Below are 121896 nucleotides of genomic sequence, written 5' to 3'. Positions count from 1 at the left end.
GGGTCAAGTGAGGCAGGTGACAGGAGGGGATGGGGGAGGGACAGGGAGAAAGGGATGTGCCAGAGCCTGAGCCCCTGTGCAGGACTGGGGAGCAGCCCTTTACCTCATCCTGACACAAGGCATGTGAGTACCCGACAGGGGTCAGGGTGTGTCCTGCTGGCTCTCCGGGCCCCACCCCTGGCCTGGCCTGGACCCAAGCCCTGCTCCTCACCTCCTCTTTCCCTGTCTGGCCCTCGTTTAGACCTAGCATCTCCCTGAAGCCACCACCACCATCAGCTACACGCATGTTCTCAGCTCCCCCACCCCTCCCTCAAGTGCGCTCTTTGAAACTCACTCCCCCTCCTCCAAGCCAGCGGTTCCCCCAGTTGTATCCCAAGCTCTAAAACCACCTCCCCAGCTCTCTCCTTCCCCCTGGAACTGCAAATGCCTTCTACCACTGACCCCCAGTGGCAACTGAGAAAGAGGACGCCCACTTCTGGGCTGAGCTCAGGCACTGGGCCCAGGACGGTCACTGTTCTGATGGTTGATGAGAATGGTGACCAGGTCAGTGATCATTCATTCATTCCACAAATATTCCCTGAGCACCTGCTATATGCCAGGCACCATTGCAGATGCTGGTGATGCATCAAAACCAAATCACAACAGAGTCCTTGCTGATCTGGAGCTTACAAGCCTGTGTGTGTGTGTGTGTATTACAGACAAACAATAAACACAATGAATAAGTAAATTATACTGTATGTCTGAAGATGATAAGAGCAGGATGTGGGGTTGGAGGAGCTGTGGGGGGGGCTGCAGTTGCAAGCGGGGTGGTCACGGTGGGCTCACTCAGGAGACGCTGGAGGGAAGACTCGCAAGAGGATGGGGAGTGCTTCTGGACTTGTGATGGTTGGTCACTGCCAGGCGTTGCCCCTGGGCAGTGGACCCATGAGGAAGGGGTGGTGTTTGCCCATTCGTCCCCAGGTTCTTGGCGTCAAGCACAGGGCCGGGCACACAGTAGGAGTACAATCAATCCCTGCTGACTGCAGAGGTGCATGGATGGTCAGAGGGACCAGTGGGGGAATATACACATGGCGAGCCCATTCATCATCCCCTCCCTAGGGACGGGTGAAAGGTGTCCATGGGCGGGAGAGAAACGATTCAGCATTCAGAAAGGCATTTGGTTTAATTTTATGATTGTTTAGGTCTTTTTTCTTCCTTGACAACTATGGATTGGGAGATAATCTGAAAATCAATCTTTCTCTCTCCCACCAAGTTCACCCAGGCCCCCTGCTTGGCTCCACTGACAGTACCCATGGACCATTCATACTGTCCTGTTGGTCGTGACGGATGTTTTTCAGGAGAGTGGAGTAGGGGTCCTTTTCCCCAACTGGCCTGGAGCCCCTGGTGGGAGCTCAGGGAAGTCCTAGGCATCACGTGGGTGGAGCAGCTGAGCCTGGAGAAGCCCCAGGTGTGAGGATGTGGGAGGGGATGAACCTGTCATCATGGTCACATTGATGCTGCCCCAGGATACTGGGGGGTCCTCCAGGCTCTCTGCCCCTTTCAGACCATTCTCTCTCTTCCAGTGCTCTGGGGGCCTCCACGCCACCTGTGGATAGATACGTGGGTTGGTGAAGGCACCCCAGATGCAGACGGGCAGTTTCACACACACAGACTGAGGGCAGAATCCAGCTTGGAACTCACATCGAGAGTTCTCTGACCCATATCTGAGTCCTGCCCTTTTTCAGCCTAAATCTTTCTCGCACTGGGTTGGGAAGTGGCCCTGGGAGTTCAGGGCTCACAAGCTCTAGTGGCCTGGGGCAGGCGGGCAGGTCACATACATGAGTGAGAGGGTGAAGGCAGTAGAGATAAAAGGCAGAGGAAGGAACTGTGGGCACCAGGAGAGGGCAGGTCCCATCACAGGAGAACCAGAGTGAGCACGATAGTCTGGCCTGTGAGCCCACCTGGGTTTACATGCGTTAAACTCATTTATTGCTCAGGACAACCCTTTAGGTAGACATCAGTGATATACCCATCATATAGATGATGTCATTGGGGCCCAAGGGATATGTCACTTGCCCAAGGTAACCTAGTCATCTGGCTCTAAAGCCTGTGATGCTCTTGAAGATAGCTTGACTCTTCATAATTGTTGCCATGTAGGACTGTTGGAATACAGTGTCTCAATTCCCTGCTTTTTCAAGAGAAATCAGAGATCTTGTGTCTTTCTATGAAATTTTCAGATTTTTATTATACTGTGGGTGTCAAACAAATTCCATCTGGGAGCAGGATTCTGCCTGAGGCCGTCGATTTGCAATATCTGGGCAAGTGGAAAGAGCCTGGGATTTCTATTCAAAGAGCCAAGACTTGGAGGCAAACACTCAAGCTCAAATTTTGTACATGGACTTCCCCTCTCTGAGCCTCAGTTTCCCCACATGTGACAACTGAGGAGGAAAAAATATTCCTCTACCCTTCTAGGTTCTTCTGGCTGGCCTAGTCATCAAGTTGACATGAGGACTTCTCTGGTGGCTCAGTGGTTAAGAATTCGCCTGCCAATGCAGGGGACACGGGTTCAAGCCCTGGTCTGGGAAGATCCCACATGCTGTGGAGCAGCTAAGCCGGTGCACCACAACTACTGAGCCTGTGCTCTAGAGCCCGTGTGCCACAACTACTGAAGCCTGCGCACCTAGAGCCCATGCTCGGCAACAAGAGAAGCCACCTCAATAAGAAGCCCGCCCACCACAATGAAGAGTAGCCCCCGTTTGCCACAACTAGAGAAAGCCCGTGCGCAGCAACAAAGACCCAACGCAGCCAAAAATAAAAATAAATAAATAAAATTTAAAAAGTTGACATGAGACAGATTCACAGGAGAAAATCAAATTTTAATTTTGTACCTACGGGAGTTTAGAGAAATATAAGACTCAAAGAAATGACCAAGGCAGGCAGCCTTTATATCTTTTAAACAAAGAAACAATAAATTTGTGACAAAGACAAAGAAACCTGGGCTTGGGTACTAATTAGTGAATTACCTAAGCAGAGTTTGTTTACACAGCCTTCTTGGCCCCAAATTCCCGATCTCTGGCAATAGGATGCCTCTCTACCTCCTGGTACAGGGAGGGCACCTTTCAACAGGAGATTCATTTTCTGCAGTCAGGGGACAAAGAGGAGGGTCAGAGCGTTCTTCTTGCAGTGGTTGTTCCTCAGGGAGCTTTAATTCAAACTAATGAATATGACACTTTGTGGTGGTCTGCCTCAACAGTTGTCTCCTCTGAAACTTCCCTGGAAGTTTTTCATGTTAATAGCTGAGCCGGTGGCTGTGGAGAGAATTAGGTTAGTAGCTGAGTGGCAGTTTATTCCATATCTCACTGAACCAGTTTCCTAGGCCTGAGGATAGGTCAGTTTAGTTAAACTCATTTCAAGAGGTGATGAGGCAGGTGGGCTCCCAAAGTTAGGCCGATGCTATATTGCACAAGCAATAAGGTATTTAATACCTCTATGGAGGTATTCTAATTCTTCTAATTCTATGGAAACAGAAGAATAACAATGGTTAATTATTGGAACAAATTATAAACCAGTTTTTGAATTCAGAAGGTAGCCTGTCAAGAAGATTTCTAGATGTTAGACTTGAAGCATCTTTAGATGGAGTGAGGGCAGGCAGTGGCAATCTGATAGATTCTCCTGGTTCATAGTTTGAACATCTCCAGTGATTTTTCTGTGTGGCCAAACAGCAACAGGCGTGAAGTTTATCCATACATGAGCTGTTGTGGTGATTTCTCTGAAGTTTACATTAAGTTGTCCAACTTTAGTTTACATGCCCTTTAGAAAAAGGGCAGTTTTAGTTCTCAGTGGCTTTGAATCAGAAGTGTGGGAGAAAAATTGGACTTTTTAGTTTAGAGAGTTGTTGCCAGACGATTGGAGGAAAATAGAAGAATTCATTTTCAGTCCAGTTTACGAGTAGATAACAAACCTCAGAGATAATTAACAGAACCAGAATCTGATATCCACTATGATATATTACTGAAATATAATATATTATATTATATATAATTATTATAATATATAATATAATATTTTCCTCTCTAAAATTATCCCCATTTTTACCAAAGATAGCCATATTAAGACTAATTTGTTTGCAAAATAAGTCTAGTTTTAATAAGCTTGGCTTGATTATTTACATAAGTACAGCATATAGGCTCTTTTAAATCTGCTTTGCTGGAACTTTTGATAAGGAGGAGTCTCCCGCTGAACCTTTAAATGCCTCTTGAGGCCAGGAAGCCAAGCCAAGAACTTGCCATCAGACTCGTCAGCAATACCTATAGATTTGGGTGAATTTCTCTCTCCTTGAGGTTCCCCAAATATCCTGGGGTTCTTGTATCTGCCAAGAAGTGATCTTCCTTACTCACCTGGCTGCTGGAAACCCTGTAAGCAAGGTATCAGTCTGTTTTTCCAAGGAGATTTATTGGCTCCATAAAGTCAGTCTTAGTTCCTTAAAGCTATCTGGTCATATCTGAGTCTATGCATCTTTCTCTCAATATGACATTCTAGTCAAAGCCTTGATAATATTACCAATATTTCCAATTGTGTCCTTTTAGAAGGAGAAGATTCTTATTGACCTTATGCAAATAACTATATTGTGGAAAAAAAAAAGAATACTCACTGAGAATTTCTGAATTCTGGAGGGATCAGGTAGGGAGAAAAAGATAAATGTTTCAATTCTGCTTACAAAAGTATAATTTACCAAATTGTTCTAAGTCATAGTTAGCTTAAGAGGAAAGGTTTCCCTATATCTGGAAAACAAAAGATTAAAGAATGAGTAATATTTTAAATAAAGTCATAAAAACTATGATCATCCTATCAGTTTATTCAGTCCCATGTAATTAATTATTGTTCTGCTTAATATTTTATTAGAAATTTTATGAAACCATCTGTTTCTCCATTAGGGTTCTGTAAATTCTTACCCAGTTCAGCAGCATGATTTGAAAATTATTGGAAACTTGTATTTTAGATTACTTGTTAGATTCCTTTCCATGAATTTTTCCAAAGATGAAACACATTTGTTGGAAGCATTTGTAGAAGCATCTGAGTAAAACAATAACTATCTTTAAATGATAAAAGACTTTAAAGTGCACATTATTAAAGATCTGATGAGAGTTCATTATAATAGAATTGACAAGGAAATTTGGTTATTTCTGTAACAAAAAACATTTTAAGATAAATAAAATTATAGCTGATAACATTATACTAGGACATAGAATTTTAGAAATTTTATATAATATTTATAACATAATATACATCAATATATACACAACATAAAGAGGGCTTTGTATTACTTCTTATTTGACAATGTTTTCCATGTAATTTAACATATCAAATAAACCTTATTAGCTTAATATCTCCCTTTTTATAAGGAGAGAGAACAAATCTTTTGAAATGTTCAAGGGATCTTCTGGAAAGTTTCAAAGTTAGTTTGAGGTAAAAAAAGACCACATTTAGAATTTGATTTGGGGAAGTTTGTAAAAAGATATCAAAAGGTTTAGACTTTTGACTAAATAGGATTATAAATCATTATGAAATAACACTCAATTATGTATCTGACTGAAGTGACAATAAAAGACAAATACAAAAGTTTACACAGTTGTGTACACAACTTAGCTCTTTTAATATTAAGAAGACTCAGTTTTCCTAGGTAATTAAAGACCTGATAAAAACAAACACAAAATTGTTTTGACAAAACACAAAATCTTTGTTTTCTAGGGATATTACTTAAAAGGTAAAGAAGCTTTCACAATCTGTTACCAAAAGTAGATCAAAAGTCCAATAAAAATTTATTCTTTTAACAGAGAGAAAAACAAATTCTAATTTTGTACCAGCTTACTTTTGATATTAAAACTCATTCATTCCAATCTTAGCTAGTCCTGTCCATGTATAAAAGTTCCTTTTCCACAAACCTTCTATAACTTTCTATGTTGATTTAGGTTTTGTCTTACCTTTTTCTTTTTTTTCTGTTCTGGAACAACAATTTTACTTTAGGACAAAATTACATTCATTTTCCTCAGTAAAAACGTATTTCCTTTCTGCATACCTTCTTTTACTGAAAATATACATCCTACTTTTCATATACAGTCATTTCCTTTTATCCTTATTACTTTAGTAGCTTTAGTTACATATATTAACTAGAATTCCTAACCCTTAGAGATTTTAGTTTCTATTGAAGACTAAGAAGTAATCAATTGTGAACTGTTACATCAGCATTTTTTAGATTGGCAAATTCATGAATTCATTTAATAATTTCTAGAAAGATATATTTCCTCATAGCACATTTTTTCAGTGTGGCACAAAACATGTTTATTAATGTTTATTAATAGACCCAAACGTCTATAGTCTCTGTAATAAGGTGTCAAAAGTAAGTAAACTTAGACTTGTTTAGCAATTAATGTTTCAGTATTTTAACTTATTTGGAAATGATCTAGACACTCAGTGAAATCCTGTCATTTAATTTAGCAAAGCTTTAAAGTTTTAAGCTACCAAAAAGATTTTGGAAGATATATACATACCATAACACATAATTACCATTAAAAAGTTCAACTATAAACTCTTATCCCATCTACATTATATATATGTATATAATTATATATATCATTCTATATATTATTTGCTCCTAGAATTTACGTTTAGACTACTCATGAAAACTTCATGAGACTTTAGACAAAGTCAACCATCATTCCGAACTATTTTTCCTGATGACAAATTTTGCAACAGATAACGTAAGCTTATTTGACTTTTAGTAAATCTAGGTAGAATAAGAGTATTTAATGTTGATAACTCTAAAAACATGTCTGTATTAATTAAACCAACACATTTAAACAAGTTTTTATTTACCAAAGATTTTTCTCAGATCACGTGAACTTGAAAGCATGTGGGTTAGTTTCTATATTTCTGACAGTTTACAAATACTGAATTTATATGAGTGCTTATTTTTAAGTCAGTTAAGTGGAGCTCTTTTACAAATTAATGTTGGCAATTCCATCTAAAGGTAGAAAAATACCATATTTATGATGTACATATATACATACATACAGAGATCTTATAGCTTCTGTTCTAAAACAATATAAAACTCACTAGTTTATAAATAAGTTTGTGAACTAAAAATGCCACCTGCCATATTAGTAAACAAAGGAGTTGCAGGCATCAAGCCATCACATTACGGCTGCCCAATGCTGAGTCCTGAAGGATCTCAGGGTGGAGGCAGGATTTGCCCCCCATCTAGCAGTCAGCCACTGCAGCCACCCCCAGTGGTGCACTCTGAGGGGACTCAGGATGGGAAAGTACCGGATACCAGCCCCAGACAGCTGAGGTGCAGATCAAAGGAATGATTTCAATGAGCCCAGACTTTGCATCTTCCCATACATAGAAAAATGCTAAATTCCTTAACTTGAGACATCTGGTTTTCTTGAATTAACTGTAATCTTTTGATGTTCCCACTACCTGGTCTTTGTTGCAAAAACTCCTATATATCCTGGCTCTCCCCACGTGCCTCTTCAGAGCAGCCTCTCAGAGTTATCTGAGATGTTGTGTCCTGGGCTTAAGTCCTCAGTTTTGTCTGCCGAATAAAACGTAACTCTCAGTTTTTAGGTTGCGCATTTTTTTTCAGTCAACAAGTTGGAATAAATAAAGTTTACTTGCTCAGATGGCTAAAGGCTTTTACTATTTGTGGAGAAGAATTTTAAGAATTGTATTTGTCTCTGGAAGTAATCTTAAGGAGGCTGTGGTCTAGAGTTTGGCAAGAGAGCTTTTTTGCAGTTTGTATTTTAAAAAGGTTTCTTTCTCTTTTATTTTTCTTCCCTTTAGTCTCAGGCAATTGTGGGCTGTGTTCACATTTCAAAGACAGGATAAGATGTATAACTTCAAGGGACAGAGAAAGAATGCAAGTTTTTTTCCCTAGGAGTTTTGGAGTATACTTGCCTATTATTATTAGCCTAAGGTAATTGTTATTAAAAATTTCCTTTTTTTTTTTTTTTCTTAGGTGCAGGACAATTGTACTTTCAATGTCTTGATTTTCACAATATCTGCAAATGTCTGAAGGCAAACAGGAAAAGGTCTGAGTGGATTTTGAGTTGTTTTCAGAGTTATACTTTTGTTTTTCTAGGGTCAAGTTGTAAATTAAGAATTGTTGATTTTAACTCTTTTTTTTCATTTGCATTCATTCAAGTTATCTTCAAAGAATTGGGTAGCCATTTCCATTATAATGCTTAGAAGTTGGTTTGCCCATTCCACCACACTATTTGAATTTTCCTTTTTATATCAGGGAGAAAATTTCCAACTAAGATGGGAATAAAAGGATTTCTAAATTCTGTGGCCCAGGGGACATGAATTTTTTGGGTGGGGTTCTAGGATTATACCTGCAAAGAACATTGCATAGGAAGGTCTGAAGCTGGCAAAGCCTGATTATAGAGCCCAGCAAAACAAACATTTTTGTCTGTTCTGGATGCTTCTGTTAAATTTTTTTCTTGGATTTTAGCATTTACATGGGTAACCTGTATACTCTAGGCCTAGAGAGTAGGCTGGAGTGCTCTTTGTAAATCTTGTAGGGAAAGGGAAGTTAAAACAAACAGCTGGGTGTTTAAGGGATTTTCTGGGGAAGGTGGAGTTTGGGGAGTTAAATGCTAAGGAGTTGGGGCTGGAGTTTGAGAAGGGGAATTTATGTTGGATGTGGACTTTAATTTTGTTCTAAATTTAATTCCTCTTCTTTCATCTTGTTAGGGAGTCCTTAAGGCTAGCCACTATATATATATTTTGGTCATTATACTTTTTAATTTGGTCTTTCCATAGGTACAGATAAGACAATTGTCTAAATTTTCTTTTTTTTCAATTTAAATTTTCAATTTAAAGGATCCATTGTCTGGCCACTGACAAATAGAATCTTATTAGCAACTCAAACCAACAAGCCTTTTTAGGTTAAGGAAGGATGCAAAGGGTGTCCCATAAGAGAGTGCAGCCCTCAAAAGATCCAGAAAGTTCACTCTCAAAGATAGTCTAAGAAAGCAAAGGTCCTCATTGCACAGGTGTGAGGATGGTGTAGTGAAAATGGTGTCTCCTGTCTCTCATGGGAACATGAGACACCTCCAGTTACAAACTTGCTAATCTGTGACACCAGGCAAGTGCTACTGGAATGTGATTTTTCCAGCACTAACAAAGCAATGAAAATTGAGATGACAAAGGCTCCTGGGGGGACTGGGACCCCTCATGATAACCCCCCCGGCCAGCTGGAACAGCTGGACAAATGGAGTGCTGCTTGTGACTTCCTGTCTTGAAATCTCAGTCTATTCGGATGGCAGAGACCAGAGAAAATATTCTCATTGGCCACAGAGCAAGTTCTCAGGAAATGAAACAAGAAGAAAGGAAAAACCTCATCCAGTTTTTACATAGGGGATGTTTTAGAAAAACAGAAAAGTTTGTCTAAACAAACTCTGGTCTGATGAGAACTGGGAGCTTACCAGTCTGTGAGTAGCTTGTAGGGTCTGTGCCTGTGTTCTGCCCTGTGGTTTTTCCTCCTGATGACAAATGACACAACAAAGACAAAGAAAAACAGTAACCATCTCTGGGAAGAAAAGGATCAATAAAAATCAAGAGTCCTTGTTACCAAGTCGCTATGTCACAAGGAACGAGTTCCACAAATATTTTCTCCTGATAATCAAAATTTAGAAAAAGAAAAGGACTCTCTCCACTCGTGCTTGCAACAGAGCCTGTAGGCAGAGATCCAGGAAGCTGACATGGTAAGGGTGCTAACCTTCTGCCCGTACTTGTCAGAGGCCCCAGGATCTCTCAGCATCTAGCCAGGAAAATTTATCCTGCTGACTACACCAAATGTTGGGGAGGAAAAAAATTTTCCTCTACCCTTCTAGGTTCTTCTGGCTGGTCTAATCGTTAGATTGACATGAGACAGATTCACAGGAGAAAATCAAATTTTAATTTTGTGCGTACGGGAGTTTATAGAAATGTGAGACTCATAGCAATGACCAAAGCAGGCAGCTTTATACCTTTTAGACATAAAAACAATATATTTGTGGAGAACTGACAAGACAAAGAAACTTGGGCTTGGGTACTAATTAGTGAATTATCTAAGCACAGTTTGTTTACACAGCCTTCTTGGCCCCAAATTCCCGATCTCTGGCGATAAGGATGCCTCTCTACCTCCTGGTACAGGGAGGGCACCCTTCACACGGGAGATTTATTTTCTGCCTTCAGGAGACAAAGAGGAGGGTCAGAGTGCTCTTCTTGCACTGCCTGTTCCTCAAGGAGCTATAATTCACACTAATGAATATGCCACTTTGGCATATTTTGGGGTGGCCTGCCCTGAGCCCCGACGTGACACTTGCCTCATGCGGCTGCTCTGAGCAGTGGAGATCGTGGTTTGCATGTGACAAGCCCTGGACCCACATCAGGTCACACTGGCATCTTCATCTGTTCCCTGGATGTGTCCCCTCCCACCCCTTCCAAGCTCAAAGCCGGGCTTTCCCTGCCTGCTAGGCTCCTCTGCCCTCGGCACTGAGACTTCATTCCCTACCCAATGTGCTCCCTGCCTGGCTCAGGTGCAGTCTCCTTAAAACCCGCCCGGACCCCAACCAGACAAAGCCTGGTCTGGCTCTGAAGCGCTGTCCAGACCCTCCCTCAGCCTGAATCTGCCTGTAGGAGTGACCGTGATGACAACTGTCAAAATCATAAGGAAAATAACAGGTGACCTGTGCAGAGCGGTCACTCTGCCGGGCCCTCGTCAGCGCCCCTTGTCTCATGTCACTTGGTACACAGCCATCACTGTCCCTGTTTCAGAGCTGAGGAGACCCAGGCTCAGAGAGGCTGTCACTGCCCAAGGTCACACAGCTGCGAGCTGCCTGAGCAGGACCTGGGGAGGTGGCCTACTCCCCTCCCTCCCACCCCTGACCTGTGACCTCCTGGAGGACAGAGCCCATAACCTCCCACCTCCGGTCAGCACCAGCATCAGTGAGGCCACCAGGGACCACTGCAGGGGCTGGGGCACGCGGGAGGGCGGCCCCCATACTCTGGACTCCACGGAGTGGGCTTGAGGAGACCCGATTCTGGCCCGGATTCAGCTCCCACTTCTCTGGGTGATTTTGTGCAGGTCGCCTTCCCTCGCTGGGCCTCAATTTCCTCATCTTTAAAATGGAGACATCAGTGTCCAGGACAGTTCATTAGTTTTCCAGGTTGAAGTCCCTGGTTTCTGGCCCTGGTGCTGGCAGATGACACCGAGACACTCCCCCTTCCTCCTTAGCCTAATTCACCTGAGCCTCTAATAGCAGGTCAATCAGGCTCACCCCCCACCCCTGGCACATTCTCCCCCATCCCCAGAGACAGCTGGGTGTGTACTTCTGGAATTCTCAACCCAGGGCAGGCTCAGCCCTGGGGATCTGCTGCATGACAGAGGGACATTAATAAAGAGATAAAACACTATACTACCCTCCAGGGCAAACATGAAACACTTTTTATTAAAACCAAGATAGATACATCTATCTGGAGTCACATGAATTTTACAGATAAACATGAGTTCAAAGGACTTTCCACTCACCCCTGACTCATTCGCCTCTGACCCCCTAACCCCCAACCTCACCCCCTGAACCTTCTACATGGAAAAGATCTTTGGAAGCACAGGGCTATGGGCTCATCCCCATCGTTACCCCTTAGCAGCTGTGCAAACTTGGGCAACTTGTGTTGCCTCCCTGGGCCTCAGTTTCTTCATCTGTTAAATGGGCAGAGGTGTTTTGGATGAATCGGAACTGGTGCCCATGTTCTCCTGGCAGGTAGACTTAGGCATCATCCCTTCCATAAATATCTTTTCTTCATTATTCAAATACATTAGATTAAAGGAGAAGAGAAGAATTTATTTCTGGAGGCAGGTGCCTGTGGGTAAAGAGGGAAGCGATGGTTGTGGGGGGGGGAGGGGAGGAGCAGCTGCCTGCATCGTGCTCTTTCTCTTTCTGGCCACAGGGACAGTTCTCCGATTCCATGGGGAGACGGGTTAAGGCCAGAGCATGGCTGTATTCATGAGACGCTGTGTGAGCCTCAGCTTCTGAGCAGTGCGGCTCAGGGACCAGGTAACATCCAGAGACAAGAGATGGGGCATTCTCCCCAGAGCAGGCCACCCGCCCAGCACCTCCTGGGCCTTCTGGGGTCACTGCTTGTTGGAGCAGGGAGAGACCTCAGCCCTCAGCAGAGGCGCAGGCTCCCAGAGACACCAGCACTGGAGGCAGAGGTGGGAGGTCCCGCTGACGGCTTGCAGGGGTCAGCAGTCCAGGAGGAGGGCAGAGTGGATGCTGAGGGTGGTCGGAGCCCTAAGCATGTGTCCCCGCCCACCGTGGATGCTCAGAGCTAACAGGGGAGATCCAAGAGGGAAGTGAGGTTCTATGGTCCTCGGGTAGGTGCAGGGCGGTTGTCTGATGTTAATGTGGCCCCTTTATTTCTTGCTCTGAGACATTCTGATTATAAGAATAGTCTACCCTTCCCAGAGCAGCAGGTTCTGAGGGACACGGAGTGCTGAGAGATGCCAGCAGGTGTTTTCTATGATCAGATCAGTTTGTATAACTGTATTAGTCAGTTTTTTGCTATGTAATTAGTCATCTGGAACTCTCAATGGGTTACAATAGCAAACGTATTTTCTTGCTCACGGCAGGTGAGAGGGCTCTTCTTCAGGGTGTAAGTGGGCTCCGGTCTGTCCTCAGGTCCTTCATGAGCCAGCAGCTCCCCTGGGCAGGCTTTTCTGTGACGAATGAAGAGAGCAAAGGAGGGGTGAGCAGGAACATTCGACTCTTTTTCAAATATTTTGTCTTAAACATTTAAAAAAATTTACAAACAGTAAAATCCACCCTTTGGTGGTGTACAGGTCTCTGAGTTTTAACACATGCGTGGATTCGTGCCACAACCACCACTATCAGGACACAGAACAGTCCATCACCTCCAAACCCCTTGTGTGCCCCTGTGTGGTCACACTATTTCCCCACCTCTAAGCCTGGTAACCCCTGGTCTGTTCCTCATGCCTATAGTTTTGCCTTTTCCAGAATGTCATACAAATGGAAACACACAGCACGTAGCCTTCTGAGTCTGGCTTCTTCCACTCGGCATAATTATTTTGACATCTATCCATGTTGTGTGTGTCAGTAGTTTGGTCCTCTTTACTGCTGAGTAGTGTTCCACTGAATGGATGTAAAGGCTTCCCTTGGTATCTGAGGAGGATTGGTCCAGGATCCCTGTGGATACCAAAATCTGAGGATGCTCAAGTCCCTTACATAAAATGGTGTAGTATTTTCCTAGAACCTATGTACATCCTCCCATATACTTTTTCATCTCTAGATTACTTATAATACCTAATACAGTGTAAATGCTATGTAAAAACTTGCTGGTGGGCAGCAAATTCAAGTTTTGCTTATTGGAACGTTCTAGAAAAAATTTTTTCCTAATTTTTTTTTTTTTTTTAAATTTATTTTATTTATTTGTTTATTTTTGGCTGCGTTGGGTCTTCGCTGCTGTGCGCGGTCTTTCTCTAGTTGCGGTGAGCAGGGGCTTGTCTTTGTTGGGGTGCGCGGGCTTCTCATTTTGGTGGCTTCTCTTGTTGCAGAGCCTGGGCTCTGGGTGCACGGGCTCAGTAGTTGTAGCACACGGGCTCTAGAGCGCAGGCTCAGTAGTTGTGGCGCACGGGCTTAGTTGCTCCGCGGCATGTGGGATCCTCCCAGACCAGGGCTCGAACCCGTGTCCCCTGCATTGGCAGGCGGATTCTTAACCACTGCGCCACCGGGGAAGCCCCTCCTAATATTTTTGATCTGAGTTGACTCCATGGATGCAGAGCCCGGGAATCTGGAGGGCTAACTCTACCGGGGTTTTTATTCATTCACCTGTTGAAGAACATTTGGGTTGTTCTCAATTTGGGGCAATGGTAAATAACGCTGCTCTAAACATTCATCTACAGGCTTTTGTGTGAAGGGAAGTTTTTATTTCTCTAGTGCAGATACATAGTAACAGTATGGCTGGGTCATGTGGTAAGTGCATGCTCAACACCATAAGAAACCGCAAAACTGTTTCCCAAAAGGACTGTACCATTTTGCATGCTGACCAGCACTGCATTGAGAAGTGCTGACATCCTTGTCAATTAAAATAAATTAATAGCCATTCTAGTAGATGTGTGGTGGTATCTTATTATGGTTTTATTTCATGTTTCCCTAATAGCTAGTGATGTTGAACGTCTTTTCATGTGCTTATTTTCCATTCATATGCCTTCTTTGGTGAAAAGTCTTTTGTCTTCAAATCTCTTGTCTATTTTTTCAATGGGTTGTTCATTTTTATATTGTGTTTTGAGAGTTCTTTATAGATTCTGAACACACGTTCTTTGCTGGATATGTGATTTGTAATATTTTCCTCTAATCTGTCCCTTGTTTTTTCTTTCTATTACCAGTGTCTTTCACAGAGTACGTTTTTAATTTTGATGAAGTCCAATTTATCCATTTTTTCTTTGATGGATCATATTTTTGATGTCACATCGAAGAGCTCTGCCTAACTCAAGTTCACAAGGATTTTCTCCTATGTTTTCTTCTAAAGTTTATAGGTTTACATTTTATATTTAAGTCTATGATCCATTTTGAATTAATTTTTGTGTAAAGTGTGAGGTATGTTTCGAGGTTCAGTTTTTTGCACACAGATTCCACCATCACTTGTTAAAAAGATGATCCCTTATCTATTGAATTGCCTCTGCCCCTTTGTCAAACATCAACTGACCATATTCTTGTGGGTCATTTTTGGGGTCTCTGTTCCATTCCGCTCATCTATATGTTTATCCTCTCACTAATATCACAATGTCTTAATTACTATAACTTTATAGTAAGTCTTAAAGTTGGGACAGTTGAGTCTTAAGAATTTTGTTCTTATTTTACAAAATTGTTTTGACTCAGTTCCTTTGTCTTTTCATATAAATTTTGGAATTAGCTTGTCTATATCTGACAAAATATTTTGTTAAACTTCTGATTGTGGTCATGTTAAATCTATAGAATAATTTGGGGAGAATTGACATATTAACAGTAGTGAGTCTCCCAGTCCAAGAATGTGATATGTCTCTCCATTTATTTAGGTCTTTGGTTTCTTTCATCAGTTTTTTTTTTTTTTTGTAGTTTTCAGCATATAGATCCTGTACATATTTTGTTACATTTATACCTAAGTATTTCTAATTTTTTGGAGCTATTGTAAATGGTATTGTTTTTTTAAAAATTTTATTTATTTATTTATTTTTGGCTGCGTTGGGTCCTCGCCTCTGTGCGAGGCCCCCCCCCCCAATTGCGGCAAGCAGGGGCCACTCTTCATCACGGCGCGCGGGCCCCTCACTGCCACGGCCTCCCTTGTTGCGGAGCACAGGCTCCAGATGCGCAGGCTCAGTAGTTGTGGCTCACGGGCCCAGTCGCTCCGCGGCATGTGGGATCCTCCCAGACCAGGGCTCGAACTCGTGTCCCCTGCATTGGCAGGCAGACTCTCAACCACTGCGCCACCAGGGAAGCCCCTGTGGTATTGTTTTAAAATTTTTGATTTCTAGCTGTTCATTGTAGTACAAAGAGATTTTCATATGTTAACTTTGTATACTATGGCCTCGCTAGAACTTCTTAGTTCTAGGAAGTTTTTTAAAATAGATTCATTGGGATTTTCTACATGGACAGTCATGTCACCTGTGAATAGGGACAGTTTTACTTATTTTTTTCAGCTTTATTGAGGTATAACTGACAAAATGTGTGTATTTTAAAGTGTGCTACTTGAAGTTTTGATATATGTATACATATATTGTGAAATCATTCAATCTGCATGTCTTTTTCCCCTTAATAGACTGTCTAAGACTTTTAGTACAAAGATGAATAAGAATAGTGAGAGCTGACATTCTTGTCTGGTTCCCTATCTTAGCAGAAATGCCTTCCATGTTTCACTATCAAGTATGATGTTAGCTGCCCTACCTTGCCATTATAGTGAGAAAGCCGACGTGGACAATACATAAATGAATGGGCATAGCTGGGTTCCAATAAAACTTTATTTACTGACACTGAAATTTGAATTTCATATAATTTTATATATTATGAAATATTATTCTTCTTTTGATTTACCCTTACTATTTAAAAATATAAAAACCATTCACAGCTTGTGGCTCATATAAAAACACATGGCAGGCCAGATTTAGCCTTCAGGACATCCTTTGCCAGCCATTGCTCTAGTCTATTCTTCCATGATTTCCCCCTAAATGTAAATACATATTTACATTTCCCCCCAAATGTAAATAGAGATGCATTAATTTTTTTCCAGTTTTCTTACTTTAATAATTTTAATGACATCAAAACATTTAACCCACAGATATAGAAAACAAACTTCTGGTTACCAAAGGGGAAAGGAGGGGGCAGGGATAAATTAGGAGGTTGGGATTAACATGTACATATTACTATATATAAAATAGATAACCAACAAGGACCTATTGTACAGCACAGGGAACTATATGCAATATTTTGTAATAACGTATAAGGGAAAAGAATCTGAAAAAGAAGATATATATCTATATATCTATATATCTATATATATCTATATCGGAATCACTGTGCTGTACACCTGAAACTAACACGACATTGTAAATCAACTGTACCTCAATTAAAAAAAAAAAAAAAGTATGATGTTAGATGTAAATTTTCTGTAGATGCCCTTTACCAGGTTAGGGAAATTCATTTTTATTCCTTGTTTGTTGAGAGATTTTTAAAAAATCATGAGCATATATTGAATTTTTTCAAATGTCAAAATGTCTTCTGCGTCTGTTAATATGATCATATATATATGTATATGTATATATATATGTATGTGTATGTATATTTTTTTCTTCTTTAGTCTGTTGATATGGTGGATAACATGGATCGATTCTTAAATTTCAATCATCTTCATTCCTGGAATAAATAAAATTGGCCATGGTGTATTATTCTTATTATATATTCTTGGATTCGACATGCTAATATTTTATCGAGGATTTTTGCATCTATATTCACAAAGGAATATTAATCTTTAGTTTTCTTTTCCTGTATGGTCTTTGTCTGGTTTTGTTATCATGGTAATGCTGACCTCATAAAGTGTGTTGGGAAGTGTTCCCTCCTTTTCTACATTCTGGAAGAGATTGTGTAGAGTTGGTATTATTATGTCCCTTAGATGTTGATAGAATTTGACAATGAGACCATCTGTGCTTCGAATTTTCTTTTTTGGAAGGTTTTCTAACTATAAATTTAATTTCTTAATAGACAGAGGGCTACTCAGATCATCAGATTCTTCTTGAGTGAGCTTTGGTAGTTTTTATCTTTCAAGGAATTGGTCCATTTCATCTAAATTGTCAAATTTATAGGTGTAGAGTTGGTCAAAGTATTTGCTTATTCTCATATTAATGTCTGTGAGGCCAGTAGTGAAGCCCCTGCTTTCATTTATGGTATTGGTAATTTGTGTCTTCTCCCTTTTTTTCTTGATCAGTCTGAACAAGGTTTATCAATTTTATTGATTTTTAAAAATTAACCAAATTTTGATTTTGTCTTTCTCTACTATTTTTGTTTTTAATTTCATTGGTTTCTGCTTCTGTCTTTATAACTTCCTTCCTTCTGGTTGCATTTTTATTTTGCTCTTCTTTTTCTACTTTCTTAACATGGAAGCTTAGATTATTGGCCTTGAGATATTTCTTTTTCCCCTTAATATAAGCATTTAACATAAAATTTCCTACCAACACAGCTTTAGCTACATCCCACAAATTTTCATTAAGCTCAAAATATTTTTTGATTTACCTTTAGACTTTTTTTGACCTATAGATTATCCATAAGTGTGCTGCTAAACTTCCAAGTGTTTGGGAATCTCCAGATATCTTTCTGTTATTGATTTATAGTTTATTCCCATTTTGGCCAGAGAACATACTTTATAGGATTTCAATTCTTTTAAATTTGTTACTTTGTTTTATGACCCAAGGTATGGTCTATCTTCGTGAATATTCCATGTGCACTTAAAAAGAATGTTTTCTGCTGTAGTTGGGTGTGGTATTTTTTAAATGACAATTAGGCTAAGTTGGTCATATTGTTGAGGTCTACTTTTACTGATTTTCTGTATACTTTTTCTATCAATTTCAGAGAGGAATGTTGAAGTCTCCAAATATAACTGTGGACTTGTCAGTTTCTCCTGACGCTATATTTTGAAGCTCTTTTGTTAGCTCCATATATATTTAGGATTGCTATGTCTTCATGGTAAATTGACTCTTTTGTCATTATGTAATATCTTGCTTTATCTCTGATAACTCTCCTGTTTCTGAAATCTATATTTTTCTGATATTAATAGCCATGCCAAGTTTCTTTTGATTAATGTTTGCATAGTACATTTTTTTTACCAGCTTTTTACTTTTAACCTATCTGTATCTTTACATAAAAAGTGGTTTTCTTGTAGACAACATGTAGTTGGGCCTTTAAAAGAAATCCAATCTAGCAATCTCTGTCTTTTAATTGAGGTGTTTAGACGATTTGCATTTAATGTAATTATTGATATGTTTGGATTTAAGACTGAGATTTTATTTGTTCCTTGTACTTTTTCCCTTGATTCCCCCTTTCCTGACTTCTTTTGGGTTATTTGAATATTTTTATTGTTCTGTTTAAATTTATATCTTGGTCTTTTTATTACATCTCTTTGTAGAGATTTTTTTGGTGGTTCTCTAGGGATAACAATATACACACTTAACATACAATATACATACTGAGCAGTCTACTTAAAATTAATATTTTACCACTTCAAGTGAGATTTAGAAATGTTACAATCCATTATTTCTTTTACTCTCCAACCTTTGTATTACAGTTGTCATAAGTTTTACATGTATATACTACCAGCTAATGTTATAATTTTTGTTTTCAACTATCATACATATTTTAAAGTACTAAAGGGAGAAAAATAGTCTATTATTGTTACCCAGGTGTTTACCAATTCTGTTACTCTAGCTTCATTTCTGAAGTTCCGAGTTTTTCACTGGTACCATTTCCTTTCTATCTGAACTCCCTTTAGCATTTATTTCAGAGAAGGTCTGCTGGTGACAAATTCTCTTAATTTTCTTTCATCTGAGAATGTCCTTATTTTGCCTTCATTCCTGAAGGATATTTTTTAGTAGCTATAGAATACTGGGTTGACAGTAGTTTTCTTTTAATACTTTAAGAATGTTCTAAATATGTATAAAATGGATAACTAATAAGAACCTGCTGTATAAAAAAATAAATTAAATTAAATTAAAAAAAAAAAAAAGAATGTTCCACTGTCTTCTGGCTCTATGAATTCTAGTTAGAAACCCATGGTCATTTGTATGTATTTTTCTCCTATATGTAAAATGTTGTTTTTCTATGGTTGCTTTCAAGATTTTTTGCTTTGTCTTTGGTCTTCAGTAACTTGATTATGATATAACAAGCCATGATTTTCTTTGAGTATATCCATTTTGGGTTTGCTGAACTTCTTGAATTCATAAAATAATGTCTTTCTACAAATTTGAGAAGTTTATATCCATTATTTCTTCAAATACTTTTTCTGCACTGATCTCTTTCTTCTCTCCTTCTGGAAAGACTTCACAGACACAAATGTTAGATCTTTTGATATTGCCTCACAGTTTCCTGAGGCTCTGTTCATTATTTTCTCATTCTTCTATCCCCTCATCTGTTGTTTATATTGGATAACTTTTATTGATCTGTCCTCAGGCTAACTGACTCATTCCTCTGTTATATCCATTGCTTTATGGAGCCCATCCAATGAAATTTTAAATTTCAGTTATTGCTTTTTTCAGATCTAAAATTCCATTTGGTTATTTTTTTTTCCATTTTTAAAATTGTGGTAAAGTACACGTGACATAAAATGTACCACCTTAAACCATTTTAAAGTGTATAGTTCAGTGGTATTAAATACATTCATAATATTGTGCAACCATCACTACCATCCACCTTCATAACTCTTTTCATCTTGTAAAACTCTATACTCATTACATAGAAACTCCTCATTCTGACCCCAAGGCCCGGCAACCACCATTCTACTTTCTGTCTCTATGCTAGCGACTATGCCAAGCACCTTGTGTAAGTGGAATCATCCAGAATTTGTCTTTTGTGGCTGGTTTATTTCACTTAGCATAATGTCCTCAAGGTTTCTCTGCATTGTAGTATATGTCAGAATTTTCTTCTCTTCTTAAGGCTGAATAATATCATTTGGTTCTTTTTTAAGCTTCTATTTCTTTGCTGAGAATTTCTATCTTTCCATTTGTTTTAGGAGTATTTTCCCTGATTTCATGGAACATTGTTATCATAGCTGCTGTAAAAATCTTTGTCTGTTAATTTCAACATGACTATCATTTCAGAATGGGCTCCTATTGATAGTCTTTTCCCCTACAAGTTGTTGAGATTTTCTGATTCTTTGTATATTGAGTAATTTTGGAGTGTATCCTGGACATTTTGAAACTTTGGGGTTCTTTTAAAATTTTGTGGAGAACTCTGATTTTTCTTTAAAAGAAGGCAGTTAGATTAGGAGGGTGCAGGCCACAAATCCTCACCCATTTTCTTTGGCCGGCAGTTTCAATTTCAGTTAAGTTTTCAAAGACTGCAATACTATCTGATTATTCCCCAAGTGTGTGCCTCCCCTCCCCCAAGGGCACACTACATTGTAATTCAGTTCTTCAAGTCTTTAGTATATTGTTTTGGGCCAGTTACATACATGCCCAGCTTGTGTCCAGGACTTCATACACAGCATTATTGGATGGCTTTCTCAAGCTCCCCACTTCCCTGTGCTTTTCTCCCACACTCTCTGACTCCCAAGAGCCCCCTTACTTTGTAAGGCCTCAGTTTGGAAATGCCATGGTCACTTGCACCCACATTCCATTGACCAAAGCAAGTCATACGGCCAAGCCAAGATCGTGAGCTTGCCTGTTCTAGGGCTCTACAAATCCACATGGCAGAGGCAGGGAGTAAAAGATGGGAAATAAAAGTCCAACCTACCACTGTAACACTGAGACTCAGAATCACAGAACACCCTGGCCTCAGATGGCTCAGCTGGGTTGCCCACAGTCCTCCAGATTACTGGTGCCACCTTTCCTTTAATGTCTTGTAAACTGGCTTGAACCACAGCTCAGGCTCTTTGCAAAGTCCAGGGCATTCCCAAAGAGGTCTACAGATTCCCCCGGGCTTAGGGTCTCCTGATCACTGCTTCTCCTGGTTTCCTTTCCCTTCTCAGTTTTATCCATGTCCCTCCCATGCCTGTTCTCCTTTTTCCACCTCCACCTGCACCCCAGCTTAGGGCTCAAGTTTGCATAATCAAAAACCCTTGCTTTGCTTGACAGAGCAAAAAGCCATTTATTCTGAGCTTCTCTTTAGCCCCATAAAATGCCTGTGCATTTTTTTCCCCTTCCTGTTAACTCAATAACATTCTGAGGCACAGCAAACCGGCTGTCTGGGTGAAGACATAAACTAAAGGGGACTAGCATAAAGATTTGTCCCACACCAACTGCTTTCTGGAGTTGTGGTGTTGGAGGAGTGTCTTTTCTTTCTTCCTGATGCTTGTATTAGCATAGGAGGGGCGCTGAGAAACACTACGGTGAGAAAGTCAGTTTACGGTTGTTTAGTTCAGCCTTTCCAAAACTTACTTGGCCATGGAACACCTCTGTCATGGAGCATCTATGAACACTTGAAAGCTCAAGGTGTGGGAAAGCCATGGAGAATGGGGGGTGGTTGTGAGGATTAAAAGAAGGAAGCTGAGCCTCAGGTAGTTTTTGGTGATGCTGGTTCCCTTCCCTCTCTCGAGACCCCACCCTGTCAGTGACCCTGAAAAATTATCCAAATGAGGAAACTATTGAGAGCGAGAGATGAAGCACTATTATTACGCCAGGGCAGTAGGCATATACTGGGCTGTCCAGGGCCAAGCGGGGCATAAGGTCCCCTACCCATTTGTGTTATAGCTGGTGGTAGCTGCAAATGAGCTGTGAGTTCTCTGTAGGTCTCAGTTTCCCCACCTGTGGAATGAGGGCCTCTTAGTTCATTTATTTTTCCATTTATTCAATCAGTCAACAAATACGTAACAAAGCTTTCCTAGGAGCTAGCACTGTGCTGGGCCTTCAGGAGCCAACAGTGGGATGAGAGCCTCCCCACCTTCAAGGGGGTCACCATATAGAAGGAGAGACAGATGTGGGACTGTTCGGGGATCGTGGTCTCGGCTTCACCTTGACTTTAACCCTGAATCCCCAAACAGAGACCAGTCTAGAAGGGCCTTTTGGTGGTACATCCTGGGCTGTCACAGGAAGATGATCCCATAGCATCTGGAGCCTCCCCTCACCTGCACTGGTTCCAGCAACTTCCAGGCTGGAGTCCTAGGGAACTGGCGGAGGCACGGCCACCTCTCTCTCTCCCTGGGAGCGCTAATCACAACTCACCTGCTGCTCTGGGGAATGATTACCTGTCAAGGTTCATTTGAGCGCGTGGCTTCCTGGAGACTCTCCCCACCCCCTGCATCAGGCCGTCCTGATGGCAGCAGGGAAGCTGCTCCCCAGGAAGTGAGAGAGAGGAAAATTACCTTCCACTGTACCTCACCACCTATTTGGGCTGGCAGCCACAGCAATAGCTTGTGTCCTGCCAAGCCTGATAACAGAACTGTCATGGTCCGTGGACAGTCTGGCCCTGGGAGGTGAGTGGTGAGGATTCCAGGAAATTGTGGAGATTGCCGGCAAAATAGGCCTCCTCAAATCAGATTGCCTTGCTGAGTGATTTCAGACTCGGCAAATTGCATCTTGAGCAGGGCCTGTTACTTTGCTTCCCTCAGCCCAACTATTAAAGCTTTCTTCAAAGACCATCACCACTAGAGACAGCTGGCTTTGGATTTGAATCTCTGTATGTGACCAGGTGCATGAGTGTAGATAAGTTACTTCCCAGGGACAATAGTTCATGGGGATAATAACTGCATCAGTCAGGACCCTTTTGATTACAAGGGAAAGAAAAGCAGAAGAGGAACTATAAGCTTATTAAATGAAACGTCCAGGGGAATTTCAGGTATGGCTGGATCCAGGTGATCAGATGAGGTCTTCAGGAATCCATCTCTCCCTGTAAGTTGACTCTTATTTTTCTCCTTTTTCGCTTCCCTACCACACAGTCCCTCTCTTCCTGGAGGCCCCCAGAGGTTCCAGCAGAAGGGAGAGCTTCACTAGCTCAGTAGTTCCAAAAAAGTCTCAGGATAGAATTTCATTGGTCAGTCCTGAGGTATATGCCCATCCCTAAGCTAATTGCTATGGCCAGAGGTTATGTGCAGTATTTCTAATTACTAATTGGCTAGGCTGACATTATGTGCTCATCTCCTGGAACCCAAACCACCAAGGACCTAGGAAGTGGTGGCAGTGGGTCCCCAAAGAAAAATGGAGGAGGCGGTACTCTAGAGAAAGAGGGAGTAGGTTTCAAGCCGGCAAAAATAGTCCCTTGATCGGGGAGAGACTGAAAATACTTACCAACCACTAGACCCAAGGCACTGACCAATAAGGTTGGAGGCTGCCAGAGCTGGGCAGGGCCCCAGAGGCCCCCTGCTGGGCTACATGGTAACTATTTAGTTACTGGAGGGTGAGGAGGTGTGAGGGTACCTGGAGAGGGGCTGGGGCACACGGGGCTCAGGATGGCAACTGATACCAGCCAATAAAGGCACATTTCTGCATCTTTACCAACTGCTCTGGCTGCTCCAGTGCCTCTTGGTGAACATTCCCTGCTGACCGCAGCTCTGCCCAGACCACCCACCTTATTCTCTCAGGTCAACATCTGCTCGCGGCTTTAGCAGCACCCTCAGGCTTATCTGTGCACACTTCCTCCGTAGATCTTTATTAGCACGCGTGGGCCACTGTTCAGAACAGCCTGCCCCACAGGCCGCCAGCCTTGTAGGTGGACCTCGCCGCGGTGCCAGTGGCAGTGAGCGGTGGGCCCAGCATCTCCACGTTCTCCCAAGCAGGGTCTGTGCTGTTGTGTATTCAGTAACCTTAGACCTCAGGCCGCCTTGTCTGCGTCAGCCTCAAAATAGCTGATGTTTGCGCAGCACCTATTGGTGCCGTCTAAGCACCTTCCCTGTGTTAACTCATTGAATCCTCACAGCAACCTCATGAGGGAGGAACCATGATTACCCCCATTTTACAGATGAGAAACCGAAGCACACGGAGGTTCAACAACTTGCTCAGGTCACGCAGCTAGTTAGCGGCAGGGCTGAGACTTGAACCTAGGAGGTCTGGCTCCTCATGAGGATTAAACGGGACGATGGAGGCAGGAAGTGCAAAAGCCTGGCACGGGGGCAGCACCCAGCGAAGTCACCTCTACTCTGATTAGCTCTTGGCTCAATAAACTGGCACTGAGCACCTGCTATATGTATGGACTGCGCCGGGGCCTGGGGTTTGGGGGTTTGAATCAGGAATCAGGATTCGCAACCCCCTGGGAAGAGACCGTCCAGCGGGCATGACGCGCTACATGGACAAACATCACTGTTGAACAGGAGGTTCACAGGGACGTTCAAGGTGTTGGGCTCAGAGGTGGCAGGAATGCCCACCATGGGGAAGGTCAGGCTGGGCTCCACGGAGGGGACTGCAGATGAACGGGGCCTTGAAAGAAGGGTGTGCAGTCACAGGCAATGAAGTTCTCTCGGTGGCAGGAATCAGAAACTCACTCAAGCTAACTTACACCCAGAGGGGGATCCAGGACCTGGGGTGGCCCCCCAGATCCAAGGTCAGGAGTGTGGTCAGACCCCAGAAAGGAGAGCGGGGAGTGGGCAGAGCTGGGGGTCTCCCTCACGGTCCTGGGTTTCTGCTCCTCTTACACGTCGTGGTCCCCCCTTCCCCCCCCACCAGCATCCTCCTTGACCAGGCCCATGACAGAACCCCGCCACAGACCCCTTGAGTTTATGCAGTTTACAGTTTACACGTTATAGGTGTGGCCAAGGAAAGAATAACTCATGGGTCTAATACCATTACTCCTGCCAGGCCCAGCTCTGGTCAAGGGAGCTGTGCTGGGAGCAGGGTGATGCACAAAAAGGCTGTGGGTCCCACTGCTTGCGGGGGAGGGGGGAGTGGAGAGGGGGAGGCTAACTGGAAAGGCTGCCCAGGAGCCTTTCAGGGGGAGAATGTCGCCCAACGGTGACAAGGCCAGGTGGGCATTCTGGAGGCGGAAAGGGGGAGAAATATTGTCAGGAACAGTTAAGATGACACAATGGAGTCACGAGAGGCAGCCGCAGCAGCTGGCCCTGTGCAGAGTCATTTATATGCTCTTCCCCAATTAGACGTCACCTGAAGTAGATGTGGTGGCATCCCGGAGCATGAGGAACCTGAGACATATTTGCTCAAGTTCACCCAGCTGGGGAGTGGCAGAGCCAGGATTCAGAGGCAGAATTTCCTGGTGCCACAATTACGCTGCCCACGTGCCCACACATATGGATCACCTCCAGGTCAGCCCACACGCAGGACGAAGTCCAAGGCCTCCGAGGCCTTGGCCTGATCTGGTCCCCATCCTCTGTGACCTCCTCTCCCTCCATTTCTTCCTCACTCTGCTCCAGCCCCACTGGTCTCCTGGCCATCCCATGACCACACCCAGTACAGTCCCACACCAGGGTCTTGGCATGTGCCCTTCCCTCTGCCCCAGATGCTTACCCACCTGGATGCACATGACCCACCTGACTCAGGTCTCTGCGCAGATGTCCCCCCACCACCCCCAGATGGGCCTTCTCTGAACACCCCGTCACCGCAGCCTCTCCGTGGCTCCCTCCGCCCCTCTGCTTTATTCTTCTCTATCACGTGTCCCTCTCCGACATCATGGGATCATATGCATATGTGTTTTTCTGGTCATTGTGCATGTTCTACAGTAAAATGCAAGCTCAAAGATCAGGCTGGTTTTGTTCACTGCTATTTCCTGCTGTCTAGAGCATAGCTTGGCACACAAAAGACACTCAATAACTATTTGTGTGCAAATCAACCTATTAAAGGGCGTGTCAACACCTCCGCTATACATGTGTCATGATGATTACATTACATCGTGTATATATAGAACGCATCATTGGCCTGACTCGGGGCAATTTCTCAATGAAAGTCATTATCATGATCTTTCCCTCAGTTGTGCTCCTGCCCCAGGGTCCTGTGACTTTGCTAAAAGGCAGCAGCAGCCACCCAGTCACCCTTGCTGAAAAGCTGGGTGTGGGGGTCACCAGCACCTCTTGCCCAGTATTCCTGCTCTCCACAAGGAAAGGTTGACTTCCCGGCCCCCTGTGGTTGTGGGGGGAGTAGTTGAGCAACTCATTCTGGCCAATTGTGAGCAAAAGTGCTTGCTATGGACTGAATTGTGTCCCCCCCCCAGAATTCATATACTGAGGTCTGAACCCTCAATATGATGGTGTTTGGAGATGGGGCACTTGGGAGGTGATTAGGTTTAGATGAAGTCCTGAGGGTGGGGCCCCTGTGATGGGATTAGTGTCCTTATAAGAAGAGATACCAGAGCTTGCTTCCTCTCCCTCTCTCCATACTCATGCATGGAGCAAAGGTCATGTGAGGACACAGCAAGAAGGTGGCCGTCTGCAACAGAGAGAGAGCCCTCACCAGACGCCAACCCTGCCAGCACCTTGAACGTGGACTTCTAGTCTCCAGAACTGTGAGAAATAAATTCCTGTTGTTTAAGCCACTCAATACTATTCTAGTATTTTGTTATGGCAGCTTGAGCCGACTGAGACAGTGGTGTGTGTCAACTCTGAGCTGGAGCATTTGACATTGATGGGAGACCCTCCAGAGTTCTCTGTTGATTTGCTACAGTGAATGGCAATGTAGCAAATGGTGGCCACTCTGTTGGCCTAAGTCCCTGAGTGAAGACCATGAGGGGCAGAGCCTCAGCTGGGCCTCAAAGGACACAAAGCCTGAGTGATAGATTTTTGATCTTTGTTGATTTGGGGGCTATTTATTACCGCAGCAGAGCCTTCCTTGTCCTGAATGATAAAGTTACAGGGGCTGGGAAGGTTATCCCTCAATCACACATCAGAACAATATCTCTTTAGGATAAAGGAGGGCTTGCTGTTGCTGGATGAATTCAGGCCTCGTCACTTCTCTGGTTCCTAGAGAGGAATAGCAGCGTGGAAGACAGCAGAGCCCTGGTTTCCACACCCAACTCCTCCACACACAAGCTGTGTGACCTTAGACAAGGCACTACCCTCTCTGTGGCTCAATTTTCTCTTCTGACATGTGGGGATAACAAGAACTTCCTCCTCCCACCCTCCAACGCACACACAGGTTCTTGAGGTAATGAATGTGAGAGCATAGCACAATTGTGGACCATTGATAAGATGAGGAGCCTGGACTGGCGACTGTTCTGGGGTCCCTGCTGGGCCCATGACTCTGTGCCCTTTGATTTCCTGGTTCCTGCAGCCTCCTGAGAAGGGGGCCCTGGTCACTCAGAAATGTTAGCACCGCTCAGGTGAAGAGATGCGATGAACTGGCCGTGTCTCCTGATTCTCCTGCTGTCACATTTAATGCAGGCTCCAAGCCTGGCCACTCAGTCACTGTCATGGAACATTCCAGAGCTAGCACCTGGGTCCTTCCCAGTAATGAGGCTCTTCTCGGAGACTCAGTCCTCACCCCAATCTTGTTTCTCTTTGCGTTTCCTGTCACATCCAGGAGAAAAGTTGTGTTCAAGTTGTCTGTCAGCCAGAGGAAAAGGGAAGCCTTGCTGAGGTGACTTTCTCTAGGGGCTGTCTTTCTGGTGTGGCCCTTTCTGGGCTCCAGAACTCAACTGTGGTCCTGTGGTACTGATTCCTCCATTGACCCACAGGAGCTCCCAGACTTAAGAGCTTTAGGACATTGATTGAATGATTCCTTGAGAAAGACAGGTCAGCCTCTAAGAAGAGGACTGTTGACAATTCACCGTATGTGTACCGTAAAACTAAATGCAACTTTGAATGATGGAGCCTGTGGCCAAGACATTGTCAAGTTGTGGATGTTACCAATATCGTTTGGCCAGAATGGCGAAACGCTGGCGACATTCCAGAGGTTGTGCGGGGTCTTGCTCATGGTGGATAGGGTCCCAGGATGTGAATCCTGATCTTCACTGTCGGATGGCCCTTTTCCAGTACCTAGCAATGCTTCTGATTACGACAATGTCTTTCTAGCTCTGAATCTGCTGATATGCAGGTGCTGCCCGCATTTCCCAGCCTCCCTTGCAGCTTAGTCCTCCCCACGTGACTCGTCTGACCAATGGGCCATGAGCAGAAGTAACATGTCACTTCCAGACTGAGATGGCAAACAGCTAATGTGACTCCTCCATCCCTCTCTTCCCATTCAGAGTGACCTAGGGGCCACCTGTTTCAGACAGCAAAGCTATAAGAGCCAACAGACCCACATCAGACTGATGTGAATGAGAAAGACCTTTTTATTAAACCATTGAGATTTGGGGGTGTGTCTATGGTGTTGACCAGCATTCAGTATCCCAACCGATGGGGGCCCTGGAGAATACAAACTCCATGTGGGCAGGGCCTGGTCTGTCTCGTCCACCCCTGTGGTGGACACCAGTACATAACAAGCATGTAGAAGCTGCTAAATAAGTCTCCAAGAATGAATGACTGAATGAAATCTCTTTTTGAGTTTCCAATGTCTTTTTACTAGGCAACTAGTGAAAACCCTTTATCCAGGTGTGGCTCCAACAGAGGTCTCTGTTCCTCCCTTCCTTCTTGCCTGGCTTGGGTCCTGTGGGTCCTCATGTCTGAGAATCCAGGCTGCTCCTGCTCATATGCTCTGTCTCCGGGTGTCGCTTCCCTATGACGCAGGCCCTTCTAGCTCTTGCTCTAAATCTAAGTCTTTGTCAACAGCAGTCTGGAGGAGTGCAATTGCCCCCTGTGACATATCTGACACTGTCTTGGGGGCTTCCCATGCCGGTTTCCCCAATAGTCTGGTCTAAGGCCAACATGGGAATTTGACACATTGATGTTTGGGTCCATGCAAACGCTCCACAGCTGGCCCCCATCCAGTAGATGTGACCAGTGCCACTGTCCACTGGACAGTGGTCATGTGCTTCTAAACCTATCACCAGGCTCAAGTTTTGTGTCCCTGAATCGACCACCTAGACTGGCCGCTGGAGGACTGCTCCTAAAGTCAAAACTGACCCACCCCTCTGTTGCTGAAGAACAGTGTAGTGGCTGAGAACATGGGTTCTAGAACCTGAGTGCCCTGGTTCAAATCCCTCTCCCTCCACTTAATGGTTGTGTGACCTTTGGTAATTTACCGTAACTCTCTCTGCCTCAGTCTCCACACTGTTAATGGGGAAACTTGAGGGGAGAGGAAGCCTCCCCCCAACTCTAAATGATGAAATAATAGTGTGACCACTCACTGGGCATAGCTCTGTACTAAGCAGGGAGGCCACCCTCTTATGAAAACAGGCTTAGGAAAGTTGACTCACTCTTCCAAACTCCTGAGAAGTGCAAGTTGGGAAATGGACCCAGGAATGGCCCTCAGCCCTTGCTCTTCGCCGCCCCCCACAGTGACCACACTGGGCTCTGGACCCTGCTGGCCTTGCCCCTGGCCTCCTGGGACAGCTCACTCAGTACCAATTGGCTCTGATTATCAGAAAGTGCTTCTTCCTTTGAATTCTTACCTGCCTCCTGGAAGATTCTGCCAACCGGTCCTCGTTTTGCTCTCTGGAGCCACACAGTGAGTTTAATCTCCTCAGTACCTGCGAAATAAATTTAATAAACCCCATAAAGTGTGTAATCTCATAGACAGGGTGCAGAATTTCTGTGCTTCCGACTTTTTTCCCCCATAATTACTAGCACCATGGAAATTGCAGGGATTACAGACTCCACTGGAGACAGAGATGAGTTGTGTCACCAAGAAAGTACAAATGAACTAAAACTCCCGCACAGTAAGGTGGGCTGAGATTTGCATTAAATTAGGAGGCAGGTTCATGCCCATTACCTCCATGGGGACCAACCGTGACCTTCAAGGGTTTGTTTAGGAAATGGGGAAGCAGGGTGGGGAACGCAGTTGGGGTTGGGGTGGAGTGCGGTGATTTGATGGCAGGCTCTCTTTAATAGACTGACTCATTACGCATCTCAGAGCTCATCTGGGCTCACCCCATTTTCCCTGTCAGACAACATTCCTCCTCCATCCCTTTCCAACCAACCTCCATCCCCAGGAAGGAAAAGACTCATACCGACATTACACAGCTGGTCCATGGGAATTGGGACCAGAACACAGGCTTTCTGATGCTACACCAGTGACCTTCCCATTGCACCCATTAATCCTGGTCCCTATCAGCTTTGGGCTAACACACTATCAGCAGGTTAGCAAAAAATGCCACGTTGTCATAAGAAGACTCTTCTTTTCATGCACCTGTGATCTACGTGGGGAGGGCATAATGAAGCGGGACCTGTCTCCTTTGAGCTCTAGTCTCACTGCCCAGCACACGGTGGCACACTTACCACCAACTCCCATCACATACTGATGGCAGACAGTGTTGATGGATTTCAGCACTGTTCCCACTAAGCGTGGATCGCACAATCTTATCCAATACGGGAGTTAACTCGTGAGGTAAAAGCTACTCCCCATATCCAGTCTTTATGAGCTCCATCAACCAAGAGAAAAAGTAGGCAATTTGTGAGTTTTAATTTTTTTTCTCTCAAACCCACTATTGAGCTTCAACTGTGGCTGTTAGTGAGCGAAGGGCTATGCTCGACTCGCTGCAAGAATGGCCACAATTCTCCACCCGTCCCTGTAATCAAGCCCTTTGCGATATGACTTTGCAGCTCCTTTCATCAAGTGGGGGAGTTTATTTCTCCCCACCTTGTACTTGGACCGGCTTGTGACTTCCTTCACCCAATAGAATGGGATGGAAATGACAGTGTGACAGTTCAGAGCCTCACCCCAAGAGACGCGGTGTTCTTCTACCCAATCTCTTGGAATCCTACTGCTGCCATGGGACAAGCCTGGGCTAGCCTACTAGAAGATGAGAGAACCCCTGGGCCTAATCACCCCCATTACCCCAGATGACAGCCAGATAACTGTCATTCATTCGAGTAATGCCACCTAAGACTAGCCAGCCCCAGCTGACCTGCCAGCTGACCACAGACAGATGTGTAAGTCCAGGTGAGATCAGCCAAGTTTATCCAGACCGAAAGAATTCTCCAGCTATGTTGCAGACTCATGAAATAAATAAGTGCTTACTGTTTTAAGATACGTTTTAGAGTTATTTTATAATGCAACTATGACTAACGTGCACTATCTAATGTGGTTCCCTCATAATTTTTGTAATAACAATGATCCCCATTTTACAGATGGGAAAGTTGAGGTTCAGAGAAGTAAAGCCTTGTTTGAAGTCATTCTGCTAGTAATCCCAGAGCTACAATTCAACCCAGGTTTTTCTGACTCCTCTGTCATTTTTTTAAAAAAATTTATTTTATTTATTTATTTATTTTAAACAACAGCTCCTGTTCATTTTTTTTTTTAATTTTTATTTATTTATTTAATTTATGGCTGTGTTGGGTCTTCGTTTCTGTGCGAGGGCTTTCTCTAGTTGCGGCAAGCGGGGGCCACTCTTCATAGTGGTGCGCGGGCCTCTCATTATCGCGGCCTCTCTTGTTGCAGAGCACAGGCTCCAGACGCGCAGGCTCAGTAGTTGTGGCTCACGGGCCTAGTTGCTCCGCGGCATGTGGGATCTTCCCAGACCAGGGCTCGAACCCGTGTCCCCTGCATTGGCAGGCAGATTCTCAACCACTGCGCCACCAGGGAAGCCCTCCTCTGTCATTTTTTGATGCAGCTGAAGAATCTAATACTGGGGTGGCAAATAGGCTTCATTTCACTTGCCCATGTTAGTTAGTTGGTAATGTCTGCCTATAATGTAGCGTTGAAAAGATGGAGGGGGAAAAAAGATTACTGTGGTTGATTAGTGATGTCTGCCATGGATGGTGAACACAGAAGCAGCAGTGTGAGTGCTATGCATTAGCCATTAAGTCTTGTGTATACCCAAACCCAAAGTATGAGAGAATTTTGGCTGACATATCAGGACTTGTCCCTGAGGCAGAGCAGGGAGCTCTTACCTAAGATGAGCATGCACCCTTATGTTATGCTCAGGCCCTGTGTCTTCTAGTTGTTAGCCCTGTTGCCACCACTACCCAGCCTAGGGTGATATAGCGTAGTTCACCTCTTAAGGTTGGTGTTAGAATTAAAAGAGATAATGGATGAAAAACCATTTAATTTCCAGGTAAAAATGATGGCTAAAGGACACTTGAATCACCTTCCTCTCTCAAAATCAGCTACAGACGCAACAACCAAAACTGGAATATAGGGGAATTTTTTCCCCTGAATTTTTATTGAAATCAGAAATTGCCACAGCCCCAAACCACAAACGCTGAAGTCTTTTTGCCCAAATACTGTGAAATCTAGACCATTGCCCAGAGGAAAGAGAGAATCTATGTAAACATCCCTAGTATGTTTTGTGGATAGGAAAGTTGAGGCTTTGCAGGATACATCCCAAACCTGAAAACTTTATCCAAAAATCTTTGGCTTAGAGCCCTGGGACCCAGTCACAGCCTCCCTCGAGGCTTTGCAGGGGCCACACTGACCGCTGGGGGTCAAACACTGAGCTGTGTTTCCACAGCAAAGGAAAAAACTGATGTGGTAAAATAGTTTAAGACGACAAACCCAAATGGAAGCTGTGGTCTCCCCGAGGTCGTCTCTCCCACCCTTTCCCACACTACCCTCCCACAAAGAGCTGGCCCCATTCAAAACTGAGTTAAGAAGAAACCAGCACAGGAACTGTGCAGAGGTGCTGCGAAAGGGGAGAAAAGGAACATAAACGAAAGCAGATGAGGAAAATACTCTGCAAGAAGAATTGCCCAAAGAAGCAGGGAAAAACAATTGTTCTTTACAGTCTTCATCATTTTCAAATGACACAATGTCTCCATAAAAGACTCAAATAAGAAATATACGAATGGAAAGAAGTGATTATAAAATAGTGAAAATCAAGCTGGCTGTTCTTAGGAATGAAATAGAAAAAAAGAACAAAAGAGATTAAGCCACATTAGAAACACCAGCAAATAAAATGAATATGACTAAACTACAGTAAGAAATATTGTGGTTAAGCTATGGAAAGTCATGCAACATTAAACAGAAAAGAATAACTTTTTTGGGGGGGGTCAAAGATTAGAGTGATGACATGCTGTGGAGTAACTAAGCCCGTGTGCCACAACTACTGAACCCGCATGCTACAACTACTGATGCCCATGTGTCCTAGAGCCCGTGCAACGCAACTACTGAGCCCATGGGCCGCAACTACTGAAACCTGCACACTCTAGGGCCCGTGTGCTGCAACTATTGAAGCCCGTGAACCTAGAGCCAATGCTCCACAATAAGAGAAGCCACCACAATGAGAAGCCTGCACACCGCAACGAAGAGTAGCCCCACTCACCGCAACTAGAGAAAGCCCACGCTCAGCAATGAAGACCCAATGCAGCCAAAAAAATAAAATTAATAAGATTAAGAAAAAAAAGATTAGAGTGATGAGAGGCATAAAAGACAGAAAAAGGTTAGCCAACGGATAAACCTTGTATGGGACAATGGTATAAAGATATTCAAAGTTATACTAAAATAAAAGTCTGAAAATAAAGTCATGAATCTTCAGGTCCAAAGTACACACAATCTTCCAGGAATAATTGCTGAAGAAATATCAGCTCTAAGACAAATCTGAATGAAATAACTGAGCTTCAGAAATAAAAGATTCATCTGTTCATCTAGGTAGAAAAATCAAATCACAATGTAGGCAGAAATCAGATTGGCACAAAGGTCTCCACAGTAATGCTAGAAGACATTGGAACAATGTCTACAAAATCTGAGGGAAAGAAAATACAACTCCCGAATATTATACCCAGCCAAGTTGTCTTTCAAGTAAAAAGGTGACAGGGACATTTTCAACTGTCTGGAGCTCAGGAAACAACATTCATGAGTCGTTCTGGAAAAAAATATTTTATTAACAAAAATTGAAAGTAAAAAAGATAAAAGGCAAAGATATAGTCAAAAGTTAAAATAAGAAAGAAGGAAGGAAGGAAGAAAGGAAGGATTGGGGCTGAGAAGTGATTCTATTTAAATGCAAAGCTCACTCTAAATTGCCATGAGAATTGTGCTTCCATAACAGCACGAAATGTTGTAAACCCTGACAAGATAATAATAACGTTTTAAGGGACAGTATAAATGCACTAATTTCCTAACTTTTATTACTAGGGAGTCAGTAGATTCAGTCTAAAATAAAAACATAAAGCTTTTTTTTTTTTTTTTAAAGCATGACCACAACATCTTAATTTTGTTTTTTCAAGCTTTCTTCTTAACTGTAAAAATATTTTTAGGAGAAGGCTATCTCTTGTGAGGCAACATTTATCTGAAGTTAACACTTATTTCAGTTTAACCTCGATTTTAAATTCTTCTGTTAAATTTAAGTAAAATTATATTTAACACCCTTTTATTAAAAATAGTGTATAATTTCATTTTTCCTCATCTATCTTTCCTTCTATGCTACATATGTGCACAGAGAGGTGCCTAGAATGAGATCCACCAAATATTGAATTTATTTTTTGTAATCGTCAGTGTTGCTTAAATGTTTTACACTATACATTTGCCATTTTTACAAAATCAAAATTCATTATTTTAAAATTATTTTGGTGGCATCAGTCAGATCTCAGATTGTGTCTTGCTCAATGAAATCAAAACTGGTGTTTTGACAAAAGTGGGGTGTTAGGGGATATCTTTGCCAAAACTATAGGAGGATATCAGAGGGCCGCAGGGAGGAAGAGCTGAGAGGGGGCCTCCTGGGTGAATAGCAGATGGTCAGTGTTGAGGGGACATTGGGGACGGCGGGCACGGTGCTGCCTGAACACCATGACTAAGGTGGCGTCCACCTCCGTATCTGCCATCCAAGTGTGGGACAAGGGATGGGACCCACAGACTCCAGCTTAGCTGACATTTACTACAAGCCCACTCTGTAGGAGCCCGTTTGGGTCTGGAGTATAATTACAGATGACAACTCTTCACACCCAAACTGGCTCCTTCCAACCCATTTCTTTGCAAACCCAGTTGTATCACCCAGTCCCCACCTGCTGAAACCCTTCCCTGGGTTCCTCTTGTGCTCAGCCCAACAGAGAGGTTGGGTCACTTGCCCAAGGTCACACAGTTAGTCACTGGAAGATGAGGGATTTGAACCTGGTCAGTCTGGCTCCAGAGTCTGTGGGCTTAGTAGCAAAGGCCAAGGTCCTGAGCAGGTCATGTCTCCCACCCCATCTATTCAACAGCTCCCAACTCTTCTCTCACACTGGAGAAGCCTGGATTGAGGGGCCTTCATTTAGGAAGAGAAATGGATTTGGCATCTGTCCTTTGGCCCCTTCTCTCCTCTTTTCCCCACTCCCAACTTTCATAGTGAAGTTAAGATTGGTTGTTAGTAAGAGCCTGGCCTGGTGGTGATGAGTTAAGGATTTGAGTCTTGTGACCTCCAGTAAGTCAAACAGATTTGCTCTAGTGCCTTAATTAGCTGATCCATTCTTTCAAACACCCACTAGGCCCTGTGCCGGCTGGGTGCCGGCCAGCCAGGGAGGCAGATCATAGGGGCATGGGTGGAGAATAAGTGGGTGGCACAGGTGGGGCTGACTCCGTTTCAGCTGAGACTTCAAAGATGAGGGAAGCCTGTGGGATGGAGAGCTGGGGCAGAGCATTCCAGGCTGTGGACAGACAGGAAGCCATGGAGGCCATGGTGAGAAGGCTGGATTTTATTCCAAGTTCAGTGGGAGGCCACTGGAGGGTTTTAAGCCGTGAGGCATGTGATTGGATTTACTTTCTAGAATGTTACCCAGGCTGCATGGAGGAGGCTGGAGGCAGGAAGTGGGAGAGGAACCAGGCGGGATGAGGTGCCACAGTCGTGCAGTTTCTAACTCGCCATCCTGCCTTCCGCTCTGCTCCCTGGCTGGCCCAGGGCAGGCAGCCCCGGGTCCTGGTCCTTCCTCCACCCCAGGCTTTAGAAGTTGGAAATCAGAGCTGCTGTGCAGTGAGGCAGAGATGGGGAACCCTAGAGAAACACAAGCCTAATTCCCACCCAGCCCTCACGACCCCCAGGATCACCTCCTCAACAGCCACGTGATGTTTGCATAGACACAGAGGTGCAAGATGGCTAGTTTGATGACAATCTTTGGCATTTGTACAACCCTTGACCTCGGCATGGCCTTCCCTGCCCTAGAGGGAGACAGGAATGGAATGTGGGCTGAATGTGCCAGAAAGCTGCCTTCCCAGGCTCCCCATTTCCTTTTCCACATTCCAATGCCTTGTCCTGGCATCTCAGAGTGGTTCCTACCCAACCACACATTCATTTGTTCACCCCAACCCTGTGAGGTTTGTCAGGCAGGGATGGTCATGCCCACTTGTCAGATGTAGAAACTGAGGCCTGGGGAGGGGAAGCCACTTGTCTGGAGCCACTACTCGGTTGGTGGAGGCTTAGTCCTGTAATGACTGTGTGACCTCGGGCAAACCACTTAATCTTTCTAGGCTGCCCTTTCCTCCTGGACTCTGCTTCTTGCATAGTGCAATGGGGAGGTTCAAGCGGATTAGGATACATTTTACACACCTGAGAGGTGAGAGGGATTATTGTGAGCCTGGGTGTCATTGTCACCACTGAGCATCCCAGGGCTCAGCAAGAAGCTCTTCTTCCCTTCACTGGCTCTGTTTTTCCAAACCAAATCCCCCAGCAGGCCAGCAAGTGAAAGCCATGATTGACTTGTCCTTATCAATATTCCTCCCACAGCTTGCCATCCTCCCTGTGGCCTGAGCAAGGAAAACCCATCCTTGCCTCTGGTAGCTCCAAGCCTTGTCAGGTCCTCAGGTTCTTTAGAATCCCAGCAATTCAGGGCTGGACTCTGAGATTCCATCAGACTCAACCCTTTCACTGTGCGGATGGTGAAACTGAGGCCTGAGGGTAAATAATAATAGTAATAACAAAAAATATCTGGGTCATTGCTTTCAGTTACAGATGATGAGAAGAAAATTCATTTCAAACTGGCTTCAGCACAAAGGGGAAGTATTGGCATAGGTAACTGAAAAGTCAAAGAGAAGGGTTTCAGGAATGGCTTGCTCAAGAGCTCAAACAAGGTCTGAGTCTCTTTCTCTCTCCCTGCTCTGGTTCTGCCCCACTGGCTCCATCCTCAGACCCTGTGTTGGCAAGATGCTGCAGCAGCCTTTCTGTCCCCTCAGGTTCAATTTCAGAGGCAAAGAGCAAGTGCTGCAGTCCCAGCATTCCCAGCCAGCATTTCATTGCACCTTGTTGGCTCTTATCAGGCCTTGTGACCATCCTTGAGCCAATAACTGTGGTCAAGTTAATGTAAATCCCTGACTAGCTGGAGCCACCCAGAACCACAGACTGAGAGTAGAAGGAGGGGGGTACCTTTGATCCCTCCCCAGATAAGGACTGTTGTTGGAATAAGAGGAGGTGAGTACTGGGGCAGCAAAGAACTGATGCCCGTTGGAGTACACATCAACGGCAGTGAAGCACCTACTGCCACGGATGCTGGTCTAAGCACTTGGCATCCAGGACCACAAACCTCCCTAGCAAGCTGCCAGGTGGGCATCCTCACAGAGGAGGAAACTGAAGTCAGAACGGGAGGTGACCTACCTAAGGCACAGGCAGGAAGGGTTCAAAGTCAGCAGCCCAAGCGCATTTCAGAACAGTTACCACTGGGGGTAACTGGGGCTCGGTCCCAGTGAAGAATGCTAGGAGACATTCTAGAACATGCCTGCCAGCTATCCCACATGGGTCCTCCAGGTTCTCACCCATTGCTGGTGGAGGCTGGCTGTCTGGCATGCAGGCCGAGAGGAATGGAGACTTACAGGTGCCTGATGGAACATTCTAGTGGTAGGGTCTGGGATGGGGATTGTCGAGGGGATGTGCCTGGGACCTGGGCAGCATCTGAGGAGGGTATGAGTGACAGAGGGGGAGGGAGTCTTCTCCCTCCTTTCCAGTCTCGCCCACCTCTGCCTTCCTGACCCCCCCACCCCTGCAGAGGAGGAGGAGTTGATTCATCAGAGCCACAGTTACTGGGGGACAGGGTTACTGTGCTACAAGGCTGGAGCCCATATAGCCTTTCTCTTCCACTTTCTGCCACTGCCATGTGGTGGGCAGATGTAGGCAGGACTCACCTCACCTTTCCCACTTTGTCCAAAAAACTACTGAGTAAGTTAGGTCAGAGACTGCAAGCTTGGCCCTATGCCCCCCTCCCCTTCTTGAACGTCCTTCCCTCTTGTGGTCAGACAAATGTAAACCAATCTCAACTCACGTAGGAGCAAGGTAGGAGGACCCATCTAAGCTTTGAGCCTAAGCTAGAAATATCTAGAAGACGCATAGTCAGGGTGTGGGAGAGCACAGCCTGCACAGAAAGACCCAGAGCAGGGGGCGAGAGAAACTTGTGGACATGGCAAAACGTGGCCTTGTCATCATGGCTGGATTGTTGGGACACCTTTAAGTGGGCTGCCCTGAATTCCAGGGCGCTACGAACCCCAAATATTGAGAACCATCCTGGCCTTGGCAGGTGGGCAGCCGCCCCTTCACTGCGGAGCTCCTGGCTGCACGGCCGCCCCGGCTGGAGGTCCTGGGGGTCCTCAGGGCGAGGTGACCCTGCGCGTGCCCCTCCCCACGCTGGGCGCCCCCCAACACCACCCCCTCGTTTCCTCTCCACCGGCAGGTCAGGTCGGGGCTCTGGGCCCGCGGACGTCAGCGCAAACCTGGAGGAGCCGCGGGGAGGGAACTGCGGCCGCGCCCTTCTTCCTCTTCCTTCTGCCGCCTCAGCCACCTTGTCCCCGGCCACACATCAGGCCAGCGCTCCGGGCTCATACTTTCAAAGGCCTTTTACCTTTTCTAGGTCAGGATTTTCTTGCTTTTGGCCAAAGGCCACTGCAGAATTTACAGAACGAGGCGCAGGCGCAACACGGTCTTCGGAGGACGGAGCTCGCGGGGCTGACGGGCGGCTCCCCCGCCCCGGTCTCTGCCCGCTCCTCCCGCAGCCGCGACCCCGGCGGCGGACACAGCCGCATCGGGCCGGCTGTGATTCCTCTCTCCCGGGCGGGCTGAGCCCGGGGCACCGTCACCGCCCAGGGGCCGCTGGAGGCCGCGGGCGGAGCCGGAGGTGCTGGATGGAGGGCGGCGCCGCGGGCGGGGGCTCGGGGTCCACCGCCTGCCCTGTCCCCTGAGTGGCCGCGTGCCTTGTGGCCGGGAGGCACAGCCCTCCGGGCCTCACGTCCCCCGCCAGGACAGGGGGGAGAAACACACCCCGTGCGGCTGTGGCCAGGGTTCAGTGAGGCGATGCAGGTGGGGTCCGTGTGCCTGGCTTCCAGAACTTTCCATGAGACCCCAATCGCCTGGGGACGGAACGTTAGGGAGCCGGTATCGGAGTAATTTTGTCTCTCTCTCACTGAACCGCGAACCTGGACCCTGAGGTGAGGTCCGGGAACTGTACCGGGAGAAAGTAGAGCCGCGGCTCCGGCCCTGACTGACCGGGGCTCCCGCGGGTCAGCGGGGACGCGGGTCCCATGGCCGGATCGAGGCCCGGCCTGGCCAGCGGGGGCTGCGGCCGCGGCGGTGGAGCCCTGCTGGGTCGGCTGAGTCACAAACGCCCGAGCGCTTCCCGATTTCTTCCTGGGGCCGCAGGGCTCTGAAGCTGAGGCCGGGGCCCCTCAGTCCCTCCTGGGGGGCCGGTGTGAGCGAGTCAGCAGGGCCCTCCCCACCCAGGAAGCTGCCCCCATCAGGGTCCTCGGCCCAGGGATGGGGTCCAGGGGGAGGAGCGGGCCGGGGGTGGAGCCGAGGGCAGAGACTGGACACGTCATTCCCCCCCTGAGCCTCGCCTGACACCCCGGAGAAGGGCGGTGGTGGTTCGGGCCGCAGGGCTGCTGGGGGGACGGCCCGGGGCACGTGGGCAGAGGTCAGCCGGGGCTGGCACCACCGGGAGGGCCTGGGGGTGGTGGGAAAGGGGTGCGCTAACTGGGACAGCCGCTCCCAGAGGTGGGAGCGCGCAGACTCACCCCGGGAGGTGGTTAAATACAGACTCCCTGACCCCACCCCATCCCAGAGGTCCTGGTGCCTGGGTCTGCGGAGGGTCCGGGGAATCTGCATGTTCACAAGCCCCTCCTCCATTCGGGAGGCTGCCGACCACACTTTGGGGACCCTGAGGTATCTTCTCGGGGCTTGGGCTGGAATTGGAGGACGCTGAGTGGGCCAGGCGTCCGGCAGGTGACGGGGGATGGTGCGGAGGGGGCGCAGAGCTCATGCAGTGGGACAAGAGGCTTTATTGGAAAGGCAGGTGGGATAGGATAGGTGTTCAAGACTGGGAGCAGGTGGGGCCTGCCTCTGGGTGATGTTTGTCACACACAACTCACAGACCAGCTATGGTTCTGTGTGATTTGTCCCCTTCAATCTGGACGGGGGTGGTCTTTGGTTGCTTTGACCGATAGGATATGGCAGAAGTGATGCTGGGCTGGTTTCTGGGCCCAGGCAGCTCCCCCTGCCTCTCTGGGGGAGGCCAATGTTAGGGCTGTGAGGAAGCCCAAGAAACCAGGGGAGGGATGGCTTGGGGAGAGTGATGCCTGCTGACCCCAGCTGTGGCAGCTGAGCCCATCCCAGGTGACATACATGTGAGGGAAGAAGGCATCTGGGCCATCACAGCCCCAGCAGGCGTGTCAGGGGAAGAACTGAAGCTGCTGACAACCAGAACCGAGGCCCAGATACATGGCCCCATCGAGCCCAGCAGCCATCGACAGCCCTGCTGACTACTCGGCTGTGGCCTGTCACTGCAGCCACACAAGCTGTCCTCCATGTGCCAAATTCCTGGCCCTGAAAATTGTGAGCAAAATTTTAAGCCACTGGGTTTACAGCGGTCTGTTTCACAGCGACAGAGAACCAGAACACCTGGGGGAGCCTGGGATTCCATCTGTAAAATGGGGAAACAACACAGCACAGGGTCAGAGTCAGCCTCCAGAGGACACTCCAGGTTCAGCTCTGCCGCTCGGCAGCCAAGCAGCCTCGGTCAAGGGACGTAAGTCACCTGGAAGTGAAAGTTAATAATAGTGCAAGTCTCCTGGGGCTTTGTGGGGATTAAGGGTTAATCCATTTGAAGTGCTTAAAACTGTGCTGGCCCGTAGCTCTGACTAATAGACGCCAGCCATGATTGTCACCTATTCTCACACATAGGCCTGTGGTGGGCATTAAATGAGAGCTTGTGGGGGCCGGGCACCCAGAAGCACTCAGTGTATGTGTCCTGCTGTCATTAAAAATGTACTCTAGAGAGGACCTTCAAGGTGGCGGAGGAGTGAGACGTGGAGATCACCTTCCTCCCCACAAATACATCAAAAATACATCCACATGTGGAACAACTCCTACAGAACACCTACTGAACGCTGGCAGAAGACCTCAGACTTCCCAAAAGGCAAGAAACTCCCCACGTACCTGGGTAGGGCAAAAGAAAAAAGGAAAAACAGAGACAAAAGAATAGGGATGGGACCTGCACCTCTGGGAGGGAGCTGTGAAGGAGGAAAAGTTTCCACACACTAGGAAGCCCCTTTGCGCAGGCAGAGACCGGGGGTGGGTGGGGGGGGGAAGCTTCGGAGCCATCGAGGAGAGCGCAGCAACAGGGATGCGGAGGGCAAAGCGGAGAGATTCCTGCACAGATGAGTGGTGCCGACCAGATATATAGATTGCCAATGAACATATGAAAGGATGCTCAACATCACTAATCATTAGAGAAATGCAAATCAAAACTACAATGAGGTGTCACCTCACACAGGTCAGAATGGCCATCAACAAACAATAAATGCTGGAGAGGGTGTGGAGAAAAGGAACCCTCTTGCACTGTTGGTGGGAATGTAAATTGATACAGCCACTATGGAGAACAGTATGGAGCTTCCTTAAAAAACTAAAAATAGAACTATCATATGACCCAGCAATCCCACTACTGGGCATATACCCTGAGAAAACCATAATTCAAAAAGAGTCATGTACCACAATGTTCATTGCAGCTCTATTTACAATAGCCAGGACATGGAAGCAACCTAAGTGTCCATCGACAGATGAATGGATAAAGGAGATGTGGCACATATATACAATGGAATATTACTCAGCCATAAAAAGAAACGAAATTGAGTTATTTGTAGCAAGGTGGATGGACCTAGAGTCTGTCATACAGAGTGAAGTAAGTCAGAAAGAGAAAAACAAATACCGTATGCTAACACATATATATGGAATCTAAAAAAAAAAAAGAAAAAAAAAGGTTCTGAGGAACCTAGGGGCAGGACAGGAATAAAGATGCAGATGTAGCGAATGGACTTGAGGACATGGGAAGGGGGAAGGGTAAGCTGGGATGAAGTGAGAGAGTGGCATTGACATATATACACTACCAAATGTAAAATAGATAGCTAGTGGGAAGCAGCCGCATAGCTAGGGAGATCAGCTCTGTGCTTTGTGACCACCTAGAGGGGTGGGATAGGGAGGGTGGGAGGGAGATGAAAGAGGGAGGGGATATGGGGATATATGTATATGTATAGCTGATTCACTTTGTTATACAGCAGAAACTAACACAGTCTTGTAAAGCAATTATACTCCAATAAAGATGTTAAAAAAAAAGAAGATGCACTCTATATCAGGACAAAACTCTAATTCAAAAAAGATACATGCATCCCAATGTTCATGGCAGCACTATTCACAATAGCCAAGACATGGAAACCACCTAAATGTTGGTAGGCAGATGAATGGATAAAGAAGATGTGGATACAATGGAATACTACTCAGCCATAACAAAGAATGAAATAATGCTGTTTACAGCAACATGGATGGACCTAGAGATTATCATATTAAGCAAAGTAAGGCAGAAAGAGAAAGACAAATACCATATGATATCACTTACGTGTGGAATCTAAAGTATGACGCAAATGAACCTATTTACAAAACAGAAACAGACTCACAGATGTAGAGAACAGACTTTTGGTTGCCAAAGGGGATGGAGGGGGAGGGAGGGATGGATTGGGAGTTGGGGATTAGCAGATGCAAATTAGTGTATATAGAATGGATAAACAACAAGGTTCTACTGTATAGCACAGGGAACTATATTCAATATCCTGTGACAAGCCATAATGGAAAAGAATATAAAAAAGAATATGTATATATATGTATAACTGAATCACTTTGCTGTACATCAGAAATTAACACAACATTGTAAATCAACTATACTTCAATAACAAAGGGATGCATTCATTGATTGAGTACCTACTATGTGCCAGACACTGTCCAGGAGCTTGGGGTCACATCAGGAACAAACAGACCAAGATCTGTGAGTGATGGGGGAGAGGAAAAGAAGGTGGGGGGATGGTGATGTGCCCCCACCCCACAGTTATGTGACTATGCAGACCCTGAGAAAAGCAAGGCAGAGGTGAGATAGTTATTGAGCCCAACTGTCGTGAGGCCCACGGAGAATGTGGCTCTCCCACTGGACATGCCCTGTACCCTGAGCAAGACAGATCTGCTGCCCAGCCTTGTCTGCCCTGGCACCCTCTGTGACCCTCCAGCAGGGGGAGCAAAAGCTCAGCCAGCCCTTCCTGGGCGGTGTCCTTGAAAATAAACCCATTTCCTGGTGACTCAAATGAAAAACATATTGCTTGGAAAGTGCTTTTCAAACAGAATCACCCGAACCTTTTATCATCAGAGCTGGCATCTCACGGTGGACATCTGGCGAAGGTGTCAGTTGTCATAATTAATTAGACCTTCCCCAGATTCCTGGCACCACAGTCTGTCAGCAGGAGCCACCTGCCTTGTCTGCAAGGATGGGGGATGGGAAGGATTGACCCCGTGCCTGGGTGCATCCCCTACCCATGGGTGCTCAGGGTGCTCTGTGGCTCCCGGCGGCCCCTGGGGGGGCAGCTTCATCCAGGGGAAGCAGTGTTCACCCCACACCCCTCGTTGGTGGCTTCTGAGACCTCAGAACAGGCGGTGTCTTCAAACAATAATAACCAAAGTGTAACAGTAACAGTGATACAGCTCTTGTGTCCTGAGAGCCTACTATGTTGCCCATCTCTTCTGTCCACTGCTTCACCCCAGTGTCTAGAGCAGTGCCTGGCCCATAGTAGCTGCTCATCGAATGATGGGTGGATGGGAGGCTGGGTGGATGGGTGGGTGATTGAATGAATTAAGGAAAACAGAGGAACTGGGATATGAGTTCATGTTTCCTCTCTGTGGGCTTGGTCAGGGCAACAGCTCTTCTGGGGGAATCTTGTATGTTCTCAGTCACTTCGCAGGCCTGGGGGAGGGAGGGCAGTTCCTGGGGACAAGCTGCTCCGTCTAAGAAGCAGACTGGTGGCAGGCAGAACACCCTGCAGGGTGGCCGGAGGACAGGGAAGCTCTCAGGGACTTTGAAAGCCAGAGCCTGGTATTCAACCACCCACAGAGCCTGGGAGGAGGAGGAAGGATGCTGGTGAATCAGAGGAGGGGCCGTTGGCCCCAGGTCCACCACCAATAGCTGTGTGACCCTGGGCCTGTCACCTCCCAACAGGGCCTCTTTTTCAGGAGTAAACAGCAGCGCGCTCCAGCTCCAGGGCTGCTTTGAAGATGAAGGGAGGAGGGGGGAGGGATGTGGGGCTGCTTTGAACCAGTGCTCAGGGCTTCAGGAGGGGAAGGGACTGACTTTGACTCTCCCCAGGGTGCACGGCCACGCCTCCGTCAGCAGCCCGCTCTCCCCCGTGCGGGGCTTAATCATGGGGCTCAGCCAACCAGGCGGGCCCGGGAATCCCACCCCGAGACTCGGGCTGTTAACTCCTTCTGAGTCAGCCTGTCTCGGCAGCGCTAGGCGTGGGTACATGGGGCGTGGCAGGCGGTGCCAACAGGAGCCAGGAGTCGGGGTCTGCCCGCTGCTGGGGGTCAGGGTGGGGGCACAATTCCTCTGGGAAACTTGGTTTTCCTAGGTTCTCACTTTACCGCCCTGTCACACATCTCTGTTGAGCCCTCTTACATGATGGGCACCTGCTGGGGTATAGTGGGGAGTGAAACAGACACGGACGGCCCTGGACGTCCTGGAGGTCAGAGATGAGCAGGGAGGGCAGACGTGGATAAATAACCACTCACAGCATAGAAAACCCGCTGGGGACCGTGCAGGGGTGGTGAGAGGGGCAGCAATGGGAGTGAAACCTCAGTTTCCTTGTCTGTAAAATGGGGCCAGCCATGCATCCACCCCAAGGGGAGGGTGTGAGGGTGAAATGCAGTCTCACCTGTAAAGCGCTCAGCACTGTTTATTATTATGGTTGTTATTGTATTTTAAGTTTCTTCATCAGAAGCACACACATCGGTGGGAACTAATCATCACTAATTTGCTGTGTGACCTGGGAAAGCTGCTTTCTTCTCTGTCCTTGGTTTTCCCATCTGAGCACAGAGGGATATGGGAGCTCCCTGCTCAGACATGCGGTCAGGCTCCAAGTCCATGGCAGGGCCCAGAGCTCCTTCCCAGCCCAGGGCTCCCAGAGGAGGATGAGGTCACAGCAGCCACTGACCAGAGGTCACTGGGCTGAGCAGGAGGGGTAGGGTGGGGAGCATGTCTGGTCTTTTCTGGAAACTCTCATTGTCTTAGGGGTGAAACGGGCTCAGGAGCCATGTCCCCCCTCCTTGTCCCTCTGGCCGCTTTGCAGTCTGCAGCCTCTTCTCAACCCTCTGCCCAGGCTCTGGCTCTGCCAGCTGCACCCTCAGCCTGGCCTCAGGGAGTAATTCTAGATGAAAGGCTCGGGGCTGGCTGGAGAGGCCCTTGGACCATCCAGGTGATGCCCCATTTCACAGAGGAGGAAACTGAGGGCCCGGTTCTGGCTCTGCTCACCATGGTGTCCTAGCCCCTTGCATGAAGCATGGCACACAGCAGATGCTTAATAAGTTACTTTCAAATGGTTGGTGAATTAGTAACAGGGAGGACTAATCCAGCTGTCCAGCAGCCTAAAGAGATGAGAACAAGGTCTCCCAGCCCCAATCCTGCCTCCTCACCAACCATAACCCTGATGTGGGCACAGCAGCAATGTGATTAATATTAATGTTATGTTAATATGTCTATTGTGTCATTTCTGACACCCCATGTTTTTCAAACTTCAGAACAAGCATCACTGAGCCATTTTACAGATGAAGAAAGAGAGGCTTAGGGGAAGGGACTGACCCACCTGGCACAGCTGGGGCCGAGGTGGGCTGGGAAGGTGCCTCTGAGAAGCTCTTCGAGGTTTAAGAGTAGTGAGACCAAGGCCTCAAGAAAGACAGCCACCTGCCTGGGGTGACACGGTGTATTGAGGTCCAGCTGCCTGCCCTGTCCTACGTCAGGGTGGGAAGGTGGTTGGAGCCCCGGGCTTCCTGCAGACGCCCCTTCTGCTTTCCAGGCCACCGAATGGGAACTCACATCCTGCAGGAGGGCCACTGCTAACTTTCCTCCTCCCTGCCCACACCCGGCTGCCCTGGCTTAATAGTGGGGTGCAGTGGGGGGCCCTCCCCTCAGGGCAGAGGGAGACTGTGGTACAGAAATGGGGCAGGGGGCCGGTGAGGGACAGAAAAAGAGGGTCGGAAGGGCGAGAAGCCTCCTTTGAGAAGCCTCCTGACCTTGCCCCAGGAGCTCCTACTCTGTCCCTCCCTTAGGGCACTTCTTTGCCTGATGTTTCCCCATTTGTGCCTGGGTGTGTCCCCCAACCAGGGGAGGTGCTCAGAGACAGGGGTATCATCTGTCATCGTGGGCTAAACGTCTGCACTGAGAACCTGCTGTATTCCAGGGCCGCTTCCAGGGGCTTCCGCTGAGGCACTGAGTAAGACAAAAATCCCTTCACTGAAGTTCTATGAAACAAATAAGCCCACAAATAAATACAAGATTATCATTCGTGTTATGTGCTCTGAAGGAAAAGAAATAGAATCGTAGGGGGTAAAAACTCATTTAGATGGAGGATGGTGGTCAGAGAAGGTTCTCCAAGGAGGTGACATCTAATTTGATGTTAAGAAGGGAGAGGGCCCTCCAGGTGGAGGAACGATTTGATGGGGAAAGAGCTGGTTCCCTCAGTCCTCGTGGCCGTGAAGGGCAGGGACCTGATCTGAGGGCAGAGGGAAGCACTGACGCCAGGAAATGATGGGGCAGTATTTTGAGCCCATGACTCTGCAGATGGATGGGGAATGGATGGAGGCAGGCATGGAAGTGGGGAGACCAGGGGGGAGGCCGGGGGGGTGGGTCACACAGGCCGGAGGTCTGGGCTGAAGTTGGGGGCAGGAGACACGTCAAATGCAGCTGTTGGTTGGATTGATATGAGAGGCCACGGCGGGCGCGGGGGCGATGGCGTTGGTTGTGCGTGAGGGGACTGCAAGTCGTGCGCACTCCCATCCCTCCAGGACTCCTGTCGCCCCAGGTTCTGGGATCACAGGGAGCCCCCATCCTCATGCCTGCAGGATCCCTGGCCCCTTAAGTGACTTGAAAAATGGCAAACCCCGGTACTCCCCACATCTCATCCTCTCTCAGCCATGAAGCACCCCTTCCCCAACTGGGTCCCCCTGCGGGACTGGAGCCAGCTCAGGAAGGAGCCAGGCGGGGGGATGAGGGGCTGGTGGCCCTGACTCTGCCCTGATGGGGAAGGTGAACTTGGGCAAGACGACCTTGGGCAAGACTTTCCTCCCAGACCCCCGACAGGAGAATGGCTGCAAGAGGGCAAAGGGGTCTGGGTCATGTGACCCCAGTGAGGCCCCCCCCCCCCCAGGAGACCCTGCCCTCCCAGTAGGGCCTCAGTTGGGCGGAAGGGTTAATGCGTGAGATGCTCTGACGGTGCTGCTGGGGCCTGTCTGCCCCTCCTCTCCTGAGATTAATTCAGTTTGGTAAAGTGGTATTTACGTAGGAAATTTAATCATCATTTCTGATGGTAAAGGAATTGAAAAATAAATTGAAAGTGTCAGACGATGCATTAGGGTGGGTGATGGAGTGAAGCAGGGGCCGCCCACTTGGCCTCCCCATTGGGTGATTTACGGGCCCAAGAAATTAGCCAAGTTTCTCTTTCCATAATTGCAGGATCAAGAACCAGGGGTGATGGGGGGAGAGGGTTGGGGGCAAGAGGATGGGGAGGCGAGAGAGGGGAGAGTCCAGCCTGGAGGCGGATGCAGTATTAGTGTCACCCGGCCCGGCCCAGAGAGGGGCAGGGGCACATCCGCGATGATGCAGGCTGCTGGGGGCACAGTGAGGCTGGGGTCCAGGCTCCCTCCTCCCACCGCCAGACCAGGGGAGGATACCGATGGGGTCTGGCCTCCCAGGAGAGGGATGCCCTTGGCAGCTCTGACCCAGGGTCCACTCATCTGGGGAGGCTAGCCTCCACCTCCCCTCAGCTGCCCCTCTGCCTCAGGGAGGGGGGAACCCGCCTATGAGAGGGACCACCTCACCAATGGTCTCTGTTGGGACAGTGTGAGCTCATGTCTCCGTGAATTTGCAGGGACCAGGTGTCCTCAGCAGTTCCTGGTTTCTCCCAGAGGGCTCCTGACCAGGGAGGATAGGCTCCCCCAGCTGCCGGCGGGCTTCTAAAGGCAGAGCTATCTCCTCCAGCAAACTAGCGTCTCCTTAGAACAAGCCCTGACGCCTCCACAAGACTGGGGACTCCTTGGGAGAGAAGAAGATGGGACTCAGACACATTGTGGAGGTCAAATCAACAGAATTGGGTGATGAATTTGATGTGGGTGGTGGGAAGGTTCTCAGATTGATGAACTGGTGGATGGAGGCGCTGTCTGCCGGCACGGGGAAGGCTTGGTGTAGGTAAGTTTGAGGAAGAGGAAGTTCTCTTTTGGATATGCTGGGCTCCAGCTGCCCCCTGGATGCACAAATGGGGAAATCAAACACACCGTGGGCACTTGTTCTGTGCACCAGATTTTCCTGTTCTCCTCCCAGACATGTGGGATTGCACTCTGCTGCCCACGTGAACTTGGATGAGGCCATTGACTTGCTTTCCTCAATGGAATGTGAGTGAAAGTAACATGTGCAGGTGGGAGTTTAAGAATGTGTGCACAATTCCCCTTGCTCCTTTTTCTCTCTGCTGGAATGACCAGAAGAGCTCCATTCAGGCCCATTAGTCTGGGTCTTAGAGAGAGGATAACATGGATTAGAAGGCCCAGCCAACCAAGAAGGACAGGTGGCATGAGTGAGGAAGAAGTCCTTTTAGTTTTAAGCCACTGAGATTTGGGGCATGTTTGTTACCACAGCATAGCCTAGCATAAACTGACTGATACAAAGCTCAGAGTCTGGAACTTAGAGACGTGCTCCTGTAATTTTGGGAGTCATTAGGGATTGATTTAAAACCTTTTTTTTTTCATATTACAAGGTACCGGGAATGAGAGTAGGGAGATAAATGCCCCTTACCTTCCCTGCCTCTTATTACACATCTGCCCAATGGGTTATCTCCCCTGCCTAACCCAGGCTCCATCCCAACATGCCCTCAGAAGCTTAAACTCCCAGGTTGATTCTCCAAGTCTCATCCAACTCTGCCACCTCCCTCCCCTGTCAGTTTGTCCTCTCAGATCAGATCTCTGTGGCAGTGTCCCTCCTCCCCACCGTTACTGCTGCAGTCCCAGACATGTCAGCCCTGTGTGGAGCAGGCAGTGCTGGGTTCAAGCCTAGGGTCTGCCACTTAATTCATGTGTGACTCTCAGGGAGTAACTTAACCTCTCCGAGCCTCAGTGTCCTGAAAAATGGGACTATTAATGGGATAGTTTTGAAGATTGAATAAAATGAAGCACGTGAAGTTCCTGGAATCCATAAGTAGTCAAAATATGGTCACTAGTGTTACATCACTATTTTACGGTCAATCCTCATCACTAGCCTCCTGGGTCACCATTCTAGTCTCTTCACCAGTCTCCCTGCCTCCAGACTCATCATCTCCAATCATGCCTCCATGTTGCTTCCATAGACAGCTCCCTAGAGCCAGCTTTGACCATGTCACTATCCTGCTCAAGAACCATCCCTGGCTCCCAATTGCCTACATAACAAAGTCCAACCTCCTCACCCTGGCATTAGGGGCCTCCCTTTCTAGTCCTCTCACACACAGCAGCAGATGGATCCATTTGTTCTCCCGTAAACGTCTTTTAATCCCCCAGTCAGAGTGGTCTGAAGAGCCCTGGCTTGAGAGGTGACCTGAGTTCTAATCCCTGCTTTTAACTGACATATAGTGTTACCTTGGGGAAGTTTTTTGATCTCTCTAGGTCTCAGTTTCCCCATCTGAAAAGTAGAGGGGAGGGCAGGGGCAGAATTCCATCATCTAAATGCTTCATTCTAAAACAAACATTCTGGGAATTCCCTGGCGGTCCAGTGGTTAGGGCTCCGTGCTTCAACTGCAGAGGGCATAGGTTCGATCCCTGGTCAGGGAACTAAGATCCCGCATGCTGCGTGGCGTGGCCAAAAGAAAAAAAAAAAAAGTCATTTGTAAAACAAACAAACAAACATTCTGCCTTTTGGAACCAAGCTGCTACCCCATTCCCACTTGGAGTGCCTGCCCCACTCCACCTCCTACCCACTCTCCCTCTCCTGCAGCGGGAGAGAATTCAGGCCAGGTGAAGAAGCACAGCCTTGCAGCTGCTGGGCCGCTGGGCTCAGAGATGGTGCAGACAGAGGCTGCTGGGACCCTGCAGGTCTGGGTAATTAAACCTCAGGGAGGTAGGCTCTGATTAGCAGTAGGGCTGGATCGACGATTAGACGGAAACTGCTGTTTCCATGATTCGGAGTGCGGGTCCTGGGAGGAGGTGGGCAGAGCTCTGAGCGCTGGGGGTGTGGGTGGGGCCTGTGAAAGGAGGTTGGTGGGTGGGTTGCATTAAGACCCAGGGAGAGGTCGGCATAGGGTGGGCAGGGAGAAATGGGGACAGTGACATTCACTGAGTTTGTCTTGAATAAAATGTTCACCAACATCATATCCTTTTTTCAAATTGCTATATGTGTCAGCTATTACTATTATGCTTAATCTTCATAACTACCCATCATCACATTAAACCACACTCCCATTTATTGAGCATTTACCTTGCACCAGGCCCTGCTGTAACTTCTGCAAGGCTCCTGACTTCCCTAATCTTCATGACACCTCTACAAGGCACCTATTATTTAATTACGGTCCTCCCCCTTTATGGATAAGAAAATTGTGCTGTTAAGCAATTTACTTCAGATCACGCAGCTCATAGGTGCTGAGGACGGGATCTGAACCCAGGCTGTCGGGCTCAGCACTCTGTGTGTAATCACTGTGCTGCACCATCTTCATGTGGACCCCACTGTCCCCCAGGGTGGTGGTCCTTGTCCTTGTTTGACAGGTGAGGAGACCGAGGCTAAGAGAAGGGGAGGGACCCCTCCAAGGCCACCCTGGAAAGTCCTGCGGTAGAATCTGCACCCTGATGGGGAGGGGTGCCTGCCCTCCTCGTGTTCTGTCCACCCCCCTGACATTTAGAGGGAAGGGGGCTCACGGGCTCACCCCAGGACCCCCCGAGTGAGTGGTCAGTGGAGGGACCGTGGGAGAGAAGTGGGCCCTGTTCCCTGACAGACCCAGGTTCATGCCACTCGGGCTAGTGGCCCTGGGCTAGTCACTCAACTGCAGCGGCAGCTTGTTGGGAGGCTGGGAGCCGAGGCCGGCACGGGTGCTTAGCGCATAGTGGGTGCTTAGCGCATAGTAGGTGCTCAGGAATGGCTGTGCCTTCTCATCCCCCTTGGGACTGGGACTCCTGCAGGCTGGGCTCTAGCACTGGGGCCTGATGGTCCCCTCTGTGGGGTCCTAAGCTCCCACTGGGGGGCGCTGGGGGCGGGAGAAGAGGCTGGCTTAGCCACAGCTCCCAAACTACCTCTTGGGAGGATGGACAGGTCTCTCTAGGGAGGGCCTCTGCACCCCCAGCCAAGGCAAGCCTAAAGCCTGGGCCCTGCTGCCTGGACCCTCAGACCTGACTCCTCATCACCCACAGTCATGCCCTGTCACCTGTTATCACCCTGTCCCTCCACCCTGCCCCCAATACTAATAACTAACCCTCCCTGAGCGCTCCCATGAGTCACAGCCCATCTCACTTAATTCTCACGACTAACGGTCCTATGGAGGAGGAACAGTCACTGTGCTCAGTTGGAGATGAGGAAAAAGAGGCTTGAAGAGGGGAAATAAACAACCAGGACGCGGGCACAGGGGCTCACCTGCCTCCAGGGCCCCGGCTGTTAGCCCTAGGGACAGACTTGTACCTGCGCCCCATCACTCACCCCCAGGTACCTTCACCTGACTCCCTGCCATGCCCTGCCCCTGACAAGGTGCTGCCTGCCCCCTGCCCACCCCCATCATTGCACATGTACACAAGCACATGCCCGCACACTCACACACACACTTGTGCACACTCAGGCATGCACAAGGGGCCCTCACCCCCCAGATGTGTCTCCACATCCACGTTCACACTCACGACTATAAACTCCTTCCTGCATGACGTCCCCTCAGGGGCTTCCTCTTGCCCACTCTTGTTTCTGGGCATGTCACAAAACTTGTCATCAGATTTAAAGCCGAAGGGAGAGATAGGTAAAGAGGAGCCAGATCTCATTTTATTTATCAGTGGCTGTAAAGCAATATTTCAAGTGATAACTATAATAATTAAAAATTCTGTTATCGTCTGTGGGGAGGAAAGTGCTGCCTGCACAGCCGGCTGGGGGTTGATGAGGGAAGCAGATGTTCTGGTAACAAGATTCCAGCTCTAAACCTCCAATCCCAAGGTAAGTGTGCTGGGCATTCTGGAGCTAATGGACTGGGTGACAGAGTTCAGGAAGGGGAAACGGAGAGCTACTCTTGTGTGACCAGGTGACCCTCACCTGTACGGCCTGTGAGACCTTGGGTGGGCTCGAGGAGACAAGGGGACCCAGGAGGTCTCAGCCTCCCCCACGAGCTGAGGCTTGCCCTGGGACCTGACGTCCTTGCACTAGGGGGTAACTTCACATGTGGGTCTGGAAATCCACGTGGTGGGTCCCCTCACAGGGATGTGTCATGTGCCTGCTCTGCGACCAGCCTGGCCTGGGCTCTGCTGATGACCCACCCGTGACTTTGGGTATGTCACCCACGCACTCTTCATTGCCTTGGCTCTCGGCCACTTGCAAACACCTTCCCCGCCAGCTCCTTGCTGCAGCCACCCAGCAACCCACCACGATGGAAGCACCGAGAGAGCAGAGGCCTGGTCTCCACTGTCCATCTCCGTGTCCTCAGTGTCCAGACCAGGGTCTGGCACACAGGAAGCTCCCAAGAAATGTTTGTCCAAGGACTATGAGAGTGTGTAAATAATCAGGACACATCCATGAGGTAGGCATTCTCATCCCCATTTAATAGGGGAGGAGCCTGAGGCTCAGAGAGGTGAAGTGCTCGCCCAAAATCACACAGCAGGGGGAGGGGGCAGGGATTAGGAAGGGGAGGGTCAGTGGTAGGGCTGGGAGAGCAGCATGGATCTTGGGGAGAGACGGCCAGAGCGGTCCTGCATTTAGACAGTAAATCGCATGTTTTACAAGGCTCCAGCCATTCCTGGGGAAACTCAAGCCAGCATGTGTGAGGCCCCAGTGATGGTGGCCTTGAGGGAGAAGGTGGAGGAGGGAGGAAGGGAGGGAGTGAGGGAGCAGCCTTATTTGCCTAAAAGCCCCACCTCGTCCAATCAGCTGGGATCTCAGGGGCGGGGACACCAGGACCTGGCCAATCACCAGGAGGCTGGGAGCAGAGGCAGGTGGAGCAGAGCCAGGCCCCACCCAGGTCAGTGGCCAGGCCCCACACCCTGTGTTCAGGATGGACCCTCCCGACTGGTTTTTTGCTCCTTGACCTCCTTGAGGTCTCCCAACAGCCCAGCATCCAGGGCAGGAACAATCACCTTCATTTTGCACATGAGGCATCTGAGGCCCAGAGAGGTCAAGAGACTTGCCCAAGGTCACACAGCCAGTCAGCAGCACCAGAACTGACCCAGGCCTTGACTCCCAGCCCAGGGTGCTGAGTCCTGCACCTCTGGGCTCCTTCCAGCTGCTGTGGCCCAGGGCCCTGCTGGCCACCCTCACCCTGGGCCTGTCCTCTGTGACCATCAGAGCCCTCTTCCCACCAAATACCCCCACCAAGAGCTCAGCTCAGAGCTGCTGCCCACCCCCAGCCTTCCTCTCCAGCCTCCATCCCTGAGCCCCAGACCCTTTGCTCCAGCTGCCCCCAGACACCCAGACACCAGATCAGGTACCCACAGAATGTCAGGGCTGGCAGGGGCCCCAGGAGCATCTGGACTGGGGCATCCCCCTGGGGGCTCAGGTGGGAGCAGTGGTCCCTCAGCACCACGCTGTGCCCCTCCCCTCCATGAAGCCCCCCAGAGCCTGACTTGGGGCGCTGTTCTTCTCCCAGCATCCCTCCCCCTGCTTCCTGCCTCACTTACCTCTGAGGAGATTCTCAAATCCAGGTCGAAGGTTTGATTTACAGACTTCCTGGGGAAGGAGAGTGGTGTCTGCACCTGCAGTGACTAAGAGGCCTGGTGATTTACTCTGCTGGGAAATGCTTGTTCCTGCAGAGGGATCGTCTTGGCCCCTCCTGGTTGAAGGCTAGGATTTATTGAGACTTCCTGCCTGGTGGCTTTGGGGTGGGGGTGGGGCAACAGAGGTGTAGGAGCTATGGGGACCCCCATGAAGTGAAGAGCAAACCTAGACAGTGTGGTTGAAAAAAGATGGATTTAGGGGTCACCAGTGTCCTGGGTTTGAATCCCTGCCCCACCATGACCAAGCTATGTGAACTTAGCAGGGTCACTTAATCTCTTGGGGCCTCGATTTCCTCATCTTCAAAATGGGTATAATCACACAGTGGGGTTGGTGACAACATCTGCCCTCCAAGATGATGAGGCTTAGATGAGGGGTTGTGTATAAATGCCTGGCACATAGGTGCTCAGGAAAGTTGAATTCTCCCCTCTAGCCCATCTGAGGTCTCCCTTTCCCTGCCAGATCACCTCCTCCAGGTCTCCCCCTTAGCTTTCTTCTAAGTGCCCTCCTGCACCCGTCTCTGTCCTCGGGGAGAGCAGACCCTGTCAGTCTCTCAGGTTCCAGGTCCCTGTGGCTCAGGAAAGAGAAGGACGAGGTCCCACTGGCAGGGCAGGCCCAGCTGTGTGCCAGGACGCCGGGCACAGATGGTTCACACGCCCAGGGATTGTTAGCAGTGCAGCTGCTTCCCTGCTGATGAGTTAACACATCTTGCCTATAACCAGCCCTTGGCAGAGTAAGGGGCCTCTGGGGCCCAAAGGTGTGCTGTGATCCAAGGGGTCAGCAGAACTCTTTAACCTGTCTGGGTTCTAATAAGGAAGAAGAGAGTGGTGGGCACTGGCTTCATCAGGCAGATGACCCAGGGTCTGACTGGGCTGGGGTCAGACCCCTGGAGGGAGTGGGTGGGAGGCAGCTCCACTCCCTCTGAAGGAATCTCTTGGCCCCTCAGTGTGGGACCCCAGAACAACCCCTTCCATTCTCAAAGTTGCTACTGCAGCCAGCAGGGTACAGTGTTGGAAGGAGAGGGGCCCTGGAGTCAGACCAGCCAGAAACCAGCAGGGCCACCAGGGACCAGGGGCTCTTAGCAGGGGCTCCCCTCCGTCTCCTGAGCCTCAGTTTTCTCACCTAGGAGTAGAATGGCTGGATCATATGTTTAACATTTTAAGACACTGCCAAACATTTTCCAAGTGCTTAAACAATTTCACACTTGCATCAGTGGTGTATGAGAGCTCTAGTTTCTCCACACTCTTGTCAACACTTGTTACTGTCAGTTTTGTTTTGTTTTGTTTTAGGCATTCTAATAGGTATGCAGTGATATATCATTGTGGTGTGATTTGCATTTCCCATTTACCTAAAGACTAATGGTGTTGAGCATCTTTTCATGTATTTACTGGCCATTTGTATATCATTGGAGAAATATCTATTCATATATTTTGCCCATTTGTAAATTGGGTTATTTGTATTTTTATTATTGAGTTGTAAGAGTTCTTTATATACTCTGGTTACAAGTCCTTTATTCAGATATGATTCACAAATATTTACTCCCAGCTGTGGCTTTTTTATTCTCTTACTAGTGTCTGTTGAAGAGCAGAAGTTTTTTTTTTTAGCTTTTTATTTTTATTGAAGTATAGTTAATTTACAATATTGTGTTAGTTTCAGGTATACAGCAAAGTAATTCAGAGAGATATATATATAAATATATATATTCAGATTATTTTCCATTATAGGTTATTATAAGATATTGAATATAGTTCCCCGTGTTACACAGTGAATCCTGTTACTTATCTATTTTATGTATAGTAGTTTGTGTCTTTTAATCCCGTACCCCTAATTTATCTCCCCCCACCCTCACCTTTGGTAATCATGAGTTTGTTTTCTATGTTGAAGAGCAGAAATTTTAAATTTTGATGAAGTTCAATTTAATCAATTAGTTCTTTCATAAATCCTGCTTTTGATGTTACATGTGAGAAATATTTGCCTAACCCCAGATCACAAAAGTGTTCTCCTATGTTTTCTCATGGAGGTTTTATAGTTTTAGGTTTTATATTTAGGTCTATGATACATTGAAAGTTAATTTTTATATACGGATTGATGTTCTTTTTATTTTTTTTTTGTATGTGGATATTGAGTTGTTCCAGCACCATATTGATGAAAAGACTATCCATTCTCCACTGAACTGGCGTTGCACCTTTGTCAAAAATCAATTGTCTTTATATGTTTGTGGGTCTATTTCTGGACTTTATTCTGTTCCACTGATTGATTTATTTCTCTTTATGCCGACACCATGCTGTTTTTTTTACTTTATTTTATTTTATTTCTTTATTTTCTTTATTTTTATTGGCTGTGTTGGGTCTTAGTTGTGGCACGTGAGCTCTTTATTGTGGCGCACAGGCTTCTCTCTAGTTGTGGCACGTGTGCTCTGTAGTTGTGGTGCTCGGGGTCCAGAGTGCTTGGGCTCTGTAGTTGGCAACACAAGGGCTCTCTTGTTGAGGTGTGCGAACCCAGTAGTTGTGGTGCGTGGGCTTAGGGGCCCCACTGCATGTGGGATCTTAGTTCCCCAACCAGGGATCAAACCCACGTCCCCTGCATTGGAAGGTGGTTCTTACCACTGGACCACCAGGGAAGTCCCACCATGCTGTTTTAATTACTGTAGTTTTATAATAAGTCTTGAAATCACGAAATGTTAGTCCTCTAACTTTGTTCTTCTTTTTCAAGGTTGTTTGGCTATTGTAGAACCTTTGTGTTTCCTTATGAATTTTAGAATCAACTTATCAATTTCTATGAAAAAGCCTATCGTTTTTTCATAATTCTTTTCCTTAAGTTTTTTGCATCTTTTTGATCTGTAGGATTACAGTTTTTATTAAATTTGGTGAATTTTTTGCTAGTATTATTTCAAGTATTTTGCCCCTCCCTCCTTTGAGGACTCTAATTACACATGTACACCAGAGGGCTTGGATTTGTCCCACAACTCACTACTGCTCTGTTCATTTAAAAAAAAATTATTTTTTCTCTCTCTGTTTTAGTTTGAATAGTTTCTGTCACTATGGTATCAAGTTTATTGAGCTTTTCTTCTGCAATTTCTAATCTGCTGTCAATTCCATCCAGTGTATATTTCATCTCATGCATTGTAGTTTTCACCTCTCATTGTTCCATTTGATCTTTTTAATATCTTCCATGTCTCTACTTCACTTTGTGAACATAAGGAACACAGTTATAATAACCATTAAAGTCCTGTCTGTGAATTCTATCATCTGTGTCAATTCTGAGTTCGTTTTGATTGTTTAATGTTCTCATTACGGCTTGCATTTTCCTGCTTCTTTGAATGCCTGTTAATTTTTATTTGAATCCTAGGCATCATGAATTCTACATTGTTGGATGCTGGATACTTTTGTATTCCTATAAAATTTCTTAAGCTATATTCAGGGGTGTAGTTAAGTTACTTGTTAATAGTTTGATCCTTTCAGGTCTTGCTTTTAAGAATGGTTAGAGGAACTGAAGTAGTGCTTAACCTAGGCTGATTTACTTCCCACTATCGAGACAAGACCCTTCTGTGTACTTTACTCAATTCCCTGTGAACCACGAGGTTTTCCAGTCTGCCTAGTGGGAAAAGACACTATTCCCAGCCCTGTGTGAGTGCTGGCACTGTTAATCTCACCCTTTTGGGTGCTTCTGTCCACAGTTTCAAGTTTCCTCCAATGGGGGCACTCATCACACTCAGCTGAATGCCTGGGAAGGACACTCTGCAGTTTTCTCTTCCTCTCTGCTCTAGGTACTCGGTCCTATGGACTCTGTCTCATTCTTCCTGGTTTCTCAGCTCCATCCTTTTAACTCAGCTCCAGCTGACTCCTCCTCCCAGCATCTTGGCCTGGGAATTCTCTCAAGACAGGAAGCTGGGGAATCACTGGTCTCACCTTTCTGTCTCCCTCTGAGGGATCACTGACCTCCACTGTCTATTGTTCAGTGTCTTGGTCTTGGCCCTTTAGTCCTGAGCCTCAGTATCCTTAGCCACAAAAGACGAACAATAACAATAACTACTCTCCCACCACCCCGAGTTGTTGTCTACTAAGTCACTAAGTGCTCACTAGATGGTGGCTGCTATCATTATATCACGATGACAACCGCTACTATTCAACACCAATGACTGAGAAAATACAGTAAGTCCCCTACATACAAACGAGTTCTGTTCGGAGAGCACATTTGTAAGTCCAATTTGTTTGTAAGTCCAACAAAGTTAGCCTAGGTACCCAACTAACACAATCGGCTATGTAGTACTGTACTGTATAGGTTTATAATACTTTTTACACAAATAATACATTAAAAAAAACCCCCAAAATAAACATTTTAAATCTTATAGTACAGTAAAGAATAGTTACTGACTGGAGGAGGGAAAGGAGGTGGGAGATGGTAGAGCTGAAGGGTCGTCAGCAATAGGAGATGGAGGGAAAGCTGCAATTTCAATCACTCCTGACATTGATGCAATGCACGTTCACATCTTTGAAAGTTTGCAACCTGAAGGTTCATATGTAGGGGACTTACTGTACATAATGGGCAAAAGCTACTAGGAATTCAGAAATGCTTTCAATGAATTTCTCTGTCATTATAATTGCTATAGCACACACATATAATAAAATAGTGGCCTCTTGTGCGCTAAGCCAATAATTCCATGTACACAAAGTGCTTGGTGCTATTAGGTGCTGGGTGTACAAGAGATGGATTTAAGGACTCCTTGCAATAATCACCTCCAGGAGTTTAATAACCACGCTGACTCTGACCTTGTTCTAGTCAAAGCCAAGAGGGATTTCTGACAGCATAGTGATGACAGCATTGCAGTAAGGAGTCCAGGAGTTACGTTTTCCTCCCCTGCTCCCTGCTTCAAGCAGAGTACTTAGCAGCCCAAGCCCTTCCTGGATTCCGAGCCGAGCCCTCTTCCCCTCACCCACCCCCAAGTCTCAAGCACTGGTGGCTAAGGCTTGTGGTTCTTTTTTTCCCCCAATGAATACATAATTGTCTCATAGGATGAGCCAAGATTGTAATAAAACCTGTTCATTACATCTTTCTACACAGAGCACTTTAATGAACAGAGGGCTGCTGACCCTCTTTAGCCCCTGAGCCAAATGCAAACTAAATGCATCCCACAGTGCCATTTAATTATCAGGGGTGGGGTGGGGAGAGGGAGGAGATAGTCTGGGACTGAGACAGAGAAAGGGGAGAGCAGGAGGGTGAGGGAGAGAGGGGTTCCTAGAGGGGCAGAGAGGATGAGGAAGGGTGGGAAGGAGGAAAGAGGGTGAAGGAAGGAAAGGGGTGAGCCAGGAGGGAAAGCGGTGAGATAGGACTCAGATTTGGATTTGACTCTCTAAATGCCCCTTGCAATGCTGGGTCGACTCGTTATTTCCATCGGAAAAGGAAGGACATCAAGTCCTACGTGCTACACACTGTTGGGTGCTGGATGAGACAGACTGGATCCAACAAGGGACACAACAGATAAGATCTCTGCCTGCCTGGGTTTCAGAGTCTGGTGGAGAAGACAGGCATTTTGTAAATAATCACATCAAGAATACACATAAGTAAAGGTAAGTTTGTGATTATTTGCATGATTATGTTTAGGAGAGGAGTAGAGTGGTTAAGAGAGTGGGCTCTGAAGAATGACTGCCTGGATTTGAATTCCAGCCCTGCTACATTTTGAATGTGGCAACTTGAGCAAGTTACTTAACCTCTCTGGGCTGCAGTTTCCTCATTTCTAAAGTGAAGATAAAAGTACCTATCTCATAGGGAACTTGAGAGGATTAAACTAAATATGTGTAAATCACTTAGAATAGTGTTTGGTGCCTAGTAAGTAATGACACAGACTCTCCTTGACTGAATTTTAGGCAAGTTCCTCTAAGTCCCTCTTCTTGACTAGACCTTGACTTTGGGCTAGCATATCTGTCCTTGCTAAGTCCAGTTTTAGCAAGAATCCTGCTAAGTCTGCTTAGAGAAAATCTCTCCCTCTTGATATCTGATCACCCTGACCTGCCTTCAGTAAGAATCCTGCTAGGTCAATTTAGCAAGAATCCATTACTGGTGGTGTCTCCACCAACCCCCTCACTCTGCTCCTTGGCTATAAGTACTCACTTGTCCTTGTTTTATTTGGAATTGTGCTCAATTTTTTAATAATGAAGTCTTTTTTTCCCTATTGCAATAGTTTCTGGATAAAATTTGCCTTTACTGTTTAACTAGTGTCTGGTTCTTTTTGACAGTACTTAATAAACTCTAAATTTGAATATAAAAGAGCTAAAAAGTTGGACTTCCCTGGTGGTCCAGTGGTTAAGACTCCACACTCCCAATGCAGGGGGCCCGGGTTTGATCCCTGGTCGGGGAACTAAGATCCCACATGCTGCAGGGCACAGCCACAAAAAAAAAAAAAAAAAAAAAAAAACCAGAGTGCCATGGTTTAAGCTCAGGAGTGAGGACAGTCTTTTCTGAAGAGGTGCGTCTCAAGCTGAGATCTGAAAGATGATCCACATGTCAAGAAGAGGGGAGACAAAGTACATAGTGGTATATGAAGGGAGGGTGGTGAGGGTCTGGATATCATGGCTCAGGGTGCCAAAATACCTGAGTATACATTGGGAAAAGTGGAGAGGAACAATATAGAGGCTAAAAGCATTGATAAGAACTTCTAATTCTTTTTTTTTTTTAAATTTTTGGCTGCATACGGTATTTGTTTTTCTCTTTTTGACTGCGTTTGGTCTTCGTTGCCGCGCTCGGGCTTTCTTTAGTTGCAGCGAGCGGAGGCTACTCTTTGTTGCGGTGCATGGGCTTCTCATTGCGGTGGCTGCTCTTGTTGCGGAGCACGGGCTCTAGGCATGCAGGCTCAGTAGTTGTAGCACGCGGGCTCTAGAGCGCAGGCTCAGTAGTTGTGGTGCACAGGCTTCGTTGCTCTCGGCATGTGGGATCTTCCCAGACCAGGGCTCGAACCCCTGTCTCCTGCATTGGCAGGTGGATTCTTAACCACTGAGCCACCAGGGAAGCCCTTTCTAATTCTTTATAATTGGTGTACCCCATGATCTGTTCCAAAGGCTTCATTTTTCATTATGCCTCATGCTCAACTCTTTTTCCACTCATGAGAAGTCCTGAATCAAAGACTTTGGGACAGTTATGGCTGAAGAGTTATGGAACATAAATACTTCTTAGTCCAATATCCTTATTTTGTTTTAGTTAAATAATTGACCAAACAATGTGAAAATACATTGTCATGGTAAAAAACAGTCTAATAATATGGATGAAAAAAATGGCCTCATTTTAAAGACTAGGAGTTGGGTTCAAGAATCCCCATCTTGCATAGAAAGATCTTGAGATAACAATATCAACAACCATAACAGCGCACATATTCTTTTTCTTTTCTTAGTGAAGTACAGTTGATTTACAATATTTATGTTTGTTTCAGGTGTATCACGTATTCTTTTAGCACCACCTATGTGCCAGTCACTATCTCTTTTCTTGCATTATTTTTACTTATTCTTCACCACAACCCTATGAGGTAGGTTGCCATTATTATTCTTATTTGACAGACAAGGCAGCCATGGTACAGATAGGTTAAGAAACTGGTCCAAGATTATGTAACTAGTAAGGGGCAGAGTCAGGATTTGAATTTAGGCAGTCTGGCTTCAGAGCCCTTCCCTCATTCCTGGTCACAATTCACAATTTGCAAGAGAAAACAAAAACAAAAAATCAACCAGATAATTCCATCTAGAAGACCAAGGGACAGAGTGATCCCAGGAATCTGAAGAGAAAAACCATCTAAATGCCCTGGGAGCTGTCCATGGTTCTGAAGCTAACGAAACTCTAAACAACATAGGACCCTTCACTTTCTGTCCACTCTCCTGACCTCCACTCACCTTCTCCTACCTCTCTCCCACTCATCCCCTATCTCTCAGCATATTCAGGCTACTCTTGATAAACACCCATCTGCTCTAACTTGACATTCACTCCTTTCTTATGAGCTGTGTTGGTTGAGCCTTGGATCAGCAGTGTTCCTAGGCCACAACCCTCATTGCTTTTTTTCTTGATCAAATCTGTGTTTAGCTCCTGCCCTCAAGGAGCTACAGGCAATCTAGGGATATAATATATACAAGATATACAGTAGGTAAGGACTAAACATCTCAGGATGGCATACAAAGCCCTGTAACATCTCCTGTAATGTGACCTTTTGTCTCTGTGATTACCCTCCACCTGCAGTCACTGAACACAGGATGCATCTCCTACCTCTGGGCCTTTTCACTGCTCTCTAACTGACAGAGACTCCCACATGCCCACTGAGTTTAGGTGCCACCTCCTCCAGGAAGCCTATTTTCATTCCTACCACAGTCACCACCACTGCCAGGCTGAGTAGTTTCTCCTAAACTTTTGAGGTTTTTGAGAGTGAAACTAACAACAATGGGGGACATTATGAAGCAATGAGATATAGTGGCATTCCATGCCAACACCCTAGTTTTTCAGAGACAGTCTGGGGCAGAGAAGGAGCTCTAGACTTAGAATAAGGAGAACTAGGGTCTTCTCGGAGATTTCTCAAAAACACTGTGTGACCATGGGAAAAATGTACTCTCTTTCTGGGCTTCAGATCCCCCCACCCAGGGAACTTGAGGGACTTCAAGCTAAATGATTCAAGAATTCACTCTTTCCACAATCATGCCTTGTATGTCTACCATGAGCATGGAAATGGGTCAGACTCAGTGCAGAGATGGGGTGTGGAGGCAGATGGGAATCCAATGTGAATGGTCGGAGAGGACAGGTGTGGATAGCATCACAGGATCTAGGAGAAGCCTGGACAGTTCAAAGGACGAAGGGCCTGCCAAAGGTCCTGTGGGAAAAAGTATTTGAGTGGGGCGCTGAAGGATTTAAGATGGAGTAGGAGGCAGAGTGCATTTCAGTGAGAGCAAAAGTCCTAGGCTCTAGTGTTATAGGGTTCTGGGTTCTATAATTCTGGGTTCAGCGTCTTTTATTCTCTGTTCTAGATTCCATGGGTCTGGATTCTGTGACTCTGGGTTCTGAATTTCTGAGTTTAGAATTCTGTGATTCTGGGGTCTTTACTTCTAGGTTTGGTGGTTCAAAGTTTTATAATCTATAGCTCTGGGGTCTAGGATTCTACAGTCTTGATCCTCAGTTGTATAATTCTAAATTGTGGGTACTGGACTTTGTGGTTCTGAGTACTGTGTCTTGTTTATTCCTCTTCAAACCCCAAAGCAAATGTTGGGGAAGAGAAGGAGATCCCGACACCCAACTCCTCTGAAGAATGTTGTCTTCCTCCCCCCCACCAACAGGCAACCATTAAAGGGAAGCCCCTCCCTCCATCCCCTCCCACCTTCTTCTGTAGTCCTCCTTCTCCCAGTTCTTCTGCGCATAATGAGGTGCCCCATGCAGACTGGAGGACAAGCTGAGAAAGGGTGTGGTTGGAAGGGCCAATCTACCGGACTCAGCAGGGCTGAAAATAACCGTCTCCAGGCTCTACCCATCCCTAAGTGATGGACAGCCTGCACAGGGCACTGCTCTGAGTAAACAGGTCCTATGTCCTGCAATAACCCAAGGACTTACTCTTTAGTGAAGGAGGAGAGGTAGGGAGCGTGATTTAAGGGACCCTTATAGGCAATGCACACCATCAGGGCATTCATCCCTTTGGGTTAAGCATTGCCCTACCCTGGTGTCATCCCTCAGGTTGCTTTCCTAAGCTTCTCCTGATGAAGGCTACTGATAGACACACGTACCCACTCCATTCCACCTGAGCCAAACCCAACAGAGACAGGAAACAGTGAAGTTAGTGCAACTTCTCCTCCAGGACACACACACACACACACACACACACACACACACACACACACACACGTGACATAACCACCTCTGGCTCCCAAGAATTCTGGGTTCTCTTGAGGGAGGGTCTATTGGAATAAAATATAAGAACACTTTGACACTCAAAGACAGAAGTGCCATTTGTCTCAGGATATGGGTATGTATGGATGTGACTGGGTGTGTGAGAGAGGACTGATGGTGGGACCGTCGGGTCCCCAAAGGAACAGGTGGCGGTCTTGGGACAGCACAGATATTCCAGAGCTGTGAGTGACTGTCTCAGCAGGTCCGCTGTGCCCCCCTGCACTTCTGGTTGTAGGCTGACCCTCTCTCTGGGCTGGTGCCCACACTTAAGGGAATTCTTGGCCAGTGGAGGTGGGGACAGAGAGCTCACTCTTCTTTTTTTTGGTGTTCAGATTGTGGAACCAAAAATGTTAAATCTAAACTCTTTGCGGGGAGATAATTTTTCCTAATCACTCACCCTGCTGCACAGATCTCCACAACTTGATTACCATTAATTAGATTAATTAGATGGAGATAATGTCTTTTCTCTGGGAATATAAATGGTCTCTGATACAGCACCGATATCCCAGAGCTCAGTGTGGGACCTGCCCAGATAAGACGTCTGTCCTCTGAATGGTGGAGGGACTTGCCCAAGGTCACACCATGAACAAGTTGAACTCAGGTCTGTCTGATTCCAAAACAAACCCTTAACCATCACACTATTGGTCTCACCTTGGCCACTTCTCCTCCCCTCCCAACCTGGTATGGGGTCAATGGGCTGCACCCTCCCCAGGGTCACGGGACCCAGAGAGGCCTCAGAAGCTGGGGTTAGGATGTGGCTCCTCTCACTGGACAGTGAGCTGGCCTCCTGGACAAATCTTTTGTGTTCTTCTCTAACTGCAGAACCCATCTATGTTCTAAATCATGGAGTCCCTTTCACCGTAAACAAGGATGGGGGAGTGACTCCAGGGAAGCAGAGTTGGCAAAATGCCAGGACCTTCAGAGGGGTGTTGTGAAGTTGTCAGCCAAGGAATTGATAGAGACCTTGGGAGGCGCCTGGCCGCTCTCCCCTGACATCCCAGGCACCTGTGATCGACATCTAGGGATGTAGGTCACCATCCGAGCCATGCCAGCCACTGCCTGCAGAGCCTGGGCAGGCTGGCCTCCTACCAGACCACAGATGAGGTCACTTGGCCCACTTGCAGGCTCAATGCCCGAGTCCTGGATTGGCCTTGACCTGTAGCAGGAGAGGGTGGGGTCAGTTTCACCCCCTGGGGCTCAGCACCAAGTCCTGGCCTCTGAGCTTCATTTTCAATGCCTGGCACCTTGCACACACTGTCACTGACGCCCCCTGCATTCTGCAAATAGCCACTGAATCCCCACCCTGGGTGGCCCTGCTGAGACAGGCACCCACATGCTCTGCAAGAGCTGCACTATCTCGAGACCACCACCCTCACCCTCAGGTCACCTCGACATCCCTCTCACACTTTCAGTCATACACACCCACACCCTGAGATTAATACACATGCCTGTCCTTGTGATCTTCACACATGTGCCCTGAGATAATCACACACACACATCCTAACAAAGCCTGTATACACACGCATAAGGCAGGCACGTGTGCGCACACCATGCACGCACAGGCACGCATACACACACACACGTCATTTCACACGGATGCACTGACACTCAGGAGTCCTGTGTGCCTGTCCCGGCACTGCCCAGATGTGTAAACTTCTGGCACCTTCTCAGACCCTCAGTTTGCCCATCTGTAACAAGAGTTAGATTGTTGGGGACCATTCTGACTAGCATCTTGGGATTCAATTTTCTCTTTCTTCTCTCTCTCAACTTGAAGTTGATCCAGGGGCAGCCCAAAGTGGGGTCACAAGCTGACATTCATTTTTAGCCTCCATCAACAAACTGGGAACTCACCCGAGCAGCCTCAGTGTGGAGCCAGAGATGGAGTCCAGGGCCCAGGGAAGCAGAGGGGATGTATAGCCCACCCCACTACACACACAGAGATGCACACGCACCCTGCTTTCATGCTGAGACACATCTGCAGGAAAAGTCGTTACCAGCTCCAAGTGATGGGATTTATCATCCAGCACCAGTCCCGGGGCCAGGCCTTGTCCTCCCACCACCTGGGATCAGTGACCACCATCTGTTCCCTTAATATTTCTCTGAGACTCTTACTGACAAGGGAGACCAGCTTGGGAAGGCAAGAGAACAGAAGATCTGGAGCCAGAATCCTGAAGGCAGATTCGTCATGGGCTGTGGCTACAAACAGGCCTTGGGGACAGTTTGGAGAAAGGGGATGGGCAAGTGTACAGCCAGGGGGCCAGGAGTCCCAGGTGGACCACAGACTGGGGAGCCACCAGAAGGGTGAGGGTGTCACTCACCTCACCCTAGTCCTGCCTAGGGTTCCTGCCTTGCTGCCCCCTGTCCCACCCCCTCTCTGCACAGCTGTGGCCACCTGAGCCCTGCTTGTGTGACCAGAAGGCTCCAGGCTCCAGGACCAATTCTGCCCCAGCTGAGGGGGTTTAAAGAGTTCCAGGGGCAGGTAATGAGGGTGGGGAGGATTTGGAATCTGGCCTGGTTTTGAATCCCAGCCCCTGACTCACCGCCGGACCTGAGCAGCTTCCCCCCTCCTCCGTCTCTGGGCCTCGGGTTCCTCATCTTCCAACAGGGTGAGGGGCCTGCAGGGACCCCACTTGGGCTCCCACCAGCCACGAGGGTGGGGGGATCTGCAGGAGCTCAGTGGCCGTTTGTTTCCGTCCCCTCTATGACCCTGCAGTGCCTGGCTCCAAGTCAGTGTCCAGTAAATACCAATTAACCTGATGAGATAATGAAATGAGCTAATGTCTGTGTCTGGGCCACATGCCTCATGGCACCAAAATCTAAACCTGTGTTGGGAAATTGAACAACCCAAGAGCCAGCTGGGTGGAACCATTGAGGGCTTGACTGTCAGTCATCAGGGAGGACTTCCTGGAAGAGGCCGACCTTGGGCTGGGTGGGACTAGCATAGAGGAGGGAAGGTGTGCTAGGCAGGGGGGACTGCACGTGCAAAAGCAGGGAGGTTGGAAGGGGAGAGGTCAAGGTGAGACCTCTCTCTTGTGTTTTGAGGCTCATATAGGGTATTGTGTGTGTGTGTGTGGATGGGGAATCCTGGCACAGTGCTAGGCTCCCCAGGGACTCTCAGTAACAGGGGCTCCCACCCCTGTCAGCTCATCCAGGTCACCTACTCCCCTCTGTCCCCAGAGGTGGCTCCCCACCTGGTCACATGTGACATGTGGTCCCAGCAGGGAGCAGGGACCTGGCTGGGGGCATGGACACGTCACTCCTCTCAGGGAACCAGGCTCTACTTGCTGTGAAACACAGACCTTAGAACCTCAGAGCTTGGAGGCCCCTCCAGCCCCTCTGTCCTGTGGGAAGCCAGCACAGAGAGGTTAAGGAAGTGACTCAAAGTCACCCAGCCCCCAAAGAAGGCCCTTTGGTGCTCTGCTCTCTAACCAGCCTGGGGGATGGTCCTCTGTCTACAAACTCCTGAACTGAGTGACTCAGGGGTCAAGGGTTCCTCTTCTTCCTTTGCCCTCCCTCTGCCCTCACAGCCACCTGCTCACTAGGCTGAGAAGAGCTGGAGACGGGACCCAGGGGCTCCCTGGGAGTCAAGGCCAGTGATCTGTAGACCCATCTGGCCAAGGCCTGGGTCTGTGCTGGGAAGGGGAGGGTTAAGCCTTGAGCAGCCCTTCCTGGTTGGTGCTTAATTTGCAGCTTCTAAAGGCCATCAGGAGCCCCAAGGAGCAAATGTTTTCTGAGTTAATGACACTGCAGCAGATTAAGGAGGAGCCCATCTCCCAGAGAGCATGAAAGAAAGGCCATCCCTTACCCTGCACGGCCCAGGATGGCAGCTGGAATAAACTTTCCCAGAGATCTGGGTGGAGAAGGGTCCTCTCTTCCCTGCCATCAGCAAATCCTGCCTGGTCCCTCTGACACTCACTCCAGGAGAGGACAGTCTGGAAAGACTTTGAGGCAAACTGGAGCTCTGCTCAGCACAAGAGAGAGCTCCCAGTCCTAGTGGACTACAGGTTGACAGCCAGCTGCCTCTGTGGCCAGTACTACCTTTTCCCTTTTTTTGCCTCTTCTCTGCCTGCTGTTTTTCTAGGCAATCAGTGATCTGCTTGCTTTCTCTCACTATAGATTAGTTTACATTTTCTAGAATTGTATCTAACTAGAATTATAGAACATGCACTTTTTGTCTGGTTTCTTTCACTCAGAAACTATTTTTAGTTTTATCCATGTTGCGTGTATAAACAGTTTGTTCCTTTTTATTGCTGAATAGTAACCCATTACATGGATATACCACAATTTGTTAATCCATTCACCTGGTGATGGACATCTGGGTTGTTTCCAGGTTTTTGATATTACAAATAAAGCTGTCATAAACATTTGTGTATGAGTTTTTTTTTTAATGTTCTAATTGCTTTTTATTTTATTTTTTGAATTTTATTTTATTTTTTTTTTATACAGCAGGTTCTTATTAGTTATCCATTTTATACATATTAGTGTATATATGTCAATCCCAATCTCCCTGCGTATGAGTCTTTGAGTGAACTTGTGTTTCCATTTTTCTTGGGTAAATACCTAGAGGTAGAACGGCCAAGTCACATGGCAGGTTGCATGCTTAACTTTTTAAGAAACTGCCAGACTATTTTTCACAGTGCTTTCCCTGCTCAGTGTGGGATCTGTGTTGTTCCTCATCCTCTTCAACATTCGGCATCATCAGGCTCTAAGTTTCACCATTCTGATAGGTATGCAGCGGTATCTCACTTTGGTTTAATTTACATTTTCCTGGTAACTATAGATGTCGAGCATCTTTTCATGTACTTATTTGTCATTCATATCTGTTCAAGTCTTTTGCCCATTTAAAAAATCGGGTTATTTTCAAACATATTTACAAAACGGAAAGAGACTCACAGACGCAGAAAACAAACTTGTGGTTACCAAAGGGGAAGGGGAAGGGGAATAAATTGGGAGTTTGGTATTAACATTTACACACTACTATATATAAAATATCAACAAGGACCTACTGTATAGCACAGGAAACTATACTCAATATCTTGTAATAACTTATAATGGAAAAGAATCTGAAAAAGAATCTATCATCTATCTATCTATCATCTATCTATCTACCTACCTATCACTGAATCACTTTGCTGTACACCTGAAACTAACACAACTTTGTAAATCAGCTATACTTCCATTAAAAAAAAATCCAGTTATTTTCTATTTATTGAGTTTTGAGAATTCCTTATATATTCTGGAAACAAGTCCTTTATCAGATATATGATTTTCAGATCTTTTCTCTTAGTCTGTTGCTTGTCTTTCGATCTCTTACCAGTGTCCTTTGAAGCTCAACGTTTTTTAGATTTAATGAGGCTGCCATTTCAACCTTACTGCTCATTACGATAATTATGCCATCTGCCACGGCGGGATCCTTTCATCCCCGTAGCTGCCAGGGAACCCTGCTTTGGAACAAGCCCTTCCCAGAGTGTCAAATCCCGTGTCACGGAACAGTCCCCCTATATCAACACGTGGCTTTATCCAGCTTTGTATCCTGCCCTCCTTGGTCCGGCACCTCTGGGATCCATTCCCAGCCCTGTTTTCCTGGCTCCTGCTGGCCCTTGCAGCCAGGTCCTGCAGCTCCTTGAATGTATAATCAATCTCACTCCTCCCCTGGCAGACCCAGTGCTTTGGCAGTTGGTTTATGCTTAGATTTAAGCCTGGTTGTGGCTCTGGTGGCCAAAGGGGGATGTAGGGGCAGATCCTGAAGAGGGCAAGTGTTCTCGTGGAAGGACCTCCTCATTTGAGGTCCCTGCACCATCCTCTGGCAAGGGAGCTTTTCTGCTCCAGCAAGGGGAGTGGGTCACTTTGCAGGCCTGAAGTTTCTGGAGAATCTGTGTTCTCAAGTCCCAACCATCCAGATATCCTCACCCTGAGTCTCAGGCACTTGTTCCTGTCCCATCGGGGCCCTGACTTGGGCACAGAAAACTTTCCTAGGCAGAGAGTTCATCCTTCTTTGAAGTGCTGCACTCTTACAGTGACGGCTTGTGTCTGGTCTCTGGCTGCAAGAGATGGATGTCTCTCCGTGTGCTGCCAGGGAAGTTCTTGCATGAACATTTGCTTCGACTTGCTAGATTATTCATCTGAGTCTATAATTTTCAGTCTTCAGTGTATCAGAGCCATTTGACAAGAGCTCCCGATTCCAATTTCCTTATGATTACTTTCCCTCCCATATTACTTAGGGCCTTGCACCAGCCAGTGCAAGCCCTCCACCTGGATCCCTTCCCTGTTCCCTGAGGGCGAATGCCTTAACCACGGCATTACCACCACATGTCAGGACTGTCTCCAGTTCTCTTACTACCAGTGATGGGGTCCTCACTGCCATCTCCACAAATTCATCTCAGAGCCTGCTTCCTAGGACCATCCCTACTACCAATTAGCCGAGGTTGGGTTCCCTAGCAGCAGAACCTGAAATGAGGATTCTTGAGAAAGTGGTTCACAGGGAGAGGGGGGTGAGCACGCCAGGACAAGGTAAGGAGCTAAGCAAAGATGTGGTCCCCAGACCCAAGAAAGCTGGCTTTATGAGGTTACCTGCTCAATATCGGAACAGCCCTGGGGACTTTGGGCTCTTGGTCTGGGCAAGTGTGTTGTCAGGCTTTTCCAGAGAAACAGAACCGGTAAGATGTGTATCTGTCTATAGAAAGTGATTTATTATAAAGAATTGGCTCATGCAATTATAGGAGCAGGTGAGTCAAAAATCTGCAGTGTGGGCCAGCAGTCTGGAGAGACTGGCTGCTGGAGAATTCCCTCTTGCTTGGAGAATTTCCTTCAGCTGATTGGATGAGGCCCGCCACATTATGGAGGGCAGTTTGCTTACTCAAAATTCACTGATTTAAACACAAATGTCACCCTAAAACATCCTCTAAGTTGACACATAAAATTAACCATTGCAGCAGGATGTGTGGGGCTGGGGTCTTAAAACCAGCAGAGGGGAAGCCCAGCCCAGGGCAAGGGGTAGAAGCTTGCCCAGGAGGACCTGGTCCCTGGTCATGGCAAGGGTGAGACAGGGGGCCACTGTCCAGGCCCAGCTACCTGGCTGGCAGGTGACAACAGGCAGACCTCCCAGCAGGCTTTGGACCCCAGATGGAGGTCTGGGAGTAGAGGAACTGTGAGAAGGGGGCACAATAAGGGCCCTCGGACACTAGTTAGGAGGGCTAATGTGCCCTTGGGAGAAGGCAGGTGTTGAGCGCCTGGAATGGGAGTCAGGTGAGGGGAGCACAGACCCAAAGCCACAGCTGTGAGATGATAAATGAGAACTGTTGTTTCTGTGGTTCAGGAGTCTGGGCACAGGTCAGCTGCAGGCTCTGTTTAGGGTTTCAAAAGGCTGTGGTCTTATCAGAGGCTCAAAAGGGGAAATGTCTGCTTTTACCATTTACCATTCTGCCCGTCACAGCTCCGCCTCCCTGAGTATCTCTCAGATCCTCCACTCTGTCCATCCCTCTGCTGCTGTCATCGAGGGATCAGTGCTGAGTTTGGGTTCCTCCAAAACAGCAGCTGGTTTATGTGGGAGGTGATCCCAGGAGGCACAGTGAGGAGGGGACAGGGGCGGGAGGGAGGAAAGCCCTAAAGGCTGAATCAGAGAGCAGGGCACACTGTGGGCTCAGCCCTGCTGGGGACGCTCGGAGGAAGTGTGTGAGACATGCCTTAGATTTGTCCCCCAGAGGAAAGCTGGATATTTATTTATTTATCCACCCTGTTCCATCCCTCCCTGGGGTGTTAAATCCCTGGCACTTTGGGGCTGCCCTGTTCTTGGCCCAGGACACTAGAGAACCCCCAGGTGGAGAAGCAGAGAAAAGCAGGGCCTGAGGAGGGCGTGCTCAGCTCGCTGGAAACCGCCCACCACTATGTTCATCTGTTGCTGGGGAGAGCGGAGCGGGCCCAGGGGACATGGGGTGGGATAGCCAGGGCATCGAGACTCCCACCCAGGAATAACACCTTCCTGAGAAAGGACCTGAAGCTGTTTACCCAGATGAGCTCTTTTCATCACTGGCTCCTGTTATAAATAGCCAAACCCTATCTCCACTCCAACCAGCAAAGCAACCCCAGCTTCATGTTAAAGGCATAATTCACTGCAAATTAAACTTAATGGGACTAGAGTAATTATGTTGACTTTTAAAACTACTTAGAGATAAATACATGATTAGATATTTCAGAAAATAAACTTTCCCATTGTGTTTCCTGAAAGAAATGGAGGAGAGGAGGCTGAGGTGGGTGGCAGAGAGACGGTGCTGAATGACGGGGGAGGGAGGCCTCAAAAACCCATTTGAGGATATTCTTAGACTCGCATGGGAAGTGGGTCCCAGGCCAGCCTCTGGGAGAGCAATTTGGCCAAACATATCCAAAGCCTTAAAAATATCCGTACTTATTGTTTTGATAAGTCCACAAAACAATTATAAGGAAATAATCAGATGGAGACAAAGATCTACGTGAAGAGTCAGTCATCTCAGCATCATTTATAACAAACACATTTAGGTGGGAACCATCTATATGCCTAACAATGGGGGATTAGCTATCTCAGTTAGGGGACAAACACATGAGGGAATGTAATGTAGCCTTTAAAAACCAGACAGTCAAAAAGTAATTCACTTGGGAAGATGCTCATAAAATAGGAGTGAGAAGAAAAAAAAGCAATATATAGATCTGGATATAAAGTATATTCTAAATATACCCAGAGAAAAAGAAATCCCAGGAGGAAGTGTGCATGAATACTAACAGTTTTTAATTAATTTTTAATGTAAAGGGAAAGCACAGTCCTGTGGGGTTCCTTTGTGTCGATATTCTGTTGCAACATTGCATCACTCCTGACACCCGATGGATGTGTGGGTTTTTCCTACATCAAGCAATTCTGCAACACCAGCTGGATGACCTGCAATTCTGCAATACCAGCTGGATCACCTACAATTTAACTCAATTCTGACACCCCCTACCTGGAGATATTGTCAGATCCTATAGGTTAAAGCCTCAGTCCCACAAAACTGCACCCCTCACCCATGCCAACCGCATGTTCAGGTTGTCACTTGTGCTCCTGACGACTGGCTATAAATTGGAGGTTGCAACGACCGCCTCTTGGGTTTGATTAATTTACCAGAGCAGCTCACAGAACTCAGGAAAACAACTGATTTATTAGATTACTGGTGAATTGCAAAGGATATGAATTAAGCAGCCAGATGAAGAAGTACATAGGGCGAGGTTTGAGGTTCCTTGGGGTCTCAAGCACAGGAACATCTGTCCCTGTGGCGTTTAGGGCAGCCACCCTCCCAGCACAGGGTTGAGTTCTTGTTCACCAGCCCAGAAGTGCTCAGAACCCTGTAGTTCAGGGATTTTTATGGAGGCTTCATTATGTAGGCATGATTGATTAAATTATTGGCCATTAGTGATCAAGTCAATCTCTAACCCTCTCCCCTCCCATGAGGTTGGGGGTGGGGCTGAAAGTTCCAACTTTCTAGTCACATGATTGGTTCCCCTGGCAACCAGCCCTCATCCTTAGGGGCTTTCCAAAAGTCACCTCATTAACATAAACTCAGGTGTGGTTGATAGGGGCTTGTTATGAATAACAAAAGACACCCATTTTACCTTTATATTCTGAAGCTATTTCAGGGACTAGGAGCAAAAGTAAATATTATAACAAAAGATTATGAAAAAGTATTATAAAAAAGCCCCTATGGCATATATATATATATATATGAAATTACAAGGGTTTTAGGAGCTCTGTGCCAGGAACAGTGGATGAAGACCAAATACATACATATATACATGTATATATAGATATACATGTATATATGTATATATGTAAAATCAGAAAATCACACTGGATGATGAAATTAGGAGGGTTTTTTGATTTTCTTTTCTATTTTTTGTTTAAAAAAATTGTCTGCAATGAGCATTTACTGCTATGTTATCATGTTTAACTATTTTTACAGCAGATTTAAGTGAGAAGAGATTCTTTTCTCCTCCTCCTCAGGGGAATTCCTGGAGGAAATTCTGTGGTTGGAGCTCCAATTTCAGGCTCTCTCTGTATTTAAATTTCCTGGTTGCTGGTTATGGGAGAGGTTGCTGGTCCTTGTCTGCTCACAATCCGGTCTCCCCTTCTCCTTTAGTAGCAAGAGGCCAGTACTGTTGTGTGTGGCTTTGTGCCCCAAATCTTCCTTGCAGGTAGGGGTGGCAATGAAATATGAGCGGAGGTGGTGGATGCAGTTTCCAGGAAAGTACTTCGATGGGAGTTTATTCAGCAGGAAGGAGCCTCTTTCTCCTTCTCTCCTTTTTTTTTCTGCATAGAATGCAGCTCTTATGGGCTGGAACTCCAGCAGCCATCACGTAACCATGAGGTAACCTTTAGGATAAAGTTATTATCGAACTGAATTTGGGTTCTGCTAGCCTGATGCACAGCAAAGTCAATCAACTGACACTGAGTTGTGGTGAAGGAAAGTATAGCATTTATTAGTAGGGTGCCAAACAAGGAGAATAGGCAGCTCATGCTCAAAAGACCTGAACTCCCTGATGGCTTTCAGGCAAAGGTTTTTAAAGAGTATGAGGGAGAGGGTGTAGGATGCCTGATCAGCTCGTGAACCTTCTGACTGGTTCAGAATCTCAGTCATCAACCCTCTGGTTCCAACCAGTTTGGGGTCTACGTGCTTGTGGTAAGCATGTAGTCACCATCCTCCACTGGGTGGGGGGTCATAGCTTCTGCAGGATAACTCAAAGAGATGCATCAGATTGTTACGTATATCCCTTCAGGAGCAGCTAGGATTCCAGTGACTCTATTGTCCTAATCATTAACTGCTTCAGTCTGCTCTTTGGAAGGCTTAGGAGACTAAAAATTTTTTCTATAAATATGAAATGGGGGACATGGAGGGACTTTTGTACCCAGAACATGGGTAGCACAGTGTCAAGCCCCAGCTGGGTCAAGACTTCCCTGTTCAGAGGATGAGCCTGGTGGCACAGTAGTCTCCAACTCACTCTAGCACTCCCAGGGAGGGAGAGTCAGCAGAGGGATTGATGACGTCCATAGAGGGAGTGAGCTGCCTTGCAGAGCATTTTCTCATCAAATCTTACTATTTGAAGAGAACCTGAGTGGTCTTCTAGTTCTATCCCCTGCTTGGTGCTGGGATTCCTTCCACAAAAACCACTATCAAACAAAATATAATTTTGCCATCTTCTCATCAACCTTTCATCATCCTCATCATCAACACCATCTTCCTCCTTCTCATCATGACCATTATCATCATCATCATTGCCATCATATTTATCACCATCATCATCATCACCAGCACTATTCTCCTTCTTCTCATCACCATTACCATTTCCATCAGCACCACCACCATCATCACCAGCACCATCACCATCGTTATTATCACCACCACCATCATCACCATCACCGTCATCATCATCATCATCATCACCAGCACAGTCACCATCATAATCACTGCCACTTATTGAGCACTTCTATGTGTCAGGCACAGTGCTGGGTACTTTATATTCGCTATTGAACAATCCAATAAGATGGGTATTGGTTCTAATTTACAGATGAGGAAGCTGAAATTTGAAAAGGTAAAGTGGCTTAAGGCAGCACAGATAATAATCAGAAAAGGGAAAATGATCTGAATTCAGATTTGTCTGGTTCCAAAAGCTGACCTCTGTCCACTCCACCCGGCAGCCCTGAGAGCTGACCTCTGCTGTGCTCCTCCAGCAGGGGGAGCATGCCCTTGCCAGAAAGCTGCTCCATCTTTGGTCGGCACTGACAGCTTTCCCATGGCCTCACCCATAGGTCCTGGTTCTGACATTTGGGGACTGCAGAATGGGCTCAACTTCTGGTGAATGTGATGGCCTTTCTGAAGTTGGAGGTCAGCTCTTGGGTCCATCTGAGCCTCTTCTTTTTGAGGATGAACATTCCATTCCATCAATAATTCCTCTTGTGAATGACCACTTTTCGTTGCCCCCTCCCACCCTGGTCCTTCTGGACTTTTGTGATCCCTGCTCCCTGGCCTTCCTGCTTCCATTCTCACCCCAGCATAAATTTTTCTCCCCAGCAGCCATAGTGATCTTCTCAAAACAAATCAGATCACATCACTCTCTTGCTCAAAACTCTGCAGTGAATTCCTTCAACTCTAAAAGTAAAATCCAAACTCTACCATGGCCTATCGACCCTAAATGATCTTCCTTCCGCTGACTCCTCACACCTTATCTCCTAGCCCTCTTCCCCCACTTGCTATGCTCCCACACTGGCTCTCTACTGTCCTTGAGCACATGATGCTCATTCCCGCCTCAGGGCCTTTGCACCTGCGCTTCCCTTGACAATTATCACAAAGCTCATTCCCTCACTTAATTCAGATCTCTGTTCAAATATCACCTCCTCAGAGAGGACTTCCCTGACCACCCTCTCTAATACAGCTCCCTCGTCTCTGGTCTCTTTCCATTCACTTTTTTTCCTTCATTTCAGAACTTACCACTTCCTAATATATATTTATTTGGTTATTATCTGTTTCCCCTACTGGAATGCAAGCTCCAGGAGAGCAGGGACTTTGTCCATCTACCTCAACTGTATATCTCCAGTGTTTAGAAGGGAGCTTAGTACTTAGTCAGATTCTAATAAATACTTCTTAAATTAATTAATTAATCAATGTGACCTTGATCGCATGCCCTTCTAAGCCTGGAGGCCCTGCCTTTAGGCAAAGTTCAGCTTATTCATGAGTTGAACAGGATTCTCTCTTCCCTTTTTTTAGACTCCATACCTCTATTTACATGGCCTAAAGAGCGATAGGATGTGCACAGAAGTATTTTGGCTTTGGAGTCAGTTAGAATAAGGCTCAAATCTCAGCTCTGCCACTTACTAGCTCTGTATTAATTAGCTTTTCTGAGCCTCAGTTTTCTCTTGTGTAAAATGTTATTAATACCAACCTTGTGAACTTGTGAGGAGAGAGAAAATGTGAGTACATAGTGTAGGGTAAGCATTTGAAAACTGGTAGCTATTACTGTTGTTATTATTAAACTAACCAGGTTTGGGGCCTTCCATCTCATGGGAAAAGCCTTGGCTGGGACTGGGCTGGATGGGTGGGGTAGGGTGGATGGGGAGAGCAGATAAGGGACAGGTGACCTGAGAGACATGTCACCTCGTGGATTCACACTGAGCTCCCTGTCCGTCTCATCTCCAGGCCTGTCTCCCACCTCTGTCCCTGAGCTGTTGATTTAGTTGGCACTGCATAGTTAATTCACACGCAAATATTAAATCCCATGTGTGAGTCTCAATCTGTGGCTCTGGCCTGTGGGGGCTTTCTTTCCCACCCTGATCCAACACACTTGCTTTTCTTTCAAGAGCCTGTCATCTGCAAAGCTGAAGAGCCTGCCTCCCCAGTGGGGTGATTGCTAATGATGCTATAGATCTGCGTGGACTGAAGGCTGCTGGGAGGCAGGGATTGCAGCTGACATTCTCCCATAAACCTGAGCCTGGTCCAGAGGGGCTTGCCAGGACCGAGGCCTGGTGGGAAGTGATGGCATCAATGAAATGAACTGGGGTTTCACACTGTCCCATAAATTCTTAATTCAGGTGAAAGGATGTTGGATCCTAAAGTCATGAGAATAGGTCGAATCCTCTGGCCAATGGAGAAACTGAGGCACAGAGTATCAGCTGGTGTGCAAATAGAATCAGTACCTCATAGAGCCAGTCTTCATTGAAGAAACTGAGGCCCAGAAAGAGGAAGTGTCTTACCCAGGGCCACACAACAAGTCTGTGACAGAGTCAGAAGTGACTCGGGTCCCTGCCAGCCAGCCCACTCCTCCTCCCACTCCACCCCTTGAGGAAGCCTGGGGCTAGGAATGAGCTGGGCTCAGGCCACTGGAATATCGTCCCCAGTAGGGGTGTGTTGCATCTCTGCTGCGTGTTTGTGGATGGAGCCTCTTCAGCACACCTGGCACCACGCAAGGCACTTGATCACAACCTCATCTGATCCTAATATAATTGTTCCCATTTTACAGGTGAGAAACTGAGGCCCAGAGAGGGCAGTTGACTCACGCAGAGTCTTGCAGCTCATTGGTGGGCGCCCTATCAGCCCTATCTCCTGCTTGATGGCTCTTTGCAGCACTGACCAGCTGCTGATATGCCCACCTCCCACGTAAAGTCTAGGAAAGAGGGCTCTCTGCCTGTCTTGTTCATTTCAGTATCCCCGGTGCCCAGGGATAAATAAAAAATATATTTAAATAAATGAATGAATCTCTTGGGTTCCTGCCAACTCCATGACTGGGAAAATCTGAGACCCCGAGCCAGGCTCCCAGACAGTGACAGGCACTGACTCTGCTCCCCACTCCTGACCTTGTCCTGCTGGGCGGGTTGGCATCCGGCCTTCTCCCCATCAGTGTTCCAGCCCCAAGTCTCCTGCTGGTGTCCTGCCTTGCCTCAGCTGTCCATGTCTCCCCCCTCTTCTGATGCTTTTCTCCTAAAACCCCATTCCCAGACCTGACCCCACCTTTCCTCCTAACCCAAGAGGCTAGCACAGGCTCCCAGAGCCTTGGCACTTGTCTGGCTTCTTCTGGACTTGACCCTGATTTGTACCCTGACCAAACCTTGACTTGCCCTTTGTAATCTTGTAAGGGGCAGGGCAGAGAAACGAGGGACCTCTCCCCAATTCACCAGTTCCCCTTCCCCGGGACTTGCTGAAGGTGCAGATGCAGGCTGACTGGCAACCCCTCAAGGTCAGGGCTGGCCAGACTCCAAAACTTAGGCCTGGGCACCCGATGGAGCTCCCTGCAGACTTGACCACCCCAAACAGACGCCAGCTGGCCCCTTCCTGACAAGTTCAGTGTGGTCTGAGAGTCAGGGCTTCCTGGCTCCTGGGCTGATTTCAGGTGGCTGGCATCAGGGACCAAGGACCGCGGGAAGGGGCAGGGTTGTCCCAGCAGCTTCTCCACCCAGCACCAGGGAGCCCCAGCATGACCCTCCCGAGCTCAGAGAAGTGCAGGGCCCCCGTGTACAGAGGGGCACACTGAGGAGGAGCGCTGGCCTTGATGCCCGGAAAGGAGGAGCATTGGAGGCGAGGGGATCACCCCCATAGGCCCGGTCCCCAGGGAGATGGACAGAGGCACAGAGGGGACACCCCTGCAGTCCTCAGCCCTGCTTCCTTAGTCCCTGGGATTTTCCCAGATGAGGTTGGGGGGTTTCTAGGGTGTGCTTTGCTCCCAGCCCTCACATCAGTCAGGGCCACGGGGATGTAAATGTTGGGGTCCCCACTGGTGGAGATAAGGAAGGGTGGGCAGTGGTTGGGTGGCAGGACAGCCAAGCTGTGTCCTTGTCATAGTTCTGGGGCAGCAGGACCACATTGCTCTTCCATGTCCAGGGCTGGTGTGACCGAGTATCTCCCAGGAGTTGGGGGAGGAATGAGGCACGTGGGTCTCTTAACAGCCTCATGAGGGTCTCTTGGCTGGGGCTGTTAGCTTTGTCTCATGGACGGAGAAATGAAAGGCCAGAAAGAGAGGCCCTGGCCAAGCTTACTTTGTGAGAGCGACTGACATAGGGCAGAAACCCAGGCTGCCCTGCTCCCTTCTCCTGGGTCTACTGCTCCCCTTCTGGAATCAGAGTTTCTCAAGGACCCTAGTGGTCATCTGGTCCAATGGCCCCTCATGGCTGGGTGGTGCTCAGCACTTCTCCCTGTGCAAGGTAGCCCAGGGCCTGGATGGAGCCCTGGAGACTGGAGGCAGCCTCCTTGCTTTCCTTAGACAAGTTCCTGTATCTCTCAGCCTCAGTTTTACCCAACTATAAAATGGGATAATAATATGCCTATGCCCTGAGGCTGTAGTGAGGGTTAAATGCCACTATCTTTATTTTATGCATATGAAAACTGAGGCTAGGAGAGGCCACGTGAATTGCTAAAGGTCTCTCAAGGCAAGTCAGGTCTCCCAGCGGGGAGCAGCCCTCTGTGACTTCACCTGCTGCCTGCAGGGGGCAGCGCTCAGCAGAGCCCATGACATCCCTCCTTCCTTCTCCTCTTCCAGGGAACAATCTGGAACATTGACAACTCCCAGCAATTACCCCCATTCAAAGACAAGCAAGTCCCAAAATTAGCTGCTGCTGCCACCCCTTCTGCAGATTAACGGGAAGCACCTGAATAGAAGCGTTTCTCCTGCGTAAGCATTTCCATTGTCAGCCCATGGGGAACAGGTGGAGAGGTTCATAGTGCCCCACAGGCCCCGGGAAACTATCCCCTCCCTCCAGACCACCCCTGCCCGGCTCTCCTGGTCAGCATCTCAGTCCTGGGATTGAGAAACATCCCCCACCCCCACCCCCACCCCCACCCCGCTCAGCCACACCCAGCTTCTGACACTTACACAATCGCAGGACACACCTTGTGCTGTTTTTCTTCTCAGGGACCACAGTCCTGAGCTGCCTGTGGCCCAAGATCTGAAAACAGTTGTCTCAAGTATTTTGCCCTGTTTTATAGTTGCTTACAGTGGGAGGGAAGCCCGGCCGTGACTCCATCATGGCCAGAAACTCCACTGAGGCTTGGAAAGAAGGGACTTGCCACAGGTAATATTTCCCAAAGTGTGTTTCAGAGAACACCAGTTGTGCAAGATGATTAAGTGGTAGTCCATTTACAAAATAAACATTCAGTTTTTTAAAATGAATCTGGAAAATTTCGGTTGAAACAAAATTAAATAGGTCTGTTCCCTGCAGGACATCTCAGGACTTGCAACAAGCTAACATGCATTGTGACTCTCCAGGAGGAGAGCAGAGGTAGCAACACTGCCCTGATTTCTTTTTTTTTTCCAAGGAGTTTTTCTTGTTTGCTTATTTCACTAAACATCTTTAGATAAAAAGTGTAATGGGGTGATTAAGAGCAAGGACTCTGTTAAGACAGGCCTGAGTTTGAATCCCAGTTATGTCACTAATTGGCTGTGTATCCTTGGGAAAATTACTAGCCCTTTCTGAACCTCAGTTTTCAAGTGCCAAATGAGGATAAAGTCACTACTATACAATAGATGTATTGTGATTATTAAGTGAGATGATGCATGAAAAATACCCAGTCCATTGTTGGCAACTGGTGAATGCCCACAGACAGCAACTGTTGGTATTCTTAGAATTTACTGTGAAGTCAGACACCCATTGAGTCCCAGAAAGCTGAGGGCAGCTTCTCAGAGGAAAGAAGGAGCCGACAAGAGTGGTGCTTGACCTGCTTTTTTTTTTTTTTAAATAGGTCTTTATTGGAGTATAATTGCTTCACAATACTGTGTTAGTTTCTGTTGTACAACAAAGTGAATCAGCCATATGCATACATATATCCTCACGTCCCCTCCCTCTTGAGCCTCCTTCCCACCTTCCCTATCCCACCCCTCTAGGTCGTCGCAAAGCACCGAGCTGATCTCCCTGTGCTATGCGGCTGCTTCCCACCAGCCAACTATTTTACATTCGGTAGTGTATATATGTGGATGCTACTCTCACTTCGCCCCAGCTCCCCCCTCCCCTCCCTGTGTCCTCAAGTCCATTCTCTACGTCTGCATCTTTATTCCTGTCCTGCTCCTAGGTTCATCAGAACCATTTTTTTTTTTTTTTAGATTCCATATATATATATGTTAGCATACGGTATTTGTTTTTCTCTTTCTGACTTACTTCACTCTGTAGGACAGACTCTAGGTCCATCCACCTCACACAAATAACTCAATTTCGTTTCTTTTTATGGCTGAATAATATTCCATTGTATATATGTGCCACATCTTCTTTATCCATTCATCTGTCGATGGACACTTAGGTTGCTTCCATGACCTGGCTATTGCAAATAGTGCTGCAATGAACATTGTGGTACATGTCTCTTTTGAATTATGGTTTTCTCAGGGTATATGCCCAGTAGTGGGATTGCTGGGTCATATGGTAATTCTATTTTTAGTTTTTTAAGGAACCTCCATAGTGGCTGTATCAATTTACATTCCCACTAACAGTGCAAGAGGGTTCCCTTTTCTCCACACCCTCTCCAGCATTTATTGTTTGTAGATTTTCTGATGATGCCCATTCTAACTGGTGTGAGGTGATACCTCATTGTAGTTTTGATTTGCATTTCTCTAATAATTAGTGATGCTGAGCAGCTTTTCATGTGCCTCTTGGCCATCTGTATGTCTTCTTTGGAGAAATGTCTATTTAGGTCTTCTGCCCATTTTTGGATTGGGTTGTTTGTTTTTTTAATATTGAGCTGCATGAGCTGTTTATGTATTTTGGAGATTAATCCTTTGTCTGTTGATTTGTTTGCAAATATTTTCTCCCATTCTGAGGATTGTCTTTTCAGCTTGACCTGCCTTTAATCAGCCGTAGTGTAAGGATTTGGACCAGGACTTGAACTGTAGCTTCGGAGAGATGATTCTTAGAGGCAGCTGCAGCTAACACACATGCAGTCGGATTTCAAGAGGGAATTTTCTGCTGCTCGAGGAGCTCTCAGGAGCTCTAAAAGGGGGTACTGGGGACAAAGGATTACTCATATTCTTTATGGAATCTGTGCTGACAACTCAACAGAGAACTCTCCAGGTGGAGGAGGAGGTGTGAGAGGGCTCCTTGGAGGGCTGGCCGCCCTCAGGGGCTCAGAGAGCAGGGGACACAGGAGGAGCTCCTGGCTGGCTGAGGACAAGCAAATAGCACCACCCGATCAGGGTGATAGCAGGGGCCAGAACGAATCAGGGCAGCATCCTGGCTGAGTAGAAGGACGACACAAGATGTTCTGTAAATACAGCTGGTGGGCAGGGACAGGGCAGTGAGTGATGCCACTGCTCTCAGCCCTGGGTACCCTGAGCCCAGCAAGATGGGCTCTCCCCAGCCACACAGCAGGGAGGTGGCAGCGCCAGGATTCACACCCAGGCCTGTCGGACTCTGGGGTTCTGTTGTCCATCAGTCTTCCCCTATTGTCCCTCTTCTGGTAAAGAAACATTTATCAGGTGACTATGATAGAAAGCCACTTACCTGGCAAAACGTCCGGGTGGAATCAATTGGCACCCAGCAGGATCAAGAGCTCAGGATGGATGGGGCCCAGAGGGATCTGGGGGTTTTTCCAGGCAATGCTTTGAAGTCAGTGGGGCTCAAATTTCAATAGAAAGGGAAGTTCCCATCAAGCCCCCTCCCACCAGCTTGCCACAACTTGCCTTGATATGTTAAGTCGATTTCTTTTTAAATTAATAAAACTTTTATTTCAGAATAGATTTAGATTTACAGAAAAGTTGCCAAGATAGTACAGAGAGGTCCCATATATTCCAGACCCAGTTTCTCCTATAATTCACATCTTATCTGAGTTTGCTATAAATAATGAACCAATATTGAAACATTATTATTAACTAAAGTCTATGCCATTTTTGGATTTCCTTCGTTTTTACCTAATATCCTTTTTCTGTTCCAGGATCCCACACAGGACTTAGTGTCATGTCTCCTTAGGTTCCTCTTGGCTGTCACAGTTTCTTAGACTTTTCTTTTTTTGATGGACTTAACAGTTTTGAGGATTACTGGTCAGATAATTTGTGGAATGTTTCTCAGTTGGGATTTAAAAAAATTGAGATGTAATTCACATGCCATAAAATGTACCCTTCTAAAGTATACAATTCAGTGGTTTTTTAGTATTTCACAAGGTTGCGCAGCCATCATCACTATGTAATTCCAGAACATTTTCATCACCCCAGAAAGAAATCCAGTGGATTAGCAGTCACCCCTCAAACCCTCCTTCCCCCCACCCTCTGGCAACCACTGATTCATTTTCTGTTTCTATGGAGTTCTATGTTCTGGACATTTCACATAAAGTGGATCCTACAACATGTGGCCTTTTGTGACTGACTTCTTTCACTTAGCATAATGTTTTCCAGGTTTATTCATGTTGTAGCATGGATCAGTACTTCATTCCTTTTTAAAAAAATTTAAAAATTAAAAAATTGTTAATTGTGGTTAAATACGCATAACATAAAATTTACCATCTTTAACTTACCGTTTTTAAGTGTACTGTTCAAGAATGTTAACTATATGCACTTTGTTATGCAACCAATTTCCAAAACTTTTTAATCTGAAATTCGAGCCTCATTAAACAGCTCCCAACTTCCCCACCCTCCAGCTCCTAGCAACCACCCTTCTACTTTCTGTCTCTGTGATTTAACTACTCTAGATGCTTCACGTAAGTGGAATCATACGGTATTTGTCTTTCTGTGACTGGCTTATTTCATTTAGAATAGTGTCCTCAAGGTTCATCCATGTTGTAGCATCACTCAGAATTTCATTCCTTTTTATGGCTGAATAATATTCCATGGTACGGATGTACCACATTTTGCTTATCATTCATCTGTCAGTGGACCCTTGGGTTGCTTCTTGGCTATCATGAATAATGCTGTTATATGGATGTACAAAGATTTCTTCAAGATCCTGCCTTCAATTCTTTTGGATCTATATCTAGAAGTGGAATTGCTGGATCACATGGTAATCTCATAAGAATATGAAGAATTCATAGTTTTAATTTTTTGAGGAACTGCCATACTGTTTTTCACAGTGGCTGTACCATTTTACATTCTAACCAACAGTGCAAAAGGGTTCCAACTTCTCCACATCCTCACCAAGACTTATTTTCCATTTTTTAAAAAAAATAGTGGCCATCCTAATTAATGTAAGGTCTTCATTACTGTTTATGGAGAATAATATTCAATTGTATGAATGTATCACATTTTGTTTATCTATTCACTACTTGATGGACATTTTTGGGTTATTTCTCTTTTTTGCTGTTATGAATAATGCTGATATGAACTTTTGTGTGTAAGATTTTTGCTTCAATATATGTTTTCAAATTTCTCGTTTAACTTTTTGAGGAACTGTCAAATTGTTTTCCAAAGCAGCTGGACCGTTTTACATTCCCACAGTAATATATGAGGGTTCCAGTTTCTCCACATCCTTACCAATACTTGTTAGTGTTCATTTTAAAAATTATAACTATCCCAGTGGGTGAGGTGATATTTTATTGTGGTTTTGACCTGCATTTCTCCCATGGTTAATAATGTTAATTATCTTTTCATGTGCTTATTGGCCACTTGTGTATCTTCTTTGGAGAAATGTCTATACAAATCCTTTGCCCATTTAAATATTGAATTATTTGTCTTTTTATTGTTGAGTTGTAAGAGGTCTTTATATGTATTGGATACTAGGCCCTTATCAGATGTATGATTTGCAAATATTTTCCCCCATTCTGTGGGCTGTATTTCCATTTTCTTGAGAGTGTCCTTTGAATCACAAAAGCTTTTAATTTCAGTGAAGTAAAAATTAGTTGCTTATGCTTTAGGTGTCATATCTAAGAAACCATTGCCTAATCCAAGGTCCTAAAGATTTATAACTGTTTTCTTCTGAGAATTTTATAGTTTTAGTTTTTGCTTTTAAAACTTGGATCCATTTTGAGTTAGTTTTGCATGTGGGATGAGGTCCAAATGCTTTCTTTTGCTTGTGGGTATCCAGTTGTCCCAGCATCATTTGTTGAACCCCACTTGGTTTTGTTTGATTTTTTTCTCATGATTATAGTGGGGATACGAGTTTTTGGGTGGAAAGTGCCATTTGCATCCCATGATATTAAGGGTACATGCTATCAGCGTGACTTATCAGTGATGATGATAATCAGTCACCTGGCAAGGTAGTGTTTGTCAGGTTTTTCTACAAAAGTTACTCTTTTCCCCTTTTCATACTGCACTTGTTGAAAGGAAGTCATGATGTGTAACCCACACTTACGGAGGAGTTAAGTTCCACCTCCTTGAATGCTGAGAATCTACTTAAATTATTTTGAATTCTTCTGTATGGGAGATTTGTCTAATCTCCTCCATTTATTAATTTATTTAATCATTTATTTAAATTACTGTGGACTCATGAATATTTATTTTATACTTGGGGTTTTATAATCTGATACTACTTTATTTACTTTGTTGCTCAACTGTTTCTGGCTTTGGCCATTGGCAGCTTCTTCCTTGGGCTCCTGTATTCCTTTGACATTTTCCCGTCATTGTATGTGTATGTGTTTAGTGCTTCCTATTTACTTTCTGGCACTACAGGGCACTCCAGGCTCATCTAGTACATTTCCTGACTTAGTCCTAGAATCAGCCATTTCCCCAAGGATTCTTGGTTCCTTTTGTTGGGAAAAGGTATTAGAATCCAAATCTTGATGCTACGTGTGTTCCCTAAGTCCATTAAAAAAAAAAAATAACTTGCATGTTAAGAAAGTGTCAAAATTAACATGGCTCTAGGATATAAACCACAGGAGTTAGGTTCCTACTCCTTGGAGAAGAAAGGACAGAGGTGGAGACTGGGCCAGTGGCTGGTGAGTGGGGAACGGACATAGACGGTACTAAGACCCCCTTCCAGTCTCCTGAGCACAGCTTGAATTTCCTAGCCACCCAACCTTTGACCATGCTCTGCATTTTGGATCAGTTTCAAATGAATGATTTTTCTCCTCATTTGTAGGCATATTTTTCTGCTTCTTTGAATGTCTGGTAACTTTTGATTGGGTGCCAGACATTGTCTATTTTACCTGGTTGGAGGCCAGATATTTTTGTGTTCCTATAAATATTCTTGAGCTTTGTTCTGGGATACAGTTAAGTTACTTGGAAACAGTTTGATCCTGCTGGGTCTTGCTTTTAATATTTGTTAGGTGGGACCAGGGCAGTGCCCAGTAGAGGGTTAATTATTCTTCACTCCTTTTATAACTCTGTGTCAGTCTGTGTCTACATCCTAAATTTTCTTAAAGCTTCTTCAGTACCACGATAATACCTGTGTCTTCTTTGTATTTTAAGTGTGAGTACTGGTACCCAGTAGGAGCACAACAGATGCTTCAACGCTGGTTAGGGGTAATATAGAAATCATCTGATATGGTGAAGACCATGGAAGGGCTTGATTTTATTCACTCAGGAGGGTGGAGGAGGGGAGCCTGGAGGCCAGGAAGAAGGGGCAAAGGGGCCGGGGTGGGGCAACAGGGGGCACAGCTCCATGACTGAGGTGCCAAACAAGACAGAGGGGAAAGGACTTAGGACCCATGCTGATACTGGAGAAGAGCCAGGTGTGAACCTGAGACTCTGACCACAAAGCCAGCCCTTGTAACCTTCACGCAGGAGGACGACGGAGGGAGGAGAGACAGAGCAGAGGAGGGAAGCTCAGAGACAGGGTGGCCGTGGAGGAGGGGCTGACGCCAGGCCAGGCCGGCGTGGGGGCAGGGGCTCCCCAGGAGGGGCGGGGCTCTGAGGCAGGTGCGCTACTTACGGGTAGTAGGAGTAGGCATAGTGGTCTCTCCTGGCAGCGTGCAAAGAGAACAGCACAGGTGGGCCACGGTCCTTCCCCAGGCCGGGCCCAGGGCAGCACCCCCAGCAGGGAGGGGCCTGGTGCTTTCCGTGCCGGGGACGGGGCTGACCGGGGACCGACAGGTCAGAAGGGCCTTCCTTGACCCAAGGGCTGGCCGGGTTCAGTCTCTGAGGACCAGGACCCAAGGTCCCTTCTAGAACCTTCCCCAAGCCCACTGCTGGAGTGAGAAGGAGGTGGGGAAAGGGCCTGGAGGGAAGCAGAGCTTTCACACACAGTCATGCACACACGCGTTCACAAAGAGAAATGCACTGCATGCTCACATATGCAGACACACTCATATGGATACACACGCTCATACATAGAAACACAATGACACACTCATGCACTTACAAACACAGATATTTACACACATGCAGACACTCATACACATGTATTCAAACACACACTGACACACACAGGTACATACACAAACACACATTCACAAACACACGCTCACACACAGATGCCTGCGCTCACACACACGGACACCCCCACTCACACACTCAAGGTAACTGCCGCACTCTCCCCTGCAGACAGTCCCCACTGCGGTCCCCGTGCTGCCCACCCCTGCAGGCCCCTCTGCCCTTGACGGGACAGCCCTCTGCAAGCACCTGTGCCTGGGAGGGAACGAGTGGCCGGGGCAGGGGACACTGCGGCCTCGTCACCCACCCAGACTGTCCCTGGGTGTGGGGTCCATTAAAGGAGCCAGGTCACCCCCTCACGGGCACCCAGAGCACAGGGGGTCAAGAGCCCTGACCTGACCGTCAGGCAGCAGCAGCGAGGAGGTGGGGCAGGTCTGATTCCCAGCTCCCAGGTGGGGAAGCCGGGTCCCGGAGAGTCACGGTCTGCCTGGGGCTCTTGGGGGTCAGCGAGAGTCCAGAGCAGGCCCAGGACCCTGCCCCCAGAGCCAGCTACCCCTGCGGCCCCGTCCAGGCCCACTCCAGGGTCCTCCACTCACCCGCCCCACGTCACCCACCAGTGGGGAGGGAAGGGAAGGAGAGGGGAGGGGAAGACTGAGGCCCAGCCAGGGCAGGAGATTGGCTCGAGGTCACACAGCATGTCACCCACCCCAGGGACAGAGGGCGCCGTCCAGGGCCCTGAGCTGTTCACAGAGGGTGGGGTGGGTGGGGGAGGGCAGCATGTCATGTGGGCTGGGTGTGAGTCTGGAAATTAGGCAGACCTGGGTCAATCCTGGCTCCGCCTCTTGTTATAGACAAGCTATTTTGTAAACAATAAACCCAGATCCTGCCCCTCTTCCCTTGCCTAAAACCCCTCATTGGCTTCCCAGGGAGTCTAGAATAAAACCCACAGTCTGTCCTATGGCCTACAAGGCCCTCTGTCGTCTGGCCCCTTCATCCCAAAGTATCACAAATCCCTAATTCCGGGGCTGCAAGGTGCGGGGAGGTCTTAAGGCGGAAGTGCAGGGGACTCTGGGAGCGGGTGACAAGGGGATTGGCAGTCCTCCCGTCCACCCCCTGGACCTATCCCCAGGTGAAATGGTTGAGGCTCCAAATGCCACCCCTGGGCCCTGGTTCTTGGTCCTGGGGCGCCCATGACAAGAGCTCTTTCGGAGGCCCAGGCAAAATGACTCAGAAGCCACAATACTGGATTTTGAGGTAAAGAAAAGAAAAGCTAGAAATGGGATGGAAGGGAATGACTCTGTGCCCTTTCCCCTGGGTCACCAGGATGCTCTGAGACCCCGTGTGGCCTTGAGCCTGACATCCAGGTGCTGATGGCAGACTTGTGTCTTCTGGTCCCCACTTGTGTGTTTCTATCTATTTTTATCACTTTACTGAATGGCCTTTTGCTGTGAGCTCCTCTAAATCTTCTGTGGAACAGAGCCGAGAGTAGATAATGAATGCTGACAAACTGAAATACATCCTGTCACAGCCTTGGCAGGGGACACCCCGTACTGACAGCCTGTGCTCTGGGAGGTATAGAAACACCTTTGCTGTGCTCTCCAGCTCTTTCTTTCGTGCTTTTAAGTTGCAGAGAATCGCCCCAGTGTCCTGGTCACCAGCCCATTTGTTGTCTGTCACTAGCCTGTTGTGAATACCAGCCCAGGCCCTTCTCAGCCTCCATTTTCCAGCCTGAGGTCAGGCTGCTCCTGGCTTCTCCTGGCCAACCGCCCCCCCCACCCCCTCCGTCCCAGCAGGAGATGATAATAATCGACATTAGCATGAACAAAGCGCATCTTGATCTGGGATGATCCCCGTTATGCAGATAAGGACAGGGAGCTCAGAGAGGGGAAGGGATGTGCCCAAGGTCACACAGCAAGGTCCTCTGGAGCCTGGAACTCCCAGATCTTTCATTGACTGCTTGTCATGTGGCTTCCCCCACCATCACCCTCTCTGGCCCTTACCATACTCCTGACTTCTGCTCATAGGCTCCCTGAATGGTCAAAGAAAGGAGAAGTTTGTGTTTCCCACCTCCTCCCTTTCCTGGGTCACACCCAGTGTCACACCCATGCTGGCAAACACTCGACTGGTCACATACCCCCCAGTTCCCTCCCCACACCCCATGTACACACCACACCCATCTGCACATACACCCCGACCTGTGCCCCCGACCCTACTCTCATACACACCTCTGCTCTCCCATGACCCTCCTGCTTCCAGCACTTTCTCCCCAGCAGAGGCAACCCCATGGTGCCATCAGCTCCCATAGGAGGCAAAGGTTCAGCTGAGGAACCATGTTTTTGGCCATTCCAGAGCGATCATCCTCTCTCACTGGCTGCCCTAGCTTCTGGAAAGCCCATCCTCATGTCTCCCTGGGCAGGATCTTCCAGGAGAAAAGCTGGGAATAAGCATGCCCTCCATCTCTATCCTGGTCTGAGTTGGGATGCTCTGGATGGGCCTGGCCAGTCCCCTCTCCTGGCTGGACATGCTCCAATGATGTCATGACGGTCACCATCAGATACCCATGGCCTCAGAGGGGGAGGTGACCGTGGGCTTCCCGCCTGCCCAGGATCACAGAAGTCCTCAGACATTCTTAGCCCTGAGTGGGAGACTGAGGGAGGACAGCGTGAGCTGGCCTGGCTGGGGGGCTCTGGGTCAGAGGAGGGGCCTCTTCCCTCATGCCTCTGAAGGGCTCACTGTGGGTCTGTGTCAGTATCAGCAGCACCGTCAATTCCATACCCTGGCCCCTCATTGATCCCAGAACTCCTGGCCGGGGGGTGATGTGAGGAGGGGGAGGATGCCATCACCTGGGACCCCTGTGAGGCTCGGTCCTTTCCCCAGAAGACCCCAACTCCATCTCAGTGTGGAAGGAACAGGGTCTGAGGGTAAGAAAATGAAGCTGTGTGACTTTGGGCAAGTACCTTGACCTCTCCGTGCCTCAGTTTCTTTGTCTGTAAAATGGGATAATAATGCTGCCTCTCTGGTAGGGTTGTAAGCATCCCGCCTGTACTGCAGGTAACAGCCTGGCACACAGGAGGAGCTCCATCCATGTGGGCCGCTGGTATTGGGGCCGGGTTTGCCACCTGCACCTGTCTGACCTTGAGGAAGTCATTTCCCCTCTCTGTGTCTCCAGCCCAGCCTGAAATGGGGCCCATTGTAATAACAGCACAGAGACACAGGTGGTGAAGATCAAATGGGATTGTCAATGATTAAAAAAAAGCCCAGGATGCCTGTGTACTGATCAGAATACATGGAACTCAGCAGAAGGTACAGTGCAGATGGTTATTACTGCCCGGGCTCTGCCGCTCCCCCTCTCCCTCCCCTCTGGTCTCTCCTCGGTGGTCTCCCAGCCCCTCCAGCTGCCTGCTAATGAGCCAGAGGCTTCAGTAATGAGGCTGCTTCACCATTTAATGCGCTGGAACAGCCTTGGAGGGAGAGGGGACGGGGTGGGGGGAGGAGAGGGGAGAGGGGGAGGCTGGCTCACCACGGCCCGGCAGCTCCAGAGTCTGCAGAGTCACTCCTCCCAGTCTAGAGCAGTCAGTAGAGGGGAGTGAAGGGCACCCCCTACTCTTCTTGTGAAAGTCCCTTGCCTGTGAAATGTAAGGAAGTGAGGACGTGAACGTGAGCGCAGCCTACACCCAGCAGCTGCGCACTGGCCTCCCCAACTCTAGGCTCAACCCCCTCCCCATCTAATCCCTGTCTGCCCCAGAGTGAGTCTGAAAAACCCCTCAGGTCTCACTGTGTCTCTTCCTGGACCCCATGGGGCCTACAATGGCCCCCCCTGCTCCTTTCTGGGCCCGGGGCCAGGCCTGTCCTCCTCACCACCAGGCCTTTGCACATGCTGTTCCCGCCTCTGTCTCTACTGCCCCTCCTTGGGCTCCCGTGGCCCCCGAGCTTCTCCAGTCGGCTCTCCTCTGCGCTGCAAGTGCCGGTTCACTCCTCCATCCTCCCATGGCACCGGAAGCCCCTTAGGGATCTGTGTCTGGCTCAGTTACTGCTATCTCCCCACTGTGTAGGGGGAGGTCCCTGACACCTTAGCCAGCATTTATTGAGCGCCGACTGTGTGCTGGGGACCGTGCTCAGCCTTTACAGGCATGTATCAATTAACCTTCAAAGTCATCTTCAAGGAGACAAGACAGCATTGGGTCTGGGAGCACAGACTTGAAGGCCAGGCCTGCTGGATTTGAACCTGCCTCTGCATTTACTGGCTGGATAAATCTTTCTGGAGTTACATAAGCTTGCTGTGCCTCAGTTTCCTCAGGTAGGATGGAGTGAGTAACGATGGCACCTGCCTCATGGAGTTGCTATGAGGATTTAAAGAGGAGTTCATATAATATATATGACTTAAAACAATGCCTGTCACAGAGTCAGTGCTGGCTATTAGTATTATCCCATTTTACAGATGAGGAAACCAAGAGAGGAGGAAAGTCACTTGCCCAAGATCTCAGCAACGAGGTGGTAGAGTTAGAATGTGCATCCAAGAGCTACCTGACCCTAAAGTACTTTTAGTAACTAAGCCTCAGGACCTTTGCCTTCGTGGGTCTCAGTTTCCCCATCTGTAAGTTGAAGGGGCTGGAGTGTGTGATTCCTGGGGTCCCAGTGCTAATACTTGTTGCCTCTATGATTCTCAGTGGAGATTCCAGACTTGGAGCAGGCTTCAGAACCCATGGGCTCCTTTTGTACATTCGAACCAGGATCTTGGCCACAGCGCCTGGATGACGTGCCAGATTTCTGGCAGGCAGTGGCTGGCAGATTAGTCTGAAGTGAGGTGGGCTGGATTCAGCAGGTGAGGCTTTGGAGGAGGTGCTTCTGGGGGACCCCCAGTGTTGGAATGCAACGGGACAGAAAAGTTGGGCTCCAACTGGTACTTGCCACCACAAGTCACAGGCAGAAGGTTCAGGAACACCACTGGATTCTGCAGGAGCCAGCTGACAGTATCCCCTTCAGAGCTGGAGCTGCCTGTGCAAACCCTGCTGGCTACAGAGGCCCTGGGATGGGGTGAAAGCCTTGAGCTGAGAGGGGTGGAAACCAGATTCTAATAGGGGGGCACCTACTATATGCCTGATGCTTTCCATACTCCGTTCCATTTTTATCCCTCACATCCCTCTGCAGACGGAAAGTTGTCCATTCCCAAATCCAACCACCCCATAACTTCCTCTCTTAACCTAACTCAGGTCCCCCCACCCCACCCCATTCCATCTCTCATCCAGTGTTTCAACAGCCTCTGCACTGGGAGCCTGTTATATTCCCACAGATCACAGTAGACAGAGGACATCTCCCTGAGACCCAAGTCAAACTGTGTCCCCTTATTCCTCCACTCATCCTTTAATGACCTCTCCTCCCCCTCCTCCAGTGGCCTACAAAGACCTGGATGATCTATTTCCTTAGGTCCTTCTACAGCCATTGACCTCCTTGCTGCTCTGGGAGTGCATCAAACTCATCCCCACCGCAAGGCTTTGTCACTGGGGAAGCTCAGGGTTTCACCTGCATGGCTCTGTTGTTGTGTCTTTCTGGTCTTAGCCTAAATGTCACCACCTCATAGAGGTCTTTTCTGAACTCCTGTCTAAAGGAGTCCCCACCACCACCCAAATCCCTGTGCTTTAGTGCATCTCTCCATTTCCTTTTCAGGCTCTGTTCTATGAACACAGGACACAGGAGTGAGCAGGACCTGTCTTTGTCCTTGGACCCTTGTGGGCTCTATTGATAAGGTGGAAGGATGGGAATCGATATTACTTGAAGACTCCCCCCACCACACACATAAATATGCACATGCAATTGATGGTGCCACACAGGAAGCACATGGGTTGCCATGGAAACATGTAAGGGGGCTGACCTATTGTAGGGGTTTGGGAGGGCTTCTGTGTTCATATCTAAGAATGACAACACATATCTAAAGGATGGGACTTCCGTTTCTTCCAAGATGGAGTAGCCCCAGGCCTCCCAGGTCTTCCCACTTACAACTAATAACCCTGGACATAACACAACAACAAGCATGGGAAGACTCTGAAAGATGGAAATAAGAAGGTAGCCTGCCTTGGGAATCTCAGAGGAATGATGAGGTGGTTTACTTATTGCCTCCCATATATCCCGACAGAGTGCTGCAGAAGCCTCCAACCCAGAACCACAAACAGACACAGACTAAAAAAGCTCCAAGAAAAAGCTGCCACTCTAGCCAAAGGACTGGGAAAAGGGTGGCCTAATAGCAGAAAAACTTTTTGTCAAAATCTGCCTTACTCCAGTCAAAAAGCAACAGAAAAACTACTCTTCCCCCCACCCCTCTGCATTTTCAGTGGGACTGAGCGGGAAGCTGATGTCCCCCCTGCCCCCACCCCCTTTGCAAGGAAGCGTAGATGCTCTGATTCCCCTGCCAGAGTAGTGTCAGATGGGTCTAGTCATGAGCTAAGCATCTCCCACTTGGCAGCAATGAGACTTATGGTGATAGAAGGTGCAGCTATTCACACTCAATGCCCCCATCCATCATCCGGCTGGTATCAGTAGGACCCAAAGAGAAGAGTCTCCCCACCTGGCATCAATAAAGCAGAATGAGGGGGTGGTGGCAGGGCTAGTTGGCACTCTGCTTCTCTTCTTCCCCTCCATGGTGTCAGCAGGACCCAGTGGGAAGCTCAGCTCCTGCCTCCACCCTGCAGCAGCAAAGCGGCATGAGTCAGCCTTCGGCTTTCCCATCCCTGGTGTCAGTAGGGCACTGGGAAGCTGAGCTTAATATCCTCATTCAGCAGCAACAAGAGGGTAGAGTTGGTGTCCAATTTCCAGGCATGCTGGGGGAAGCTGAGCATATACACCCATCTGGCCTCTTGCTATAACAGCTGCCAAAACAAACAAACAAACAACCCCCCTCCACAAAAACCAAAAAGCCACACACACACAAACCAAAAGAAATAAAAGATTAAATAGAATCCAGAGTCTTATAATATACAAAATGTCCAGGATACAAAAAACAAACAAACAAACAAACAAACAAACAAAAACTCATCATACAGGGAACCAGGAAAATCACAACTTGAATAGAAAGATAATCAACAGATGTCAACACTGAGATGAATCAAATGTTGGACTAATCTGACAAGGATTTAAAGCAGCCATCACAAAAATGATTCAATAAGCAACTATGAATTCTCTGGAAACAAATGAAAAACATCTCAGCAAAGAAATATAAGTTATAAAAAAGAACCAAATGGAAATTATAGTACTAAAATATACAATGACCAAAATAAAAAACTCAGTGAATGGCTTGACAGCAGAGTGAAGATGATAGAAGATAGAATCAGTGAACTTGAGGACAGATCAACAGATTTACCCAATCTGAACAACAGAGAGAAAATAGACTGAAACAAACAAACAAACAAATAAACAGAGTTTCAGAGACCAGAGGGACAATAGCAAAAGAACTAACAATGATATCATTAGAGTCTCAGAAGGAGAGGAGAGAGAGTGGGAGTAAAAATGTATTTGAAGAAATAATGGCTAAAACCTCCCCAATTTAATGAAACACGTACACCTACAGATTCAAGAAGCTTAGCAAATCCCAAATAGGATAAACTCAGAGAAACTGATGCCAAGTCATTATAATTAAATGTTCAAAAACTAAAGACAATGAAAAAGTCTTGAAAGCATCCAGAAAGAAACTACTTGTTACTTATAGGTTACATTAGTTTGAATGACAGTGGATATCTCTTTTGAAACTGTGAAGGCTCAGGTTAAGTGGTACAACAGTTTTTCAGGTACAGAGAGAAAAGAACTGTCAACCATGAATTCTATATCTGGTGAAAATATCCTTCAAGAATTAGGGGAAAGTAAAGACATTTTCAGATGGAGAAACGCTAAGAGAATTTATTGCTAGAAAATGTATCCTTAGAGAATGGATTAAAAGAAATTGTCTAAACAGAAAGAAAATGGTAGCAGAAGGAGGCTTGGAAATTCAAAAAGGAATGAAGACTATCAGAATGGATAGGGGTAAATAGAATATGCAATCCTTTCTCTCATGAGTTTTCTTACATATTTTGTGGTAGAGGCAAAATTTAAAAACCATCTACTGTGGTATTCAATATCTCTAAGGGGAGTGTTTAAGACTATGATACTTAAAAAGTGTGAAGGGTAAAGGGATCTCAATGGAAGTAAGGTGTTAACACTTAACTCTTAGTGGTAAAACATCAATACCAGTAGAGTACAATAAGTTATGTACATATCTCATAATACTTAGAGTAAACACCAATAAAACTATGACAGACTCAAAACACTAAATAAATCAATATGGAATCCTAAAAAAATGTTCAGGTAATGCACAGGAAGGTAGAAAGATAAAGAGGAATAGGAAACAAAGAAACCAAACAGAAAATAAAAAATAACATCATAACCCTAAGCCCTAACATAGCACTAATTAAATGTAAATGGGCTAAATACACTAATTAAAAGGCAGAGATTGGCAGAGTAGACCAAAAACAAAATAAAATAAACAATTACCCCAAGAACACATGATCCAACAATATGCCATGTACAAGTAACTCACTTCAAATACAACAACATAGATGGGGTGAAATTACAAGAATGGAAAAAGATACACCATGAAAATGTTGATTAAAGAAGTAGGGGCAGGTGATGGTATATGGTGGTTGGAACTGGCTGTGTGGCTTGTAGGCTGCAGGGCAGGCCTTGTTCCAAGGCCATGCACTGTTCGTCACCAATAATCTGGGCTGTGGCACTCTCATGGAGGCCGGGGACAATACATACCAGTCCTGGGAGATTTGTGCCTGGCCTTGACAGAAGTTTGACCCAAGGTGCACATCAAGCACGTTTGTGGTGGCCTACAGCATGGGCCCCGTCATACAATGTTGATACCTTTTCCTGGACTACCTGCTCCCTGTGTCCAACTGCTGTGGCCTCCTAAACATCCTCAGGAAGGTCCTTGTCAACCAGTTGATGGTTTTCCCTGTGCTGGGTCTCTGGTACTTCTTGGAGGGCTGGATGCTGGCCGAGAGCTGCCAGGAGCTGTGGGACAAGTTCTGGGACTTCTTCAAGGCTGACTGGTATGTGAGGCCAGCTGAGCAGCTGGTGAATTTCTATTCATGGCTCCTACCTACCCCCAGTTCTGAGTCACCTACACCAACAGCCTGATACTGGGCTGGGACAGGTACCTCTCCTACCTGAAGTACCAGATCCTAGGCCTTGTGATGCCCCCAGGCTTTGTGGTCCTGTGTACCATGCAGACTGAAGTGCCTCACCCCCCAACAAGATGTCAGACAGGGCAAGGCTAACCCCCTCAGCTGACTATCCTCCTGGGCAGGAAGGGGAAGGGCTCCCATAGCAGGCCAGGCCAGGGTCCTGGGCTGAATCCTAGCCTCACCCAACTGCTGGGCATCTAGCTGGGCTGCCCCTCCCAAACACTCTGCCTGGCCTCAGTTTCCTTACCTGGAACAAAACGATGAAGATGGACAGGCATCAACCAACCCTTCTCACCAGGAGCCTCAATGACTGGTGACTGAGATGTCCCATCCTCAGCACCGGCTCCCAGCCAGTCAGCCAGTTCCAACCCCCAAGTCTTCAACACTGCTGTGGGCAGGGCTCTGGTCTGAGCAGCTGCACTGGGCTCCCTCAAGCCCTGGGACTAAGGTAGGGACATCATCCATCCCCAAAAAGCAGTGTCCAGCCTGGAGTTGGTTCCCAGAATCTGGAACCTTAGGCAAGGTTTCATCTTTCTCTGGTCATGGGCTATAGAGATTCCATTAAATTCTCTTGGTAATTGAAAAAAAAAAACCCAGGAGTGGTCATATTAATATCAGATAATGTAGAATTCAGAGCAAAGAAAATTACTAGACAGAGAGGAAAGAGGGACATTACATAATGTTAAAAGAATCAACTCACCAAGAAGACATAACAATCCTAAATATGTATGCACCAAATAATAGAGCCTCAAAATACATGAAGCAAAAACTGATAAAGTTGAAAGGAGAAATAGACAAATCCAAAATTATAGCTGGTGACTTCAAAACCACAGTTTCAGCAATTGATACCACTAATATACAGAAAATCAGCAAAAATCTAGAGCAGAGCAAACAATCAAGAGGATCTAATTGACATATACAGAATGCTCCATCCAAAACACACATTAATTTTCAAATGCCCATGGAACATTCTCCAAGATAGACTATATTCTGTATCATAAATAACAATAACCAAAATAAAAAAGTCAATGTATGTGTTCAACAGCTGAATGGAGGGGGCAAAAGAGTCAGTCAACTTGGAGACAGGGCAGTAGAAATTACCCAATCTGAATAACAAAGAAAAAATATAATTGGAGGAAAAAAACCCCGAGCCTCAAGGATCTATGGAACTATAACTAAAGATCTAACATTTGCATCATTAGAATCCCAGAGGAGAAGAGAAGTGTGGGTGGTGATCTGAAAAAGTAGTCAAAGAAATAATGGCTGAGAAATTCCAAAATTTGGCAAAAGACATAAACCTATACATTCAAGAAGCTGAACGAATCTCAAATAAGAAGAACCAAAGAAATCCACACCAAGACACATTATAGTCAAACTTCTAAAAATTAAACAAAGTATCTTGAAAGCAGAGAGAGAGAACTGATACCTTATCAATAGGGATAAATAATAGAACGACAGTTTATTTCTCTTCAGGAACCGCAGAGGCTAGGAAGAAGTGGCAAATATATTTAAGTGCTGAAATAAAAGAACTGTCAACCTAGAATCCTATATTCAGTGAAAACATCCTTCATAAATGAAGAGGAAGCCATGACATTCTCAAATGAAGGGAGACTAAGATAATTTGTTGCCAGCAGTCCTACCCTAAAAGAATGGTTAAAAAATTCTCTAAATGGAAAGGAAACAATAAAAGAAGGAATCTTGGAATACCAAGAAGAAGAAAGAACACAGTAAGCAAAAATACGGGTAAATACAATAGACTTTTCCTCTTAAATTTTCTAAATTGTTTTTGATGGTTGAAACAAGAATTATAACCCTATTTGAAATGGTTCTAAATGTATATAGAAGAAATAGTTAAGACATTTATGTTTTAAATGGGGGAGGGTAAAGGGAGGCAAGTTTTCTATATTTACTCAAACTGGTAAAATCATGCCACCAGGAGACTGTAATAAGTGATGTAGATATAATGTAACACCTAGAACAAACACTAAAGAAGCTATAAAAAGAGATATACTAAAAACACCATAGATAAATCAAAACTGAAGTCTAAAAATTATTCAGGTAATGCACAGGAAAGCAGGAGACATAAACAAGGAATATTGGTCTGTAGTTTTCTTTTTGTGTTTTATCTTTGTTTTTGGTATCAGGGTAGCGAAATGGCTGGTTGAAAGTAACACAAGTTTCTTCAACTGAAAAAGTGAAGGAATAACAGGCCCTACTTCAGAGGGATGACTGTGGGGCTTAAGGTAATGCATGTAAAACAAATGCATTAATGCTCAGCACATGTAGTATATAATTCAACTTCAATAAATGATCACTCTAATTTTTCCTTAATAATGCAGTCTTACTTCCCAGTTCAATATCACCCTGGACTACAGTCTGAATCTACCCATTTTTTGTAGTTTTAAAATTTATGTTCCCAAATTGATCTGAAATAGCTATACATTTGATGCAATATATACACATAGATAGAAATTAGGATGATGGGGGGAAATGAAATCCTATTAGTTAAATAAATGATGTCATCAGGTCTCCATTCCTGGCTGAGTCTCTGTTATGGAGGCCTCACATTCCTGCAGGCCCTTTCTTCTAGGTGGTCCCACAGCTGGGACCATGCTCACACCCTGCTGTCTCCAAGTCCATAGAAAGTCCCAGAATTCAGCCTCATTGGCTCAGGTTGGGTCATGTGATCATTTCTGAACCAATAACTGTGGCCAGGCAGATACAGGACTCTGGTTGGCCAGGTTGACATGAGGGTGGAGTGATTTCTGCAGGACCCCCAAGGACTTAGAGGGCTGCTCAGCGGTTCCTCAAGGAAGATTAGGAAGCTGATATCAAAGGCAAGGCCTGGATGCTGCATGGGCCGAATCATGTTCGGAGTCAGAGTTGGGCCTTATTTCTTTTCTCAGGCTGCCATAACAAAGTGGACTGGGTGACTTAAACATCAGAAATTCATTGTCTCACAGTTCCAAGAGGCTAGACGTCCCAGATCAAGGTGTTGGCAAGGTTGGTTCCTTCAAGGGCTGTGAGGAAGCATCTGTTCCTTGCCTCTCTCCTCGCTTGTGGTGGGTTGCTGGCAATCTTCGACATTCCTTGGTGTGAAGAAACATCACCCTGGTCTCTGCCTTCATCTTCACACGTCCTTCTCCCTGCGTGCATGTCTGTGTCTAAATTTCTTGTTTTTATTAGGACCTTAGTGATATTGAATTAGGACCCACCCTAATGACAGCATTTTAACAACTTACCTGTGTAAATACCCTATCTCCAAATGAGGTCACATTCTGAGTTACTTGGGGTTAGGACTTCAACATATGAATTCTTGGAGGACAATTCAACACATGAATTTTTTTTTTTTTTAGCTGTGCCCTGTGGCATGTGGGATCTTAGTTCCCTGACCAGGGATCGAACCCGCACCCCCTGAGGTGGACACGAGGAGTCTTAACCACTGGACCACCAGGGAAGTCCCACAACACATGAATTTTTTCAACCCACAACAGGTATGGGGGTTGCCATGCAAGATCCTCTTTCCTGGGCCAGTGCACCCATGCTCTAGTGGAGGTGAGTATTATCTTCAGCTGAAGGGAGCTGACTTCCAACTCACCCTGAAAAGGCTGAGGTTACATTTTCCCCAGTTGGTGACCTCCAATTAATGACCAGTGGACACAGGTACAAAAGGCCTGGCTCATTGCCCAAGGGGCACAGCCATGTGGTGCCATGCATGCTCCAGGGCTCCCTGTGGGCTCAGGCTGAGGCCAGACTCGAGCTGAGCCCTCAGCCTTGCCTGGCTCCTCTCCTCCCTCCCCTGTTTCCCTCGCCCCCTCCTGAGAGCCCCCTCCACAAGCCACTTGCCCACAGGTCCCCATCCTACTCTGCTTCTAGGAACCCAGCCTACACTGGATCCCTGACTGGCACAGCTTCACTTATATGGCCACCCTCCTGAGGACCACATTCTTCCCTGAGAGGGGATGAGTGTAAAAGGACCATCTTGTCAGACTCTGAGGAAGAGAGGGGTTGGCATCTTGAGATCTTTTAAACCCAAACTCCTGCTGCAAACTCATCCCAATTCTCCCCATGTCTGCTCCAGGGCCTCATTCCATCCACCCTCTCCATGTAATTCTCACATTCTCCCCAATCCAGGTTTGATCAACAGAAGGTTTTAAACAAGTCCCAGAAAAACAAACAAAAGAAACCAGCATCTCCCCAGGGCAGCCACTGTCTATTGGCAAGTTGTACTCTAGTCAATATTTTTGTTTTCTTGATTTTTATATAGATAAAGAATTAAGCTAATTAATATACACTTTTTTCTTTCTTCAGGTCTTGGGAACAGCTTTGCCCCAAAGTGAATTGGTTATCAGATTTCAATAAAGGGTCTACCTTTACAATTATAGTTCATTAGTAGATTTACAAGGGAGGGAAGATAGTTAACTCCCGCTCAGAGGATGGCTTTGAATTTCTCCTTTTTCGGTGCATGGGTATATCCTGGCTCAAAGGTCTGCGAAAAATGGGATGAAAATTCCAACACCTCATCTGTACCAGTTGCAAATATAATTATGTGGGAGAAGACAGACATGGGGAGGGGATTTCTGTGCTAGGAGGACGTGCCTCCCGCCTCTTCAGAGCTGCCTCGTGGCTGGGAGGCTTGGTCACTGGAGCCCGACTGGCATCAGGTATGTTGGCCTGGGGAAGGGCTGCTCTGCTCACAGGGATGCAATCTCTGGGGATTTGGGTCTGGGCAGCCTTGGTCCTCTACTGAGCTACCATTTCTTGGGTACCTACTGTATGCTGGAAGCTTTCCATGGGTTTTCTAACTTGACAGTGATCATTTTACAGACCCATTTTACAGACAGGTGTGTGCAGGGCGCTGGGCTAGGAATGAGGAGCGGGGAGGATTGTGAAGGTGTTAAATGGAGACTCAGAGATGTGCGGGATTTGCTCAGGCACTTGAGTTGGAAATGGAATTGGAAGCCAGGCCCATTACCTCCAAATTTCCTGCTATTTTCACTCCCTCTTTGTCTCCATCTGGTAGATCTTCAAGTGGGTGGGGGCCCTGGAACCTGCATTCCAAGGAGACCCTGCTTCCGTCCAGGCCTGCGTGGGAGACCGGCTCTGGCCTCCGGCACACGAGACGCTAGATGAGTCCCTCCCCTTCTCTGAGGCTCCCCGTCCCTCTGTGAGGGGGGCGGGATTAGTGCTTCCTGCGTCCTCGGCTGCTTCTACCGAAGGCTTGCTGAGATGCTGCTGTGGAACGTGCCTTGGCCCGTGCTCAGCACACAGTAGGCATTTTTTCATTGTGACCGTGCCCGAAACTCCAGTGCCAGCATCAGCCCTTTCTAGGTGCCCCACTGGGAGAACATGACTGCAGATAAATTCATGCCCAGTTTGACCTCAACGCTGCTTCCCAGATGGGTCCAACCCTGCCCTGTACCCACACCCAGCACCCAGCTGGGACTTGAACTCAGGCCTGTCTGGCCCATGTGGCCCCTGATGCTTCTCTTTCCCAGTGGAAAACCTTCCTTCCCCCACAAACTCTTTGGGGCAGTTGAATTGGGGTCCCCGCCCCCGCCGGTGCTACATCTGGACTTCCTTCAGCTTGACCACATCCCCTCTCGTGGGCCCAGAGCAGACACCCCATCTCAGCACACTTTTCCCATCCCTGTAGCCCCAACTCCAGCCTGGAAGCTCTTCTGCCAGCTCCCCACCCCACCATGTTTGCTGCGGCTGGTTGGGGATGTGGCTGCCTTTCTGGAAGGTTCTGTTCCCTTTTCTTGCTGTCAGATTTTCCTTTGTAGTTTCCTGTCTTCATTTCTGGCAGGACCCTTTGCACAGGAACGGAAGGCACCTCCGGGCTTCTCTCCCTGCGGTGGTGCAGAGCCGGGAATTCTGCTCCTTGGTGCCTGGGGCTTCCTTTGGGAGGGGGAGGGGTATGTGATGAGCGTCCCGCATGCATCTTATTCTAAAGGGCCACTGAGGCCATCACGGCCTTTTGGTCCCTTCCCCCAGGGTCCTCCCTCCTGGGGCCTGGGGTCAGTGGGCCCCGTCCAGCTGCCATGGTGTTTCCCTTTCCAAGACCCAGCCTGGGGCGGCAGATGAGGGTGGGGCCTCCCCAGGAGAAAGAAACTGCCGCTGCCCTGGGCCGGGCTGGGCTGGGAGCGGCCAGGCCACGTCCGCTGCCCAGGTGCCGCCTTCTCCCCCTCCTCCCGGCCTCTCCAGCAGCAGCCCCGGGGTCTCCCAGGGAGTGGGGGTCTGAGAGGTGACTGCGGGTGCTGCATGGACAAACATTAGTATTTTATATTTTACCAGTCATGTATTTATTTTAATGGGTATCAGGAAAAATACTCACACGCAATTAATGCACTAAACCCTTGATTTCATGGATGTTATTGCTTGGGGTGAGGCAAATTGAAAAAGGGAGGTCATTTCAAGTCAATTTAAAGGGAGTGATTGAATCAAAATCAATGTCGTGCAGGTGGAGGGTGGAGGTGGCGAATGCACGGGAGGGTCAGAGAAGCTACTGGAGCTCGGGAGGCACTGAGGAGGCCCACGAGCCTGAGCGAGATCCCCGGGGTCCAGCCTGGCTCTGCCGGTGGTGGGACGGGGGACCTTGGGCAGCTCACTGCACCTCGTGAGCCTCAGTTTCCTCCTCTGTAACGCGGGGATGAGCAGTAGCAACTTGCGGGTCAGTGGCGGGGGTTAAAGCAGGTGAGGCGGGTGGAGGGCTGGCCCAGAGATGCGGCAGCAACGGATGGTGGCAGGGAAAGAGAGGGACACAGCTGGCAGGGACGTCGAGTTCAGGTTTGTTTGCTGTTTGTTATAAGGAGAGAGAGACTTGAATATAACCAAATATGAATCAGATGTGAAGGGGAGGGGACGATAGTGCTAGAGAGAAATAAATATAGATAGATAGATAGATAGACAGACAGACAGATAGATAAAGAGATTAAAGCTGCCCCTCCCTCTCCCCCTGGACAGATTGAGGAGGTGGGTGGGAGGGGCCTGACAGAGCATGTCTGAGCCCAGACAGAGGGAGGGGACAATCTCCATCTCCAGGAGGAGGAAAAGGAGGGCTGTGTGGGTGCGGGGGGGCTTTGCATGTTTGGTGTCAGGAAATCTAGGGAGTTTCTATTTTGAGGCTTGGGGTTTCTTTGGGCAGAGGAGTGAGCTCACCTGCTGAAAAGGACAGGAGGGGGGAGGGGAGCAGGAGGAGGGGGAGGGGCTGAAACAGTCCCCTTGGTGGTGAGGCCGTTGTGGGTAGGTGGGAACTGGGGGAGGCGCTGACTCCGGGAATCCCTTGGACCTTGTGGGGCTGGGTGAGCTGTGCGTTTGTGGGTTGGGTCACGCGCTGGGCTGTGGGTTGAACTGACCCTGCACCACTGCTCAGCCCATCTGCCCTGCTGTTTGCACCCGAGTCATCCAACTTGTGGTCCCTGTGTGCCAGGAAACCCTCTGTGAGAGGAGGGCCCTAAAGTACTGGGCCCAGGAGATGCACCAGCCTCCCAGCTGGTCCCCTCACTCCTGTCTTGCTGCTGGAAGGTGCTTTCTAATATGTGAATTTTCCTGCCATGCCCCAGCTCAAGAACCTTCAGTGGCTCCTAACTGCCTGTGGGCTCAAGTTCAACCTTCTTGGCCTGGAATTCAAGGCTTTTCTGAGTCTGGCCCTGCCTCCTTTCAGGCTGTCTCTTCTCCCTGCTCCCCCATGACACACCCACCTGGGTGCTGGACCTGGGATCCAGCCACACTGAGCTCTTCCTCACATAAGTCAGGCTCTTCTGTTCCTCCTTTCCTCTGCACATGCTGTACCTCTGCCCAGAATGCCCTTCCTCCTCTGCTGAGACTGGTGATGACTTCGCCCCTCCCTCCTGCAGTCCTCCCTGACTCCCCTGGGGAGAGTGCTCACTCCCCAGTGCTCCCTCGGGACTCCACCAGACCTCTACCTATGGTCATTCTCACTGGGCTGGAAGGGCCTTCGGGCATCAGTGACAGTCTTATCCCTCATAGTGTCTCCCTCCTGCACAAAGCAGTTCTAGGTTCATGCTGTAAATCAGCAAGAGAACAACTGGATGGATGGATGGGTGGGTGGATGGGTAGATAGATGGATGAGTGGATGGGTGGATGGATGGATGGATGAATGGACAGACAGATGGATGGATTCACAAAGAGTTAGGAACCAGAGAGCTCCAGGAAAGGAGCCAACAGAGAGCTCAGAGCCCAGCCTCAGATCTTGCCTCAGCACATGTTTATTGACGGCCCACTGTGTGCCAGGCACACAGGTCTCATTCTAACCCTCATGCTATCCCCACAGTTAGGGTCATCACTTCCATTTTACAGATGAGGAAACTGAGGCTGAGGGAGGCCCAAGGAACGCACCTAGGAAGTGAGCAGACCACGGTTTGAGCTTCAGTTTCCAGGGCCCTTCCTGCGGACCTGATGCCTGTGCCTGATGGAGCCTGTCAATGTTGGTTATTTCATGTCTGCTTTGATTGGGGCACAAGGAAAACCACCTGCTTTGGAGCCAGACAGGCCTGGGTGGGAATTCTGACCCTGTCACTGAACAGCTGGTGAATTGGACATGTCATATCATCGTGGACACTAAGTTTTCTCATCTGAAAAATGGGGATAATAACAGAGGCTCCCAGGGCTGTTGTGAGTGAGGATTACAGAAGACAGAGTGTGTGAAGTGCCCGTCACAGGTGAGGGGTGGGGGCTCTGAACACAACCCCACTTTGCCCACCCCCCCTTCTCTCCCAGGCCAGCCCCTCCCTCAGGCCTCCAGGCCCTGGGTTCTCTCCCCTCGGCCCTGACCCCAGCTGCCTGTGTCACCCCGGCTGTCTGTGCGGTTACTGTAGCCACCACCTCAGCCCCGTGAGGTGGGAAACAGGCCAGAGGGTAATGAGGCTGCACGGTTCTGATCTGTCCCCTGATGCTCTGGCCTCACAGCATCTCTCCACATGGAGGCAGCCCGGTCTCTGGTCCTTGAGCCAAAGGTCTGTCCTGCCTTGGCCTGGGGTGGGTGCGGGCTCCCCTCTGTTCACATCTGACCAGAGGGGCCCGGGCAGCAGCTGCCAGAGATGCTCCTGCCGTCTGGACCACAGGGAGCAGGTTGGTGGGTGCCCTCGCCGCCTGGCCCCGAGGGACTTCTCCTCTCTCACATGCAGGCCTCTGCACCCAGGCTGCGGTAGATTTAACCCCAGCCACCTCTTCCACGGTTCTCTCTTCCACGGCCAAGTCTGCTGGACTCTGGGCTCCGGGTTCCCTCTCTGCCGCAGGTACCCAGGACACCCACCTGCCCGCTGAGGTCGGGGTGGGTGGGAGGGGGCCGCCCTGGGACGTCCTGGAGGACCGACTGTGGACCCAGCCTCCAGAATTCCGGCCCCTCCCTGCCTGTCTCCCATGTCTCCCTCCCTGGGATCCAGTTCCTTCCAGACAAGCCAGAGTGAACCCGGCAGGACAGCCGGTGCTCAGAGCCCACTGAGAGCGCCCAGGTTAAACAGTGAACGTAGGAGAAGAGCTCCGTGGAGCAGGCGGAGAGGACCAGGAAACAAGCAGAACAGAAATGAAAGTGGGCTCCTGGCTTCCTGTCCCCTAGCTGCTTATACAGAGGGAGATGCACCAGAAAATTCCACTCAGCAAAGGCTGCTCCTCATAATTAAGGCAACAGGAAAACAAGGACAGAACAGCAAAGGGCTCATCTGGGGCACATCCATCAATGTAATGGTCACAATGGCTCTGTCCCTGGGGCTTCAGGACCCGTGTCACCCCCTCAGCATCTGGGGCCTGGGGGGCGAGCCAGGCGAGGAGGGGGAGTGTGGAGATGAGGGCTCCCGGGGACCCTGCATGTCAGTGCTGAGAGGAGCTCCCAGTGTCCTCCCCCTGCAGATGCTGAAACCGGGGAGGGGAGGGTTGGGGAACCTTCCTTCTCTCCCAGCCCAGGATTTTCAGATCTGTCAGCCCCTTTCGTGGCATCTGCAATGCATGGGATCTTGGAATTAGAGCATCTTTCACAGACTCACAGATGCTTTCACACAGTCTTTGAATCACAGAACCTGAGCATCTGGTCCCTTTCACAGAATCCTAGAATTCTAGACTCACAGGAGCATTCAAGGACTCACAGGCCCGAGAGCTGCAGAATTAAGGAAACTCTGGCGAAGACCTGGAGCCTCACTTACTGAACCCTTGGAATCACAGAATCAATCCGGAGGAACGTGGCATTGAACTAGACACCCTGGAGTCAGAATCTTAGCACAGGAACCGCCTTAGTCCAGCACCCCTGGTAATGCAGGAAACACTGTCTTCACTGCCCTGTAATAACTTGAACTCTTGCAGGGATGCGGAGCTCACCACCTGACAGGGGAACCTGTCCCAGTACTGGGCACATCAGGCTGCTGCTGCTGAACTTAAATCTGCTCCCACGTGACTCACCCACCCCTCCTTCCTGAGCCCCCAGCTCCTCATGAGAAGCTGAACATGGGAAAAAGTGAACTGGGCACCAACACAGAGGCTTAACCTATGCAAGTACAGCTGTATCCTCTTGGGGTCTGTCTCCCTCTGGGGCAGAGTTGGGCACCAGGACATGGGAATGGGATGGGGCCACGTGGCTCTCCTTGACCCACAGAGTGAGCAAGAGAAGAATTCAGTCTGCTCCTCTCCTTGAGGAGGGACCAGTCAGGGATAGAGGCAGACAGACAGGGAACGACCATGAGGAAAGGATGCTCAGTAATGCTCCAGGAGACATGAAGGAAGGAGTGATGCCCTTCCCGGGGTCAGGAGGATGCCCAGAGCCAGGGGTGGTGGACAAGGCTGATCTGTGGGTCGACCGACCTGGTCAGGGTTATCCCAGCCCTGCCACTGACCACTGGGTGACTTTGAATAGGTTACTCAGTGTCTCAGCGCCTCAGTTTCTCCATCTGTAAAATGGGCTAATGAAGCCCACTCTGTGATCAGTGCCCAGGTGGCAGTGGACTCGCTGAAGGTGCTCACCTCTTGCGGCGCCCTTGGCACATGGCAGGAGGGTAAATTTGTTAGCTCCTCCCCACCCTCCATTCGTGCCTGGGTCTTGGGGGATGAGCAGGATTTCTCCACATGAAGAAGATGTGGAATGGCATTCCCGGGAGAGGGAACAGCCTGTGCAAGGGCCTGGGAGCCACGGGCCTGTCAGGAGTACTTGGGGAGCAGCACGTGTTCTTGGAGAGTCGGGGTTTGGGGAGAGGAAGCTGCAGGCACGGTCTGGGGGCAGGGGGTCCCTGGATGCCCCTGTCCTGGAGGGTGGAGTGAGGGTGCTGGGAGCCGTGGCAGGAGGAGGTGCCCACCTGCAAAGATGCCCCACCCTCCTTTCGTCCTCAGCCTGGGGACAGAGTGCAGCTGCCTGGCCTTCTTGGACCCCAACGCACGGCAGGGCCAGGAAAGCTGAACAAACTAAAACATGTCAGAAACAATCATCAGAAGAGACAAGAGCTCCCAGCCAAAACCCAGCCCTAAGCATATGGAACGATTTGATGGTGAACCCAGCGCCGGAACACTGGAGCAATTTAGAAGGATCTGGCAAGGTTTTATTCTGACATAAAGAGCTGGATTTTATTAGGTTTATAAAGGAGTCCAAGTCTCCTGGCGAGCCTGGAGGCCCACGGCAGATTTGGGGAAGCAGCCCGAGGTGTGTTGTGGGAGCCAAGTGTCTGGGCTGGGATTCAGTTCTGCCCCCATGAGCTGTGTGATGTGCGGCAAGTTACCTAACCTCTCTGTGCTTCACATCCCACCTTCATGAGGTCAGGTTGAGGTTGTGATCATGATGGAGCTCCTCCATAGGGCGGCAGCCAGACCAAAGGAGACAGCGCGGGGAAGACCTCTGCTTCCCCACACCCCAAGGCTTCCCTCTGTCTGCTCTCGGAGGTCCATCCAATCTTGCTCCCTCCTTCCCTCCACCATCCTTGCAGGATCTGTGTAGACGGTCAGTCAGGCGCAGATTTACTCTCCCATCTGGTCATGTGCCCCTCTTCAGAGCATTTATTCATTGGTCCCTCCAGGCTGGTCCCTCCAGCCCATCTGGAGGGGTGCCCACTGCCCCTCTGGGTTTCTGGGTGACCTGGGCCAGACCACCTGCCCTCGCTCTGCCCCAGGAAGTCCTTTCACCTCTGGGGAGGGTGTGCGAGCACCCACGTGCTCTGGGCCGGGAGAAGGTTCTGCCTCTAGGGCATTTGCTGTGAACAGAGGCTGCTGTCATCCTGTTACTCACGTCCTATGGAAAGGCACAGACATCCCAAGGATAAAGATAGACCTGGCTTCCTGTCCCCTTCATTCCTCCTCTGACCCGGAGGGAGAGAGCTGGGGAGGGAGGTGGGGAGAGGGTCATGGGGCTGGTCTCAGATCAGGTGGGCTCTGCTGCCCCTGGAGGTGAAGAAGTGGATCATTTCAGAATCCATTCTGTGACTGCACTCTGCGCACATCCTGCAGCTAAACACACAGTTGGCTGCACTAGTTCATCAATGGTTGTTTGTTTCTGTGTTTTTTTGGCCTGTACTTAAGGTTTCTGGTACCAAGATGGAACCCAAAGCCTGGTGGGCGTCCACCTGGATTGGGCTGACTTCTCTGCTCACCTTTCCCATCGCGATCCTCCCGCGTTCCCAGGGAGCAGAGAATCCGGAGAGGAGCAGGGACCCGAGAGCCAGCAGACCTGGGTTCCAATCCCAGCCCCACTCTTAGTGCCCTGCGCCATCCTGGGCGAGTCCCTTCCTCTCAGTGTCGCGTGACCCCCACCGCGCAGGGGGGATAACACTCCGGGCTGTGCGGGGCTCGGGGCCCAAGGAAGCAGGCGCTCAACACCCAGAGCTCACGGAATTGCTATAGCAGCTGCCCAGCTCCCACATCGTGCATTTCTGAGGCTTCGGGGAGAAAAGTGCCTTCTCTCTGGGTTTGCAGCTCTGGAAGAGCGTGTGCTCCTTGGAAGGAGAGCTGCAATTTCCCTAATGAATGGCACCTGCTCCCTAATCAAGTCCTGGCCTCCTCTTCCTGTCCTGTATCCTGTGTTTTATGTGTGACCTTTGCCAAACGCAGCCATCGCTTTTGGGGGGGGGGGATAAAAAGTTGAAATTTAAACAGTCTGGGAGATTTATTCTATATAATGGATGTAAAGTGTGCAGACACCACACAAATTATGTTCGGAGCAGCAGGGCTGAGGTGGGCTGGAGGCCTGGCTGGGGCCTGGGAGGGAGGGGTGGGGCTGGGGTGGTTCGGAGGCTGCTGGATAAAGGATTCATTCAGAAGCTCTGAACCGGATGCAACTTACGGTTTGCTGCCTTTGCAGGGGACGGGGGTGGGGTCTACGGTGTGCGGGGCGGGGCACATGCTGAACCCCATCAGCCTCGCATGCCCCATGGGCACTGCTGCTCCCACTTTTCTGCAGGGGAGTCTGGGCTCTGAGGGATGAGCCGACTGGTCCCAGGTCACTCGGCTCACCAGTGGCAGGAGGGGATGAGAGCCCAGGCCTGGATGACCCCAGGGTCCCGGCTCTTTCCCTGGCCCCGTGGAGGAGGGACACGGTGACGTGTGCATCGGGGGAACTGGGACCCAGACATCAGTGGTGGGACTTGTCGCTGACCCATGTTCCGTTCAGCTGAGCGTTGAGCATTTCCTGTGATGCCTGGGCTGTGAGGAGGGTCCGAGGGAGGCAGGTCCTGGGCCCCTGGGAACGTGCACCTCATCGGGGGCCAACCTCCAAACAAGCAGCTGGGGAGAGAGGCTCAGGGGTTTCCTGGGGAACCCCAGGCCTCCCTGAAGAGCCGGCTCTGGGGACTGCAGAGCACTGGCCGGCAGACGGATTGGGAAGGGCGTTGGGGGAGGGGCGCCGCAGGGCACAGCTGGGAGGCGGGAATCCAGGGGCAGATGTGTTCACTGAACAAACCTTCATCGACCCAGTCAGGCCCCGCTTTCTCAGGTTCTGGGGACAGAGGGAGGACTCAGGATGACTCTCGCTTGAGTCGCTCACCACCTAGTTGGGGAGACAACCTGGGACGCCGTTAATCACCCAAATCGGAGAGGTGGGGACGCCACTGCTTCTTGGCTGTGTGGCCTCAGGCAAGTTGCACACCTCTCTGAGCTCAGTTTCCTCATCTGTACAGCAGTGATAATAATGATCCTGCCTCACAGGGTGGAGGTGAGGATTAAGCTAGATGACAAAGGTGACGGGTGAGCACTTGTTATGGGCTCAGGACATGTCCTCTACCAGCTGTTCTGGGGCACAGTTGAAGGAGCGATTAGTCTGCCTGGAAAAGACTTCACCACAGAGGTGAATTCTGGGCTTTGAAGGATGAATAAGAGTTCTTCAGAGGGAGGAGGGGAAAGGAGGGCGGATCCAGCAGAAGCAAAGCCCTGGCAGGGTGGGAGTGGAGTTAGGGTGTTGGGCACACAGTGAAGACCCGCTTTGCCTGGAGTTTCCTGGGAGGGAGGGAGGGATGGGAGGGATGGCGGGTGGTGAAGCTGCCGAGTAGGGAGGCATGGTGGCCTGAGGCAGCCGACAGCGGGAGCCACAGCAGGTCCTAGAGCAGCCATGCAGGTGATGTGGAGGATGGCTGTTCTGCTCGGTGACCCCTGATGTCAGGCAGGGGGAAGGGAGGAGCGGGAACAGAGTTTGTGCTTCAGGGCCCAAGAGGGAACACCTGAACCATAGTCCTGGCGCCCAGGGCTCTGGGGAGGGTGGGAGGCCAGGGCCCAGCACACACGAGGGCTCACTGAGGTGAACTCTCTTCCCTTGTCCAAGCCCCTCACTTCACTGATGGGGAAACTGAGATTCAGAGAGGTCAATTGACCCTCCCCCACCCCTGACACACAGCAGGCCTTGCTCTGGGACCCCAGGGGCTGCCTTTGCTTTGGGGAAGGGGGAAAGAGGGAGGAGGAAGAGGGGCAGCCCAGGGAAGGGGGCATGGGTCTGGGGGGGCCTTTGTCAACAGGACAGTGAATTTAAGGTGCTTCCTCCCCAGGGAGGGAATGAAAGCGGCACAGCAAGGGAAGCCTGTGAACTAATTGTCCCCTCCTCTTCCTCCTCCTGGCAGGATTAACCCCTGCTCAGCCTCAGGCCCCAGAGCAGACAGGCCCCTCCTCAGGGAGGCCCCCGACACCCCAGGCTGGTTAGGGTTCCCCTCTGCTTCCACACCACCTGTGCTTCCCCGTCCGATCCCACTGCATCCTCATCGTCTGTCTCCCATGGGACTGCGGGACTAGCGGGGAGTGGTGTATTTCTGTCTCCTTGGTTGGCACCAGGCCTGCCTCCATCAGTGCCTGGTTCTGCGCCTCACTAGCTGTGAGACCTTAGATGAGTCTCCTGACCACTCAAAACTTCAGTGTCCTTATCTGTAAAAGGGGTGAACTCACATCCCCCAGGATGGCTGTGGTATGAAACGAGCCGCGTGCGTAAAGCACGGTGCCGGGTGCACACAGCAGTGCATGCTCCCCAGACACCAGCCCCCTCCCTCCCTCCCGCCTCACTTCTTTCCAGTCTCACCTCCGCCTCTGATGGGACCCAGGGCTCCTCTCCCCTGCACGGCTCCCCACCGCCTACCTTCTCCCTACCTTCAGAGCAAAGGTAATTAGAAACTTCCTCCAGGACTCACATTTCCTAAAATCCCATGCTTAATTAGCACATCCCACTAGCTGAAAAGTTATATAACAGAAACCCAGCCTCTCTGCCCAGGCGAAGTGCATTGGTGCCTAGCTTCTCACTGCAGGACTGGCTACATAATTTGTGGGCCCAGTGAAAAATGAATGTTTGGGGCCCTTGTTCAGAAAGCTGGAAAAAATGCCATTAAGCATTGGAAAATATAAAGCTTTTTCCTTTCTGCTGCAGTCCTTCTCTCTCTTGTCATGGTGTTTTTTTATTTCCTAGTTAGTGTTGTTCTAAGTAAGGAAAAATTAGAATTTATTAGTGTGAACTTTACCGTTCATCTTTATTTTGTGCAATGCCAGCTTTAAATGCAAATAGAAGAGCATTTCATTCGTATAGGGAATCACTGAAATTACACAATTTGTATTTCAAAGCTCATTCCTGAGTGTGCATTTCATTCTTCCCGGAAGAGTGGAAACTGCATAAAACCAGCTCCACAGCTTTTATTTCACTTCTTGGTATGCGTCCATGCTACCAACAGTCTCTACCTTTGGCTCACTGGTGAGGAAGGAAAGGCTGAAAGGAAAGGAAGCAGGAGTTGTTTTATCTTTTCCTCACCTCCCGTCATAATTTTCAGTGGTTGGTTAGTGCAGGGAAGTAACACAAGTAAGAAAGAAAGGTTCTCTGACCATTTACGTTTCTTAGAATACCACCGAGTTCTTTCTGCGCTTGTAGAATGTCCTGGTTCAAATGAGAAGCCTGGCCTTTTGGGGCTGTCAGGACCCCCGTACTCAGCCGTAGACATAACACTCTTGCCTTGTACTCACAGTGAGTCTTGCTGAGCTGCCCCACACAGGCGTCCCTGGAATTCTGAACTCATGGGGGCATCGTGGACATTATGCATGAACGGGCGGCAAAAAACAGAGGACACACACATTGCATGTACCCTCTGCTCACACTTATGTACTCCACCATCCTGTCAGACTTCACTTATAGAACACAAGTTAAAGTTATGACGAATTTCAAGATAGTGGCAGCAGAGAATTTAACCAAACATGCTGGGTCCTGGGTGTCTGTGTGCACCCGACGGTCTCCCCGACGGTGTTATTAAAAATATTTCTGTTCTTCAGTCCCCAGCCCTGTCCCGGAATCTGAGTCTGTTTTACTGAGATTTTTTTGCTTGGAATCCAGGGAGTGAATGGCTCTATGTTCTAGCCGGAGGTTATGCAGATATTAAATGTCAAAGCAAGAATTCGGACCCATCAACGGATGTGTTCATGTGACACTCTTATTGATTGAGGTCCTAGTTTGTGTTGGACCCTCTAATTCCCCAGATTTGGTAAAATCCAATGTTACCTAAGAGCATGGAAGGGACCAGTCACACAGATGGGCACAGATGCTGGTCCGCATCACCTCAGTGCTGGGCCACCCCCGGCTTCCTATACTGCCACGATTTCACTGCAGCCCCAACAGGGTGGGAGGAAGGGGGCATTAACCCACTTGACAGAGGAAGAAACTGAGGCTCAGAGATAAGGCCACCAGCTAGGGAGGGGCTGATGGGCCGGGCCCTGGACTGCAGGTCAGCCCTTAGGAGACAGGGTGAACCATGAGGGGGGGATGGGGAAGAGGACCCGGCCTGGAACGTGCAGGAGAAAAAGGGAGAAACAGAAAATGCAGACACCTCTGCTGCCCCGCTCCCACCCCCTCCACCTCTGACCGTCATATCCCCTTCAGAAACATCATCTTTTGAGCACAGGCCGGGTTTTGATGTGGTCCTGCCACTTAGTAGGGGTGTCTTCATACCCATTTCTCATAAGTGCTTTTCCACATGGCCACAGTCACCAAGTCTCACTGACCCCATCTGCCGCCTTCTGGCGGGATCTGTCTTCTCTCCACCCCCCCCACCCCTCCCCCACCCCCCGCCGCATCCTTTCTCCCCAGGACTGGAACAGCTTCTCCTGGGTCTGCCTGTTTTGGCCTCATTTACTGATTCTCCCCAATGTGCCCTCCACTCTGGCCATGGGGATCTTCTCTCATCACCTTCTGGGATGGAGACCATTTTAACTAACACAGTGTGATGGGAGGTGGCAGGGAAAGAAAATTAGGAGGGGTTTACAACTGGAAACAGTCTTGCACACTTGGCAGAAGTGATCTAGATGCCCTTGTTCCCTCCCTCCTCCTGACCCCCGCACCCATAACATCCAGCTGCCCTGGTGTGTTGGAGGTGGGGCAGACTGGCTCCAGCCCCCATCGTGGAGTTTCCCTAATTCTTCCTAAAGGCTCACCCTCTTGTGCCTCAGCTTGGCAACCCTCCTTTCCTTTGAATTCTTGCTTTGCTTGATGGGGTATCCACTAATCCATGGGCTGGCCTCCCAGCGTCTCCCATGCTAAAGCTCTTTAAAAAGAAACCTGCACCCTGGAATAATTCCTGTCTTCCAGAGAACAGGGAAATGTTAATCACCGCTAGTGCCTTATTTTTGTCTTCCTGGAAACCTTCATCTCTGAGCTCTGTGATAAGGAATTAGGTCCTGATTAAAGGAAGGCGACACTTCTGAGATGGCATTTCCCTGTGCTCAGAGATGGCAGGCAGCAAGGGAGGAGGAGGAGGGAGAGAAAAAAGGAGAGAAAAAGAGAAAAAAAGAAACAAAAAGGCATAAAGAGAAAACAGATGTTAATTGTTTTGGGGATTGGAGCACAGGGCTTTGAGAGCACACAGCCAGTCCCTGGGTGACCCCTGAGTTGGGGGGTGGCCGTGGGCAACCATGGGTGAGACCAATAAAACCTGCAGAATCAGAGTTTAGTTTTTATGCCTCTGATGCCTGCACACATTGTACTTGCCATGCTGCTCGGCTGAGGCAAAAACACACTGATTTGTTAAAAGTGCTGTCAAGCTCTCCGTGTCCTGGGTACAAATCTGGGTAGGTGGAGTGCTTTGGGTTTCTGAGCAAATAGCCCCAGAACCTGCTCTGAGTGCTCCCTCTGCCCCCCTGCTGTTGCCAGGGCCTCTTTTTACCGCTGCCTGGACCCTTCAGATTGATTCCTGTGCAGGGTCTGGCTCAATGCAGCCCCATTTCCTGGACACTTTTTTTCCATGCTTCCTCTGGTCATGGGCTCAATTGCTTGAAGGTCAGTCCTGCCCTGTCCCTGACAAATCCTGGCCCTGGAGGACAGAGCAGGTGGTATAGAGCCCAGGCTTTGGAGTCACACAGATTTGGGTTTGAATCCCAGTTCCCTCACTGGTTCAATTCTCTGAGCCTGGCTTTCTCATCTGTAACTCAGGGATCAAAATGGCTGTCCCATGACGTTGTTAAAATTATTGAGGAAGGTCATCCTAACAGCTACTTTTTGCTGAGGGGTGATATGTACCAGGTGCTGGGCTCATCTCATCCTCTTCACAAGCCAACAAGGTATGTGTCATGCTTAGCACAGTGCCTGGCACATAGTAGATTCTCAACATGCATTGTTCCCACTCCCCAAGCATCAGCTCGAAGGGTCCCCTACTGAATTAATCGTAAAGAGGAACATGTATGACTGAAATTTAGTGGTCCTGTAGTGTTTATATCCAGCTCTCCATGCCCCCACTTCAGACTGACAGGAAATGTTGGTTCACTTTAAATTTTTGGAGAGTGTTAACCTTAGGAAATTGTGGTGTTGGCCTTCTGAGTGCAAAAGACCTGAGGACCAGATTCTGGAAAAACTTGTCACCAGCAGACCTACACTATGAAAAATGTTAAAGGGAGTCCTTCAGGTAGAAGGAAAATCATACCAGATGGAAATCGGGATCCACACAAAGAATGATGATCTCTGGAAATGGTAAATACATGGGTAAATAATAAAAGACTTTTTTTCTTTTTTTTTTAAATCTCTTTAAAAGATAATTGACTGGTTCTAAAGCAAAAGTAATGACAATGTTTTGTAGGCTGCATAACACACATAGGGTAAAATGTATGAGAAAAAATAGCACAGAGGCCAGAAAGGGAGAAAAGAAAGTACATTGTTGTAAGTTTCTCATACTATACATGATGTAGTGTGACATCGCTTGAAGACAGACTGATAAGTTGAATATGTATACTATAAACCCTAAAGCAAACCACTAGCGTGACGAAGAGATGGATCTAATACATCAAGAAATAAGATAAAATGGAATCACAAAAAAACTCAATCCAAAAGAAGGCAGAAAAAGAGACAAGAGGGAACAAAGAACAGCTGGAAAAAATAGAAAACAAACAGCATAATAAGAGACTTAAACCTAACTATATCAATAATCGCATTAAATGTAAATGGTCTAATCACCTTGATCAAAAGGTAGAGATTGTCATATTGGATAAACAAGCATGATTCAACCGTAGGCTACCTACAAGAAGTACACTTATTTATTTAATTTATTTATTTACTTTATTTTTTTGGCTGTGTTGGGTCTTCGTTGTGGTCCTTGGGCTTCTCTCTAGTTGTGGTGTGTGGGTTTTCTCTCTCTAGTTGCGGCATGTGAGCTCTAGGGCGCGTGGGCTCTGTAGTTGTGGTGCGTGGGCTCCAGAGCACGTAAGCTCTGTAGTTTGTGGGCACACGGGCTCTCTTGTTGAGGCACACGAGCTCAGTAGTTGTGGCGTGCAGGCTTAGTTGCCCCGTGGCAAGTGGGACCTTAGTTCCCTGCCAGGGATTGAACCCATGTTCCCTGCATTGGAAGATGGATTCTTTATCACTGGACCACCAGGGACGTCCCAAGAAGTACACTTTATTTATTTATTTATTTATACCCCCGAGTTAGCATTCCTGAAAAACGACAGGAAACCTCTGACATGTTCTGATACTTATCAGTTAGAAATTATTCCATAACAAAACTGTTCGGTTTGTGTTTCCTTTGACACGTGGCCTGTGTTCCAGTTACACTGGAGTTTAGCATTTTATTCTGGTTCTTTCAGGCATGTGCGTCATCTCTCGCTTACCGATAGCTAATGTCTCTACCCTGTTTGAGTATCGCCAGTCAGCACGTACAAAAAGGAAACCGTCAGACCCCACCCGACCTGTGCTGTCAGCTCCACGTGTAGGCCCCACAGGACAGCAGTCTCTCTAGGGAAGTATGCGTGCTCGTTCATGTACCCTCCAGCAATGCCAGGCACTTTACAGCAAAGTCCCTGGAGTAAGGCTGAGGGAGTCAAGAAATACACTTTAAATATAAAGAAACTGATAGCTTAAGGGTAAAAGGGATTGGAAAATACATGCCATGCTAACACTAATCAAAATAAATCTGCAGTGGCCACAGTAACATTAAAAAAAGTAGATATCAGAGCATAGACTATACCAGGCGTAAAGAAGAACCTTTCATTATGATAAAGTGGTCAAGTCACCAAGAAAACTTAAGAATCCTAAGCTTTTATGTCCCTAATAACAGAGTTTCAAAATACATGGAGCAAAAACTAAAAGAACTGCAAGGAGGAATAGGCAAATCCACAATTATAGTCAGAGATTTTGATATCACTCTCTTAATAATAGATAAAACAAGTAGAAATTTTGTAAAGCTATAAAATACTTGAATGATGCTATTAACTAGCTTTACCTAATTGATATTTGTAAAACACTCTATCCAACAACAGCAGAATATACATTATTTTCAAGTGCACATTGAATATTTACCAAAACATATCTTATTCTGGGCCATAAAATAGTCTCAATGAATTTAAAAAGATTTAAGTTATGCAAAGTATGTTCCGACCACAATGGAACTAAATTAGAAACTAAAATCAGAAAGTTCCCTGGAAAACCCACCAAATATTTGGAAACTAAAAACATATTTCTTTTTAAAAAGTTGATGTGTGATTGACATACAACATTGTATTAGTTTTAGGTGTACAGCATAATGATTTGATAGTTGTATATATTACAAAATGATCACCACAATAAGTCTAGTTAACTTCTGTCATCATCATAGTTACAGAATTTTTTTTCCTGTGATGAGAACTCTTAAGATCTACTTTCTTAGCAGCTTTCAATATGCAATACAGTATTTAAGATTTTTTTTTTTGATGTGGACCATTTTTAAAGTCTTTATTGAATTTGTTATAATATTGCTTCTGCTTTATGTTTTGGTTTTTTGGCCATGAGGCATGTGGAATCTTAGCTCCCCGACCAGGGATTGAACCTGCACCCCCTGCATTGGAAGGCAAAGTCCTAACCACTGGCCTGCCGGGGAAGGCCCGCAATACAGTATTATTAACTGTATTCACCATGCTGTACATTACATCCCCATGAATTATTTATTTTATAACTGGAAGTTTGTACCTTTTGACCCCCTTCACTTGTTTCACTCCCCCACCTCCATCCCCGGGCTCTGGTAACCACCAATCTGTCCTCTGTGTCTATGAGTTTGCACATTTCTAAATAACCCATGGGTCAATGAAAAAAATCAAAGTGAAATTAGAAAGTATTTTGCACTGAATGTAGATAAAAGCACATCATGTTAAAATTTGTGGGAGGCCCCTAAAGCAGTACATAGAGGAAAATGTATAGCAATAAAAACCTATGCAAAAACAGAAAGATCTAAAATCAATGACTGAAGCTCGTACCTTAAGAAACTAGAAAAAGAGTAACAAAGTAAACTCAAAGGAGGCTGAAGAAAGGAAACCGTAAAGATGCGGGAGGAAATCAATGCGACCCCTAGGACTTGAGCTGAGTCTACCAGGGAGAAACTCTTTTGACTCCCAGGACAGATGTGTTGTTGCTGTAGCCACCTTGTCTCCGTCAGCGGAGGGTGTGTCTTAGGATGCAGCCAGACCAGAGGAACTGGAAGAGCGGGATAGAAGAGAGAGAAACCGGGTCCTGGGGAGATAATGTGGACCCCCTGGATGAAGCCAAGTTTGAAACTAGAACTCCCTGTGCATTTTTCAGTTACTGCAGCCAATAAATTCCTTTTTTTCTTAAGTAAGCTCAGATTAGGTTTTCTATCCCTTGCATGAAAAAATTCCAAATGGTTCCAAGTGGCTTTATCTTTGCAGGGAGGAGCTGTGAGCATAGCAAAGAGAGCCTAACATTTTCCAAGCATCTGCTTCATGCAGAGGATGGGGCTTTGTGTTCCTTTTATATATTTTCTTGTTTCTAGCTGTGACCTTTTCTTTTCCACTTAAAGAAGACTCTTTAACATTTCTTGCATAGGTTTATTAATGATGAACTCCTTTACCTTTTGCTTGTCTGGGAAATTTTCTCCTTCAATTCTGAATAATAACCTCGCCAGGTGGAGTATTCCAGGTTGTAAGTGTTTTCCTTTCAGCACTTCATCCTGTCACTCCTTTCTGGCCCGTAAAATTTCTGCTGAAACATCAGCTGATAATACAGAGGAAATGGGGGTTGCTTTGTATGTGATTAGTTGTTATTCTCTTGTTGCCTGGTGCTCCGTGTTTCTTCCCACATTATCATATCCCTCCCCAGTTTGAATTTATTATCCCCATTTTACAGATGAGGACACTGAGGCCTAAAGTCCCAACCTGGGAGCTCGTTCCCTCAGTTTCCTCCCTCACCCCTACCTCACCGGCTCAGAGTTTAGTCTCTCAGGTCAGAGGTCAGTACCTGTCAGTGTCAGCCCAGGGGAACCCCTCTAGCATCACTGCTGCCCCCTGTCAGGCCCTCCCTCACCTATGGCCCTCCTTGGACCTGCCCAAGAGACTCCAGGCCTCCATGCCAGACCTATTAGCTCAGGAGTCAGAGGAAAGGTGCGTGATGTGGGGGCTGAAATCACCCGGTGTGTTCCCAGGGCAGGGGTGACTTGGCCAATCATACAAGGTTTCACGGCTCACCCAGTGCCACACAGCACCTAACCGGGACTGGCACTCAGGTCCCCAGGTCCCCAGAGCAGTTCTAGAGAATGAGAGATGCCGCCCCCGGAGTGGTCGGGCACGGGCACTGGGGCCAGAGGAGATCTGGGTTCAAACCTGGAAGCTCCTTTTACAAAGTGTGTCATAGTGGGTATGTCTCAACTGCTCTGAACTTCAGCTTTCTTTTCTGTAAAATTCTACTTCAGAGGGTGTTTTGAGGGTTAAATGAAAAAAAAAAATGCATGTGGAGCTGGGCACGTAGTAGGCAACCAAGGAACGATGATGTTATGATTATTTTAGTAGCAGTTGTTGTTTATCCTGATGGTGTCCGTGGGCAGAGGACTTGCCTGTCCTGTCACTGCTGCATCCTTGGGGGCTGCACTGGCCGGGCACACAGTAGGTGCTCAATGCATGGGCCTGGAGCTCCTTAGCTTTCACCACACAGCTGAGCTAACTGATGTTTCCTCCTTTACAAAAGTGACCTGTGCCCTGCAGGTCAAAGACCCACAGCGCGTTTCTGTGGAGCCAGTGCCCTGTCCATGCTGCCAGTTGCCTGGAGTCCCTTCTCCACAATTGGATGGAGCCTCGCAGGACTTACCTGATGCCCCTTCATGCCAAAAGCAACAGCAACAGAACCATGTGACTCTCAAAGAAGAATCCATTTTGCACTGCTCCCAATCTTTCTCCCTCTTCTCCCCTTTATTTCAGTGCCTGCAGCATCTTATTATTGACTCCAGCGGTTTAATGTGTTAGCTGGGCTCTGGCAGAGCCAGCGACAAAACGTCAGGGATCCAAGGTCTCAGTGTCCTTTGCTTAAGTTTTTATCATGTGGTTGGAGCCCTGGCCACAGGGAGCTGGAGAAATTTCAAACCTATGTTAAATCACAGAGCATGTGTGAGCAGTATGAGAACACTTGTCACCCACATCCCAGCTCTGCCAGGGAGGGAAGATCTTAGCCTGTCTCACTATGCTTTAAGGACCTGGCTCATTTCATATGCACTTTCCCACAATCACTTCTGTAGAATTGAAAGCAATTTTCTTGAGATGAGAGTGGAGATGGGCAGGCACATTTGCTAGAAGCTGGAGCCAGCAATGGCGGGCACGCTGGCCCCAGGATCCCCATTTCAGGGTGATGCAAGGATATAGAGCCCAGCAGAAGGGACACATCACA

At 47.8% G+C, this 121896-nt stretch overlaps 1 long non-coding RNA gene, 1 other non-coding gene and 1 pseudogene across 2 annotated transcripts; 1 reads left to right on the top strand and 2 right to left on the bottom strand.

Moving 5' to 3' along the window:
* Positions 1-11619: 11619 nt before the first annotated feature.
* Positions 11620-39121, bottom strand: LOC133088801 (uncharacterized). Its single transcript, XR_009700548.1, has 3 exons — positions 38914-39121; positions 29640-29717; positions 11620-12742 (listed from the first exon to the last, which is right to left on the bottom strand). It is a non-coding gene; the product is annotated as an uncharacterized LOC133088801 (long non-coding RNA).
* Positions 39122-96780: 57659 nt separating this feature from the next.
* LOC133087229 (mpv17-like protein 2) lies at positions 96781-106203 on the top strand (annotated as a pseudogene).
* An 11745-nt stretch (positions 106204-117948) lies between these two features.
* Positions 117949-118075, bottom strand: LOC133089309 (small nucleolar RNA SNORA49). The gene has a single exon (XR_009700682.1). It is a non-coding gene; the product is annotated as a small nucleolar RNA SNORA49 (small nucleolar RNA).
* Between the last annotated feature and the right edge of the window lie 3821 nt (positions 118076-121896).

The sequence above is a fragment of the Eubalaena glacialis genome, chromosome 3, assembly GCF_028564815.1.
Source record: "Eubalaena glacialis isolate mEubGla1 chromosome 3, mEubGla1.1.hap2.+ XY, whole genome shotgun sequence".
NCBI classification, from domain to species: Eukaryota; Metazoa; Chordata; class Mammalia; order Artiodactyla; family Balaenidae; genus Eubalaena; species Eubalaena glacialis.
The sequence above is the reverse complement of the archived record's forward strand: the minus strand, read 5'-3'. Positions and strand labels throughout refer to the sequence as shown.